Source organism: Hyla sarda, chromosome 10 (genome assembly GCF_029499605.1).
Source record: "Hyla sarda isolate aHylSar1 chromosome 10, aHylSar1.hap1, whole genome shotgun sequence".
Classification (NCBI taxonomy): Eukaryota; Metazoa; Chordata; class Amphibia; order Anura; family Hylidae; genus Hyla; species Hyla sarda.
Genome location: NC_079198.1, coordinates 52,921,260 through 53,065,438, shown reverse-complemented (window position 1 = coordinate 53,065,438; position 144,179 = coordinate 52,921,260). Strand labels below are relative to the sequence as shown.

The 144,179-nt window shown below is 43.6% G+C and overlaps 1 protein-coding gene across 4 annotated transcripts; it reads right to left on the bottom strand.

Moving 5' to 3' along the window:
• Positions 1-32,956: 32,956 nt before the first annotated feature.
• Positions 32,957-134,070, bottom strand: LOC130293360 (germ cell-specific gene 1-like protein). Of its 4 annotated transcripts, XM_056541948.1 has the most exons (7): positions 133,915-134,070; positions 78,809-78,860; positions 76,251-76,941; positions 72,127-72,174; positions 59,748-59,900; positions 42,160-42,271; positions 32,958-33,785 (listed from the first exon to the last, which is right to left on the bottom strand). In XM_056541948.1, exons 3-7 carry the CDS (start codon positions 76,573-76,575, stop codon positions 33,455-33,457), a joined length of 969 nt encoding a protein of 322 aa, XP_056397923.1. In that variant the 5' UTR covers positions 76,576-76,941; positions 78,809-78,860; positions 133,915-134,070; the 3' UTR covers positions 32,958-33,454. The 4 variants fall into 4 exon arrangements, with proteins under 4 accessions (XP_056397927.1, XP_056397923.1, XP_056397925.1 ...); XM_056541950.1 differs by lacking the exon at positions 78,809-78,860 and having other exon boundaries at positions 133,915-134,064; XM_056541949.1 differs by lacking the exon at positions 133,915-134,070 and having other exon boundaries at positions 78,809-78,971.
• Positions 134,071-144,179: the final 10,109 nt, after the last annotated feature.

Sequence of the window (144,179 nt, the reverse complement as noted above, 5' to 3'; positions counted from 1 at the left end):
TACTTGGCATTTTCAAAGGGGCAAGAGTCCAGTTTACATCAAACATTTCACACCAGATTTTTGATAGTGTAGAAATCACAGAAAAAAAAATAAATCACAGAAAAAAAAATCTAATATGGCTGCAACCCAAAAAAAATTTGGGTGCGAAAAAAACCAAGAGTGCCGCAGAAATGAATTTTCACATATTTTCAAAGGAGCAAAAGAGACCTTTGAAAATGTGAGGAAAAAAAAAAGGTGTGAATAATATCGCTGGAACAGAAATTACAGTAGTTTCTCCCCCTTTGTCTTCAGTATTTCCTGCTACCTATGGTCAAGACCTACAAATCTACAGCAAAATCGGGATGTGCTGTCATGGGTTTTGCCATGGAGTTTGCCCTGAATTTGACTATGGATTTTATCCTTTTTGTTGCAAACGCTAGGTATACAGCAAACTTGTGCAACATACTGTATAGGTAATTTTTCTCCAAAGGATGTGAATATGATTTGTGCCCTATTTACTTGGAATGAATGTCTGTCATGGAAGTGCATGCACTATTTCTCCCGCTACTATCTCCCGTCCCAAAATAACGTGAGTTATGAATGACGGGTGAGAACGGGTTAAAACGTGTATTAGAACAATCCCATAGACTATAATGGGATTTACTAACGTAAGTTAGGGCTTTTCTAATGACTATTTTACCCCGCGAAAGCCCGCGATTTTATAACGGGTGTTATATAACGGGTCCTTTTCATAGTGTGAAAGGAGCCTTAGAGCTATCTTGTGAATCTATACCCCTTATTGATGGATCTCATCATCTTTTTTGGTGTATGACCATTGTCTGGAACTGGTTGCTACTGATTAATTATCTCCATTTACTTTTATAGCAAAGGAAGGTCTTTTAGGAATGTTATTAATGTATCCATTTAATATGTAACAGCATGGACTTTTCCTTCTCAAGAGCATATCCTCATATTTATAGCTGTTAAACCTAATTTGATGCTTTTCTTCCAAGGCCTTTAGAGCTACAAATAGTACAATTAATACAATAATAATAATACAAGTAATATAATACTGCCATCTACTGATATTTATTACTTTTAACAGTTCAAAGGGGTTTTAACTAATATGGGCAGCTGCCTATTTAAAGGGATACTCCGGCGCTAAGACATCTTATCCACTATCCAAAGGATAGGGGATAAGATACCTGATCGCGGGGGTCCCGCCACTGGGGAACCCTGTGATCTTTCACGCAGCACCCCGAGTGAACTCTCCGCCCTCAGTGGTCTTCAACCTGCGGACCTCAAGATGTTTCAAAACTACAACTCCCAGCAAGCCCGGGCAGCCATCGGCTGTCCGGGCTTGCTGGGAGTTGTAGTTTTGAAACATCTGGAGGTCCGCAGGTTGAAGACCACTGCGACCTTCGTCATCATCCAGACCCCCCCCCCTTTAGTTTTGTACTCACCTCCGCTCGGCGGGACGTTAGGGTGCGCTGGTACGGGCCATCTGTGCTGCAGGGACTGTCCGATGGGGAGGGCTAGTCGTTCCGGGCTGTCCATTTTCACAGGGGGGGGCCTCTTCTCCGCGCTTCGGGCCCGGCCCCGGAATAGTCACGTTGCCTTGACGACGACGCACAGGGACGTTCATGAGCAACGTCCCTGTGCGTCGTCGTCAAGGCAACGTCTCTATTCCGGGCCCGAAGCGTGGAGAAGAGGCCCCCCCCCCCGGTGAAGATGGACAGCCCGGAACGACTATCCCTCCCCACCGGACGGTCTCTGCAGATCAGATGGCCCGGACCAGCTCACCCTAACGTCCCGCCGAGCGTAGGTGAGTACAAAACTAAAGGGGGGGGGGGGGGTCTGGATGATGTCGAAGGCCGCAGTTGTCTTCAACCTGCGGACCTCCAGATGTTTCAAAACTACAACTCCCAGCAAGCCCGGACAGCCGATGGCTGCCCGGGCTTGCTGGGAGTTGTAGTTTTGAAACATCTGGAGGTCCGCAGGTTGAAGACCACTGTTAAATCAGACATTGACAAGCGGTGATGATGAAGGGGGGGGGCTGATGACTAGCGGTGATGATGAAGGGGGGGTGGACTGATGACATGTGGTGATGATGAAGGGGGGGTGGGCTGATGACATGTGGTGATGATGAAGGGGGGGTGGGCTGATGACATGTGGTGATGATGAAGGGGGGGTGGGCTGATGACATGTGGTGATGATGAAGGCGGGGTGGGCTGATGATATGTGGTGATGATGAAGGGGGGGTGGGATGATGACAGGCGGTGATGATGAAGGGGGATGATGACAGGGTGATGATGATGAGGGTGTTAATGATGGGGGTCTGGATGATTACTTGGGGGGGGGGTGATGTATTTCCCGCCCAAGGCTTATAGTCGAGTCAATAACTTTTCCTGGGTTTTTGGGGTGAAATTAGGGGCCTCAGCTTATATTCGGGTCGGCTTATACTCGAGTATATACGATATTAGTTTTCCTGCTTGTTAGGATTTCCAAATGTGAAACTCTTACCTGTGAGACATTTATTTCATATGCATTTGCATTGCATTGTAGCTGTAAATAGAGAAAACTGTGCATGTAGGATACCTCTCAAATATTATACAGGTTGGAAAAATTCTCTATAGAGGATAGCCGCATCCTAGTGCACGTTTTCTGTAAACACGTTTTGACCTTTTTTTTTCTACCCTTCTGGTGACTTCTAATCGGCTCTTAGAATAAAAAAAATCTCCATCCTGGTGAAGTGTAGTCACAGACAATGGATATGTAAATTGAGGCGGCGAAGCCCTGCCTCCTGCATGCGATTCACTGAATTTAGCAGAGGATATTCTGGGCGACATATCTCAGGACCTACTGGACATATTTAAGTAAATGACCCCTTATTGGACTCCTGCTCACCCACACTATAACTCAGGGTATTGTTTTTTTTTTAACCCTGAGTTTTTCATTTTCACAAGGGTAAATGGAGAAAAAGCTGCCCATAACGTGTAACCCAATTTCTCCTGAGTATTGAAATACCCCATATGTGGATGAAGTGCTGTGCTGGCACACAACAGGGCTCAGGAGTGAGAGAGAACTGTGCACATTTACGCTGCAATGGCTGTTAGTTGCAGAGGTTCTGACATATAAAAACGAAAAAGAAAACCCAGCAAGTGACCCCAGTTTTTAAACTATGCCCATCAAGGAATGTAACAAAGGGTGCAATAGGCATTTAGACCGCACAAGTTTTTGGAACAGTGGTCCATGAAAATTAATAAATAAAACATTTTAAACTGAAATGCTGGTGTAAGCATTAATTTTTAACGTAAATTTGTTTTCCCTTAGTCCTAACAGCAGCACAAGTGGGGTGTTCTGCCCCTGTGAAGCTGGCAGGACGGTGGCATTTTTAATTCCGCCCAAGCAATTTAAATTAATTAGCCCCCCCATAAAAGGCCTCCTCCCCTAGGCCATCTCGCTTAATAACAAGTAACAAAAAAGTTTAGGGCGGGAAATTTGTGTGCTGCTGTTAGGACTAAGGGAAAACAAATTTACGTTAAAAATTAACGCTTCCCTTACGTCCTAACCAGCAGCACAAGTGGGGACTTAGCGAGTAACAACACAAATAGGGAGGGACTACGGCAGAGTGGCACTTAGGATTGACTGCCCAAAGACCAACTCTTCCGATCGTTTGGCATTAACCCTGTAATGACACAAAAAAGTATTGTGGGTGCTCCAAGAAGCAGCAGCACAAATCTGTTCCAGAGGAACAGACCTTTTCTCAGCAAAGGAAGTAGAGACTGCCCTAGTGGAATGGGCAGTGACAAAGGCAGGAGGAGTTAGCTCCTGGACTATGAAGGTCTCTCGGATTGCCTCCTTAATCCACCTACTTAGGGTAGGTTTAGAGGCTTTCAAGCCCTTGTTCTTTCCAGAAAAAGAAACAAGGAGGTGTTCCGACTTCCTGAATTCTCCAGTTCTTGAGATATAGACTCTGAGAGCTCTAGAGATGTCCAGAGTGTGGTCAACCGCTTCTTCAGGAGAGGATGGATTAGGGAGTAGAACTGGAAGGGAAATAACCTGGTTGGTATTGGAGAAAGTCGGAACCTTAGGAAGGAAGGTAGGTAAAAACCTCAACAGGACTCTGTCCTGTAGAAAAACAGTATAAGGCTCGAAAGCCGAAAGGGCCTGAAGCTCACCCACTCTCTTGGCTGAGGTTATGGCCAATAAAAAAGTGACTTTAAGGGACAAATACCTAAAGTCTACTTCTTCCAGAGGTTCAAAGGGGGGAACGCATAACCCCCTGAGAACAGTGGTTAAATCCCAACTGGGAATAGGTCTGAGAACTGTAGGTTTAAGTCTTTCAGCCCCTTTGAGGAATCTTCTAACCAGGGATTCTTGTGATAGAGACCTGCCTAGGAAGGCAGAGAGTGCTGCGACCTGAACCTTAAAGGTGGATGGGCTAAGACCCTTGTCAAGGCCATCCTGGAGAAAACGCAGTATTGCAGAAAGAGGAGGATCTGAGGTAACTACCTCTTTCGTTGCACACCATTGAAGGAAAATCTTCTTTATCCTGGAGTAAACCTTGTTTGTAGACTCTGCTCTAGAGTGTGCAATAGTTCTCAAGACCTCCGCAGGAAGCCAACTCCTTAGTAGGGTCCTGTCAATCTCCAGGCTGTCAGATTGAGTCTCCTCAGATCTAGGCAGGAGCCTGTGTTGTGAGACACAAGGTTCTGCACGTGGGGAAGCCTCGAATAACACCCCTGACTCATCCTCATGAGTTGGGTGAACCAAGACCTCTTCGGCCAGAATGGGATGATGGCAATCACTGAGGTCTGGTCTTGCCTGACTTTCATCAATACCCTGGGTATCATGGAAAGTGGAGGGAATATGTAGGCCAGCCTGAACCTCCATGGGATGGACAGAGCGTCTATCGCCACCGGATTGTCCTCCTTGTAAAGAGAACAAAACTTGCTCACTTTGGCATTCAGCCAGGTTGCCATGAGGTCTATTTCTGGTGTACCCCACTTCAGGGTTATCCTCCTGAAGATCTTCTCGTTGAGAGACCATTCTCCCTGGACTGCAAGCCCGCGACTTAGACGATCTGCCACTACGTTGAGATCCCCATTGATGTGGACTGCAACAAGGTGGGATAGGTTGAGCTCTGCCCACGATAGAATAAGTCCGGTCTCCTTGAGGAGCACTTGGGACTTTGTGCCACCCTGTCTGTTGATATAAGCCACTACAGTGGTGTTGTCTGACCGGACTCTTATTGCTTTCCCTAAGATATGGGGAGCAAAGTGGAGGAGCGCAAGACGAACTGCTCTCAGTTCTCTCATGTTGGATGAGAGTAACCTTTCCTGAGGGGTCCAGGTACCTTGAACCGGATGGTCGACCAGATGGGCTCCCCACCCTAGAAGGGAGGCGTCCGTGGTCAGAGTGATCCACAGAGGTTGAATCAAGGACTTCCCATCTGTCAGGTTCGTCCACCACCTGAGAGAGGCACGGACTTCGGAAGACAGGGTGCATTTTTTGTCCAACCCACTGGGGTTGCGATTCCAGGCAGTCAAGACCTGATCTTGGAGAGGTCGGAGGTGCCACAGGGCCCAGGGGACTGCTTCTGCAGACGCTGACATGTGGCCCAACATCTTCATTAGAGTTCTGATGGGCACTCTGCGAGGTACCGACAAAAACTCTGCGGCTCTTATGATGCGCTCTCTCCTTTCTGGGGTGAGAGACAGCGTCATCCGAGAGGAGTCTAGGACAAACCCCAGGAACCTTCTTGAGGTAGATGGAATGATCTCGGATTTTTCCCAATTTATGAGCCACCCTAGGTGTTGAAGAAAATCCAGGGTCAGTTGAAGATGAGCTTGAAGAATGTCTAGAGTCGCTGCTTTTAAAAGCCAGTGGTCTAGATAAGGAACAATCTCTAGGCCTTTTAGTCTTAGAGCAGAGACAACTGGAGCCACCACCTTTGTGAAGGTGTGGGGAGCAGAGGTAATGCCGAACGGTAGAACAGCAAATTGGAAATGCCTTACCATACCTTTTATGGTGACGGCGATTCTTAAGAACTTCCTGTGGGCAGGAAATATAGGGACATGAAGGTATGCATCCTTCAAGTCTATAGTGACCATGAGATCTTGTGGGTTCAGGATACTGACCACCGAACGAATGGTTTCCATTCTGAACCGCCTTTTCCTTATAAATCGGTTTAGGTAGCGCAGGTCTATTATCATGCGCCAGTCGCCATTTGGTTTGGGAACCAAAAATATCGGGGAGTAGACGCCAGATCCTCTTTGATCTGGGGGAACTTCTTCCAAAGCTTGCTTTTCCAAGTATTGGAGAACTGAGGTTTCTATGACAGCCTGTTTTGGCTGAGGAAGTAACTTTGTTAAGACAAACTTCCTTGGGGGAGGGGAGGTAAATTCTATCCTGTACCCCGACTGAATAACCTTCAGAACCCAGGGATCCTGGATTTCTTGCATCCAGGTTGTAAGGAATAAACTTAAATGTCCTCCTACTGGAGGAGGATGGGCAGATAGATTCTCTGCAACAAACACTTGAGGGGAAGGGAGAGGGAAAACGTTGGTGGATGTCAGTGGAGAGTCATAGCTCGGCCTTCCGGTCTTTACCGCGGCCGCGACCTCCACCACGTTTTTGAAAGGACTGACGTCTCTGGGATCTAGGAGGGCCCTGGGACTTCCCCCCTCTTGCTCTACCTTTACCCCGAAAGGCCTGAACAGGAAGGCACCTGCCTTTTTTTGTCAGCATAACCTTCCATTATGCGATCCAGTTCAGAACCAAATAGCCAAGTAGGCTCGAAAGGCATCCCACACAAGTTAAACTTAGAGGTGTTGTCCGCTACCCAAGGGCGTAACCACAAGGGACGTCTGCTAGCAGAAGCGAGTGCCATGGACTTGGCAGCTAGCTTAAGGTGTTGCTGGGAGGCCTCGCAAAGGAAGTCTATACCAAGGAGGAGTGTCTTGAAGCTGTCCAAGATGTCTTCCCTGGGGACATTGTTGTCAATCTCGGTTTGTATGCGCTCCACGCGCTCCTTCACGAAGTCAGACACTTCTCCCGAGGCAATAGCCACAGAGGCAGACGCTGATGCTGCTGAATATGTGCGTCTGAGAAGGGAATCCACCTTCCTATCAAGCGGGTCCTGGAGGTTGCTTCCATCATCCGCGGGAACCAAGACTCTCTTGGACAGTTTATTTACTGCCATATCAACCTTAGGAGGTGGCATCCAGGAATCAGATTCCGCGTCCGAGAGAGGGTACATCAACTTGAAGGTACGAGTGACAAGCGCAGGTTTATCTGGGTGCTTCCACTCAGCCTTCATCATCTTTTTACGTGCATCATTCACCTTGAAAACCCAAGGTTCTCTAGAGGTGGATGCAGAGGCTTCCCCTTGGTCAACATCCTGGTCCCTTGACCGGATGGATCTAAGTAATCTCTGCGTCTTTTCCGCAGGGAAAAGAGGCGGAAACATCTTCACCTCAACAGGCTGTTCAGACTGTACAGATGACCTCTGGTCCAATACATCGACCGACATAACGGATTCTTCCGCCACAGAAGGAGGAGTGGATTCAGTTCTAGCTCTTTTGGGAACAAGAGCACTCTTAATTTCAGATATGGAATTTCCCATAAACTCCTTCATCCAGATGAACATGTCCTGGACAGGTTCAGCTGGATTAGAGGGTGGACGGCAACGGGGACACCTGTTATATTCGTAAGCGTCCGGAAGCGGAGTGCCGCAATTGGCGCAAGTTAGATGGAAGGAGTAGACATGACTCTGGAAAGAAAAGAAAATAAGTTAGGGATAATAAATAAAATTATTATCGCCCTAACGCCAAATAGAGAGGGAGAGATACCTATAATGCAGATAGGAGCTCTAACCACTAATGCTAGGCTTGTAAATAGGACTAGCTATGATGGCAGCAGAGACTGAATGAAGGTCTCAGCTGTCTTTATATGGGAAGGGGCCCGGAAGCCCCGCCCCCTTCAGAGAAAGACCAGCCTGCAATAGGCTGAAACACCCGGAAGGGAATTTTAATAAAAATTATCCACTGAGCCCTTCCCTAACTAGGAAAGGGCTCACGCCTGAATTTTCACCTAAATATAAAACTTAAAAGGCAGCGCAAAGCGCTGAAGAAAGTGAGGCCGGGACCGGAAGTCGTCAGATGACGTACTTCCGGTCCAGGGCTCGCACCGTGTAATGGAGGCGCGGAGGAAAAACAGCGCGCGCCGGGACACGTGGGACGCCAGGCGGGTAAGAAAAAACCCACGGCGGCATCCCTAATGCTATGAGGGATCACCGGATCCCTCTAGCAACATAAAATAGTCAAAACAAATTGTTTTAAGATAAACCAGGCCGGAGGCCCAGATAATATAAAGAGAAAAAAACAGGGGGCAGTTGGAAAAGGTACTGCGCCCCAAAAATATCTCCCCAAATACAGGGGAGACATCCAGGCAGGCTCCAAAGGAGCCTGCACCGCCCTGCTGTCCTTACACAGGACAGAAAAAAAGCGAGATGGCCTAGGGGAGGAGGCCTTTTATGAAGGGGCTAATTAATTTAAATTGCTTGGGCGGAATTAAAAATTCCACCGTCCTGCCAGCTTCACAGGGGCAGAACACCCCACTTGTGCTGCTGGTTAGGACGTAAGGGAACCTCTAATTTTCCATTTTCACAAGGGGGAAAGGAAAAAAAGAAAACTAAAATTTGTAATGCAATTTGGCCTGACTATGGAAATACGATGTGGTGCAGGAGTCATAGAGCTCCATTCGCATTTGAGACATAAGTTTCTTACTGTCATATGAGTAGCTGACAGTTAGGAGGATTTCATAGGAGAATAAAAATACAAACACAAAAATGTGGCACCATTAGAGAGTTTGTACCCTCTGAGGAAGAGGAATGTGTCTAGAGGCGACGTGAACATTTCTACCCCATAGATGTTTCATAAATTTATTTTCCAGGAATGGATGTAGTGCAGTGTGTGAATTTTCCTGACATATCAGTAGCTGACAGTTTCCACAATCAAATGAGGTTAAATTTTTTTAAATCAACTGGTTCAAGAAAGTTAAACAGATTTGTAAATTACTTCTATAAAAAAAACTTAATCCTTCCAGTACTTATCAGCTTCTGCTCCACAGGCAGGGCCGGTTTTAGGCTTAGCGTGGCCCTGGGCAAAATCAAAAGTGGGGCACCAAATGTCATAATAGCGCACTAACCAGATTTGCACATTTTTGGTCACTTCACATACCATTAAAAAATATCTAAAAAGCTATTGAAAAGTCCCATCAAAACAAAAATGGTACCGATAAAAACTACAAATCACAGCTCAAAAAATTACCACCATACATCCCCATATACAGAAAATTAAACGTTATAGGGATTAGAATAGTACAATTTTATATTTTTGTATAGTTCCCCCACATTAGGTTGTCAGCATAGTTCCCCCACATTAGGCTGGCAGGATAGTTCCCACACATTAGGTTGGCAGTATAGTTCCCCCACATTAGGTTGTAGTTCCCCACATTAGATTGGCAGTATAGTTCTCCCACAATAGGTTGTAGTTCCCCCACAATAGGTTGGCAGTATAGTTCCCCCACATTAGGTTGTAGTTCCCCTACATTAGGTAGGCAGCATAGTTCCTCCACATTAGGTTGTAGTTCCCCCACATTAGGTTGGCAGTATAGTTCCCCAGCATTAGGTTGTGGTTCCCCCACATTAGGTTGGCAATATAGTTCCCTCTGTCCATTTTAGGAACTGTGCAGAGCAGGATAGGTTTGCTATGGGGATTTTCTCCTGCTCTGGACAGTTCCTGACATGGACAGAGGTGTCAGCAAAGAGCACTGTGGACAGACAGAAAATAAATCCAAAAAGAAAAGAATTTCCTCTGTAGTATACAGCAACTGATAAGTACTGGAAGGATTAAGATTTTTAAATAGAAGTACCCCTTTAACAAGTTTAATGTGCCAGCCGCATGAGGAGATCCCATGGTGGCAGAATGACACAACCTGGAGTTGGCGGCAGCATATCTAGGCCACAGAGCAGCACAATAACAGAGCCTGGAGGTGGTAGCAACATGAGGAGACCATATGGCGGCACAATGAGAGAGCCTAGAGGTGGCAGCATCAGCATGAGCAGACCATATGGTGGCACAATGACAGAGCATTGACGTGGCAGCATCAGCATGAGGAGACCATATGGCGGCACAATGAGAGAGCCTGGAGGTGGCAGCATCGGCATGAGAAGACCATATGGTTGCACAATGAAAGAGCCAGGAGGTGGCAGCAGCAGCATGAGGGCCATGCCAACTGAGGGTTGAGTCATAGGAACCCACCGACTGTTGACTGGGGGCGTCGGATGTCACTTGGGATGAAGTGGATGACCAATCATTCACGGCTGGGTTTCTTGTTGGAGTCACGAACGTTGCTGACAACGGGAGCTCAGACCTCTCTCTGCGACTCCTGCTGCCGCGCGCCCCTACTCTGCTGCGACCTCTGCCTGTACCTGATGAATTTAGGCCTCTGCCATTCCTCTGTGGATGGCCTGGCACTTCTCTGCCTGACATATTTGGAGAACTGTGGAGTATCAATCTAGTGCGTAAGTGTTTTAGTGCTTTTACACTAACTGCCCCCTATGAGCTTTAACCAGAAAAAACGTAGAACTGCTGAGTACGTATACCGTATATTTCACTTATTTGCGGATAATACGCCCCAAAAAGTTTGCACTAGAAAAAAGCATAACTATCTAGTGTGTAACTGTTTTAGTGCTTTTACACTAACTGCCCCCTAAATGCTTTAACCAGAAAAAACGTAGAACTGCTGAGTGCATATATTTCACTTATTTGCGGATAGTACACCCCAGTACAATTACACCAGAAATAAGCGTAACTATCTAGTGCGTTAGTGTTTTAGTGCTTTTACACCAACTGCCCCCTATGAGCTTTAACCAGAAAAAACGTAGAACTGCTGAGTGCGTATATATTTCATTTATTTGCGGATAATACGCCCCAGTACTTTTGCACTAGAAATAAGTGTACTCTCTCTCTCTGACTGTCCCTGCCTGTCAGCCTGCCTGCAGTGATGCAGGCTTGATGCAGGCTTGAGGTGAATGGATTTGTCGCTGTAAAGAATGGATCTGTATAGTAATACACAGTGTCTGCTCTCTGAGCAAAAAGTCCCAGAAATGCCTATCTTCAGCAATGGTTGCTAATAGACTGAATGCCACCATGTGATTTAGGGTGATCCCTCCTACCCACCTTCCCAGAATTCCTTGCCCCATGTCCCCACATGTGTATTGTATTATATATAAATATATATATATATATATATATATATATATATATATATATATATTCATTTATTTGTGTTGGGTTTGGGTGGAATAGTGGGGACCTTTTTAGTAAACAACCGAAATAACTAGCTACTTACCTAGTCAGTTAACAACCTACCTAGCTAGCTACTTAGCTGGATACCTACCTATGTCACTGTAAAACTCACGTTTCTGTAGACAGGAATGCTTATAGTAGTGTATCCGCTGGACCTGTGTGACAGATGACACAGACTGCACCAGGAAGTGGAGTCTAAGGTGCCGCTGGTTATCACCAGAGCCCCCCGCAAAGTGGGATGGACTTGCTTCGGCAGGAGGCACCCAGGTCGCTACCCCTGGCACGGCTCGACCACACAGGCGGCTGAGGAGTTTTGAGGCACAGATAGGATACGGCAACTTATGGTCAGGATAGCAGATGGTTAGGGCAGGCAGCACAGGTGCATAGTCAGGGACAGAGCAGGAGGTCAAAAGGCAGGCAGCAAAGGAGCAAGGTCAGGTCACAGAGCTAAGGGTAAGAAACACGGCAAGATAACTAATAGGTATGCTTTCTCCTAGGCACTGGGGCAACAAAGATCCGGCAGTAAAGTGTGGGAGGTGGAGGAACTTATAACTGAGCCACAGGTGTTCACTTGATTATTGGGCATTCTGGCCACTTAACCTCTTAAGGACCCATGACGTATGCATACGTCATCACACCCTGGGTCTTAAGGACCCATGACGTATGCATGCGTCATGGTCTTTTCCTGGTCTCCGCCGCTCACCCTGCGGAGATCGGAAGCGGATCCCTGCTGAAATCCTTCAGCAGGGATCCAGGGCAAACGCCGAGGGGGGCCATGTAGGGAAATTGCCCTTGCGATCTGCGGCGATACTGGGCTGATCGGGTCTCTGGGACCCGACCGCCCGGTAATTTTGCATGATCCCGGCTTGCATAATCCCGGGGGGAGTGCTGGGGCCCGGCCCCGGTACTTACTTCGTCCCTGAAGACCCGGATCCCGGCGAGGAAGATGGCGGCGGCGGTGACAGGTGAGTGGATCTTCAGCCGCGGTCGGGCCCTTTACAGCAATGCACGTTGCCGTAAAGCGACATGCATTGCTGTATTGGGACCCTGTATACTACAACTCCCAGCATGCCCAGACAGCCCTTGGCATCTGGGCATGCTGGGAGTTGCAGTTTTGCAACATCTGGAGGTCCGCAGTTTTGGGACCACTGTGCCCTTCCAGATGTTGCAAAACTACACATCCTCAGCATGCCCTTACTGTCCAGGCATGCTGGGAGTTGTAGTTCTGTAACATCTGGCCCTTCAGATGTTGCAGAACTACAACTCCCAGCATGCCTGGACAGTTTTGGCATACTGGGAGTTGTAGTTTTGCAACATCTGGAAGGGCACAGATTGGGAACCACTGTATTAGTGGTCTGCAAACTGTAGTCCTCCAGATGTTGCAAACTACAACTCCAAGCATGCTTGGAGTTGTAGTTCGGCAACATCTGGCTCTAAAGATGTTGCCGAACTACTTCTTCCAGCATGCCTGAGAATGTTTGGGAGTTGTGGTTTTGCAACAACAGGAGGCACACTGGTTGGGAAACATTGTCTGTTTCCTAACTCAGTGTTTCCCAACCCGTGTGCCTCCAGCTGTTGCAAAACTATAACTATCAGCATGCACTGATAGACTGTGCATGCTGGGAGTTGTAGTTTTGCAACAGCTGGAGGTCCCCCCCCCCCCCCTGTGAATGTACAGGGTACATTCACATGGGCAGGGGCTTACAGTGAGTATCAGGCTGCAAGTTTGCGATGCAGCAAATTTTGCGTGGCAGCTCAAACTTGCAGCGGGAAAATCGCTGTAACCCCCCCTGCCCGTGTGACTGTACCCTAAAAACACTACACTAACACAAAATAAAAAGTAAAAAACACTACATATACACATACCCCTACACAGCCCCCCTCCCCTCCCCAATAAAAATGAAAAACGTCTGGTACGCCACTGTTTTCAAAATGGAGCCTCCAGCTGTTGCAAAATAACTCCCAGTATTGCTGGACAGCCGTCAACTGTCCAAGCATGCTGGGAGTTTTGCAACAGCTGGAGGCACCCTGTTTGGGAATCACTGGCGTAGAATACCCCTATGTCCACCCCTATGCAAATCCCTAATTCAGGCCTCAAATGCGCATGGCGCTCTCACTTTGGAGCCCTGTCGTATTTCAAGGCAACAGTTTAGGGCCACATATGGGGTATCGCCGTACTCAGGAGAAATTGCCTTACAAATTTTGGGGGGCTTTTTCTCCTGTCACCCCTTATGAAAAGGTGAAGTTGGGGTCTACACCAGCATGTTAGTGTAAAAAAATAAATTTTTTACACTAACATGCTGGTGTTGCCCTATACTTTTCATTTTGACAAGAGGTAAAAGGGAAAAAAGCCCCCTAAAATTTGTAATGCAATTTCTCCCGACTATGGAGATACCCCATATGTGGGCGCAAAGTGCTCTGGGGGCGCACAACAAGTCCAGAAGGGAGAGTGCACCATGTACATTTGAGGTGATTTGCACAGGGGTGGCTGATTGTTACAGCGGTTTTGACAAACGCAAAAAAAACAAAACCCCACATGTGACCCCATTTCGGAAACTACACCCCTCACGGAATGTAATGAGGGGTGCAGTGAGAATTTACACCCCACTGGTGTCTGACAGATCTTTGGAACAGTGGGCTGCACAAATTAAAAATTTTGTACAGCCCACTGTTCCAAAGATCTGACAGAAACCAGTGGGGGGTAAATGCTCACTGTAACCCTTTTTACATTCCTCAAGGGGTCTAGTTTCCAAAATGGTATGCCATGTGGGGGTTATTTTGCTGTTCTGGCACCATAGGGGCTTCCTAAATGCGACATGCCCCCCGAGCAAAATTTGCTCTCAAAAAGCCAAATATGACTCCTTCTCTTCTGAGCATTGTAGTTCGCCCGTAGTGTGCTTCAGGTCAACTTATGGGGTACCTCCATACTCAGAAGAGATGGGGTTAAAAATTTTGGGGGGTATTTTCTGCTATTAACCCTTGCAAAAATGTGAAATTTGGGGGGAGAAACACACATTTTAGTGAATTTTTTTTTTTTTACGTATGCAAAAGTCGTGAAACCCCTGTGGGGTATTAAGGCTCACTTTATTTCTTGTTACGTTCCTCAAGGGGTCTAGTTTCCAAAATGGTATGGCATGTGGGTATTTTTTCCTGTTCTGGCACCATAGGGGCTTCCTAAATGCAACATGCCCCCCAAAAACCATTTCAGAAAAACGTACGCTCCAAAATCCCCTTGTCGCTCCTTCGCTTCTGAGCCCTCTACTGCGCCCGCCGAACACTTTACATAGACATATGAGGTATGTGCTTACTCGAGAGCAATTGGGCTACAAATATAAGTATACATTTTCTCCTTTTATCCCTTGTAAAAATTCAAAAATTTGGTCTACAAGAACATGCGAGTGTAAAAAATGAAGATTGTGAATTTTCTCCTTCACTTTGCTGCTATTCCTGTGAAACACCTAAAGGGTTAAAATGCTGACTGAATGTAATTTTGAATACTTTGGGGGGTGCAGTTTTTATAATGGGGTCATTTGTGGGGTATTTCTAAGATGAAGACCCTTCAAATCCACTTCAAACCTGAACTGGTCCCTGAAAAATTGTGATTTTGGAAATTTTGTGAAAAATTGGAAAATTGCTGCTGAACTTTGAAGCCCTCTGGTGTCTTCCAAAAGTAAAAACTCTTCAATTTTATGATGCAAACATAAAGTAGACATATTGTATATGTGAATAAAAAAAATAATATTTGGAATATCCATTTTCATTACAAGCAGAGAGCTTCAAAGTTAGAAAAATGCTAAATTTTCTAATTTTTCAACAAATTTTGGGATTTTTCACCAAGAAAGGATGCAAGTTACCAAACAATTTTACCACTAAGTTAAAGTAGAATATGTCAGGAAAAACAATCTCGGAATCAGAATGAAATAACAATAACTGAAAGCAATCCAGAGTTATTAATGTTTAAAGTGACAGTGGTCAGATATGCAAAAAATGGCCGGGTCCTAAGGTGTAAAATGGCTGGGTCCTTAAGGGGTTAAATCTCCGAGCTCCGGCGCGTGCGTGCCCTATGGAATGGGGATACACACTACGGAGCAGAGAGGCAGAGGAGGAGGCTTAAAAAGCACCAGGTGAGTGACGGGCTGGGATTTGCATGCGGGCATGTCCTGCGATGCAAATCCCAGCCCCGCCGGCATCGGGAGGTGACGGGGCTATGCGCTCATGGCCAGCGTGTGGGGCCGGAGAGTTAAAAACATAACTGTACCCCCCCTTTGGTCTCCCCCTCCTTTTGCGGTTCAGAAAACTCTTGAGAAGGTCACGGTCCAGAATATTATCCTCTGGCTCCAAAGAGCTCTCCTCAGGACCGTACCCCTCCCAGTCCACCAGAATTTTTTTTTTTTTTTTTTACCACTCACTGTTTTTGTGGCAAGAATCTGTTTAACCTTAAAGATATTAGAAGAGTCGGAGATTGGCATGGGGACAAGATTTTTTTGAGAAAACTGGTTTAAGACAAGAGGCTTGAGAAGAGAGACGTGGAAAGAATTGGGAATACATAAGGTAGCAGGCGGACAGAGTTTGTAGGTTACAGGATTAATTTTTTGCAGAACCTGAAAGGGACCAAGGTAGTGAGGACCAAGCTTGTAGCAGGGGATCTTGAAGCAAAAGCCACACCATGTCACCAGGAGAGTAGGACGGAGGAGGTCTTCTACTTTTATCATCCTGTGTCTTCATGCCTGAAGAAGCATGACATAAGGACTGACTGTCAGGTTTGTTGCCAGATGGTGGAGAAGTCACAGACCAGCTCATCAACAGCAGGCACACCGAAGGAAATTGGAAGAGGAAGAGGAGAACGGAGATGGAGTCCATAGACAACAAAGAAGGGTGATGACCTCGTGGACTCGGAATCCTTATGATTATATGAGAATTCAGCCCAGAGAAAAAGGTCGACCCAATCGTCTTGGCGAGCTGAAACAAAATGACGAAGATAAGTCTCAAGAATTTGATTAACCTTCTCCACCTGACTCTTGGACTGAGGGTGGTAGGCCGAGGAGAAGTCCAGATTGATGTCCAGATGGGTATAAAGGGCTCGCCAGAACTTAGAGACAAACTGCACTCCATGATTTGAAACGACATGCTGAGGAAGACTATGTAGATGAAAGATATGCAGCAAGTAGTACTTCGCCAGCTGTGGGGCAGATGGAAGACCAGGTAGGGGAATAAAATTAGCCATCTTGGAAAACCGATCTACAATGACCCACATGACAGTATTATTATGAGAAGGTGGCAGATCAGTGATAAAATCCATAATGATATGGGACCAGGGAGTCTCCGGAATGGGTAAAGGTTGTAAGAATCATGCAGGTCTCTGCCGAGGAGTTTTGTCACAGGCACAAGTATCACAGGAACGGACAAAATCAGAAACATCACGTTCAAGTCGGGGCCACCAGTAATGCTGAGAGATTAGAAGTAGAGTTCCAGAATGACCTGCAGTCAAGGAAGAATGACCCCATTTCAGTACCTTGCGTCTCAATCTGGCAGGCACAAAGGATTTTCCAGTAGGAGCTTGCAGAATTTCAGCAGGAGCGGCAGAAATAAATCGATTAGGAGGAATAATATGCCTGGGGTGAAGTCCAAACCAATGACCTCAGAGTACCTGGAAAGAGCATCTGCCCTGATGTTCTTGTCTGCTGGATGGAAGTGAATTAAGAAGTTGAACCTATAAAACAACAGAGACCACCTTGCCTGGTGAGGGTTCAATCGCTGAGCAGACTGAAGGTAAAGGAGATTCTTATGGTCGGAGTAGATGCTGACTGGATGAGAAGATCCTTCAAAGCAAGCTTGATAGCGAGAAGTTCACGATCTCCAATGGAGTAATTCCTCTCAGCAGGAGGGTAGGTCTTGGAGAAGAACCCACAAGTTACAATCTTGCCCTTGGCGTTTCTCTGAGTAAGAACGGCATCGGCTCCAACAGATGAGGCATCAACCTCCAAAGCAAAGGGCCTCTCCGGATCAGGTCTGATAAGTACAGGAGCAGAGGAAAACGCAGACTTTAAACGGAAGAAGGCCAATTCGGCTTCCAGAGGCCAAGATTTAGGATTAGAAGTCTTTTTAGTTGGGGGGGGGGGGGGGGGGGGACCTGGCTTTGCAGCCGACTGAGATGGACGTGAAGCTCTGTAGACCCAGAGCTAAGCGAAAACATGAGTGACTGACGGCGCCTATACTTGGATATACTGACACCTCCGAGCATCGGAACCCTCTGGGAGACGATGGCGTCTAAAAGACGGAATAGAACTGCGGGGAGACCCAAGAAATTAACAGACTTTAATTAAAACTCTAGAAGCAGTGTGGCTCAAGATGGCACCGCTCGGCCGCAACACAGCTTCTCCCCGCCTTCACCCTCTGGCAGCGGTCAGCGCTCACCAAGGCTTGACGGCTTCCCTGCTGTGAGAAAGTGCAGCTATTTGCTCCCAGTATTGGAGTATCAGGGAGACCGGGACTCAGAGGCACCCCAGCTGGAAGAAGGAGCCGTGAACCCGGTATTGCAACAGGTGCGTACATCTGACTGGGCCTCACCCACGCCCTCGTTATCAGGCAGCCCGGCCAAACAGCATCCCAGGCTCTCCCCGTCCCCACAGGCCTCAAGGTCTACTGCAGAGCACAGTGAGAGGGATAGCCCTGGGGATCCCTTTCTGCAATTACCTGCTACAGAGGCTCCAGTTACTGAGAGCTCGCTTAAACACAAGCTTCAGGCCCTGCACTCGTCCATCCACCTCAGTCTTCTCATTACACTACAACCATTTCAAACCTCCGTCACTGAACTCAAATCGAGGGTTGACCACACAAAATGGTGGAACTGACGAGCTCACATAACTCCCTTATCGATGTACATTATGAGCTGGAAGAAGAGGTACATACTTTATGTGCTAAATTAGTGGACATTGAAGATCGCTCACGCAGGAATAATATAAAACTCTAGAGTGTCCCTGAAGACGTCCCTTCCAGGGAATTGATCCCGTATATTCAAGATCTTATAAAAGCAGTGTCAGGATCCGGACTGGTATGCAGCGAGGACACTGATGGTGGATCCTCTGTGTCAGTGGGGTGATGGCGTGGGCCGTACCAGGGGAACGGAGTCTAAGGGGTTACTGGTTATCACCAGAGCCCGCCGCAAAGCGGGATGGACTTGCAGCGGCAGGTAACCCACAGGTCGTTCCACCCGATAGCGACTCAACCCCAGCTGACAGCTGAGACAGGCGCGGTACACAGGGACAAGGCAAGAGCAAGGTCGGACGTAGCAGAAGGTCAGGGCAGGCAGCAAGAGTCGTAGTCAGGGGCAACAGCAGAAGGTCTGGGTACACAGGCTTGGGAACACACTAAACGCTTTCACAGGGCACAAGGCAACAAGATCCGGCAAGGACAGGAAGGGGAAGTGGGTTTTTATACACATAGAGCAGGTGTAGGTACTGATTGTGCCAGGCACCAATTAATGGTGCACTGGCCCTTTAAATTTCAGAGAGCCGGCGCGCGCACTAGAGAGCGGGGCCGCGCACGCCGGGACAGAACAGCAAGAGGATGGGGCAGGTGAGGAGATTGGGATGCGACCCGCGGGCGGGCGCGTCCCGCCACGCGGATCGCATCCCCGCCGGTGATACCAGTGCAGTGCTCCCGGTCAGCGGGTCTGACTGGGGCGCTGCACAGAGAAGAATGCCGCGAGCGCTCCGGGGAGGAGCAGGGACCCGGAGCGCTCGGCGTAACAAGCAGTTGTGCCTGACTGTACCCCACAGGACTTGCTCATTGATCAGGCCCATAGGGTCCCTAAACCCAAACACCTATCAGACAGCGTACCAAGGGATGTGTTAGCTCGCATTCATTTTTAACACATTAAGGACGCTTTGATACTTCGGGCAAGGAACAAAGAATCGCTCCCAGACAAATTCTTTGGAATTTCCATTTACGCTGACTTATCTTTAGCTATGCTGCAACTCAGACGCAGCCTACTTCCCTTTAAGCAAGCCTTGAGAGACCATACTATACCCTACAAATGGGGCTACCCAACCCGCCTCCTAATACAGTTTCATGACGGGACTCATCAATCAGATCGCTGGAGGAGGGTATGAAGCTACTTCTTACTTGGGACATTCCTGTCAAGGAACAAATGGTTCGCCCTCCTGCACTTGCTTCTAGAGTCTGGCAGGCTGGCAAACTGCCTGTTCCCAACACCGTGGGCACCGTTGACATTCTATGCTGTCATAGCTCGAGCTGGTTCCAACCATTGCTGCAGTCTGCCGGTATTACCCTCTTGGTTGGCAAACAAGGAACTACACCACTCTCCCCCCCAGGAGATGTCAGGAGACATTCATTTTCTCTGTTCTTTTATGCTCCCACTAGAGCTCTTTCTCTGTTCTTTTATGTTTGTTTGTTCTGTTTGTGTTCTCTTTCAGGCCAATCACAGTATATGATTGAATGGGGATGAGTTGTCGACAGCATTGGGTTCTCCTCGTGGACTTCAGCTTCAAAAGTCTATGCATTGCAGCACATACTCGGACTTTTAATGGCTATAAAGGTTATATCTATTAATTCTAATGGCCTTAACACACCTCAAAAGAGGGCAAATCTTTGGTCTGAGGCGGGCAAGGCGGGGTGTGACATCCTCACTGTTCAAGAAACACACTTGATCCAGTCTGACGCGTTTCAGGTGCGCAACCCGTCCTTTCCGCTCATCTACCAATCTCACCATACTACTAAATCTAGGGGAGTTCTCCTGGCAATCAACAAATCTATAGCCTTTCAATAATTCTTTATTACTATTGATAGGAATGGTAGATACATAGTGCTTGTATGCTCGTGTAACAATGTAGATTATACCATTGTGTCGGTATAGGCCATAAACAAAGGGCCAATACGCTTCTTTCATAAAATATTTCATATTGCTAACAAATGTAAAAGAGGTCATGTCCTGATATGTGGTGATTTTAATGTGGTCCTACACCCTCTGGACTCTATGTCAACTAGTCGCTCTCCACCAGTGTCTCTCTAACCTGCTTCATAACGAGGAATTATACGATGCATGGCGCATTATGCATGCCTCTGAACGTAATTATACATGCTATTCCCTGACTCACAATACGTATTTCCATATTGATTTATTTGTTGTCAGCCGCTCTCTTTTAAATGTATTGAAGTCTACTCGAATTATGGACGCTACTTGGTCTGATCACTCCCCGATTCTGCTAGAACTACGTGAGTAGACTCCTCGCCGCCGACATATCTGTGGCGTAGTAACTTGTTCTTGATGCATCATTCCCATTATGGGTACAAAATAGAGAGAGACTTGGTATCTTACTTTCTTACTAACACTACATCTGATGTCACACTGACAACTATTTGTAATGCCCATAAGGCGTTCATTAGATGCTCATTTATAAAACTAGTGCATGTATACAAAAAAAAAGCAAACTGAACTACTTGATAGCCTGCTGCAGGAACAACACCAGTTATGTAGGCAGAATAGCGCACTCCCGTCTCCAGACCTAGCAGAAAAATAAGAGAGGTCCTCCTGGGTCAATACGCTAAATCCTTTTTAAAAACCATATCCAAGTATTATGCCTCAGACAATAGGGCAGGCAAGTTGCTGGCTGCCAAACTAAAGGATAAACATATCAAATCACGTATCTTAGAGGGAGGGGCCCCGGATGAGAAGCTTTATCATCATCAGGATATAGCTAATAGCTTTAAGAAGTATTATGAAACCCTGTATAATCTACCCACACTCTCGGAAGAACACTTATCTATTTTGAATGCTCCAGTTACGATAGGAGTGGTATCGAAACTAATATCCTCCCTACTGACGGGTAATGCACCTGGCCCTGACGGCCTTTCTACAGCCTATTATAAATGGTTTTCCAATACCCTTGCCCCACACTTAAATGCCTTTATGACAGAAGTGTTTAGCTCCGCTCCGGTTCACTCCCTTCTGAAAATCAGGTGGCTTTGATCATAACTCTACCTAAACCAGGGAAACCACTGTCTATACCTAGTAATTTTAGACCAATATCGCTACTTAATGTAGATTTAAAACTCTATGCCAAACTACTAGCCCAGAGGCTCGCCCCTATCCTACCTCTACTAATTAATGTGGATCAGGTAGGTTTTGTTCAAAAGAGACATGCGTTTGAAAACACGAGTTATGGTCCTCTTGCACGTGGTAGAATGGAGCGAGCTTCCTGCCTTGTTCTTGTCCCTCTACGCCGAGAAGGCATTTGATTGGATAAATTGGACGTTTGCCTTTTGGGTCCTGAGACATGTAGGTATTCACGGGCATATCTTGGGGGAGGTTCAGGCTCTGTACACCTCTCCTAATGCAAAAGTATACACAAATGGGGCTTTATCAGACGCATTCAGGGGGAATGGCACCCTCTTTAGCTGTGCACCCCTCGCCCTTTCTCACAGGTGGTGTTTTAAATTGTATATGGATCCAGCATGTCACCCAGTCAGAGGCTATATGCCCAGCAGAGGTGAGTTGGTATCTGAGTGTTAGGCTCAGAATTTGTGCTAGGGTCCCATTCAAAATGAGGCCACCTCCCCGTGGTGGATGGGGGACACGTTTTGATCAAAAAGTGCGCTAAGAGCCTAAATTTTTTGACCAATGTGTGCTGCTGCAATCCTCTTTTTTTGTATACTCTGTATCTGCCACAGCAGTGTGCACCCGTCTATTAGGTTGTTGTGCTGGCTATTTTTCTTTTTGCTTGTATTTACTACATAGGGGGAATGGCACCCTCTTTAGCTGTGCACCCCTCCCCCTTTCTCACAGGTGGTGTTTTAAACTGCATATGGATCCAGCATGTCACCTAGTCAGAGGCTATATGCCCAGCAGAGGTGAGTTGGTATCTGAGTGTTAGGCTCAGAATTTGTGCTAGGGTCCCATCCAAAATGAGGCCACCTCCCCGTGGTGGATGGGGGACACGTTTTGATCAAAAAGTGCGCTAAGAGCCTCAATTTTTTGACCAATGTGTGCTGCTGCAATCCTCTTTTTTTGAATATCCAGCTTCATACTGATATCTCTCCGCTTACCAAAGCTGGCTTAACTTGCTGGTGCTCATTCCACGGCCATACCTCACATGCTCATACCTCCAGATAAGCCACTTTAGATACTGACTCTGGGGATTCCGGGTCTTCATATACAAAACTGGATAGCGAGGGGTGTTCTGCGTGTCTCACAATTATATGATAGGGACCAGTTATTTCAATTCTCCACCTTGTGTTCAAGATATGGTCTTCCAAAGGCGGAATTTTATAAATATTTGCACCACTTCTTTGGCTCCTTCGTTGGTTCAGTATGAATGTAAGGGGATTAAAGACAATATACCAGTTACTAGACGTTAACCCCTTGCCATATAGCAAAGCTCCTTTCACTAGATGGTCTAAAGAATTTGCTAATCAGATCTCTGAGGCGGACTGGGAACAGGCCTCAAAGTGGATATACAAGTCTCTACGAAGTGTCTCTCAAATAGTAGCAGCCATTAAAACGAAGTTATGTTGGTACTATCAGCCCACAAGGCTACATAAAATGTTCATGTCATCATCTTCTCTATGTTGGAGGGATTGCTCTCAAGGTGGCTCACTTTCGCATTTACTTTGGTTCTGCCCTAAGTTATCAGGTTATTGGTTGGGCATTGAAGGCATATTACGTTCCGTCTACCCCTCTATGCCAGCCTTGTCCCCTAAATTGGCCCTCTTACTGATAGGTGTTCAAGATTACCCTGTTGATTATAGAGCACTGCTATGCAAAATTTTGGTCGTTTCTAAGTTGGTAGTAACTCGCCACTGGAAGTCTGTGACACCCCCCCCCCCCCAGTCAGAGAAGTAGCCACTTTAGCTATCATGGCATACCAATATAAACGAATCATAGCGCTAAATGAAGGTACTTACAAAGTCACTCAACTGTGGAGTAGATGGACTCATAACATGGAACTCATTTTACCACATTTTACCACACTTTACCTCACTCCACTTCTTGTTCCCACCATATTAACCACATTTACGGTATGTTTGGGTCATTTTGTCTACACCTAACGGAACCCTATAATCCTGTTCACAAGCTCACATGTTCAATATATGTATGCTTATTCATGTGTGCTGCATGTTGACCTCCATTGTACAGTAGACTCTGTTGAGGCCTGATTTGTGGTTATCTATTTTGTTTTTATGGTTTAGAGTCCCGGCTGTTCGGGATCTCTTGTACTTGTTTTATGCAAAAAATTCTCTCAATAAAAAGATTGAAACGAGAAGTCTTTTTAGTGAAAGCCACAATTGGAGCAACCAAGGAAGAAAAATGTGGGATAAATTGATGATAATAGTTAGCGAATCCCAGAAAGCGTTGAATGGCACTTAGGCCAGAAGGATGAGGCCAATCCAATACTGCAGACAATTTATCTGGATCCATTGGCAGGCCTTGATCAGAAACAATGTAGCCAAGAAATGGAAGACTAGATTTCTCAAATAGGCATTTCTCAAGTTTGGCGTGGAGATGATTCTTCCGTAGACGCTGAAGAACATGAGTTTGATGCTCCTCTAAGTTGGTAGAGAAGATCAGAATGTCATCTATATGACAACACAGGTGTAGAGAAGATCACGGAAGATATCATTGACAAACTCTTGAAAAACGGCTGGAGCTTTGCAGAGACCAGATGGCATTACATCTGCAGAGACCATGGCGATGGTCAAAAAATTCAGAGATGAGAGATAGTGGGTAACGATTCTTGATTTTGTTAAGTCCCCTGTAATCAATACATGGACAGAGTGAGCCATCCTTCTTCGCCACAAAGAAGAAACCTGCTTCGGCAGAGGACTTACGGATAAATCCCTTTTGGAGATTCTCCTGGATATGCTCAGCCATGGCTTTGGTCTCAGGAACCGATAAGGGGTAAATCCTTTCATGAGGAGTAGTGGTAGCAGGCAAAAGATCTATAGGGAAGGCAAGGACGATGTGGAGGCAGAGACTCAGCCTGCTTCTTGGAGGAAGACGAGAGCTGACTTTAAGCCGAACTGGTTGGAGACAACAATTTTGACAGAATTGTCCCCAACGAATAATTTCTCCAGTTCTCCAATCCAGATGTAGAGAATGCCGTCGAAGCCAGGGAAGGCCAAGAAGAAGCTCAGAAGTACAGTGTGGTAGAACATAGAAATACATTTTTCTTTATGCAACACTCCAACTTGCATGATGAGAGATTCGATACGGAAGTGCACCATACACTCCAGATTTTGACCATTAACTGAGGAGATGAACAAAGGCTTGGCCGAGTAACAGGAAGATGATATTTGTGGACCAAAGAGTCAGGCATCACTAAAGTCACCTGCGGATCCAGAGTCCAAATATGCAGTAGTGCTGAAGGAAGACTTGGCAGAAGCAAAAACTTGCACAGTAATGGTTAAGCGAGGTAGTATTCACACCTAGGGATGCCTCTCCCACGTGCCCTAAGTGCGAGCGTTTCCCGGATGCTGTGGACGAACAGTACAGTCATAGTTACATAGTACGGTTGAAAAAAGACATATGTCCATCAAGTTCAACCAGGGAATTGAAGGGTAGGGGTGTGGCACGATATTGGGGAAAGGATGGGATTTTATATTTCTTCATAAGCATTAATGTTATTTTGTTCCAGGAATGTATCTAACCCTGTTTTAAAGCTGTTAATTTTTCCTGCTATGACCAGTTCCTGAGGTAGACTGTTCCATAAGTTCACAGTTCTTATGGTAAAGAAGGCGTGTCGCCCCTTGAGACTAAACCTTTTCTTCTCCAGACAGAGGGAGTGCCCCCTCGTCCTTTGGGGGGGTTTAACCTGGAACAGTTTTTCTCCATATTTTTTGTATGGGCAATTAATATACATTTATCATATCCCCCCTTAAACATCTCTTCTTAAGACTAAACAATTGTAACTCCTTGCGTCTCTGCACCCTTTCCAGCTCCACAGTGTCCCTTTTATGGACTGGTGCCCAAAACTGAACAGCATATTCCAGGTGAGGCCGTACCAATGATTCATGAGGGGGAGTATTATGTCCCTGTCCCTCGAGTCCATGCCTCTTTTTATACATGACAATATCCTGCCGGCCTTGGAAGCAGCAGCCTGACATTGCATGCTATTCTGTAGTCTGTGATCTACAAGTACACCCAGATCCTTCTCTACCAGTGACTCTGCCTGTTTAATCCCCCTTAAGACATACGACGCATGCATGTTATTAGTACCCAGATGCATAACTTTACATTTATCCACATTGAACCTCATTTGCCAAGTGGATGCCCAGACACTTAGTCTATCCAAGTCATCTTGTAACCTATACACATCCTCTATAGACTGTACCGTGCTACAAAGCTTGGTGTCATCTGCAAAGATAGAAACAGAGCTGTTAATGCCATCCTCTATATCATTGATAAATAAATTAAACAACAGCGGGCCCAGTACTGAACCTTGGGGTACATCACTAATAACCGGGGACCAATCAGAGTACGAATCATTGACCACCACTCTCTGGGTACGATCCATGAACCAGTGTTCAATCCAGTTACAAACTAAAGTTTCCAAACCCAAAGACCTTAATTTACCTGTCAGACGTCTATGAGGGACAGTATCAAACGCTTTAGCAAAATCCAGAAACACTATATCCACAGCCATTCCTCTGTCAAGGCTTCTACTCACATCTTCATAAAAGCAAATTAGATTGGTTTGACAACTTCTATCCTTAGTAAACCCATGCTGGCTATCACTTATAATACAATTATCCCCTATGTATTCCTGTATGTAATCCCTTATAAGTCCTTCAAACAATTTACCCAGAATGCACGTTAAACTCACCGGTCTATAGTTTCCTGGGGAAGACCTAGAGCCCTTTTTGAAGATTGGCACCACATTTGCCTTGCGCCAGTCCCTTGGCACAATACCAGACACCAGTGAATCTCTAAATATCATGAACAGGGGTAAAGATATTACTGAACTTAGTTCTCTAAGAACTCTTGGGTGCAATCCATCTGGCCCTGGAGATTTGCTTACATTTATATTACTTAACTTACCTTGTACCATTTCTACATGAAAGGGTATCTCTCATCAAATAAACTTTTGATATATTTTAGATTAATGAATGTTGAATAACTTTCTAATAGCATGTTAATGAAAAATATGCTTCTTTCTATTGTATTTTTCCCGATCAGTCCTGTCAGCAAGCATTTCTGACTCATGCTGGAGTCCTAAACACCCAGAGCTGCCAGCCTGCTTTGTTCACAGCCAAACAGGCTGTGAACAAAGCAGGCTGGCAGCTCTGAGTGTTCTCCTTTGTGAACAAAGCAGACTGGCAACTCGTAGTGTTTAGGACTCCAGCATGAGTCTGAAATGCTTGCTGCCAGGACTGGTGGGGAGACCCCTAGTGGTAATTTCTTCAAAGTGGAAAATTAAAAAGAAAGAAGCATATTTTTTAATAGCATGCAATTGTAAAGTTATTCTGCATACATTAATCTATAATATATCAAAAGTTTTTTTTGATGAGAGGTACCCTTTAAGCCAGTTCAGTACATTACATGATGTATTACCAGCACTGACCTGTCCAATGTCAGCTCCTTCTTCCTTAGTAGATACAGAACTAAAGAACCCATTCAGTAGCTCTGCTTTCTCTTTATCGCCTGTGACAACCTCCCCATTACCATTATTAAGGGGTCCTACATGCTCTGTCCTTGTTTTTTTTGCATTTATATATCTAAAAAAATATTTAGGGTTAGTTTGGCTTTCTTTGGCCACCTGTCTCTCATTTTGAATTTTTGCTGTTTTTATTACATTTTTACAGATTTTATTAAGCTCCTTGTACTGTTTAAATGTTATAGCTGACCCATCAGATTTGTATTTTTTGAAAGCTATTTTTTTGTTTATTGCTCTTTTAACATAATTTGTCAGCCATGTAGGATTTAGTTTTAATCGTTTATATTTGTTCCCCTTTGGTATATATTTAGCTATATAGTTATTTAGAGTTGATTTAAAGATGTCCCATTTACCTTCTGTATCAGTATTTGAGAACACCTCCCACCAGTCTACGTCCTGTAGTGCAGCTCTCAGCCCAGGGAAGTTTGCCTTTTTAAAGTTATATGTTTTTGCCTTCCCCGCCTGTCTTTATTTTCTACATTTTAAGTCAAAAGTAACTATATTGTGGTCGCTATTACCAAGGTTTTCCCGCACAGTTACATTACCAACCAGCTCTGCGTTGTTGGAAATGATCAGATCCAACAAGGCATCACTTCTTGTTGGGTCCTCTACAAACTGGCCCATAAAATTGTCCTGCAATAAATTAAGGAATTGTCGCCCCTTTGTAGTTTTAGCCAACCCCGGACCCCAATCTATATCTGGAAAGGTTAAATCTCCCATTATTACCACTGTACCTGCCCGTGCGGCCCTCTCTATTTGTTTATGCAGCCGACCTTCGATCTCTTCAGTGATATTAGGGGGTCTGTAGATTACACCAAATATTATTTTTTCAGTATTTCCCTCCTTTTGTAATTCTACTCACAGTGATTCCACATCCTCAGAATCATCACACACTATGGCATCGTTCACACTGACTTTCATACCACTTCTTACATACAGACGGACTCCACAACCTTTTCTATTCATTCTATCTTTGCGAAACAATGTACACCCCTGCAGATTTACAGCCCAGTCATGCGAGGAGTCCAGCCATGTCTCAGTGACCCCAACTATATCAATATGTTCCTCCAGTATCAAGGCCTCAAGCTCCCCAATTTTATTTGCTAGGCTTCTGGCATTTGTGAACATACACTTTACATTTCCATCCTTTATGTTATTGGGGTTAATGGGATTCAAGGGTGTAAGTTTTATTTTCCTATGAAGCCTATTCCTATTAACTATTCTAACCCCTCCCTCCGCTCCACCCCCAGGTACATTTATAATTCCCCACTCTCTATCTACACTATCTTCCCCCTCTATGTTGTAGGTTCCCTCCCCCCCCAGTCCCTAGTTTAAACACTCCTCCACCCTTCTAGCCATCTTCTCCCCAAGCACAGCTGCACCCTTCCCATTGAGGTGCAGCCCATCCCTACGGTAGAGCAAGTAACCGACAGCGAAGTCAGCCCAGTTCTCCATGAACCCAAACCCCAGTCCTTGAGGAAGTGCTCCGGGCTAGCACAATACAGACAAAAATTCTCACTGCGATGTCGTGATCTCTCCTATTGCGTCAAGCGAGAACAATCCCCTTGCATAACCTCTTCAGCAAGAGGCTCAGGAGAGTGCAGAGGAGGATGTTGGAACACAGGTGCCAGGCGAGGATATCGCCGTGTTCGGACAGGTTCTCTCTCCAAACGAAATTCCTCTTGTCTTTCAGCATACGCACATCAATATGTGTTGCCAGGTGGATAAGTTCAGACACGGAAGATGGAGAATCACGTGCAGTGAAGACATCTTTTATCCTGCTAGACAGTCCTTTTTTGAAGGTTGCACACAAAGCCTCATCATTCCATGCCAGTTCTTAGGATAAAGTGCGGAATTGAACTGCATACTCACCAACGAAGGAGCTTCCCTGGCTGAGATTAAGTAGAGCCATCTCGGCCAAAGAAGCGAAATTCAGCCAAAAACGCTGTCAAGTTGAAGGAAACTGAGGTTCCAAAGGGGAGTAGCCCAGGCTAAGGCTTTTCCAGATAGCAAACTGACCACAAAGGCCCCCTTAGCTCGTTCTGTAGGAATTTGGTCCGACATGAGCTCTAGGTGCATGGAGCACTGCGTAACAAACTTGGAATCACCATCATACTTGGTGGATAGAAGCAAACGTAACTTGGACCCAGAAGATGCTACAGGAATGGGTGGAGACACTGGAGCAAGTTGCAGTTGCTGCATGGCCAGAATTGCTGCATCATGGCAGACAATTAAGTAAGTTGCTGTGCTTGTCGGGCCAACTGCTGAGACTGACGCACCACAACGGAGGGAAGATCCGAGATGTCTGGCAGAGGTGCCTCGGGATCCATGTCTGGATCTTACTTTAACACTTACGTTTCTGTAGACAGGAAGGCTTGTAGTAGTGGATCTTCTAGACCTGTGTGGCAGATGACACGGACCGCACCAGGAAGTGAAGTCTAAGGTGCCGCTGGTCGTCACCAAAGCCTGCCACAAAGCGGGATGGACTTGCTGCGGCAGGCGGCACTCAGGTCGCTACCCCTGGCATGGCTCGACCACACAGGGTGAGGAGTTTAAGGCATAGATAGGATACGGCAACTCGTGGTTAGGATAGCAGAAGGTCAGGGCAGGTGCTCAGGTGCGTAGTCAGGGACAGAGCAGGAGATCAAAAGGCAGGCAGCAAAGGAGCAAGGTCAGGTCACAGAGCTAAGGGTCAGAAACACGGCAAAACAACTAGCAGGTATGCTTTCTCTTAGGCACTGGGGCAACAAAGATCCGGCAGGGAAGTGTGGGAGGTGGAGGAACTTATAACTGAGCCACAGGTTTTGACTTAATTATTGGGTGTACTGGCCCTTTAAATCTCCAAGCTCCAGCATGTGCGCACCCTAGGGGACAGGGACACGCTCTCCAGAGCAGAGAGGCAGAGGAGGAGGCAGGAGAAGATCTAGGTGAGTGACAGGCTAGGATGCGCATGCGGGTGCGTCCCGCAATGCGAATCCCAGCTCCGCCGGTATTGGGAGGTGACGGGGCCATGCGCTCACGACAGCGTGTGTGGCCGGAGCGCTAAACATAACACTCACACTGTGTCTTATAATGGGAGCCAAGCGGTACCCTGTAGCGGAGTAGCGGCGTGATGGGGACGTTAGAGCCCCCTTCTCCTAATTTTGGGTTAGGTAACATAAGGGGTTTTAAGAGGTAGATGGCGCTTTAATTGGGGAATCGTACAGTAGGTGACATGAGGGGCACAGGGGGTCAAAAGTTTAAGGGGAGGAGCCTTCAACATTAATCGGTGGCGGAGGGGAGAGGAGTAGAGCTCACTCCGGCGGGAGAACAAGCAAAGTGAGGTCCCGCCCCCCCCCCCCCCCCCCCCCCCAATTTGTTCCGGGATTGTCATTGACATGGCAGGGTTTTTGGCAGGTAAAAAGGGGTCCTTGGTAGGGTTTTTGGCAGGTAAAAAGGGGTCCTTGGTGGGATTAATTGCTTGGCATTGCAGAGTTTAGATTAGAGGAATGGTGTTTACAGCTGTTTGGACACAGCTGAATGGGCCTCCTGGTGGTGTTTCGGGGGCCCCAGGAGTTATTGGGAGCAGGCACTAATGCTTGTGGGTGCCCCTGGGTCAGGTGAATGCAGCCAGGGGTAAATTGTTAGTGCCTAGGTTGGTGAAGAAAATGTTTTGAATAAATTATGGTTTATGATAATACTGTTATGTATATTTTAGTATTTGTTAACAAACGGGCCCTTACCGGCCCATTTTGACCACAGTTTGTGTCAGGTTTTTTATGGGGATAATGTTGGGTGGTGGAATGGGTGACAGGCTTTTGAGGTATTTTAGTGGGGAAGGGGGCGGGTCTAATGTCCCTCCAGTCATGTAAGTGAATGAGATGAGTTGCACTGAGACCCACAAATTGCTGCAACCCAGCTGTCTGGTCGTGGGCACTTGTAGACCATCAATATCCTTAGCACTGGGCCCATGATGCTCTTAATCCGGCACTGGTCACAAAGTCAAAAAACACTCCTGGTCATGAAGGCATTAAACATATAGACTGGTACTGTGTATGGTGGCACTATTTGGCTGGTACTATTAATAGAGACAGTCTCTGTGGCAATGTTAGTGGCTACATAATGTAGGGTACCAATGCAGGGTCTTGTTCACTGTTCTTAGGACAGAGTAGGTTGTTCATGAGGTGGCTACTCACCATGGGGGACATTTATCAAAGCATTTAGTAGTTTTTTTTGCTTAAAACTGTCGCAAAAAAGCCGCAAGTGCGACTACGCTCTTTTTTCTGCGACTTTTTGCATGTTCGGTGTCCTAAGCAAAAAATAAAAATCTTGCTTACCAAAGCAAAAAGTGATTTTTGACTTGCAGTGGTCAGAGATTTATCAAGTGCAAAAGTCGCAAAAAAGTCGCATCGCATGAAAAAACCTACTAAATTTACTCCAGCTCAGACATGGAGCAGAAAAAGCCACTACCAAAGCTAAAAAAAGAAAAAGTGCTTAAAGAAGATATCCCATGCAGCAAAGAAAAAAAAAAATACCTAGCCATTCCATAGTATATTCACCTACCACCTCTCTGACATGTTTGTGATTTTTTTTCCGCCCCCCATTCACCGGCTATTCAGCTCATAAATTCCAGTTACTTCCTGGTTATGGTGGCTATGCCTGTGATCTCAAAGACTACATTTCCCTGCATGCACTGCTCACATTTCCTGCTCTCAGCTGCCTGAGCAGAGAGCTTGTTACCACCCCTAACTTATGTTAGTCACTCCTACAGCTCTGCTAGCTCACTCCCACATAACACTGAGCTCCAATCATAGCCCTATACAGCAGGGTGGTCCCATAACACTGAGCTCCAATCATAGCCCTATACAGCAGGGTGGTCACATAACACTGAGCTCCAATCATAGACCTATACAGCAGGGTGGCCACGAGGAAACAAAATGTAATCTCAGTGCTCAGAGAGAGGGACCCTGGAGTTGAAGCTGCAGTTTTACACTGTAAAATCACTCCTTCCCCCTCCTGCTTTACAGTGCACAATCACCTCCCCCCCTTCTCTGCCCTGCACTCCTCTCTCCCCAGTGCTCAGTGTGACAGGTCTACGATGGCAGATCCCTCCCCTCCCCCCTCTCCTCCGTTCTCAGTGTAAAAACATTAGCAAGGAGAGGGGAGAGAATCAGCCTGTTTGCTGACTCTGCTATGATCTGAATCAGCCAGCATATAGGCAGTGCTGCTCAGCCAATCACTGCAGAACAGAGGGAGGACAGTGTGAATATTCATCAGATGGGAGGGGCTAAGGCCGAGCACAGGGAACTCTCTGCAGCACAGGGGTTTTCTGGGTAATTGTCACGTCACGGCCCCTGGATGCTGCTGATAACAGCCTGAATAGGGGGTCGAAAGTCATGAAAACCTGGAACAGCTGAATTTCCTGTCAGACAGAAGAATGCAGAAAAAGCTTGTTTCTAAGCAGCATTGGTAATGGAAGTGATTTACAAACCTATATAACTTTACCTTCTGCACTAAAAGCTGAACAATTTTTTACTGTGAGACATGTCCTTTAAGTGAAAGAAATTTATCAACAGGCTGAAAGCAGTTGATAAATAAGTCGCACATAAGCAAAAAAAAATATAAATAGTAAGAAAAAAATAACTAAAAAAAGAATACATAAGCAAACATTGATAAATGTCCCCCCATATGAATGGGAACTTCAGAACCGTCATAGTGAGAGATGATCAACAGGGTTGGCTGCTCATCCATACTTACCTATCCAATAAAGCCGGGGAGCTGGCTATGGCAGGCATGAGGGGCACACTTGTCAGAACCAACATGTTTTTTGCCACATTAATTTCTTTATGACATTGTGTGATTGTGTTGTCCATTTATTAACACATTTTACAGCTCCACCTCCCAACACCCCATAAACATAAGAACACATATACAATAGTGCCACCTTGCATTGATAATATATTGCAATGCTGGTAATGAACTTGAACTGATTTTTTTATGATAAGATGCAACTCTGAAGTAGATAGAGATATCACTTTTGACAATAGAGAAAGAAAATCAGGATTGGCAACTACATGACCAAAAGAAAGATCAATAGGAACCACTGTTGGCCAGTGTGCTCCAAATACATATAGACACACAAAACTATTTTGAAATGCAAAGGTACGTTTTTATTTATATTTTACAACATGACCATTCCTATGCTATATCTGGTATTGATGAGATCTCTATTGTTTTTCTCCCAGCTTGCAATAAAATATATCCATCCTGAAAGATTACTGGTATGGAGACATTTCTAGTACATGCCTCATTTTAGTGCATTTTGTGTTGAACAACATTATTACTATTTTTCAGTATCACAATACAACTATGTAATTAACTGAGGCAGAAAAGCATAATAGGTTATATTTGACTATGCCTGTGTTTGATGTACTTTATCTAGCATTTTCAGCATTGTTCTCCATCATTCTCCACGTCTATGCTTCTTTCCTCCTCCTTCACTGCACCTGGTAGATCAGTAATGCTGCCAATATCCACAAAGATTGGGCTGCCAAGTCCTTTGTGCCAGTTCAATGGGTCTTCAAGTGAGCCACTAACAGAGAAAATGTATTTCTCCCACAGGAAACGCACCATTTCAGAGTCCAGGAAAGGGTTGCATTCTCGTACATTCTTTTCAAATATCCTTCTCCGGTACTTAAATTCCAAAATCGTTTTAGTGTAAGTGTTGAGTGTGAGAACAGAGGCTGACATGCATAATGTAAAGGAAAGCCATGCCAAGCTGGAAAAAAAGGAAATTGTACTTAAACTAAAAACTAACACTTGTAAAACAAATTAAAGCAACACAATGTAACCAAGGTGACTTTCCCACTCAAGCCAATAGTGAAAGTTATTTACTGTATGCCCAGTTGGATTTACTAACCAACTGCATTTAGTCATTCTACTTTTGTTAGAACCATAACTTTAAAGGGGCAATCAGCCCCTAGACATCTTATCCCCTATCCAAAGTGATCACTGTGGTGTCAGCACAGAGAACGCAGGGGGTCCCAGAGGCCGGACCCCCCACGAACAGACATCTTATTCCCTATCTGTGGCCCCAGACATGATTTTTTTAATACCTGCTGAAGACTTAGGGTACCCCGAATCTAGGGTGTTTTAATTTTATTAATTCCCCCCATTCCTGACATATACCGTATTTTTCGTCATATAAGACTCACTTTTTCTTCCCCAAAACTGGGGGGGGAAAAGTTGGTGCGTCTTATGCAGCGAATACACACCTATTGGCCCTGCGGCCATCAACGGCCAGGACCCGCGGCTAATACAGGACATCACCGATCGCTGTGAGGCCCTGTATTAACCCTTCAGACACGGCGATCAAAGCTGACCGCTGCGTCTGAAGGGAAAGTGACACTAATCCGGCTGCTCAGTTGGGCTGATCGGGACCGCTGCGTTGAAATCGCGGCTTCCCGAACAGCTTACAGGACTTTACCTGCCTCGGTGTCTGCTCCGGGATCCCCTGCTTGGCCGGCGCTCTCCTTCGACGTCATCACGTCGTCGCGCACGCCATCCCGTCATCCAATAGGAGCGCCGTGCGTAGCGACGTGGTGACGGCAACGGAGAGTGTGGATCCCGGGGAAGAAGGATCCGGAGAGTCGGGGACGCGGCTACAGCGATGGAGCGACATCCAGGGCAGCGGTGACGGGTCCAGAGCGGCGGGGACGCGTGAGTATTACCTCCTATCCAGTGGTATTCAACCTGCCGACCTCCAGATATTGCAAAACTACAACTCCCAGCATGCTTGGACAGCCAACGGCTGTCCGGACATGTTGGGAGTTATAGTTTTGCAACATCTGGAGGTCCGCAGGTTGAATACCACTATTGGGTTCAGAATCTTTATTTTTTTAGATTTTGCACCTATAAATTAGGTGCGTCTTATACGCCGGTGCGCCTTATAGGGCGAAAAATACAGTAAGCCTTTTTGTACCCCCTTTAAAAGTCAGTGAATCCATCAGATCTCAGTGAATTCATTACAATTCTATGTGCTGATGCTGCAATGAGGGGTTGTGATTTGCATAAGAGGCATGCTGGAGCCAAATGGATGACCTCAGACAGCAGAATTGTATGAGATCTCTCAGACAATCCTGCAAGTATAGGGGATGATAGGGGAAGTAGGACCCACAGAATCCTATGCTCTTCAGATTCCTTATATCGTTTCAGCTCCCCAAAGGTGAGCAAGTGCAGCACCAGATCCAAGGCTCACAGTCCCATGTTTAAAAAAAAAGCCTTGTAGTGTAGAGGCTGCAGATTCTTGCAGGTGTGTAGAGCAATAGCTCTGCACTGAAATGTACACAATGTGACTAGAGATGAGCGAACTTACAGTAAATTCGATTCGTCACAAACTTCTCGGCTCGGCAGTTGATGACTTTTCCTGCATAAATTAGTTCAGCTTTCAGGTGCTCCGGTGGGCTGGAAAAGGTGGATACAGTCTTAGGAGACTCTTTCCTAGGAATGTATCCACCTTTTCCAGCCCACCGGAGCACCTGAAGACTGAACTAATTTACGCAGGATAAGTCATCAACTGCCGAGCCGAGAAGTTTGTGACGAATAGAGTTTACTGTTAGTTCGCTCATCTCTAAATGTGACCTTTCAGGAGCTGAGAATGATTTGTAGTATTAAGGTCCAGGCAGTACAGAGCTCATGTTGTGTATATTCCAGTGCACAGCTATAGCTCCTGCTCTACTCGCCTGAAAGTGCTAATAGAAAGCAAGGATGCAGGCTACCAGTATTTCTGCTCTAGCACCTCTGAATCAGCAAGATGGTCGCTCCGTGCACTGCAGCAAGGGTGTTACGCCGAGCGCTCCGGGTCCCCGCTCCTCCCCGGAGCGCTCGCTACACTCTCCTCACCGCAGCGCTCCGGTCGGTTCCACGGACCCGGGGCGCTGCGATACCGCCTCCGGCCGGGATGCGATTCGCGATGCGGGTAGCGCCCGCTCGCGATGCGCACCCCGGCTCCCGTACCTGACTCGCTCTCCGTCAGTTCTGTCCCGGCGCGCGCGGCCCCGCTTCCTAGGGCGCGCGCGCGCCGGGTCTTTGCGATTTAAAGGGCCACTGCGCCGCTGATTGGCGCAGTGGTTCCAATTAGTGTTTACACCTGTGCACTTCCCTATATCACCTCACTTCCCCTTCACTCCCTCGCCGGATCTTGTTGCCATCGTGCCAGTGAAAGCGTTTCCTTGTGTGTTCCTAGCCTGTGTTCCAGACCTCCTGCCGTTGCCCCTGACTACGATCCTTGCTGCCTGCCCCGACCTTCTGCTACGTCCGACCTTGCTTCTGTCTACTCCCTTGTACCGCGCCTATCTACAGCAGCCAGAGAGGTTGAGCCGTTGCTAGGGGATACGACCTGGTCACTACCGCCGCAGCAAGACCATCCCGCTTTGCGGCGGGCTCTGGTGAAAACCAGTAGTGACTTAGAACCGATCCACTAGCACGGTCCACGCCAATCCCTCTCTGGCACAGAGGATCCACTACCTGCCAGCCGGCATCGTGACAGTAGATCCGGCCATGGATCCCGCTGAAGTTCCTCTGCCAGTTGTCGCTGACCTCACCACGGTGGTCGCCCAGCAGTCACAACAGATAGCGCAACAAGGCCAACAGCTGTCTCAACTGACTGTTATGCTTCAACAGTTACTACCACAGCTCCAGCAATCATCTCCTCCGCCAGCTCCTGCACCTCCTCCGCAGCGAGTGGCCGCTTCTGGACTACGACTATCCTTGCCGGATAAATTTGATGGGGACTCTAAGTTTTGCCGTGGCTTCCTTTCCCAATGTTCATTACACTTGGAGATGATGTCGGACCAGTTCCCCACTGAAAGGTCTAAGGTGGCTTTCGTAGTCAGCCTGCTGTCTGGAAAAGCCCTGGCTTGGGCCACACCGCTCTGGGACCGCAATGACCCCGTCACTGCCTCTGTACACTCCTTCTTCTCGGAAATTCGAAGTGTCTTTGAGGAACCTGCCCGAGCCTCTTCTGCTGAGACTGCCCTGTTGAACCTGGTCCAGGGTAATTCTTCCGTTGGCGAGTATGCCGTACAATTCCGTACTCTTGCTTCAGAATTATCCTGGAATAATGAGGCACTCTGCGCGACCTTTAAAAAAGGCCTATCCAGCAACATTAAAGATGTTCTGGCCGCACGAGAAATCCCTGCTAATCTACATGAACTCATTCACCTAGCCACTCGCATTGACATGCGTTTTTCCGAAAGGCGTCAGGAGCTCCGCCAGGATATGGACTCTGTTCGCACGAGGCGTTTCTTCTCCCCGGCTCCTCTCTCCTCTGGTCCCCTGCAATCTGTTCCTGTGCCTCCCGCCGTGGAGGCTATGCAGGTCGACCGGTCTCGCCTGACACCTCAAGAGAGGACACGACGCCGCATGGAGAATCTCTGCCTGTACTGTGCTAGTACCGAACACTTCCTGAAGGATTGTCCTATCCGTCCTCCCCGCCTGGAAAGACGTACGCTGACTCCGCACAAAGGTGAGACAGTCCTTGATGTCTACTCTGCTTCTCCACGTCTTACTGTGCCTGTGCGGATGTCTGCCTCTGCCTTCTCCTTCTCTGCTGTGGCCTTCTTGGACTCTGGATCTGCAGGAAATTTTATTTTGGCCTCTCTCGTCAACAGGTTCAACATCCCGGTGACCAGTCTCGCCAGACCCCTCTACATCAATTGTGTAAACAATGAAAGATTGGACTGTACTATACGTTTCCGCACGGAGCCCCTTCTAATGTGCATCGGATCTCATCACGAGAGGATTGAACTTTTGGTCCTCCCTAATTGCACTTCTGAAATTCTCCTTGGACTTCCCTGGCTTCAACTCCATTCCCCAACCCTGGATTGGTCCACTGGGGAGATCAAGAGTTGGGGGCCCTCTTGTTCCAAGGACTGCCTAAAACCGGTTCCCAGTAACCCTTGCCGTGACTCTGTGGTTCCTCCTGTAACCGGTCTCCCTAAGGCCTATATGGACTTTGCGGACGTTTTTTGCAAAAAACAAGCTGAGACTCTACCTCCTCACAGACCTTATGATTGTCCTATTGACCTCCTCCCGGGCACTACTCCACCCCGGGGCAGAATCTATCCTCTGTCCGTCCCAGAGACTCTTGCCATGTCTGAATACGTCCAGGAAAATTTAAAAAAGGGCTTTATCCGTAAATCCTCCTCTCCTGCCGGAGCCGGATTTTTCTTTGTGTCCAAAAAAGATGGCTCTCTACGTCCTTGCATTGACTACCGCGGTCTTAATAAAATCACGGTTAAGAACCGCTACCCCCTACCCCTCATCTCTGAACTCTTTGATCGTCTCCAAGGTGCCCATATTTTTACCAAACTGGACTTAAGAGGTGCTTATAATCTCATCCGTATCAGAGAGGGGGATGAATGGAAAACGGCATTTAACACCAGAGATGGACACTTTGAGTATCTGGTCATGCCCTTTGGCCTGTGCAACGCCCCTGCCGTCTTCCAAGACTTTGTTAATGAAATTTTTCGTGATCTCCTATACTCCTGTGTTGTTGTATATCTGGACGATATCCTGATTTTTTCTGCCAATCTAGAAGAACACCGCCAGCATGTCCGTATGGTTCTTCAGAGACTTCGTGACAATCAACTCTATGCCAAAATAGAGAAATGTCTGTTTGAATGCCAATCTCTTCCTTTTCTAGGATACTTGGTCTCTGGCCAGGGACTACAAATGGACCCAGATAAACTCTCTGCCGTCTTAGATTGGCCACGCCCCTCCGGACTCCGTGCCATCCAACGTTTTTTGGGGTTCGCCAATTATTACAGGCAATTTATTCCACATTTTTCTACCATTGTGGCTCCTATTGTGGCTTTAACCAAAAAAAATGCCAATCCCAAGTCTTGGCCTCCTCAAGCGGAAGACGCCTTTAAACGACTCAAGTCTGCCTTTTCTTCGGCTCCCGTGCTCTCCAGACCTGACCCATCTAAACCCTTCCTATTGGAGGTTGATGCCTCCTCAGTGGGAGCTGGAGCTGTCCTTCTACAAAAAAACCCTTCCGGGCATGCTGTTACTTGTGGTTTTTTTTCTAGGACCTTCTCTCCGGCGGAGAGGAACTACTCCATCGGGGATCGAGAGCTTCTAGCCATTAAATTAGCACTTGAGGAATGGAGGCATCTGCTGGAGGGATCAAGATTTCCAGTTATTATCTACACCGATCACAAGAACCTCTCCTACCTCCAGTCTGCCCAACGGCTGAATCCTCGTCAGGCAAGGTGGTCTCTGTTCTTTGCCCGATTTAATTTTGAAATTCACTTTCGGCCTGCTGATAAGAACATTAGGGCCGATGCTCTCTCTCGTTCCTCAGATGCTTCTGAAATTGAACCCTCTCCTCAACACATCATTCCTCCTGACTGCCTGATTTCCACTTCTCCAGCCTCCATCAGGCAAACTCCTCCAGGAAAGACCTTTGTTTCTCCACGCCAACGCCTCGGAATCCTCAAATAAGGGCACTCCTCCCATCTCGCAGGTCATGCGGGCATCAAGAAATCTGTGCAACTCATCTCTCGCTTCTATTGGTGGCCGACTCTAGAGACTGATGTGGTGGACTTTGTGCGAGCCTGCACTATCTGTGCCCGGGATAAGACTCCTCGCCAGAAGCCCGCTGGTTTTCTTCATCCTCTGCCTGTCCCCGAACAACCTTGGTCTCTGATTGGTATGGATTTTATTACTGACTTACCCCCATCCCATGGCAACACTGTTATTTGGGTGGTCGTTGATCGATTCTCCAAAATGGCACATTTCATCCCTCTTCCTGGTCTTCCTTCAGCGCCTCAGTTGGCTAAACAATTTTTTGTACACATTTTTCGTCTTCACGGGTTGCCTACGCAGATCGTCTCGGATAGAGGCGTCCAATTTGTGTCTAAATTCTGGAGGGCTCTCTGTAAACAACTAAAGATTAAATTAAATTTTTCTTCTGCATACCATCCTCAATCCAATGGACAAGTAGAAAGAATTAACCAGGTCTTGGGTGACTATTTACGACATTTTGTTTCCTCCCGCCAGGATGACTGGGCAGATCTTCTACCTTGGGCCGAATTCTCATATAATTTCAGAATCTCTGAATCTTCCTCCAAATCCCCGTTTTTCGTGGTGTACGGCCGTCACCCTCTTCCCCCCCTCCCTACCCCCTTGCCCTCTGGTCTGCCCGCTGTGGATGAAATTTCTCGTGATCTTTCCATCATATGGAGAGAGACCCAAAATTCTCTCTTACAGGCTTCTTCACGCATGAAGAGATTCGCGGATAAGAAAAGAAGAGCTCCTCCCATTTTTTCCCCTGGAGACAAGGTATGGCTCTCCGCTAAATATGTCCGCTTCCGTGTCCCTAGCTATAAGTTGGGACCACGCTATCTTGGTCCTTTCAAGATTTTGCGCCAGATTAATCCTGTCTCTTACAAACTTCTTCTTCCTCCTTCTCTTCGTATTCCTAATGCCTTTCACGTTTCTCTTCTTAAACCACTTATCATTAACCGTTTCTCTCCCAAATCTGTTCCCCCCACTCCTGTCTCCGGCTCCTCGGACATCTTCTCCGTCAAAGAAATTTTAGCATCTAAAAAGGTCAGAGGGAAAACCTTCTTTTTAGTGGATTGGGAGGGTTGTGGTCCAGAAGAGAGGTCCTGGGAACCTGAGGACAATATCCTGGACAAAAGTCTGATCCTCAGGTTCTCAGGCTCCAAGAAGAGGGGGAGACCCAAGGGGGGGGGTACTGTTACGCCGAGCGCTCCGGGTCCCCGCTCCTCCCCGGAGCGCTCGCTACACTCTCCTCACCGCAGCGCTCCGGTCGGTTCCACGGACCCGGGGCGCTGCGATACCGCCTCCGGCCGGGATGCGATTCGCGATGCGGGTAGCGCCCGCTCGCGATGCGCACCCCGGCTCCCGTACCTGACTCGCTCTCCGTCAGTTCTGTCCCGGCGCGCGCGGCCCCGCTTCCTAGGGCGCGCGCGCGCCGGGTCTTTGCGATTTAAAGGGCCACTGCGCCGCTGATTGGCGCAGTGGTTCCAATTAGTGTTTACACCTGTGCACTTCCCTATATCACCTCACTTCCCCTTCACTCCCTCGCCGGATCTTGTTGCCATCGTGCCAGTGAAAGCGTTTCCTTGTGTGTTCCTAGCCTGTGTTCCAGACCTCCTGCCGTTGCCCCTGACTACGATCCTTGCTGCCTGCCCCGACCTTCTGCTACGTCCGACCTTGCTTCTGTCTACTCCCTTGTACCGCGCCTATCTACAGCAGCCAGAGAGGTTGAGCCGTTGCTAGGGGATACGACCTGGTCACTACCGCCGCAGCAAGACCATCCCGCTTTGCGGCGGGCTCTGGTGAAAACCAGTAGTGACTTAGAACCGATCCACTAGCACGGTCCACGCCAATCCCTCTCTGGCACAGAGGATCCACTACCTGCCAGCCGGCATCGTGACAAAGGGCATCAGGGTAAGGGTAGATTCACACTAAGTGCTTTATTTTTTTACTTAATTTGTGATGTTTTTCCTCTTTAGGTTGAACAATATAAACCAGAAACATGTGTGGATGTGTGTGGATGTTTTTTCTGTCATCTTTACATCACTTTCTTTATAAGAAATATTTTAATCACATGATGAGAGTAACACGACTTGCAATGAGGAAAACGCTAATTGAAAAAACACCACATACATCTTTATATACAAATATTCACTAATAAGCGAAAAAGCCACATAAACTGCATCGTCAAGGGCAAAAAAAGGTGTGCAGATTCTTCTCCCTTTTTATTTAGGACAAAGAAGTGCTGTAGAATCTGAAAGCAATGAGTGAATCCAAATTAAAGGGAAAGTATAAACACTGATACATATTTTTATTTTTGTATCCACTTTTGGCTTGGTTAAATAAACAGTATCAATGACTGTTCCAAAAACTGTAAGTGGGGTTTTAGCTGTAAGAATTGTCTTTTTTGTCCTTGGGTAGTTTTTTGTTCTTGTTGTTTTTATCTTACAATATGTGTGCCCTTATGCAGATGTGAGAGAGGGGGTAGGATATCTTAATTTTCTTTTAATTAGGTATTGTTTGAAATGTGCAATGTACTGTGATCTTATACATTATTATCCATGCTTAAAGTGTAAACTCACCCAAAAGACCAACCATAATACCATGTCTGTGGTCTCCAGTCTTTTGGTCCAAGATTTACAGTCACCTGAAAAACGGTCATGTACATCATATGGGCTACCATGCCAAGAAGTCCTAGTGAATAAAAAAACTGCTTGCTCAGTACATGAATGACACAGAGAAAACACAGTGTAGTGTAGCTAATAATATTGGAGGAGGGAGTGAGACTATGTTACATCCCACATAATACTCCTCAGCTTTAATCTAAAGGACCCAGATAGCTGCTTTACGCAACCAAATTAACTATAAACCTACAAAAATACTTCTTGCCGCAGAGCAGCATGTAAATGAAATGACAATCTTTATTAAAAACAAAGATGAAAAGCACATATTTATAAACCATAAAAAAGAGGCAGCAGCAACTGATATATGGAGGTCCCTGGGTACTCAAATAGGTGTTGCCAGATTACAAATGTGTAAAGCCTCTTACTTGAGGTGTATATATATATATATATATATATATATATATATATATATATACACACACACAAGTATTGCTGCAGGTATAACTTGTGCAAATAGTATAATTATATTGAAGTAAAAATATCAAATATATGAACTTGTCATATACACAAGAACAATAAACACATTAAAGAGTCCAAACAAGAGCACTCAGAAATGCCCCCCTTCTACCTGTGTACTCTTGGTCGGACTCTTTCATGTGGGTATTGTTCTTGTGTATATGACCTGTTGATATATGTATGTTTTTTTTATTTCTATTAGTAAACGTTATACCTACTGCAATACTTGCACATACTGTGTATATATATATATATATATATATATATATATATATATATATACAGGGCCGGATTAACGTAGGAGCTGATGGAGCTGCAGCTCCAGGCCCCTACAGTAAAATAGGCCCAGCCAGCCGCCAAAAAGGCCGCCGAGGAGCGGCCCCCCTCCCTGCCACTACACTACGCTACATGCTGCAGCAACAGGCAGGGACCTCGGGCGCGGCCCGGGCCCACCGCTTCCAGCACTATTACCTGCAAACGGCGCGTGCCCCCTTGCCACAATCATATGATGGCCGGCACCACCATCAAGTTAATTAATCAGTAATGTGCACGGGTCTGCCGCCACTAAGCAGCCCGCAGGGTCCGCCGTCACATTCTGGACATCCCTGTGTCCCGAAAGATCTTTTCGGGACACAAAGATGCCTCGTTACCTCTCTGCGGCGGCCCCCCGCATTAACTTTAAAAACGCAGGGGCCGCTGGGAGATAGGGCACGCAGGGACATCACTGACGTCCCGTGCGTGCGCCCATAGCAACAGCAGAGCGGAGCAGCGAGGAAGAGGACGCGCACGCATGGTAAGGTAAGCTAAGTTGCCAATAGCAACTCCCCCCGGCGAGAGTCAACCCCGCCGATAACAATGCCCCCCCCCTACCCTACCCTCCCCTCCCCTCCCCGGTCATGCCCGCTCCGCTGTCTGACATTACCTTGTTCCTCTGCTGCAAGGTCCCGGTCGCAAATCTTCATTTCGTCTGCGACCCGCGCGGGACGCCGACGGTGACGTCACTCACAGCCGCCGCCAGGGAGAAGGAGCAAGGCACGGGCCGGGAGGGTAAGTGTATATGTATGTATGTGTGTGTATTGGGGGGGGGGGGGTGTATGGGACCCTCCAGCTGTTGCAATACTACAACTGCCAGCATGCCCGGAGAGCCTTTGGCTGTCTGGGCATGCTGGGAGTTGTAGTTATGCAACAACTGGAGGCACCTGGGTTGGCAAACACTGCCCTAGGGCCTAACCCAGTGTTTCCCAACCAGGGAGCCTCTAGCTGTTGCAAAACTACAACTCCCAGCATGCCCAGACAGCCAAAGGCTCTCTGGGCATGCTGGCAGTTGTAGTATTGCAACAGCTGGAGGCTCCCTGGTTGGGAAACACTGGGTTAGGCCCTAGGGCATGGTTTGCCAACCCAGGTGCCTCCAGCTGTTGCAAAACTACAACTCCCAGCATGCCCAGACAGCCAAAGGCTCTCTGGGCATGCTGGGAGTTTTAGTTTTGCAACTGCTGGAGGCACCCTGGTTGGGAAACACCGGTCTATGTGTATGTATATGTGTGCGTCTGTCTGTGTGTGTGTGTGTGTGTGTGTGTCAATCTGTGTGGGGGGACCTATGCTAATGTTGGGGGGGGGGGGGGGGCCTGTGCTAATGTGGGGGGGCTATGGCTGTCTGCCTATCTAATGTGGGGAACTATACTGCACCTAATGTGGGGGGAACTATACTGCACCTAGTGTGGGGGGAACTATACTGCACCTAGTGTGGGGAACTATACTGCACCTAATGTGGGGGAACTATACTGCACCTAATGTGGGGGAACTATACTGCACCTAATGTGGGGGAACTATACTGCACCTAATGTGGGCGAACTATACTGCACCTAATGTGGGCGAACTGTACTGCACCTAATGTGGGGAGCTATACTGCACCTAATGTGGAGAGCTATACTGCACCTAATGTGGAGAGCTATACTGCACCTAATGTGGAGAGCTATACTGCACCTAATGTGGAGAGCTATACTGCACCCAATGTGGAGAGCTATACTGCATCTGATTAAGGGGGACAGGGGACTGGTGAAGGGGGACATGGGACTGATTAAGGGGGTAGGGGACTGATTAAATATTTAAAAAAATATTTGTTACAAAGATTTTTTCCTCTTTGTGTATGTTTATGGTGACATATATGTGTACATGGTGAGTTTGTGGTTTTATTGTACTGGGGGTAAATTCCACAGTTGGCCGGCTGTTGGTGGGTTGGTGGTGAGAAAAGATATGGGGGGGGGGGGGCGGTTGACACCTTGCATCGGGGCCCACAAGACTTTAGCTACGCCCCTGATGAGGAGACTGAGGATGGGGTGGGGGGAATGCGATGATGATGAGGAGGAGGGGATGCTGTGGGGTGCAATGATGAGGAGGAGGGTGGAATGATGAGGAGACTGAGGATGGGGTGTGTGTGTGTGGGGGGGGGTGCAATGATGATCATGAGGAGGAGGGTGGAATGATGAGGAGACTGAGGATGGAATGTGGGGGGGGGGATGGAATTATAATGAGGAGGAGGAGGGGAAGCTGGGGGGCGTGCAATGATGAGAAGACTGAGGATGGGGTGTGTGGGGGGTGCAATGATGAGGACGAGGAGGGTGGAATGATGAGGAGACTGAGGATGGGGTGTGGGGGGGTGCAATGATGAGGAGGAGGGTGGAATGATGAGGAGACTGAGGATGGGGTGTGGGGGGGGGGTGCGATGATGAGGGTGGAATGATGAGGAGACTGAGGATGGGGGGGTTCAATTATGATGATGAGGAGTCTGAGGATGAGGTGCGGGGGGGTTGCAATGATGAGACTGAGGATGGGGGGTGGGGTTTGCAATGATGAGACTGAGGATTGGGGGGGAATAATATGGAGTGCGGGAGTGAAGAGCCAAGGATGGGTGGGGTGTATGGAGTCATGAGAATAGCGAGGATGTGGCGGAGGGGAGGGGGCATTGGGATGATAAGCTAACCAAGCATGGGGTGGGGGTGTTGATAAGACAGAAGATGGGAGGAAGGGTATGCAGTGTATGGCAGTATTATATTCGGGGGGTAAAGTGTGTGGCAGTATTTTATTCAGAGGGTACAGTGTGTGGCAGTATTATATTCAGAGGGTACAGTGTGTGGCAGTATTATATGCAGGGGGTACAGTGTGTGGCAGCATTATATTCAGAGGGTACAATGTGTGGCAGTATTATGTTCAGACGTACAGTGTGTGGCAGTATTTTATTCAGGGGTACAGTGTGTGTCAGTATTCTATTCAGGAGGTACAGTGTATGGCAGTATTATATTAAGGGGGTACAGTGTGTGGCAATAATATATTTAGAGGGTACAGTGTGTGGCAGTATTATATTCAGGGGTACAGTGTGTGGCATTAATATATTTAGAGAGTACAGTGTGTGGCAGTATTCTATTCAGGAGGTACAGTGTATGGCAGTATTATATTAAGGGGGTACAGTATGTGGCAATAATATATTTAGAGGGTACAGTGCGTGGCAGTATTATATTCAGGGGGTACAGTGTGTGGCAATAATATATTTAGAGGGTACAGTGGTAGGCAGTATTATATTCAGGGGGTACAGTGTGTTGCAATAATATATTTAGAGGGTACAGTGCGTGGCAGTATTATATTCAGGTGATACAGTATTTGGCAGAATTATAATGTGTTATTATGAATATTGTAATTATATAGAGGATGAGGATCTGCTGACAATGTGAGGAGCCTATGATGTCCGGGCATCAGACTCTGCAGAGAAGATGGAGCTGGAAGAAGTCCTGGCGTCTGAACCAGATAAAGAAGGAAAGGAAAGACAACAGAGAAGACATCACTCAGGTCACTGATATAATTGTGTGTTCTCCTGACTGTCCCATCAGCTCTGGAGTCACTTGTAAGTTCCGTAGTGATGATGGGTGACAATTTACCCCATTCTGTGGCTCTGCAGCTGTTTCAAAACGGCAACTTCCTTAATTCCTGAGTCTCTTCCGACATGATGGGAGTAGCAGCTTAGCAACAGCTGGAGAGCCACTTGAACCGAGGGGATTGGTGGGGGTCCCAGCAGTGTGACCCCCACCATAAAAATGGGCATCTTATTTAAAAATGCCCGGGCCTATTTTTGGTCCCAGTCCAGCCCTGCCTGTCAGTCACTTAAATCACTGTGTATTCTCCTGACTGTGTCCCATCAGTGCTGTAGTCACTGATATCTTTGTGCGGCCGAGTAATAAAATTGCTTTGCGTTTTCATTTTATATATTATGTAAATATTTTCATAAAAAGGCCCAGAAAAATTCTCAGCACCAGGCCCATGATGCTCTTAATCCGGCCCTGTATATTATATATATATATATATATATATATATATATATATGAAGTGAGAGGCTTTATACACATCTGTAATCTGCCATTACCATTTATTTGAGTATCCAGGTTGTCCATATATCAGTTGCTGCTGCCTCTTTTCATCTTTGTATTTAATAAAGATTGTCATTTTATTACATTCTGCTAGTCTGTAATGAATACTTTTGTAGGTTTAGTACATAGAGGTATGGCTACTTAGATGTCAATTTACTAGAAATGTTTGGTAAATATGTGGTAAATTTATGTTTTTATTAAATTAAAGGATGAATCCAGCATGAAATGTTTTTTTTTTTTTTTTTTTAAATCCTGCCCCACTGCTTTCCTGCTGCCTCAGCCTCCATTGTGATTCTCTTCCTGGTTGCCAGGGGTCAATGTGTCAGACTGCAGCTCATCTAATCGTTGGCTGCAGCGGTGTCCCACTTTGGCCAGTGATTGGCTGAGTGGCAGTGTGACGTATGGAGCCCCAACCCCAGTCTTCTTCCTAGGGCCGGGGCCTAAAATGTCACACTGCCACTCAAGCAATTACTGTCTGAGGTGGGACACCGCTGCAGTCTGATGTGTTGATCCATGGCACGCAGGAATAGGATTGCAGCGGGAGCTAGAGCAGTGATCCCGGAGGCAACAGTGGAGTGGCAGGAGGTATGTTTTTTTTTTTCTTTTTTTTTTTTTTTTATGTCAGCAGCCTAGGCAGGATTTTGAAGAAAACTTCAATGTAGGAATACCTCTTTAATATGGCTTCCATTTCTAACAGAGCTATTTCAGCTATGCCAGATCTATTTGATACTAGTGTTGCTCGCGAATATTCGTTTTTTTTATTTTTGGACATGCGAAAATAAAACGTGATTATTACGAATATGCGAATTTAGCGAATATATGATGAATATTCGTCCATATATTCGCGAAATATCGTGAATTCAAATATGGCCTATGCTGCTCAACACTATTTGATACTAGTGATTCCACATGGACAGGTGAAGTCTGTCAAGTTTCTGTCACTTCAGACTGCACTGTCTGTCTGCACTGTACATTTAAAGGAGTATCTGCAGGATAGGGGATAAGTGTCTAATCGCGGGGGGTCCGACCGCTGGGGCCCCTGTGATCTCCCATACAGGGACCCCTCCATGTATCTCTATGGGAGAGGCGGAGATGCAGCATTTGTGCATCTCCGCCTCTACCATAGAGATGAATGGAAAGGGCGTGTCTGTCGAGCTCTTAGTGAGGTCAAGGACACAAGCGTTAGCAGATAGTGGATAAGTTGTCTTCGGTTGCATTACTCCTTTAAGATTAATACAGGGCCCAAGAAAAACCCCTGAATACAAGAGTAATCTCTTATATGAGCCCAATGTGGTATTTTATTGTTGGTATTTTGCATGCAGGGGGTTTTCTAGGCCTTACATTAATAACTATTACTAATACATAGTAGTAAGTGCTCATTAACAAAACTGTGCTCTGATTCAAACCCAGTTTCTTTTCTATGCCCTCTGTTGCAGTGATAAAGTGAGTTAACTATCTGGTTAACTATCAATTGCTCACAGTTAGAAGCACCACTATAGCACGGAGGTATGTTTGGTTAGGCTGACTATACTTCCAAAAGGGGACAGTCACTTTTTTATATTATTTTGGGTCTGTCTCGTCTTTTGATGATTTTGTCCCACTTTGCCCGAAGCAGTCGCTGGTCACTATTCTTGTTCACAGTCCGTGCTGCCTGATCTTGAGGGGCACCCTGCTGCATGGCCATTTTAAGTATATGAGTAGTGGCAGCTGCGAAACCCCTGAATATAAGAGTAAAATTATGAACCTAATGGCATGTCATTTTTTTGTCATTATTTAGCATTAAGGGTTTTTTCTAGGCCTTACTACTATGTATTAGTTATATTAAATAGTGTAAGTGCTCATGAACAAAATTGTGCACAACCCTGTTTTTATTTTGTTGCTATGCCCTTTGTTCCAGCGATAAAGTTAGTTTACTATCCAGTTAACTATCAATTTCTCACAGTTGGTTCTATTAAAGACGTATTATGACTTTACTTTTTGTTTCTTTCTTACAGTTATGAACACAGCCCTTACTATTATGTACAGAAATTTGGTATAGGTATACAAAAAATGTTTTCTAGAATTTGTTTTGCATGATGTTTTGCCATGAGCACAATAGGATGTAACATACATGCCTCTTTTGTCTGACTTTCTGTTTTAACTTTTATATGTGAAACAAACATAATGGAGGCAAACACCACAAAGAATATAATGTATTACGGAATGGTTTTTCTAAAGATTTTTATTCCTTACTAAGTCTATTGGACAATAGCATATGCTCAAGAAGAAATGCTGTTACCCGCACTCACCGCTAGGCTTCAGTGGGATGACTCGGCTGTATCGGCTCTCATGGATGTCTTCGGTGTTAGACATGTTGTAGGGCGCTCAGAGGCGTCTGCCAGCTGGTTTAGTTTCTTCCGCCCTTGTATCAATCATCGCACAGTGCAGCTAGTAGATAAAGAAAAATCTGATCATGTGATTAGTAGTGCTACGGATCGGGGTAAGGGACAAACAGAAAGAAAAAGCAAAGCAGAAAACAAATACTGCTGGTGAAGACCAAAACCTCACTATTAACTGAAAGCAGGATTCTACTGGAAGATAACAGACCTAAATACATATTCGGGGGACATTATTCTAATGTTCGGCCATTAGAGGAGTGATGACAATTCTATTCTGTCATTGAGACCTATGGGTCTGAGCACCTCTGTGCGTATGATCCAATAGGTCTCAGCACATAACAATAAAGTATTCTTGTCACAACCTGCTCCTGCTTGTCTAATTACTTCCAAATTTGAGCCATCTTGTGTTGCCACCGTGCACTTCTCTCATGTGCTTGATTAGCCGGGGTACTCCTGAGCCTGTTTGAACGGAATGCAGATGTTCTCGTATTCTGATGCGAAGTTGACAGATGGTCTTTCCTATGTAGTACCTTTCACACTCGCATAAAATAAAGTATACTACATACTTGGTTCGGCACATGATTCGTTTTCAGAAAAATGACGTGTTGAGATTCGTTCAGGATTTCCAGTGGTAGGAAGCCTATTCGCTACCATCCGTGGACGTCGAGAGCCTGTACTCCCACATCCCCCATGATGCGGGTGTACAGGCTGTACAGACGATGATTGAATCCACTGATAAAAGGTCTGTGTTTGTCTATTTCATATGGAATGCCCTTAAATTAATTGTTACGCCGAGCGCTCCGGGTCCATGCTCTGCCCCGGAGCGCTCGCGGCATTCTCCTCTCTGCAGCGCCCCGGTCAGACCCGCTGACCGGGAGCGCTGCACTGACATTAGCGTTGGGGATGCGATTCGCATAGCGGGACGCACCCGCTCGCGAATCGCATCCCAAGCCACTTACCCGTCCCGGTCCCCGGCTGTCATGTTCTGGCGCGCGGGGCTCCGCTCTCTAGGGCGCGCGCGCGCCAGCTCTCTAAGATTTAAAGGGCCAGTGCACCAGTGATTGGTGCCTGACCCAATCAGTCTAAATTAGCTTCCACCTGCTCCCTGTCCATATAACCTCACTTCCCCTTCCCTTCCTTGCCGGATCTTGTTGCCTTGTGCCAGAGAAAGCGTTTAGTGTTGTCCATAGCCTGTGTTCCAGATCTCCTGCTATCGTCATTGACCACGAACCTTGCCTCCTGCCCCGACCTTCTGCTACGTCTGACCTTGCCTCTGCCTAGTCCTTCTGTCCCACGCCTTCTCAGCAGTCAGCGAGGTTGAGCCGTTGCCGGTGGATACGACCTGGTTGCTACCGCCGCAGCAAGACCATCCCGCTTTGCGGCGGGCTCTGGTGAAAACCAGTAGCAACCCTAGAACCGGTCCACCGACACGGTCCACGCCAATCCCTCGCTGACACAGAGGATCCACATCCAGCTAGCCGAATCCTAACAGTAGAGCCGGTCATGGATCCCGCTGAGGTGCCGCTGCCAAGTCTCGCTGACCTATCCGCGGTGGTCGCCCAGCAATCGCAGCAAATTGCCCAACAAGGACAGCAGCTGTCGCAGTTGACCGCCATGTTACAGCAACTTCTGCCTCTGCTACAGCAGCAACCATCTCCTCCGCCAGCTCCTGCACCTCCTCCGCAGCAAGTGGCCGCTCCTAGCCTCTGCTTGTCCCTGCCGGACAAATTTGATGGGGACTCTAGACTCTGCCGTGGCTTCCTGTCTCAATGTTCCCTACATATGGAGATGTTGTCGGACCAATTTCCTACAGAACGGTCTAAGGTGGCGTTCGTAGTGAGTCTTCTGTCTGGAAAGGCCTTGTCTTGGGCCACACCGCTCTGGGACCGCAATGATCCTGCCACAGCCACAGTCCAGTCCTTCTTCGCTGAAGTCCGTAGTGTCTTCGAGGAACCAGCCCGAGCTTCTTCTGCCGAGACTGCCCTGCTGAACCTGGTCCAGGGTAATTCTTCAGTAGGCGAGTACGCCATCCAATTTTGTACTCTCGCCTCCGAATTATCTTGGTATAACAAGGCTCTCTGCGCGACCTTTAAAAAAGGCCTATCCAGTAACATCAAGGATGTGCTGGCCGCACAAGAGATTCCTGCCAACCTGCAAGAACTTATCCATTTGGCCACCCGCATTGACATGCGTTTTTCTGAAAGACACCAGGAGCTCCGCCAGGAAAAAGACCTTGATCTCTGGGCACCTCTCTCACAGTATCCTTTGCAATCTACCCCTGTGCCTCCCGCCGAGGAGGCTATGCAAGTGGATCGGTCTCGCCTGACCCATGAAGAGAGGACTAGCCGTAGGGATAAAAATTTATGTCTGTACTGCGCTAGTACCGAACATTTCTTGGTGGATTGCCCAATTCGTCCTCCACGTCTGGGAAACGCACGCACCCAGCTCACGTGGGTGTGGCGTCTCTTGGTACGAAGTCTGCTTCTCCACGTCTCACTGTGCCCGTGCGGATTTCTCCTTCTGCCAACTCCTCCTTCTCAGCCGTGGCCTTCTTGGACTCTGGTTCTTCTGGAAATTTTATTCTGGCCTCTTTGGTGAATAAGTTCTGCATCTCGGTGACCCGTCTCGTCAAGCCGCTCTACATTTCTTTGGTCAACGGAGTGAAGTTGGACTGCACTGTGCGTTACCGCACAGAGCCCTTGCCTATGAGCATTGGACTTTATCATGAGAAAATTGAATTTTTCGTCCTGCCCAACTGCACCTCTGAAGTCCTCCTTGGTCTTCCATGGCTCCAGCATCATTCTCCCACCCTTGACTGGACCACCGGGGAGATCAAGAATTGGGGTCCTGCTTGCCGCAGGAAATGCCTCACGTCTGCTCCCAGTCCCGTCTGTCGGGCCCCAGTGTCTCCTCCTGTGCCTGGTCTCCCCAAGGCCTATCAGGACTGTGCCTTGCCTCCTCATAGCCCCTGTCCTGGTGACACTCTGCCCTGTGACATGCTTCACCCTCTGCCCCCCCTCCCCATTTCCATTCCTTCTGAACTACCTGCCGCTGCTGTAGCTACCCAGGACATTTCGTTCCGGAAGGAAACTCAAGAGGCACCCCCTATGTTCTCCTTTCATTTGAAGGGACAAGGAGACAAAAAGAGGGGGAGACCTAAGGGGGGGGGGGGTACTGTTACGCCAAGCGCTCCGGGTCCCTGCTCCTCCCCGGAGCGTTCGCGGTGTTCTCCTCTCTGCAGCGCCCCGGTCAGACCCGCTGACCGGGAGCGCTGCACTGACATTCGCGATGGGGATGCGATTCGCATAGCGGGACGCACCTGCTCGCGAATCGCATCCCAAGCCACTTACCCGTCCCGGTCCCCGGCTGTCATGTTCTGGCGCGCGCGGCTCCGCTCTCTAGGGCGTGCGCGCGCCAGCTCTCTAAGATTTAAAGGGCCAGTGCACCAGTGATTGGTGCCTGGCCCAATCAGTCTAAATTAGCTTCCACCTGCTCCCTGTCCATATAACCTCACTTCCCCTTCCCTTCCTTGCCGGATCTTGTTGCCTTGTGCCAGAGAAAGCGTTTAGTGTTGTCCATAGCCTGTGTTCCAGATCTCCTGCTATCGTCATTGACTACGAACCTTGCCGCCTGCCCCGACCTTCTGCTACGTCTGACCTTGCCTCTGCCTAGTCCTTCTGTCCCACGCCTTCTCAGCAGTCAGCGAGGTTGAGCCGTTGCCGGTGGATACGACCTGGTTGCTACCGCCGCAGCAAGACCATCCCGCTTTGCGGCGGGCTCTGGTGAAAACCCGTAGCAACCCTAGAACCGGTCCACCGACTCGGTCCACGCCAATCCCTCGCTGACACAGAGGATCCACATCCAGCTAGCCGAATCCTAACATTCATATTGACACATAATACCTTTTGCTTTGAATCAGTGTGGTATAAACAGCTAACGGGGACTCCCATGGGAAGTCCCACTTCTTGCACATATGCAAACTTGTTTCTATCAGCATTTGAATCTGAATACATTTACCGTGAAGCAAACGCCTATGTTAAGTACATCAAGGCATATATGACATATGTATATGATATTCTGATAATATGGGATCGGGAAGAAGAAAGATTTAAGGAGTTTGTTGAATATCTCAATGTAGAGAATCGTATGAACATACGCAAAAAAGAGGCTATCCACAACAGTTGGTGGATGAAGCCTTATACAAAGTAAGAAAAAGAGATAGGGAGGAGCTGTTGGTTGAGAAGAAAAGTAAGAACAGTGACAAGGGATTTGTGTTCGCATTCAAGAATAGCGCAATGAATGCAAGGATTAAATCGACAAAATGGCAGAATTGGCATTTGTTGGAAAAGGAACCCAATCGGAAAGAGATCACCTCAAGGGACCCATTGTCACCTAAAAGAAAAACCGGACAATTGGAGATTTGCTGGATTAAAAAAAGTGGTCCTCAAGAAGAAAAGTGAAGATAGGCAAGCAAATCCTATGGGCTATTGGTCAACACATACCCAAGGGAAGTTTTCCCGACAGCTCCAATCTCCCACCTGCGCACGGACCAGCCAATAGCGTGTTTGGCAAAATCTTCAAGACAGCAAGGAATTAGGATGTCCAGCGCTTTTGGTGCTATTTCTTAGGCTTTATTAAGTTATAACAGCATATACAAGACAGAGACAGGAACGCCGACGCGTTTCGGATCCGTATGATCCTTAGTCATGGCAATAAATGTGACAAACTTTCTCACATAAATACACATACTGGTAAGTCACATGATTGATGACATCCCAATTAAGAATGGGCAACATTAAAAACCTGGAAATACCACTGGAAGATGCAGCAGAACGAAAAACCGGGATATAAAATCCACCTACCAAGGATACAAAGAGGGGAATGCATAATTCTATCCCCATATTGGTTTGCATAGAATGTCTATAGAATTTATAGTCATATTATTATTGGATCCTGCCCCGTTGTCCCATATGTTCTCCGTTTGCACATATATGTCTATGCACACAGAGAGCAAAATGAAACAAAATAGAACATATTAATATACAAATGAGATCATGCCTCTGATTAATTCCCTTAGGTTCTCTAGTGTCCAGTTGGAAGATCCAGTACGACTCTCTGTTGAATAATCTTCTTTTCAAATCTCCACCTCTAATATTTTTATATACCCTTTCTATGGCATTAATGCACAAAGATGAAGTATCTCCCCTATGTTTTATCCTAAAATGTCTGGATAAAGCTGACACATTAACTTGTTCATTATTAACATCCGAGATGTGCCTACGAATACGTGTTTTAACCTCTTCAGGACATAGGGCGTATGGATACGCCCTGCATTCCGAGTCCTTAAGGACCGAGGGCGTATCCATACGCCCGTGGGAATTCCGGTCCCCACCGCGAGCCGATTGGGGACCGGAGCCGGATGCCTGCTGAAATCGTTAAGCAGGCATCCCGGCATATCGCCCAGGGGGGTCATTATGCCGCCCCATGTCGGCGATGGCCGCAGATCGCTGGACAATTCAGTCCAGCGATCTGCGGCGATTCCGGATCAATTGGGTCTCCAGTGACCCGGAATTACTGGCTGATTGGGGCCGTCTCTGACAGGGGTGAGGTGGCATTGGTGCCACCTCACGATCGCCCTGATCCGTCGGCCGGTTTATCGACCGACCAATCGGGGCGCCTGCTACGGGTGTCACTCCCGCAATCCGCTCCGCCCCTCTTCCGGAGGACGTGAGCGGGTGCGGGACGTGGACCCCGGGAGCTGGGGACCCCGATCCCCGGCGTCAGTGTTGGGATCGGGGCCCCAGGAGCGGTGGCGGCGGCGAGGGACTGTCCTGTGTCCCGGAGCAGCAGCAGCAGGAGGTGAGTGACAGCCTCCTGCTGTTGCTTAGCAACAGCTCCCAGCATGCAAAAAGGGCATGCTGGGAGCTGTAGTTATGCAACAGCAGGAGGCAGACAACCACAACTCCCAGCATTCCCTTATGGGCATGCTGGGACTTATGGTTTTGCAACAGCTGGAGGCACATTTTTTCTATGGAAAATTGTACCTTCAGCTGTTGTATAACTACAACTCCCAGCTTGCACAAACAGCTAAAGTGCATGCTGGGAGTTGTAGTGGTGCATCTGCTGGTTGCATAACTACAACTCCCAGCATGTCCGTTGGCTGTCGTTGACTGCTGAGAGTTGTAGTTTTGCAACAGCTGAAGGCACAATGGTTGTGAAACTCAGTTTTTTTTTACCTAACTCAGTGTTTCACGACCGGTGTGCCTCCAGCTGTTGAAAACGACAACTCTCAGCAGTCACCGTACACCATGCACCGTACATGCTGGGAGTTATAGTTTTGCAACAGCTGGAGGAACACTGGTTGTGAAACACTGAGTTAGGTCACAAACTCAGTGATACATAACCAGTGTGCCTACAGCTGTTGCAAAACTAAAACTCTCAGCATGTACAGTCTGCCAGCGCATGCTGGGAGTTGTAGATTTGCAACAGCTGGATGTTCCTCCCCCCCCCCCCCCCCAATGTGAACGTACAGGGTACACTCACATGGGCGAAGGTTTACAGTAAGTATCCGGCTGCAAGTTTGAGCTGCAGCTAATTTTCTGCTGCAGCTCAAACTGCCAGCGAGAAACTACTGTGAACCCTCGCCCGTGCGATTGTACCCTAAAAACACTACACTACACTAACACAAAATAAAATAAAATGTAAAAAACACTACATATACACATACTCCTACACAGCCCCCCTCCCATCCCCAATAAAAATGAAAAACGTCTGGTACGCCACTGTTTCCAAAACGGAGCCTCCAGCTGTTGCAAAACAACAACTCCCAGTATTGTCAGACTGTCCAGGCATGCTGGGAGTTTTGCAAAAGCTGGGAATTCCCCTATGTCCACCCCTATGCAAGTCCCTAATTTAGGCCTCAAATGCGCATAGCGCTCTCACTTTGGAGCCCTGTCGTATTTCAAGGCAACAGTTTAGGGTCACATATGGGGTATTGCCATACTCGGGAGAAATTGTGTTACACATTTTGGGGGGTATTTTCTGCTTTTACCCTTTTTAAAAATGTAAAATTTTTAGGAAAACAAGCATTTTAGGTACAATTTTTTTTTTTTTTTACATATGCAAAAGTCGTGAAACACCTGTGGGGTATAAAGGTTCACTTAACCCCTTGTTACGTTCCCCGAGGGGTCTAGTTTCCAAAATGGTATGCCATGGGGTTTTTTTTTTTGCGGTCCTGGCACCATAGGGGCTTCCTAAATGCGGCATGCCCCCAGAGCAAAATTTGCTCCCAAAAAGCCAAATGTGACTACTCCTCCTGTAGTGCGCCAGCAGAGCACTTTTCACCCCCATATGGGGTGTTTTCAGAATCGGGAGAAATTGGGCTTCAAATTTTGAGGGGTATTTTCTGCTATTACCCTTTTTAAAAATGTAAAATTTTTGGCAAAACAAGCATTTTAGGTAGAAATTATTATTTTTATTTTACATTTGCAAAAGTCATGAAACACCTGTGGGGTATTAAGGCTCACTTTATCCCATGTTACATTCCCCGAGGGGTCTAGTTTCCTAAATGGTATGCCATGTGTTTTTTTTTTTGCTGTTCTTGCACCATAGGGGCTTCCTAAATGCAACATGCCCCCCAAAAACCATTTCAGAAAAACGTACTCTCCAAAATCCCCTTTTCGCTCCTTCACTTCTGAGTCCTCTACTGCGCCCGCCGAACACTTTACATAGAGATATGAGATATGTGCTTACTCGAGAGAAATTGGGCTACAAATACAAGTAAAATTTTTCTCCTTTTACCACTTGCAAAAATTCAAAAATTGGGTCTACAAGAACATGTGAGTGTAAAAAATGAAGATTTTGAATTTTCTCCTTCACTTTGCTGCTATTCCTGTGAAACACCTAAAGGGTTAAAACACTGACTGAATGTCATTTTGAATACTTTGGGGGGTGTAGTTTTTATAATGGGGTCACTTATGGGGTATTTCTAATATGAAGACCCTTCAAATCCACTTCAAAACTGAACTGGTCCCTGAAAAATATCGAGTTTGAAAATTTTGTGAAAAATTGGAAAATTGCTGCTGAACTTTGAACCCCTCTGGTGTCTTCCAAAAGTAAAAACTTGTCATTTTTATAAAGCAAACATAAAGAAGACATATTGTATATGTGAATCAAAATTTTTTTTCCGTAATATCCATTTTCTTTTCAAGCAGAAAGCTTCAAAGTTAGAAAAATGCTAAATTTTCTAATTTTTCATCAAATTTACGGATTTTTCACCAAGAAAGGATGCAAGTTACCACAAAAATTTACCACTATGTTAAAGTAGAATATGTCATGAAAAAACTATCTCAGAATCAGAATGATAACTAAAAGCATTCCAGAGTTATTAATGTTTAAAGTGACAGTAGTCAGATGTGCAAAAAACGCTCTGGTCCTTAAGGCCAAAATGGGCTTGGTCCTGAAGGGGTTAAGGGAGTTGGATGTGCAGCCTACGTACTGAACACAACATTCAGTGCATGTGGCCAAGTAGACCACATAGGATGTATTACAATTTATATATGTCCTATTGTGGTATACCTTGCCTGTTCTATATGATTGAAAAAAGTTAGATTTATTAATGTACCTACAGGTTGCACACTGTCCATGGCCACATTTCCATGTGCCTGGGTAATTCAACCAAGTTTTGTTGGTACTCTTTTCATTCTCTAAAAACAAACTGGGGGATAGAACTGATCCCAAAGAGGGACCCCGTCTGGAGACCACTCTGACATGAGTTTTATCAATGTTCATCAAGGCAGGATCATTTTCTAATACTGGGAGGAATTTATTAATGATGTTTTTTTTTTATAGCTGTAAATTGTTTGCTATAACCTGTGACAAATACTGGTAGATTTTTATTATTATTTTTGATTGGTCAACACAAGGCTACCCAGGAGGTAATAAAAAATGTGGAAGTTGTCCACAGTGCAAACACAACAGCTGCCTAAGTAAAGGTAGATTGGGAGGCTACTATTTTTCAGCCAGAGAACTAATCACGTGCTGAACCAAGTATGTAGCATACTTTTTTTTTATGCGAGTGTCAAAGGTACTACATAGGAAAGACCATCCGTCAACTCACATCAGAATACGATTACATCTGCATTCCGTTCAAACAGGCTCAGGAGCACCACGGCTAATCGAGCACATGAGAGAAGTGTACGGTGGCAACACAAGATGACTCAAATTTGGAAGTAATTAGACAAGCAGGAGCAGGTTGTGACAAGAATACTTTATTGTTATGTGCTGAGACCTATTGGATCATGCGCACAGAGGTGCTCGGACCCATAGGTCTCAATGACGGAATAGAAATGCAATCACTCCTCTAATGGGCGAACATTGGAATAATGTCCCCCGCATATGTATTTAGGTCTGTTATGTTCCAGTAGAATCCTGCTTTCAGTTAATAGTGAGGTTTTGGTCTTCACCAGCAGTATTTGTTTTCTGCTTTACTTTTTCTTTCTGTTTGTCCCTTACCCTGATCCGTAGCACCACTAATCACATGACTGGATTTTCTCTTTATTTACTAGCAGCACTGCGCAATAATTGATACGAGGCCCGAAGAAGCGCAACCAGTACAAAACCAGCCGGCAGTAGCCTTTGAGTGCCCTGCAGCTAGTCTAACACCGAGCTAGTCGTAACAACGAGATGTCCGTGAGAGACAATACAGCCAAGTCGTGCCTAGCGGTGAGTGTGGGTAACCACTTTTCTTCTTGAGCATACCTTATTGTGACTTTCAGTTCTTTGGTTCCCAGCACCTCCGGACTCGCAGGATGAGGACCCAGCTCTCCCGCGGTGACATATGTATGAGCTGTTGCCCTGCAGCTATTGTTAGGATATCCACAATTGTGCCACTTTGTCTTTTGTAGTGCTATTGGACAATAGGGTAACATACTCTAGTTAGTAATTTCCCTAATGTCCCTCTAAAGTCACAGGTCACAGGCTTGACACAGTATTATCAGTGATCTGCATACATAAAATGTTTCCTTGGGGACTTAAAATTTTACCTTTATTCATCAGTTTCTAGGGATAAATATGCTTCGTGACAAAAAATTTTGACATTTTCTGGTATTGTTTAGCTTTCTGTTCAGCAAGTTACTGTTTGACATAACTGATCTCTACTATATAACCTGTAGTAGGCAAAATAATCATAACCATGATGTTATTTTACTTGATGTAAATAAAGAAACATATCACCTACCTGACAACACTGTGATGATAGCAGCAAATGCATTGATTTTCAAACCATCTATGAAGTTACTGGAAGTGAATAATTCCAAGCACATAAGCAGAAAACCGAGACTGAGCAATATAATGTATAAAAACTCTGATATAACTGACAACCATAGGACACCTATAGGAAAGATGAATTTCATGACTTGTTAGTAAAAATAGTAGAAGCACCACTATAGCACTGAGTTATTTTTAGTTAGGCAGACCATGCATCCAAATCGGATAGTCTCTTTTTTTTATATTATTTTGGGGCTTTCCTGTCTTTTTATGATTTTATCTCTTTTGCCCACAGCAGCCAGTGGCCACAGAGCCTGTTGCCTAATCTTGAGTGGCACCTCGTGGCATTTTATGTCAATGAGCAGTGGCAGCTGGAACTTAGGACAAGTCACGAGTGACACACCTGACGTCAGGTGCATGTCAGGACGATCAAGCGGGCCTGAACCCTGGCGTGGTCCCTAGATGCTGGAGGGGGGACCGGAACGGGGCAGTTACTAAACTATTGCTCGCTTTAGCCTTCATTGCTCCACTGCTACTCCTGTCCTAGGACCTATACTATGGCTTGGAGGAGCAGTGGAGCACCGAAGAAGTGGGGCTGTATGCAGACCTATGACAGTGGGGGCACAGAGCAAGGAAGCCTTTAGCAAACTATACTATATAGGGGCATGTAGTCTAGAGAGGGGGCCTGTGGCAGCCGCCTACAACTATATGGGGGCAAAGAGCCCCCTAGGGGCCCATGAACTATATAATATATGTATGGTATGATATTTATTTATATACAATATATAGGGGCAACGAGCCGTGGCCTATAATTATATAATACACATTGTACAGATTTATATACAATATATGGGCCACAGAGTCGGGGGCCTATACATGGATATACGCTCATTTGCCCGTTAATCGCCCAGTGTAAAAGGGCCTTTACTCCCAATCAGGGTTTCATTTGTATTAGGTCCAATTATCGGGAATGAGCATTCCTAGGAACACTCATTTGTCTGAAAATTGACCTGTGTAAGGGTGCGTTCACACGCTATTACTAGCAGCAGGTTTAACGCAGCAGGAAACCTGCTGTGAGTTACGCTGCCATTGATTTTAATGGGTCCACAGACCCACAGAATAGTGTCAGATTTGCGGACTGTCCGCGGGCCCATTTAAATCAATGGTAGCGTAACTTGCAGTGGGTTTCCCCCAGTGGGAAACTCGCTGCTAACTACTAGCATGTGAACGCACCCTAAAAGGGTCTTAATATAAAGGCAGCTTGAGTAAACACAGTTCCTGGCAGCAAGGCACATCACTGGAACTAGTAAGAAGAGGACCGCAGTGGGAACCTCCTGTATGGAAAGCCAGCAGAAGTGGGGGTTTGGCCAGGTAAAATGTATAATGTATCTTGTTTACTATAACTAATGCATTGAATATTATATAGAGTAAAAAGCCGTTCCTGCTGTCTGAAAAAAAGGGTTACAGTTTTGGAGACGACAAGCTTTCTTCAGCATAAGAGTAGTGTATCTGTATAAGAGTAGTGTATCTGTAAAATAATCACTTAAAGAGAGAAGTTGACGGTTTCAAGAAAGGCATAGATTATTTATTTTACCAAAATAACATAAACACTTAAGTAAATTTATAGAAATGTTGATCCAGTCTGATTGGCACTTAGCATCTTAAAGGGGTACCTTGGTGGAAAACAACTTTTTTTCTTATCAGCTGCTGTATGCTACAGAGGAAGTTAAGTTGTTCTTTTCTGTCTGACCATAATGTCAGCAGAGAGCATTGAGGTCAGACAAAAAAGAACTGGCATACAGCAGCTGATACTTATTGGAAGGATTTAAAAAAATTGAATAGAAGTAATTAACAAATATGTTGAACTTTCTGGCACAAGTTGACTTGAAAAAAAGCTTTGTTCATGTTCCATATTGGTTTTTTTTTTATTTAAAAAAAAAATTTTGGGTGCCTTTTTCTGGATCAATGAGAGGGAGCAAAGTAGTAATATTTACTATTACTCCTACCTTTTATCCACATTTTTTCTCTGCCTTAGGCTGAAATTGATGGACGGGTTTTAACTGTATTAAGTAACTAAAGTGATTAGGTAAAATGAAGTTGGAGTTTTTTTGCATACATTTTTGAAAACATAATTGTCTTTTTGTCTCAAAGATGGAACACGAGTCCCATGCATCTTTAATATACATCTTAATTATATTGGTAGACTTCATGCAGCTATAGATATACAAAATTGCTTTGGAACTTGAAAAAGACTTGCTGGAATAAACTGAGGAATTATCATGTAAAATTTTCAGGAAATATGTACCTCCTTGTCAAATGCCATGTGACCATTTAATACATTTGGCACACATTACCACCACTCAAAATAAAAGTGGACAAAAATAGTTCACTAACTGATAAATTCAAATTTTTCTCCATAGACTCAGGAGGTGTAAATCTTTCTATGGGTACAATCACACAGGCGAGTTACCTGCAGGTTACCAGCAGCACTTCAATGGGTTCTGCTGCTCAAACTCCCGGAGGAAAACTCGCTGTAAACCCCCATCCATGTGAATGTACCCTAAAAACACTACACTACACTTACACAAAATAAAGAGTAAGATGCTACATAGACACACACCCTTACACAGTTACTCCCCCACCCCCAATAAAAAATGAAAAACGTCTTGTACGGCACTCTTTCTAAAATGGAACCTCCAGCTGTTGCAAAACAAAAACTCCCAGCATTGCAGGACAGCAATTGACTGTACAGGCATGCTGGGAGTTTTGCAACAGCTGGAGTCACCCTGTTTGTGAAACACTGCCTTAGGGTATTTTTGATGGAGGAGGAATGCGCCATGCATGCATCTGAGTCTGCCCCCTATGCAAATCCCTAATTTAGGCCTCAAATGCACATGGCGCTCTCTACTCCGGATCCCTGCCGTATTTCAAGGCAACAGTTTAGGGCCACATATGGGGTATTTCCGTACTCGGGAGAAATTGTGTTACAAATTTTGGGAGGCTTTTTCTACTTTTACAATTAAGGAAAAGGAAACGTTTGGGGCTACACCGGCACATTAGTGTAAAAAAAAAATGTTTTTGGTGTTGCCCCATACTTTTCATTTTCACAAGAGGTGAAAGGAGAAAAAATACCCCCAAAATTTTTAACACAATTTCTCCTGAGTACTGAAATATCCCATATGTAAAGTGCACTCCATATGTGGATAAACAGTGCTTTTCAGGCAAACTACAATGCTCTGAGAAGAAGGAGCAAAATTTGGTTTTTGGAGAGAGAATGTGTCTGGAATTGAAGCCCCCATGGTGCCAGAACAGTGGACCCCCCACATGTGACCCCATTTTAAAAACTACACCCCTCACTGAATGTAACAAGGGGTACATATGTGTCTGACAGATTTTTTTGAACAGTGGTCCGTGAAATAAAAAAAAAATATTTTTCATTTGCACAGCCCGCTGTTCCAAAGATCTGTCAAACACCAATGCGATAGAAATGCTCACTTCACCCCTTATTGCATTCTGCGATGGGTCTAGGTTCTTAAATGGGGTCACATGTGGGGGAGTCCACTGTTCTGGCACCATGGGGCTTTGTAAACGCACATGGCCCCGAATTCCACTCCAACCAAATTCTCTCTCCAAAAGCCCAATGTCGCTCCTTCCCTTCTGAGCCCTCTAGTACGCCCGCAGAGCACTTTACATCCACATATGAGGTATCTCTTTACTCGAGAGAAATGGGGTTACAAATTTTGGGGGGCAATTTCTCCTATTACCCCTTATGAAAAGGAAAAATGTGGGGTAACACCAGCATTTTAATGAAAAAAAATCAAATTTTTCATTATTCCGTCCAAATTTAGTGAAAGTTCATCAATCACCTGTGTTAAGGCTCAATGTATCTCATTTTACATTCAATAAGGGGTGTAGTTTGCTAAATATTGTGCCATGTGGGTATTTTTTGCTGTTCTGGCATCATGGGGGCTTCCTAAAATACACATGCCCCCCCAAAAACATTTTAGCAAAATTTGCTCTCCAAAAGTCCATTGTCACTCCTTCCCTTCTGAGCCCTCTAGAGCGCTCACAGAGCACTTAACATCCACATATGAGGTATCTCCTTACTAGAGAGAAATGGGGTTACAAATCGATCCCGCGGAAGAGAAGCAAATTCGATCCGGTATCCGTTGGACACCACGTCCCTGACCCAGGAGTCCTGAATGTGCGCAGCCCAGACATCTCGAAAAATAAAAGACGACCTCCCACCCGAGAAAAAATTGCGGGTGGGGGCGTCCCTTCATACAGAAGTGGGTTTGTAGGTGCCAGACTTGGCCGCAAAAAGTCCGGAACGATTTTCCGACTTCCAAGAGGTGCGCGCCCGGAAGGAGGGAACCTTTTTGTCCCGCGAGGGTGCCTACCTTGACCCTTTAGTGGGACCAGAAGTCCGAAAGGACCGAAAAGAAGAAGACTTCCTACGGGAAGTAGCGCAAGCCCTATTCTGAGGTAATAAGGAACTCTTGGCAAATGTTGCCAAGATCTCTACCTTTTTGTCTGCCGGATCCTTGAAGGCAGCCGCATCCGCCAGCATCAGCATCGTAGCTTTAGAGAGGCGGGAGACTGGTGGGTCCACCGATGGAGGGAAAGTCCACTTTGAGATGAGGTCCTTGGCGAAAGGATACCGCACCTGAACCTTCTTTGCTTCCTGAAACCTCTTGTCAGGATGCCTCCAGGTGGATTCCAGCAGGGCGTTAAATTCAGCATGAGAGCTGAACATCTTGGGTGCCGGACGGGCACAATGAAAGGATACTTCTGGAGCTACGTCCAAAGATCCTGGGTCCTCTAGATGGAAGGTGTCTCTTATGGCCAAAACCAACGAGTTCACCGTGTCAGCCATATCCGATCGCTCCTCTGAATCAGATGCCGAATCGGAAACTTCATCCGCAAGTTCTCCAGTAGAATGGGAGCGTGTTGAGGTGGCCCTGGATGAGGAAGAGGCTGACCTGGTACGTGGGTCTGGGGAGCCAGAGCAGCGACCATGAGAGCGTCCTCTGGAAGAGGGGCACCTGCAGCCTGCTGGAGCAGGGGAGCGATTCCTGAGAGAGGAGCGCCCATGCCTGCCAGAAGACTCAGGGGATGACCCTGAAGAAACACCCCTATGACGCTTGCGAGAGCGGTCAGCATAGTTGGAAGGGGAAAGGGTCCCTCTGGATTGCTGGTGAAGGGAGGACCTCTCCACGGCTGTCACCATGGAACGGGAGACCTGAGCCAAGTCAGATATAGACTGGGAGAGGGAGGAAACCCAGACTGGAGGGACGGTCGAACCCACAGGGTCTGGAGGGACATCTTGAACAGAAATGACAGGGCGTCTGGGGGAGCAGTGGTGCAGGCAGAGCAAGTGGGTTCAGCAGAACCTGACATTTTTGTGTTACAGTCTTTACAGGTGTAATAAGTAACCAGGGTCCCAGGTATCTGTTTGGAGGGAGGAACAGGTCTGGGCTCGGACATAGTAAAAAAGAAAACGGTCTCACCCAAGTCTGTGTCCCCAACCGGGCAGCTGCTGTGAGGAGAACTCCTGTGAGCAAGCTGAATACGCTGGACCCAAGGAGCAGGGGGCTGAGCTATAATAAGGGCACCAATGATTGACCCTGAAACCCCTCTCCCTGCGCGCGCACAGCGCTGATAGGAGACAGTTTTTGCGCCTGGAGAACTGTAAGGCGGGTGGGCAGAGCTATGCCACACGAACTGTGAAGAGCCCCAGTAATGGCGCCCACATATGCGAATCGCATATGCGAATGATGGGTGCGGGGAAGGGGCGGAGAGTTTTCGCGCCGGGAGAACTGGCGCCCGCTCCCGGCCCCGAGCGCATATGTGAAAGTCGGGAGCGGGCAGAGGTAAAACGCCGGCAGTCTCTCAGCTGACGGCGGTCAGAGCGGTACGTGCGGCCGCCAAAGGGAAAGTAAAAGCGCTGCTGCCGCTGAAGTCGGCAGCCGCGCGTATAGGGATCCCGGCCCGGAGTGCAGGGAGAATCCCCATACCGTAAAACACCACTGCACATCCCCCACATGAATAAAGAGTGTGAAATAATTCCTGTGAAACACCTAAGGGGTAACAAACTTTCTGAACTTCATTTTGAATACTTTGAGGCATGCAGTTTTCATGATGGGGTCCATTATGGGGTATTTCGAACATAAAGACCCTCAAATTCACTTCAAATCTGAACTGGTCACTGAAAAATTCAGATTTTGAAATTTTTGTGAAAAATTGGAAATTGCTGTTATACTTTGAAGCCCTCTGATGTCTTCAAAAAGTAAAAACATGTCAACTTTATGATTTCAACATAAAGTAGACATATTGTATATGTAAATCAATATATAATTTATTTGGAATGTCTATTTTCCTTACAAGCAGAGAGCTTGTATAAAAATACAAAATTTTTACATTTTTCATGCAATTTTGGAATTTTTCACCAAGAAATTATGCAAGTATCGATGGAAATTTACCACTACCATAAAGTAGAATATGTCACGAAAAATCAATCTCGGAATCAAATTCATAACTACAAGCATTCCAGAGTCATTAATGCTTAAAGTGACAGTGGTCAGAATTGCAAAAAATGCTCTGGTCCTTAAGGTCAAAATGGGCTCGGTCCCCAAGGGGTTCATAGTCCCCATAGGGGACTATTTATAGCAATCATTTGATTGCTAATATTGTTCAGTGCTATGCATAGGGCATAGCACTGATCAGTATTATCGGTGATCTTCTGCTCTGGTCTACTCGATTTCAGACCAGAGTAAAAGACCCGAGGAAGGCGGCGGAGGCCGGTGAGGAGATGATCGGATCTCACTGGCAGCTTTAGGTAAAAAACACAAAACAGGAAATTTACTGTGTCCTTGAGGGGTTACCAGTATGTGAACTAAGGCTATATTAACACAGCAGAATTGTTGCATGGAATTCTGCATGAAAATTATGTAGTAAATTCAGCAGGAATTAATTGCCCATTCACTTGAAATGAAATTCCTGCAGCAGAAATTCTGCTGTGTGCAGCGGAATCCCATTAAAGGGTATTGGCTATAAATTCATGAACAATTCCATGCAGAAATTCTGGAATGTGAACATAGCCTAACAGTATGTGCCATTTTTCCATAGACTTACATTATGCACATTATTAGATTAAAAATACTCCCTTATTTCATTCCTTTTTTACATCCATATTTTGCTATTGGTTCCACACTGTGTGAACATAGCCTAAGGGGTAACCTCTAACATTATTGTTTTTTTTTCGTGTGTGTTTTAACCTTTTTTGTTGTTTTAAGGCTCAGGGGCAGTTTGTAAAAATCTCAGCATGTTGAGGGCATGACGTTTTTGTCCAAGAATTTTTGGCGTTTTCCTCCCTTAGAGGAACGTAAAATAAAAAAAACATCATGTGTATATATTTGCCTTTTTCTGCCTTTTTATCCCAATTTTTAAAAACAATCCTTTAGTCGCATGATGAAAGGATAACAAGACTTGGATACAGTGGATAAAACAACAAAAAATAAATAAAATAAAAAAAGCCAATATTACTGCACAATATTTTTTGGAAAAAACACCACAAAAACTGCATCTTGGAAGAGGAGCTATGCTCAAACATTGTAAAATGAATCGCAAAATGCATAGTAATATAGGATTCTAATAATGTGCACAATATTGTCTATGGAAAAGTGGCTGTGAGTGCACACACTGTTAAAAAACATCTATAATGCCAACATTGGAATTATGAAAGCTTTTTTTTTAACAGTATGTGCACTCTTTTCCCTTGGCTTTCATTGTGTACACAGATAGGAATAAAATATGTCTGTATTTTTTATCTATCTTACAGACGAACAGTATTCATTTTATTATGTGTACATAGTCTTGAAAATGAGGAAGCAGTTTTTGTGATGATTTTTTGTGGCCAAAATACGTCTTAATAGCAGAAATTTTGACCCTCATTTGCTAAGACTGGAGTGTAGTTTTCTTTGTGGGTTTTTGTTTCTGACAGGTATTTTTCCATGGTATCTACTATTGTATCTTGTATTTGGCGATTTTTCCCTATGTTTCGCTCCTTTTCACATGCTCTGATCTGTCAGGTTTTCCAGAATTCAAATCCACCACATTTCATGTGGAAACATAAGTAAATTTGTAGGTTTCTTTTGAAAATTTGGGGATTTTAGGAGACACACCCCTTTTCCTCAATGGCCACACCCCTTTGTAGGGTTTTCTAAATAAAATTGCGAGATTACCAAAATACTGTGGCTAGGTTTTTGTGAACTCGTGTTTCCTGTTTGACTTTTCTTTTTTTGACTACAATTCCATTTTCCTCCCTCCCACACATCAGCCACCCCACCCATTGAAACATAAATGAGCTGCATCCATTCAAAAGACCTGTGGTTTTCAATCAGGGTGCCTGCAGCTGTTGTATTAGTTGCAGATTGATCTCTCTCCCACCAAGTGATCGCTCCACCCATTGAAGCAGACAGGCTCCCTGTCATCAGCTGACTAGTGAGTCAGGTCTCGGCTGCATTGCAACCTGGGGAAAAATTCTGAGACAACAATCATTTTGAATGCTGTTAAAAATAAATATTGGGGTGAAAATCACAGAAGAATTGTGAGAAAACCGTCAAACACAGGTACAAACACTATATTATGAACTGCACTAACTTTACAGCCCCTGTAGCATAGTCAAATAAAAAAAATTCCTGGAATATTCCTTTAACACCTTAAGGAATCAGCCCATTTTCACCTTAAGGACTCTTTTAAGGTGACTCTTTTAAGGTGAAGGCCAATTTTCGTTTTTGCACTTTTGTTTTTTCCTCCTCTCCTTCTAAAAATCTGCTACTTTTTAGGGCATCCGTTTCTATGCAATGCACTTTTCGGTAAAAATGACACCTTATCCTTATTCTGTAGGTCCATATGGTTAAAAGGTTACCCAATTTATGTAGGTCTTATTTTATTTTACTATTTAAAACATTTATAACTACATGCATCAAAATTAGTATGTTAGCATTAGTATATTAACATCTTCAGACCCCTATAACTTTTTATTTTTCTGCATACAGGGCTATTTGAGGGCTCATTGTCTGCGCAGTGGTCTGTAGTTTTTATCGGTACCATTCTTGTTATAATGGGACTTTTTGTTAGCTTTTTATTTTTTTTTATTTTTTTGGTATATGTAGGTAGTGTCTGTCTTGCTTACGTTCAGACACGGCCATTTGATTTAGGTTGTGTCTTAACAGTTTGATGTTTCCTGGCTAGGAAATAGTTAAAGCTTTTATCCTTTCACCCAATGGCTGTGCGGGTGTGTCTAGATATCTCCAGCTCAGTCTAGGTTCTGAGCTGGTGATTGACATGCTGCTATGAAGTTGTTAGTGAAACATTCTTTGTCTGTTTGTGCTTTAATGCTAGCATTTCTGCCTTAGCCTGCACTTTGTATTTATCTTTGAGATGTTCTGGGATTTTTATCTGTGTTTGATTAGTCGATTTTTAGGATTAGTATGCTGTTCACACTGTGTGTTTTCTTGTATCCATTTTCTGAGTCTTTTGTAATTAGACATCCCTGTTACCCTTCATGGGGACTCTGGGGAATTGAGTTTTGGTATCAAGAAATTCCTATGTCTACTGTAGGTTTTCTGGGGGATTGAGTTTATTCCTGTTTGTTCCTGGAGTCTATTCTGACTCATTCCCTTCTGGTCTAGTGTTATCTGTGCTCTGTATGTTATATTCCTGTTTGTTCATGGAGTATATGTTAACTCATCCGTTTCCCAGTCTTGTGTTCTGGACCTAATCTGTTTGTTAGTTATCTGTGTCCAGTCTGAACAGTGTTCTATATTTATATCCTGTTTGGTTGATCTGATCTTTAGAGTTTGTTAGTACATGCACTGATCATAGAGTTCACGATCACTGAATTAGTGTTTCCTCTGTGCTTTACCATTGGTCTATAGTGTTCTTTGTGCTTACTTACTGATCAGTGTCCTCTGAACTTTATCTGTTTATGTCAGTTATCTGAGTCCAGTATTTATAATGTTCTATGCTCCTGTAATGTTTCTGGCTCATGACAGATTGTGTATTATTATGTGTTTTTACGCTACTGCACTTTAGCGCAGGGAGGGACCGGAACCCAGTTGTCAATCAATCGGTTAGGATGGATGGGCAAGTAGGCAGGGAGAGTGTTTGTAGGGTCAGTTTTGGGGCTCACTCTCCCTGTCTCCCCCAGTCGGTCGTGACAATAAAGTGATTTTTTTTTTACGTGTACGCCATCGACCGTGTAGTTTAGCTAACCTTATATTTTAATAGTTCCGACATTTACGCACGCGACGGTACCATATATGATTATTTTTTATTACATTATTTTATCTAAAAAATGGGAAATGGGGGGTGTTTAAAACTTTTATTAGGTGAGGGGCTTAGTCACATTTATTAACTTTTTTTTTACACTTTTTACTTTTTTTTTTTTTTGTCCCCATAGGGGGCTATACCATGCAATCTTTTGATTGCATATACTGTTCAATGCTATGCCATAGCATAGCATTGGTTATTGTTATCATTGCTCTGCTGCTCCAGCCTGCATGGCTGGCTGGGAGCAGCAGAGGCCCGATCGGACAGTAAGGAGGCAGGTAAGGGCCCTCCTGCCATCCTCTCAGCTGATCGGGATATCGCGATGTCATCATGATGGTCCCAATCAGCTCCACCGAGCTGCTGGCATGCTTTCACTTTCATTTTAGACACCGCAACCAACTTTGATCGAAGTGTCTAAAGGTTTAATGCCGAGCATCAGCCCGATCGATGATGCCCGGCAATAACCCTGGGTCCTGGCTGCTGATAGCTGTCCGGACCCACCAACTTTAACGCACGCTTAGCCTGTGAGTGTGTTTTAAATGCCCTAACGGGACCAGGTAGTACAGGTCCTTAAGGACTCGGGCGCCAGGTCGTACCTCTTCGCCTTGCGCTCGCAACAGGTTATAGTAGATTTCTAACAATCAACTAAACACATACTCACGTTGATATCAAATTTAGATATTCCAGTGGAGATTACATTTAATCTACTTGCATAATAATGGCGAAGTACAATATAAAGTAAGGGAAAAAAAACAATACTTTTCAAAATTGTTATTTAATGTTCTTTAGTTGGAAGCCCCTTAACTCACACAAGGTCCATAAAAAATCATCTAATCCATGCCATATCACAGAAACATTTGGCGCACGATAAACAGAAAATACTCCCAACTCTTGAACTTTGTAGGCAACTCAGCAACTTCTCCTCTGAACAGGTTTTGATAAATCTCCCCCAATTTTGAATTGTAAAATACTTCTACGTAATCACTATTAGGTTTCCATACAGGTTTTTTTCAGGAGTTTTTGGGCCAAAGCCAGAAGTGTATTCAAAAGGAATGGGAAATTTAAAATAAGAACTTATACTTTTCCTTCCTGCTGGATCCCCTTCTGACATTGGCTCAAAAACTGCAGTGGTTGTTTCCCCCCCCCCCCCCCCCCCCCCAAAAAAAAAATCATCAGAAAAAAAATTCTGTGTGGAAAGCTAACCTTAGGGTTGTAAAGACAAAAGACGTAAGTATGGTCTATGATTTTCACATGATTGTGTAAAACAGCTATTGCACATATTGGCCCTCATTTACTATTGTAAGTACATGTTTTGTCGGGTTGTGCACCAGATTCTGTCGCATTGCGCCAGAAATTCTGTCTGCGCCAGATTTTGCACCAGAATTGAAAAACTCCTGACTAACTCTCCATTTTGCTAAGAAAACCCGAAAAGGGGCGTGTTCCTGACATTTTCACAAAAACTCAACATATTTACTAAGGTTTCCACATAAAATGTGGTGGATTTGAGCAGAGGAAAACCAGACAGATCAGAGCATGTGTAAAAAAAGCAAAGTGTAGGGAAAGTGGAAAATGTAGGGAAACCTTAGTAAATACCGTGGGAAATAAATTGTAGGGAATTAAAACCCACAAAGAAACCTCCACTCCACTCTTAGTAAATATGGGCCATTATCTTAAAGGAGAACTATGGCAAAAATTTACATATAGGATAGGGGATAAGTAGCTGATCGGGGGGGGGGGGGGGCGGAAGGGGTCTGACTGCTGACCTCCCCCCCCCCCCCCTGGGCGATATCTGGGACGGGATCTGGCGGTCAGTGAGGAGGAGCATGTATTGCAGGCGGCACATGCTCCATTTATATCTATGGGATCACCAGCAAGAGCTGAGTACAGCACTCACGCATCATTGGCGCTCCCATAGAAATGAATGAAGCTTGTGCCTGTGGATAGGGGATAAGTTAACTTTTGCTGGAGTACTCCTTTAATGTTATGGTACAAAAAAACATATCAGATATCTGTACCTTTTTCAGAATCCGGAGACAATTCAATAAAGCTTCGGCATGCTTCTTCTGAAACAAAATGCAACATGAAAACAATGGCTACGTTTCCAAATGCATCTAGTATATAAACAAAACATTTGTTGATTTACTGTAGATATTGATCTAGCAGTTTAGTAATGTGGGCCTATTTTATGACAAAGGCTATATATTTTTGTACTCTGCCCACTCAGGGTATATGAAGTGCACTTTCAAGCTGAGCAAGCTGAGCACCCAGTGAATACCAGCTGCTATTAGCAGCCGTGAACCGCCAGTTTACGCTGATGTCCGCAATTAACCTCTTTGATCAATGCCGATCAAAGCACCTAAAGCTAAAAATGTAGCTGCCAGCGCTTTGAGTGCACTTTACAGGTATGATCTGGTAAAAGCGGGAAAATAATCAGGAAATGCGTTTTCAATTTACTAACAAAATTGTGTTTTATTTGTATAAATTGTTAGTTCGACCCTAAGTGCCCTTTATGTTTCTCCTTTATTGACTGATTCCATGGACTCAAGGGGGATTTATCAAAGCAATTACACAGGTTTTTTGTGTGGTGCTTTGGCGCAAAAAGGTCGCAGGGCATGTTAGTAACATAGTAACATAGTTAATAAGGTTGAAAAGACCAGAGTCCATCAAATTCAACCTATATCCCTCATGAGTCCCTACTGAGTTGACCCAGAGGAAGTCAAAAAACCCTCATACTTGAGGTAAAAATTCCTTCCCGACTCCAAATATGGCAGTCAGAATAAATCCCTGTTGTGCCACTTTTGTGCACCAAAGCACCGCACTGCTGATTTGAGAGAACTCACTATTCACAATGAAATCTCCCTAGGCGGATGCAGTGGTCATGAATCTATCATTGTGACTTTTCAGTGGGAAAAGTCACAATCCCCCTTTCTGGTGCAAGTCACCACCAAGCAGTCAGATCTGATTTTGTATGTTTTCCCCGAGCCACAGGCAAATGGTTCAAAACATACCCTGACAGTGTCAGGGCATGTTGGGAGTTGTAATTTGTAACTATTTGCCTGTGGTGCAGCAGAAACAAAAAAACATCTGATGCTCACCTAGTCCCGCTCCCTGTAGGTAGGTCTGCTGCAGATCAAGTTCTTCTCCATGCAGTCCCGGGATTCTCTCCTCCCAGCTGGTTTGAGGACCTTTCTTGCTCAGCCAATCAATGGAGGTAGCAGTGTCATGTGTCAGGCCAGTGATTGACTGAGCCTGTAAAATCCTATAAGCTGCTTGTCTGTGAGGAAGGAAGACACAAACCACATGCAGGAGAGAAGTGACATGGGCGAGGGAGATGGGATAGGTAAGAGACATGTGACATGGGAAAGAAGATATAACAGGGAGGAGAGATGTGAAATGGGGTGGAGAGATGTGATATAGGGAAATATGTGACATTGGGGAGGATGTGACATGGAGGGGGAGATGAGATGTTACATGGGAAAGAAGATGTCACAGGGAGGAAAGATGTGACATGGGGATATGACATAGGGGGTAGATGTGACATGGGGGAGTGGACATGAAATGGGGGAGATGTTAAATGGGGGTTGTATATAATATAAAGGAGATATGAAATGGGGGATAACGTGAAATGGGGGAATGGACATGAAATTGGGGAGATGTTAAATGGGGGTGTATATAATATAAAGGAGATATGAAATGGGGGATAAACGTGAAAAGGGGTGGACATGAAATGGGGGGGGGGGATAGATGGGAAATGGGGGAGACGTTAAATGGGGGTGTGGACCGGAAATGGGGGGAATGTGAAATGGACGATGGACATAATATGGGGAGATAGATGTAAAATGGGGGAGACTGGACATGAAATTGAGGAGTTTCACCATTTGTTTATTGTATCGCAGTCGCATATCGAAATCACAATATTTAAATCATTGCAATCGCACATTTTCCCCAAATCATGCAGCCCTACCTGACAATGAGAACATGCTGGAAGCTGTAGTTTTGTAACAGCTGGAGAGTCATAGGTTGGGGCCTGCTGCCCTAACGTGTGTCTCTCTGTGTGGTAAACAACTGCAACTCCCAGCATGTCCTGACTTGAATAAAAAAGTTTTTCTTAAAAAAAAAATTACCCTCCTTTCCCATTTCCCAAAATATTTTTTTTAAACAATGAAATAAATAAACGTTTGGTATCATCACATGCGGAAATGGCAGAACTATTAAAATAAACGTTAACAAAAATATCAAAATCCAAAATTGCTGATTTTTGGTCACATCACATCCCCCCCCCCCCCCCCCCCGCCTTCATAAAGCCCCATGCATAGAAAAATAAGAAAGTTATAGGGGGTCAGCAATACAATAGAGCAACACAGCACATAACACAGATACTTTTGAAATTGACTGTGCTGAGGTAATTTCCCCTAGCTGTGTATTGCTCAGACAAATTTATCATATGCTCTGTGCCATTTCATAAATTTTACACACGTCAGCACTTTCATAGATAAAAAATATTAACTGTAAAACATGTCTACCGCAGACAATAATGATAAATCCCCCCCCCTCTGACTTTACCGTTCTCACCTGGAGTTCGGTTAGAGATGAGGACCTACAGTAGTAAGGATACTCACCGGAATGGCCTATACAGTGTACTCAGCAGGTAAGCATATATCTACTCCTCTAACTTAATATATCTACTCATCTAGCCTCAATTTTTTGGTTTAGTGCTGCTGCATCCTTCTTTTTGTATTTTTGTATTTGTCCCAGGGCCATGCACCTGTGCATTTGGTTGTTGTGTTGGCTCTGTTTTTGTTATTCCTCTAACCTGTCATGTTATTTACAAAGGATAACTACACTCTGTTTTCTCTGTTCCTTCTTTTATATACATTTTCTGCACTTTACGGTACACAGCTGACATATTCTCTTTATTCTGTGAGTCAGTACAATTAAAATGATACCCATGTTTACATGCTTTTCTATTAATCTACTGTTTTTGAAAAAAGTCAAACTTGTTTTTTTTAAATAATTATGTTTAAAACTTCCCTATTCTGACCACCTATAATGTTCTTATTTTTCTATATATACGGGGCTGTATGATTGCTCATTTTTTGCACCATGATCTGTAGTTTTGATCAATACTTTTGTGTATATGTGACTTTTTGATTCCTTTTTTATTTTATTTTTTTAATTGTGATATGACCAAAAATTTTGCTATTTTGGCCTTTGGTATTTTTTTTATGTTTACTCTATGCACTGTATGAGACCATTAACATTATATTTCATAAGTCGGACATTTCCACATGCAGCGATACCATATATGTTTATTTATTAAATTTTCTTACATTTATTTGTAAAATGGAAAAAAGAAGTGATTACATTTTTGGAGGGAAGGGCTTATTCGCATGAATGTATGCCATCCCTCACCTCAAGAATGAAAAATGTTGACAGGGTTTTCTGGCCAAAACTCACCTACATTGTTTATAACCTGTGCCTTGGCTGTGCTTATAAGCTGATAAGTGGAGGACTGGACATCAGCAACCCATCAATTAACTTCTCATGGCTTATCCTGTGGATAGGCCCTTAATAATTTAAATATATCTTCTAACCGAGTTTTGGTGTTCAAAGATTTTATAAGAAATGGGCATGAGGCTTAAAGGGGTACTCCGCTCTAAACATCTTATCCCTGGGGTCCCACTGGCAGCGGCCGCATTTGTCACGCCATGCCCCTCTCCGTTCATGTCTATGGGAGGGGATGTGATGGCTAATACTGGCATCGCCAGTCATCGGGCACGGAGCAGAGTTCTCTCTGTGCACCGAATGACAGGGATACAGTAGGGAAAATCGCGGGGTCTACAGTAGCGGGACCCCCATGATCTAACATCTTATCCTCTGTCCTTTGTATAGGGGATAAGATATTTTCTAAGGAGTACCCCTTTAACAGATCCTAAAAAGCTATTGCTGTGCTTGACCCGTATATAGTAATGTGTATGGGCTGTAGTAGAGCAACACTGTCCGCTTGGTGCTCCCTTCTATGTAGATTTAACCCATGCTGTACCCAATGCTCTTCATCTATAGAATCTATAGTTAGCATTTATTGCACAAGTTGATCTATTCAGTATAAAAATCATGGTCACTGTTTGTTCCTACTTACCCCCTTGGTGTTTTTCACAGGAGAACCAAAAGCCAGTGTGAAAGTACTTAAACGCATATTTGTCATCCCCCGTCTCCCAGTTATAGTGAACTACATTCTGGTCCAATGTTCCATTGATGTCAGTCAAGTCGCTGTTTGTGGTGGTGCTGTTTAAACTTAGCATTTGGCAGTTTTTACTTTTTACTGCTGACAGGCAGGGAGGTTTGACCACTTTGTGGGTTCCTTCACACCAGTAACTTGTAAAGAAAGCTGCCACAGAGAAACTCAAAGCCAATAGGTTCAATACCACAGAGAGGAGTGACCTGTTTTTCCTGCTTAGTTCCATACTGGATAGAGATGCTATATATCCATGAGTGTTTTAAGTCTAATTTTCCATTGGCTTCACTTCAGTTTTTTCATAGTTTGCTACAGGCCATCTCACTGGTCTTCATCACTGCAAGGAATGTATCCCTTTGTTGTGAGCCATAGCAAACCAGTAAACTTATGCAAAATGTTGTTTTTATGTATTCCTTTAACAGTTCTTCAGTTTAACTTTTCATATAAAAAGCTTTACAAGAATGTAAAATATATTTACAAAAAATGCTTTAATTTTCATTCAATATAGAAGTTACATGCAGAGATGCGGAAGATAAGTATTTTTCCTGAAACATTATTGAGGATTTTATCTTTGTTTGATCATTCTTAGTGCTTTCTGAAATAGATACAAATATATGAAAGTAGAGATAAACTCCAGCTTCTCAAAGTACAATATGCACCAACCTAAATAACAGTACACAGCAGCGTTTCTTTGTCATATTAATAGTAACAGGCAATTCAAATCCTTTTTACATGTACTTTAGCTAACATTGCATTGGTAGGAGTCTGTTAAGAAGGCCTTTTCAATAACTGTCATACAGCCAAACATTCAAGTTTTTTCTTTTGGGAGCGGAGCAGCAAGCCATAGCCAGACAGCTCTAGTACAGACATATCCCACCCAGAACAATAGAGTTGGGTAGTAAAAATCCAGCATGGCTGACCTTTCTCTCCACCGACATCACCTGAGTTAGGGGGGACATCATATACCTTAGACAGTTGGCAAAACCTACCGAAAGTGGCAAGTTTGGTGGCCTTTAGTCTAAGGTGTATGGGCACCTTTACTTGTAAAACCCACCTATGCCTGACCACAGTGGCCATAGTACTCAATAAATTATATCAGCTTCCACTAATTTCATTAGAGTATGTCCAGTAGAGGCCCGGATATTTACCAATAAAGGAATAACAATAACAAGTAAAACTAAATAATTCTTATTATTCATTCATAGCCAATGCAATTATCTGCTAATTATATGGTACCCATGGCAGTAGAATGTATAAAGATAACTAAAGGGGTTTTCGAAATGAAGACATTTATGGCATTTCCACAAGGTTCTACCACTGGCCTGTGTCCTCAGGTGGTTTAATGAGTATCTGTCACCAAACTAAACTTCTAATATATTGTTCCTTATGTAATTATAAGACACTTTGCTATCTACTTGCTATTAAAATTTGCAACCTTTATATGTTTTTATGTGATTGAAAAACTGGCCACTAGGTGGCTCTATTCTGTTCCCTGCTGCGAGTCGAACAGTTAGTTTGGCCTCCTCCTGGCCTGGAAGGAGACCAAACTCAGGAAGTGTGTGTGGGGCATGGCAAGGCACAGCTCTCGCAGGCTTCAGTGACGTCACGCATGATGAGGAACGCCCAATTTCTCCTGCGAGGGAAGTTAGGGGTGTTAGGAATAGTTAGGGAATATAATCTGAATTAGTTTAGAAAATATGATTTGATGACAGGTATTCTTTAAGGGTTCCTTGCTCTCCACATAGGTTTGGGTCTTAGATGTGGGGTATACATCTGTTACGCATTTATAGAATATCTTTTGGGAATAACCCTTTAAGACATGGTGGGCTACCAAGTTTACACTGTGGAATTTTTCATCAACAGCGTAGAAATTAGGGACTATTCAGTAATAATTTTTCTTTACCATTACATCCTACCCAATATTACCCCAAAGAAGACATCACTTATTGATGTATTATATAAAATAGCATCAGTGAAGATTTATCAAATTTACAATTTAAATAAAAATCTAACAATAAAAAAATCACGTAAAGCTAATTATAATACATGTTTATGTATTTACAGCTTAATGTCTTTTAAATTAATACTCTGACAAGATTTGCATGCAAGATGCTTAAAAAAATGCATAATTGTAAATGCATAATTTTAAAGGAACCCCCACCCATGCATATATGTGTTTGGTTCAATTTACAGATGTAGCATATATGATCTTTGTAAAACCACAAATGTAACCCTGTTACATTGGATATACTGTAGGTCTTTGATTATTGTTTAGACCTTGCAAAGTTAAAAGAGTAAGAGAAATTTGTGTTCTGTATAGCTGATACATGTAACATTACGGCAGGAATAGAGGATCTAGTTAGCTAAGCTTAACCATATAAAATGAAAAGCTTTGCTGAGACATTTCAAATTGTGGAGACAAAATACAAAACACAGGTAAAGCTCATTGAAAATATACTTACATGCAGTATTCTTGAGAGCAGAATCCACAAATAATAACTCTGAAGCGTATTACTTGATGTTTGCAACAGATGATAGGAAAGGAAGACATGAGAGTTAAAAATCATTTGACTAAGGATGAGCTGGGAGGATGATGTCTTCTCTACTACAACACCAGACAGGCTTTTTATTATGATGTGAGAATGAGTAAAGCTGATTAAAATGCCTTGATTATCTGCTTGGATGACCTAACATCAGTTTTATGGGAGATTAACAGGATTTTAAAAACATTAGCAGCTATCTGGGTACGGTCTTAACGCACACAAACAGCTGACTTCATTACAGATCTGGCTACAACAAACTGCTTGCATTCTATCCAGAATTCTATCAAAAAAAACATTTTTACATAATAGACACATGTCTACCAATATATCTATCTACTGTCTGTATGTCAAGAATTCTATCATCAAGACATTTTTACATAATAGACACAGGTCTACCAATATATCTATCTACTGTCTGTATGTCAAGAATTCTACCATTAAGACATTTTTACATAATAGACACAGGTCTACCAATATATCTATCTACTGTCTGTATGTCAAGAATTCTATCATTAAGACATTTTTACATAATAGACACAGGTCTACCAATATATCTATCTACTGTCTGTATGTCAAGAATTCTATCATTAAGACATTTTTACATAATAAACACAGGTCTACCAATATATCTATCTATTGTCTGTATGTCAAGAATTCTATCATCAAGACATTTTTACATAATAGACACAGGTCTACCAATATATCTATCTACTGTCTGTATGTCAAGAATTCTATCATTAAGACATTTTTACATAATAGACACAGGTCTACCAATATATCTATCTACTGTCTGTATGTCAAGAATTCTATCATCAAGACATTTTTACATAATAGACACAGGTCTACCAATATATCTATCTACTGTCTGTATGTCAAGAATTCTATCATTAAGACATTTTTACATAATAGACACAGGTCTACCAATATATCTATCTACTGTCTGTATGTCAAGAATTCTACCATTAAGACATTTTTACATAATAGACACAGGTCTACCAATATATCTATCTACTGTCCGTATGTCTAGTTTTCCATTTTAACAAACACCTGTTGTTTTAAAGGATTTTTAAAAAGCTGCATGGTTTTGTCAGAGTAACCCATCAAAGAAGTGACAAGGCGATTTTTGTGCTTTCAGTACTACCATTGAGCTTCTGAGAGTCCCCTCCATAGTTCACAGCTATTTTCCATTCTTTCCATTTCAGGGGGCTGGACCAGAGTTTGGCTGTTTGCCAGTAGTGCCCACACAGGCCTTACTGTAACTTACTTTACTGGCCAATCACAGCATAGCACAGTGCATACTACTCTCTGCTATGCCATAATGCTGGTGAAAAAGCACTGAACAGACTTCCCTGTGCTATTCGAATAATAAATTGCAGGCTTTGTTATAAGTTACGAAGTATTAATGAAAGCAGCAGAGAACGTACTAATAAAACAAAAGAATGAGGCAGTAAAGCAGGGAAGTTATTATGCAGGAATTTAACTACCCTACTATAAACTGGGAAGCTGAAACCTGCAGCTTCTGGACCTTACACTAACAGATAGGCCAGACAGAGTATCCAAAGTAAAGGTAGGGGGTCACCTTGATAAAAGTAAACACAAGCTAATAAGTCTTCATTTATACTGTAATGAAATGTCTACTGGAGGGCTACAAGCACACTTCAGGAAGGCCAATTTTTCCCAACTAAAATAGGACCTAAATGACACAGAGTTACACTTTGCACTCAATAATAAATATAGGAAAGCTGATACATTTTTAAGAGTATCCTGAATAGAGCCTCTGAACTTGTGAGAATAAATGTGTTAGAAAAAGTGATAAAAATCAATGGGGTTAATCAAAATAGTTAGAGATGTGATAAATGATAAGAGGAAAGCGTTCAGACTACTGAAATAAGTAGATAGTGGGGAGGAAGTCGCAAATTATAAGGAGTTCCTCGCTAGACAGAACTTTGCTGCACCTATGATTTACATAGTTCATAAGTAGAGATGAGCGAATCGAAGCTGACAAACCCAAATTCGTTACGAATTTCATGAAATATTTGATTCGCAACTAATGCGAATATCGCCACGATTCTGTCTTGCGAATCGCATCATTAAACTCCATTTACTGCGGTCCAGGCTCCACAGGGCATCTAAAATAGCGGATCCACATGTCAGTACATGGGGCAAGGAACATTGGGAAGGCAAGGCGGGAAGGGAAGTAGGCGGGATGACCCTGAATCACATGCAGGATGCAGCCTATCAGCAGCCAGTCACCCCTGTGATGTCACAGCCCTATATATTCGGCATCCATTTTGCAGCTTGTCATATCATTCATTACATTGCAAAGAGATAGGACAGACATCGCTGTGTTTGTTACACAGAAAAGCGGTATAATACCTAGCAGTCCATTCGTAATAATATTTGACAGAGTGAAATTTTGTGCTTAGTACACAGCTTTTTTGTGCTGCAGCACTGTTGTGTTCTGCTGGTGTTGAACAAAAAAACTTTTTTTTAAGCATGCTGTACTGCACTTTTCTGCCCTCATAATTGTGTACCACATAAACATCTAAGTAGTGTACTATTTTGTATCTGTTAATCTGTCAAGGGCCTACATACTGTGAAAGGACAGCCAAAAGTAATCACCAGCTGGTGTTTTACTAAAATACATTTTTTTAAGCATACTGTACCGCATTATTCTGCCCTCATAAGGGCATACCATATACCTACATCTAAGTAGTGTACTATTTTGTACCTGTTAAACTGTCAAGGGCCTACATACTGTGAAAGTCCAGGCAAAAGTAATCACCAGCTGGTGTTTTACTAAAATACTTTTTTTTAAGCATACTGTACCGCATTTTTTCGGCCCTCATAAGTGCATACCACATACGTACATCTAAGTGGTGTACTATTTTGTGCCTGTCAATCTGTCAAGGGCCTACATACTGTGAAAGGACAGACAAAAGTAATCACTGGCTGGTGCTTTACTCCAATGCGTTTATTAAGCGTACTGTAGCGCATTTTTCTGCCCTCATAAGTGTATACCACATACCTGCCTCTAAGTAGCAGGATCCAGAGTTTTTTTTCCCCTTCTATCCTGATTATCTACTATCGAGTGAGGCTGCCACCTCCTTGACATCTCTGGACGGCTGCACCGTTACTTCCAAACCGAGACAATCCAGGTTGCTGCATGCCTAATGCAACCAGGCAAGGTGAGTGGTTATTGCATATACCGCTCACTCTAAATATTTAAATCTGATCAAACCTACTGCCCTATGAGAGCTCTGTCTTTTTTTTATTCTTACACAGTACAAACCTGTTAATCTGTCAAGGGCCCAGATACTGTGAAAGGCCAGGCAAAACTACTCACCGGCTTGTGTTGTTACTTAGATACTTTTTTAAGTGTACCGTAGCGCTTTTTGTTACCCTCATAAGAGCATACCACATACGTACATCTAAATAGTGTACTATTTTGTACCTGTTAATCTGTCAAGGGCCTACATACTGTGAAAGGACAGCCAAAAGTAATTACCGGCTGGTCTTTTACTTCAATACATTAATGAAGCGTACTGTAGCACATTTTTCTGCCCTCATAAGTGCATACCACATACCTTCCTCTTAGTAATGTACTATTTTAAACCTGTTAATCTGTCAAGGGCCTAGATACTGTGAAAGTCCAGGCAAAACTACTCACTTACTTGTGTTTTTACTCATATACTTTTTTTAAGTGTACTGTAGCACATTTTTCTGCCCTCATAAGTGCATACCACATACCTACATCTAAGTAGTGTACTATTTTAAACCTGTTAATCTGTCAAGGACCTAGATACTGTGAAAGTCTGGTTGTGAAGCAGTTCCTGAAGTGTTCCCCCATTTGCAAGACATCCTAACGTTGGGAAGGAAACTTTGCATGCACTCGAACACCGCAAAGCACACCCTCCTTGAGCTGCAGCGTCAGAACGGTATCCCGGTGTCTGATTTGTGACTTTGCCACACGTTGGAATTCCACCCTCCATATGTTGGACTGACTATATGAACAGAGAAAAGCCACCACCGATTTCTTGATGATTCAAGCTGATAGGGGTACTCCCCTGTGTAGCTTCAATGTCAACCAGTGGCAGCTCATACGTGACACCTGCTGATTGCTCAGGCCCTTTAAGGAAGCCACATTATTGATAAATCACCAGGATTACGGGATGAACAACGTAATTCCATTGCTTCATTTCTTACAACACGTGTTGGAAACGATGGTTGGTCAGGGCACTGGAGACGTGGCGCCTACATCTCACAGCCTCATTAGCCTTGTGGGGGCTGAACTGGAGGAGGAGGGGGAGGGGCATAGTAGAGCACAGTTTAGGTTTCACCAAATGGGCAGTTTTTCTAGTAATCTGACAGGAGAGGAGGATCTGGAGCAGCCAGAGGAGCTTGAGGGTTATGAGGAAGGTGCCATAGAGGACCCAAATACACCGTGGCAGTATGCAGTGGAGATGGAGGCAGGGAGTCCCTCCGGGTCACTTGCACAAATGGCACAATGCATGCTCACTTGCTTGTGTAGTGACAGCCGAATTGTCACCATTCGGCAGCGTGCTGACTTGTGAATCTCCACATTATTGGACCCTCACTACTGCCACAAAATAGGGGCCTTTTTTACACCCACTGAGAGAGAGGACAAAGTGACCTACTAAAGAGGCATCCTATGTAGTCAGTTGTCCGTTTCGGCTCCATCGTCCATCCTCTCGCAGGTCCCCTGCGCACACCTTCCACTGCCATGGCTGCTGGGGAGGGGGGGGGGGGTGACAGAGCAGTACCAGCTCCACCAGCATCAGCCTGAGACTACAGTCGCTGATGAGTAGCTTTCTTCACCTGCATATTGAAGCAACTCATCTGCAGCAGGTACACCTGGAGCAGGACCTGAACCAGCAGGTGGTGGCATACCTTCATGAATCATGCATGGATCAGCCAGGATGATAGATTGACCATGGTGCCACACCAACACTTCCCAAATATGGATAGTGCAAAACAGATTTAAGGCCCTGCTCCCCAGTTACAAACATTCCTCTGGAACAGACCTTTTTTAACCCACCTTCGTCACCGGGTACTGGTATTGCCACCCACCGCACCACTCTGTCACCGGGTCACTTTCAGGACTCCTGATGCTTATGCTGCCACCTCCAGGCTGTCTCATTCAGCCACTATATGGTTTCCTCATGCTTCAGCCACCTTGAGGTTGTGCCATTCATCCAATATATGGTTTACTGATGCTTCAGCCAGCTCGTCTGTGTCATTCAGCAACTACATGGTTTAGTGATGCTGCTGGGCCTAGGACATTACTTATATATGTTTATGGTAGCACTATTTACCATACATTTTCAATGGAAATTTCAAAATTCATCTTTTAATCTTAGAGATTGTGAGGCCCTATTGTCTCTTCATGCTGCCACAAACTTCAGGCTGTGCCATTGAGACACTATATGGTCTCCCCATGCTGTCACAATCTCTAGGCAGTCATTCAGCCACTATATGGTCTCCTCATACTGATGCCACCTCCAGGCTGTCTCATTCAGCCTCTATATGGTCTCTTCAGCCAACTCAAGGCTGTGCCATTCAGCCACTATATGGTCTCCTCATACTGATGCCACCTCCAGACTCTGTCATTGTGTTGCCATGTGACTCCTTGTTAGATTTGGTCCTTTGTACTCACACGCCGGGGCCCGGGACACTAAAACTTGGGAGTTAAAATTTCAATTTCAAAATCCTCAATTTCAATTTCAAAATCTTACATTTCTATTTAAATATGGTTTACTGATGCTGCTGGGCCTGGGCCTAAAAATGTTTTATGGTAGCACTAGCTACCCTAAATCTTCAATTTAAATTTCAAAAGTCATTGTGCCGCTCGGCGGCAGTGATTCTAAAAGTGATGCCTGTAATCTGCATGTCATTCTGAATAATGGTATTATTTCACTACCAAAGCACACTCCATATGCGTGTTAGAAAAAAGCAAAGTGTTTTCCTATTGACGCTCTCTGTAGTCCAGAAATAGCCGTTTTCAATATAGATTTGCCGCAAATCAGCCGAATCGAATTTTTCAAAAGTTCACTCATCTCTATTCATAAGGTTGAAAAAGGTTCAATCTTATATCCCTACTTTGTTGATCCAGAGGAAGGCAAAAATCTCTGGTGAGGCTGATGCCAATTGCCCCATGACAGAGGAAAAATTCCTTCCCGACTCCTATATGACAATCAAAATAAATCCTTGGATCAACGTACTATCCGCATTAAAAGAAAACTTTGGTGAAACATTTTAACTGGTTAACGACCATGGACCTGTATACTTGTCCAATGGCCGTTAACTGGGTATGACGCAGGCTCCCGACTCGAGCCTGCGTCATACCGGCCAGCCCTCAGCTGATTCTTGTAGCTGAGGGCCGGCGTTAATAGCCGACATGCGATGATTGCCGTGGGCGGCTATTAACCCTTTATATCTCGTCTGAAGAACCCTGTAAACGCTCCATGGTGGTCCTGTGGGGTGGATCGCCCCCCCCCCTCAGCGCGATCGCAGGGAGGGGGGGGGGTTGATCCACTGTGGAGGTAGCCGGAGGGCTTACCTCTCCTTCTGTGCAGGTCCTGGCTCTCGCATTGATAAAGCCTGGCAGGACCAGGCTTTATCAATCGAGTGCAGTTCACACAGATCATTGTGAGTCTATGGAAACATATTGATCTGTATGAGGAATCTAATGATTCCTCCTAAAAGGGGACTAATAAAATGTAAAAAAAAAAAAAAAGTTTAATAAAAGTAAAAAAAAAAAAAACACTTCCTTAATAAAAATTTAAAACACCCTCCTTTTCCAAAATTCCATACAAAAAATATAAAAACTTTTTATAAAAATATGTGATATTGCCACGTGCGTAAATGTCCTATAAAAATATATCGTAAATAAACCAAATGGTCAATGGCGTACGCACAAAAAAAATCCCAAATAGGGTATTTTTGGGCACTTTTTAGACCATAAAAAAATGAATAAAAAGCGATCAAAAAGTCAGATCAAAACAAAAATTGTACTGATTATCACGGCGCAAAATATGAGCCCTCATATGGCTCAGTATACAGAAAAATAAAAAAGTTATAGGGGTCAGAAGAGGACAATTTTAAATGTATAAATTTTCGTGCATGTAGTTATGATTTTTTCCAAAAGTATGACAAAATCTAACCTATATAAGTAGGGTATAATTTTAATCATATTGAGCTACAGAATAAAGATAAGGTGTCATTTTTACCAAAAAATTGTACTGCGTAGAAACGGAAGCCCCCCAAATTTACAAAATTGTGTTTTTTCTTAAATTTTGTTGCACATTGATTTTCTTTCCCGTTTCGCCATAGATTTTTGGGTTAAACGACTGATGTTATTACAAAGTAGAATTGGTGGTGCAAAAAATAAGCCATCATATGGATTTTTAGGTGCAAAATTTGAAAGGGTTATGATTTTTAAAATGCAAAGAGGAAAAAATGAAAGTGCAAAAACAGAAGAACGCTTGGTCCTTAACCCCTTAACGACCACTGACGTAAATGTACGTCCTGGTTTGGTGGTACTTTGCGCACCAGGACGTACATTTACGTCCTGTGTATGACCATACACGGCAGGTTCCGGATGCTAGCAGCAGCCGGGGATCCACCCGTAATGGCCTACATCCGCGATCACTCTGGTGTCCGCCATTAACCCCTCAGATGCCGTGATCTATACAGATCACAGCATCTGCGGCAGTGCTGTGCTTTAAATGGATGATCGGATCGCCCGCAGCGCTGCTGCGGCTGGAGGTCCCCTTACCTGGCTCCGGCCATCTCCTGGGGTCTTCTACTCTGGTCTGAGATCGAGCAGACCAGAGCAGAAGATCACGGATAATACTGATCAGTGCTATGTCCTATGCATAGCACTGAATAGTATTAGCAATCAAATGACTGCTATAGATAGTCCCCTATGGGGACATAAAAAGTGTAAAAAAAAAAAAAAAAGTTGAAAATTGTAAAAATAAAAATTTTTTTAAAATCCTCTCCCCCAATAAAAATTAAAATTGTCAGTTTTTCCCATTTTACCCCCAAAAAGCGTAAAAATAATTTTTTATACACATATTTGGTATCACTGCGTGCGTAAATGTCCAATCTATCAAAAGATAGTGTTATTGATCCCGTACTGCAAACGGCGTAAATGTAAAAAAAAAAAAGTCAAAAAATGCTGCTTTTTTGTCACATTTTATTCTCAAAAAAAATTATGAAAAATTATCTAAATGTTTTATATATGCAAATGTGGTATCAATAAAATGTACAGATGACGGCACAAAAAATTTGCCCTCATACCACCCTATATACGGAAAAATGAAAACGTTATAGGTGGTCAAATTAGGGAAATTTTAGATGACTGATTTTGTACAAAAAGTTTTAGATTTTTTTAAAGCGGTAGTACAAAAATATAAAAGTATCTATCCATGGGTATCATTTTAATTGTATAGACCCACAAAATACAGAACACGTGTCATTTCTACCGTAAAGTGTACAGTGTGAAAGCGAAACCCTCCAAAATGTGCATGGTCCTTAAAGGGTAGCTCCCACCATCCTTTTTTGTTTTTTTCTGTCCCTGCCTATTGCCCATCTATCCCTAACCCCCTCCCTGCCTTAATTTTTTTTTTTACTATATTAAAAATGGCTTTTTGTCTGCCTGGTAGTGTGCTCACTACCAGGCAGACTTCCCCAGCAGGCGCGACATCACTGATGCCTGCTGAGGCCGACACTTCCGCCCTTAGTTCATGTTCATCTACACAGGGTGCCTCCAGCTGTTTCACCACTACAACTCCCAGCTTGCCCTGACATCTATTGGCTGTCAGGGCATGCTGGGAGTTGTAATGGGGAAACAACTGGAGGCACACTGTGGTGAAAACAATATATCTTTGCTACGGTCGCAACCCGCTCTATCTCCCGCCCCCCCGAAAAAAGACAATTACCGAAGTGCCGCAACCCGCTCTATCCCAGCACACTCCTCCAAAAAAACTATTACCGAAGTGCTGCAACCCGGGCGAGGCCAGGGAGCTGGGGAGCCGCATCCTCTGTGCTCTCAGTGCTCAGGGAGCGAGCGCAGGCTGATTGGCTGACTGAATTAGGACCGATTGCCCTGCCGACATCAGTCCTAATTCAGTCTCGTGACGTCATGGCAGGCTGCAGCCAGCCACTAGGAGGGAGACCCCTAGTGGCCGGTTTTCAAATATAAAATAAACTATATTAATAAAAAAAAATAATAATGAAAGCTTCATGTCTCTGATGTGGGGTCTTCCCCGGATACTCACAGAGCCGACCTGAAATAATCTGGACTTTACAATATCTTTACAGCCGGATCTATGTTATCATATTGTAACCTGGACTTTTTAATATGTAATGACTCTCTTTATTATTCTATGTACTTTTATTTTCTTATTCTCAAATATCTGTTTTAAAGAAAAATTCTTTAATAAAAAAACTGTTATAAAAAAAAGAGAGATGTTGTAGTACAAAAGTACTACAATATAAAGAAAAATTTGCTGACAGTGCCCATTTAAGGTGAAAATGGGCTTGGTCCTTAAGGGGTTGAAAAACAAACTTTAACTCACCTTCCTATGTTCCCCGTTGTGCTGATATCGTCATCCCGGTCTTCCAGTGGTGGTCTTCTTCCTGGTTCTTGGGCTCAGTTACTCATACTGCACTCAGCGTATATTTGGCCACAGCGATGTCCAACCTCAGTCGTTCAAAGGCTGAGCGCACTGTCATGTAAGGAGCCCAGGCAGCAGGGAGAAGGCTTGGCCCAGGCTCCTTACATGACAGTGCGCTCAGCTCACTGGGTGAGGGGGGACATCAATGCGGCCGGTGATACGCTCAGCGCAGTATGAGTAACCAAGCCCAGGAACCAGGAAAAAGACCACCCCCGGAGGTTCAGGATTCTGATATTGGCTTAACGGTGGTACATAGGAAGGTGAGATAAAATTCTGTCACACGGATCATGTGACAGAAAACTCCCATCAGAATCACTCAGAGTGAAAAAAAAACTACAAAATGGGCGTGATTTTCGGCAAAAGGAGCGTTTTCCCTACATTTCATTCAAAATCACTCGTCTTTTCTGAAAACCACTCTGAAAATCATGTGAATTTTCTGAGAAGAAAACCCTACACTTTAAAGCATGTATAAAGTTTCCAAAAGTGGAGTAAATTAGTAAATACCATGGAAAAAAAGGTCAGAACAACAAAAAACACAACAAAACCGATACTCTACTCTTAGTAAATCAGGGCCATTGTGTCGGAGATGGTCTCTCTCCCCAAAGAATATTAAAAGGTCTATGTAGACTGCAACATCTACTAGGTAAATTTATTTTATTCTGCAAAAGATGCAAATTATATATAAAAACACGCTCAGGTGGGTTACGCTCTGTGCTTCGGCCGCAAGCTCCAGCTGTGAGCTCAGTGTCCCAGTGTCCCCATCTGCCGGCAGGGCTGGGATTCGAATCGCGGGACGTGCCCGCATGCGAATCTCAGCCCGTCACTCACCTTGCTCCGTTGCCTCGGTGTTTCGCACGCGCCGAGCACTGAGATTTAACCCTTTAAGGACCCAGCCAATTTTCAGTGTAGGACCTGGCCATTTTTTGCACATCTGACCACTGTCACTTTAATCATTAATAACTTTGGGATGCTTTTACTTTTCATTCTGATTCCAAGAATGTTTTTTCGTGACATATTCTACTTTATGTTAGTGGTAAAATTTTGTCGATACTTGCATCATTTCTTGGTGAAAAATTCCCAAATTAGATTTTTTTACTTTGAAGCTCTCTGCTTATAAGGAAAATGAATATTCCAAAAAATAAAATAAAAATATATTATATATATATATATTGAAAAATATGTCTACTCTATAGGCGGGTGCGGCCTATAGACTGGTTTGAGAGGCATTGGGGCCGCTCTGCCAGTGGGTCGCTCCCCCCCCATGGGCACCTGTGTTGCGGCGGTGGTGGTCGCCGCCCAGTGCTACGCCATTTTATGCTAGGGACGTTAGGGACCCACTCTGAATAGGTGGCCTTGACGTGGCAAGTGGGCTTGTACTTTTTGATCAAAAATGTATACTAACAACCTGTTAGTTTTTGATATTGTGCTGAGAAGCAATCAGATCATTATACAAGATTGTAGATGTGCACTATGTCTGTATTCTACTCGAATTCATATTGTGATTTCTATCTTCCCCCTATTTTTTTTTTTTTTTTTTTTTTTTTTTTTTTTGAACATGTGCTGCACTCTTCCCCACCCCTCAGCCCAAACCTATATAGGTGGTAATTAGCCACACTAGGGCCATTTCACTCCTAGCTGCCTCCCAGTCTGACTGGGAGAGCAAGGTAAGTGAGCCATTACACCTTGTTCACACTGGTGTGGTGCGGGGCGGCGTCTGTTGCTGCCGTGGCGCTGTGTCTGCGGGTGGGTGCGGCCTATAGACTGGTTTGAGAGGCATTGGGGCCGCTCTGCAAATGGCCCCCCCCCCCCCCTGTGGGCACCTGTGTTGCGGCGGTGGTGGTCGCTGCCCAGTGCTACGCCATTTTATGCTAGGGACGTTAGGGACCCACTCTGAATAGGTGGCCTTGACGTGGCGAGTGGGCTTGTACTTTTTGATCAAAAATGTATACTAACAACCTGTTAGTTTTTGATATTGTGCTGAGAAGCAATCAGATCCTTATACAAGATTGTAGATGTGCACTATGTCTGTATTCTACTCGAATTCATATGTCTTCTTTATGTTGGCATCATAAAGTTGACCTGTTTTTACTTTTTGAAGAGGGCTTCAAAGTATAGCAGCAATTTTCCAATTTTTCAAAAGCAACATTTTTCAGGGACCAGTTCAGTTTTGAAGTGGATTTGAAGGGCCTTCTTATTAGAAATACCCCATAAGTGACTACATTATAAAAACTGCACCCCTCAAAGTATTCAAAAGGTTTGTTAACCCTTTAGGTGTTTCATAGGAATAGCAGCAAATTGAAATAGAAAATTCAAAATCTTCATTTTTTACACTGGCATGTTCTTGTAGACCCAGTTTTTGAATTTGTACAAGGCGTAAAAGGAGAGAAATCTTCCTAAAATGTGTAAACCAATTTCTCTCGAGTAAGGAAATACCCCCTATGTGTATGTCAAGTGCTCTGTGGGTGCACTAGAGGGCTCAGAAGGAAAGGAGCGGCAGTGGGATTTTGGAGAGTGAGTTTTTCTGAAATGGTTTTTGGGGGGCATGTCACATTTAAGAAGCCCTATGGTGCCAGAACAGCAAAAAGAAACACCACATGGCATACTATTTTGGAAACTACACCCCTCAAGGAACGTAACAAGGGGTACAGTGAACCTTAACACCCTACATGTGTTTGACAACTTTTCATAACATTGGATGTGTAAATTCTTATTATTTTTGTCACTAAAATGCTAGTTTTCCCACAAATTTAAAATTTTTACAAAGGGTAATAGGAGAACATGCCCCCCAAAATTTTTAACCCCAACAGGAAATACCCCATGTGTGGATGTCAAATGCTCTGCTGGTGCACTACAATGCTCAGAACAAAAGGAGTCACATTTGGCATTTAGAAAGCAAATTTGCTGAAATGGATTTCGGGGGGGGGGGGGGGGGGGCGGGGGTTGGGCATGTCGCATTTAGGAAGCCCCTATGGTGCCAGAACAGCAAAAAAAAAAAACAAATGGCATACTATTTTGGAAACTACACCCCTCAAGGAACGTAAAAAGGGGTACAGTGAGCCTTAACACCTCACAGGTGTTTGTCGACTTTTTGTTAAAGTTGGATGTGTAAATGAAAAAATAATTTTTTTTCACTAAAATGCTGGTTTTTCCTCAAATTTTACATTTTTACAACATAATTGTTTGGAATGGAAGTTAGGGGCCATGTGTGTTTACAAAGCCCAATGTGGTGCCAGAACAGTGGACCCCCCCCCCCCACATTTGACCCCATTTTGGAAACTACACCCCTCACAGAATTGAAAATGGGGTGCAGTGAGTATTTACACTTTTTCATTTTCATGTGCCACTGTTCCAAAAATCTATCAAACACCAGTGGGGTGTAAATGCTCACTGTACCCCTTAATACTAGTGATGAGCGGCATAGGCCATATTTGAATTTGCGATATTTCGCGAATAAATGGACGAATATTCGTCATATATTCACGAAATTAGCATATTTGTTATATTCGCCTTTTTTTTTTCTTACGCATATGCAAAAATATATGCGCATATTTGCAAATATTGAGCCCTCCCTTCTTTAATGGTATAGGGAACTATGACAAGTACATTAACTTTTGCCCATTGAAACCAATAGGCCCATTGTGGTCTTTGGGGATCTTATGGCATGTAAAACAGTAAGATAAACAGGACCATCTTGGTAGCACAGTGGAATGGGAGACCACCACTGGTTTGAGTCCTGGGGTGGGAAAGAGTGTTACAGTTTGGTGTTTAAACTTTACTTTCCAGGAAAAGCTGCTGAGTTGTCCATAGCAACCAATCAGATTGCTTCTTTCATTTGGCCTTATGAAAGATAAATGAAGCAATCTGATTGGTTGCTATGGGCAACTCAGCAGCTTTTCCAGGAAAGTTAAACACTCTGTCCCACCCCAGGACTCGAACCAGTGGTGGTCTCCCATTCCACTGTGCTGCCAAGACAGTCCTGCTTATCTTACTGTTTTACTTGCCACGAGATCTCCATAGACCACAATGGGCCTATTGGTTTGAACTGGCATTAAGGGCTCAATATTCGCATATATAATTTTTTTTCATTTTCCCATCCAACTTTAATGAAAATTCATCAAACACCTTTGGGGTGTTAAAGCTATACCCCTTGTTACGTTCCATGAGGGGTGTAGTTTCCAAAATGGGGTCACATGTGGGTATTTATTTTTTTGCGTTTATGTCAGAACCGCTGTAAAATCAGCCACCCCTGTGCAAATCACCAGTTTGGGTAGGTACATAGTACGCTTTCACTCCTGAGCTTTGTTTTGCGTCCGCAGAGCATTTTACTACCACATATGGGGTATTTCCTTACTCAGGAGAAATTGCCTTACAAATTTTGGGGGTCTTTTTTTCTTTTTACCGCTTGTGAAAATAAAAAGTATGGGGCAACACCAGCATGTTAGTATAAACTTTTTCATTTTTTTACACTAACAGGCTGGTGTAGCCCCTAACTTTTCCTTTTCATAAGGGGTAAAAGGAGAAAAATTCCCCAAAATTTGTAGTGCAATTTCTCGCGATTACGGAAATAAAAAGAGAGCATCATGGGCATTTGAGGACTAAATTAGGGATTACATAGGGGTGGACATAGGGATATTCTACGCCAGTGATTCCCAAACAGGGTGCCTCCAGCTGTTGCTAAACTCCCAGCATGCCTGGACAGTCAGTGGCTGTCCGGAAATGCTGGGAGTTGTTGTTTTGCAACAGCTGGAGGCTCCGTTTTGGAAACACTGCCGTACAATACTTTTTCATTTTAATTGGGGGGGACAGTGTAAGGGGGTGTATATGTAGTGTTTTACCCTTTATTATGTGTTAGTGTAGTGTAGTGTTTTTAGGGTACATTTGCACTGGCGAGTTTACAGTGAGTTTCCCGCTAGGAGTTTGCGCTGCGGCTGGGGGGGGGGGGGGGGAAACAAACCTCCAGCTGTTTCACAAATACAACTACCAGCACGTACTGACAGACCGTGCATGCTGGGAGTTGTACTTTTGCAACAGCTGGAGGCACGCTGGTTGGAAAACCTTCAGTTAGATTCTGTTACCTATCTCTGTATTTTCCAAACAGTGTGCCTCCAACTGTTGCAAAACTACAACTCCCAGCATGTACTGATCGCCGAAGGACATGTTGGGATATGTAGTTATGCAACAGCTGGAGGTACGCAACTACAACTCCCAACATGCCGAGACAGCTGTTTGTTGTTTTGGCATGCTGGGATTTGCAGTTGTGCAACATCTGGAGGGCTACAGTTTAGAGACCACTGCACAGTGATCTCCAAACTGTGGTCCTCTAGATGTTGCAAAACCACAAATCCCAGCATGCCCAGACAGCAAACTGCTGTGTGGGTAGGCTACGAGTTGTAGTTTTGCAAGATCTAGAGGGCCACAGTTTAGAGACCACTGCATAGTGATCTCCAAACTGTAGCCCTCCAGCTGTTGCAAAACTGCAAATCCCAGCATGCCCAAACAGCAAAAAGCTGTCTGGGCATGCTGGGAGTTGTAGTTTTGCAACATCTGGAGGGCTACAGTTTAGAGACCACTGTATAGTGCCCTCAAACTGTAGCCCTCCAGATGTTGCTAGGCCACTCTCCGGCTTCAATAGGATCCAGGGAGCCGCATCGCCGTCCTCTTCTGCCGCCGATCACCGCCGCCGATCGCCGCCCTCTACCCCCGCCGATGGTGAGTGGTCCTTCTGCGCCGGTCCTCGTCGGTTTCCCTGTTCTGTCCAGCCTACCAATAGTTAACCCCCCGCTCCCGATCTGCTATTGGTTATTACTTCTAGTCCACCAATAGCAGGGATAGGAGGGTTGGCACCCCTGCCACCTCACTCCTATCCCATCAGGGGGATCGTGGGTGTCTTGGACAACCCTGATCCCCCTTATTTTCCGGGTCACCGGAGACCCGTATGACCCGGAATTGCCGCAAATCGCCGGTGTGAATTCTGATGACCCCCCCTGGGCATTTGCACGGGGTGCCTGCTGATTGATATCAGCAGCCACCCCGGTCCGGTCCCCGCCCGGCAGGAAACAAAATTCCCACGCGTGTACCCGTACGTCATGGGTTCTTAAGTACCAGGGCGTGATGGCATACCATTACGGCATGGGTCCTTAAAAGGTTAAAGGGCCAGTGCGTCCATAATTAGTGTTTGCACCTGACACCACATTATAAGTCCTTTCACCTCCCCCACTTCCCTGCCGGATCTTCAGTGCCCCTAGCCTGAGATTAAGCAACCCTTATAGTCTATTAGCCTTACCCATGTTTCCAGACCTCCCGCTACGTTATTAGACGTTATTAGACTCGACACCTTTGCTGCCTGCCTTGACCTTCTGCTACATTTGCCTTATCCTTGGGCACCTGGCCTTGCCCAGCTACCTGTGTGATCGAGCTGTGTCGTGTCGGGGGTAGCAACCTGGGTGTCGCCTGCCGCAGCAAGCTCATCCTGCCATGTGGCGGGCTCTTGTGATTTTTATAACAAATAATATACATGGTCAGGATTAGATATTGAGTAACGTTTTTCTTTTTTTTTGTGGGATCTGACAGGTACACTTTAAGACAAAATTAAGCTACATTACTATAATCTTTAACCCCTGCATTTAGAGTATATGTCGGGAAAGCTCTCAATTTATAAGCTATAAATGTTTATAGGGGTCCTCTATCTATCAGACAGAGACTAAAAGTCAGTTTTGTTAGTCTTCCACAAAATGTTTACTCAGCCCTAATACAATCCAGATATTTCCTGATCAACTTTTGGGGATCATCTCTATTCAGGAATTGGTCTCTCTGTGTCTTAATTTCTACACAAGTATCCGATATTATCTATATATATAAAACTCAACGTGTGTGTGTGTATGTGTGTATGTTCCACAAAAACTTCCAAACGGCTAAAGATATTAACATGAAACTTGGCACACATGTTACTTATATGTCAACAACAAACATAGGCTAGGTGATTTAACCCTTACTTACCCCCATTTGCCAGGGGCGGGGTTTATGTTTAAAGGTTATTAGTGGTGTACCCCAAGGTTCAGTACTGGGCCCGCTGCTGTTTAATTTATTTATCAATGATATAGAGGATGGTATTAACAGCTCTGTTTCTATCTTTGCAGATGACACCAAGCTTTGTAGCACGGTACAGTCAATAGAGGATGTGCATAAGTTACAAGATGACTTGGATAGACTAAGTGTCTGGGCATCCACTTGGCTAATGAGGTTCAATGTGGATAAATGTAAAGTTATGCATCTGGGTACTAATAACCTGCATGCATCGTATGTCTAAGGGGGGATTAAACTGGCAGAGTCACTGGTAGAGAAAGATCTGGGTGTACTTGTGGATCACAGACTACAGAATAGCATGCAATGTCAGGCTGCTGCTTCCAAAGCCGGCAGGATATTGTCATGTATCAAAAGAGGCATGGACTCAAGGGACAGGGACATAATACTCCCCCTTTATAAAGCATTGGTACGGCCTCACCTGGAATATGCTGTTCAGTTTTGCTCGCCTGTTCATAAAAGGGACACTGCGGAGTTGGAAAGGGTGCAGAGACGCGGGACTAAACTAATATGGGGCATGGAACATCTTAGCTATGAGGAGCGATTAAAGGAGTTACAATTGCTTAGTCTTGAGAAGAGACGTTTAAGGGGGGATATGATAATATAAATGGCCCATACAAAAAATATGGAGAAAAACTGTTCCAGGTTAAACCCCCCCAAAGGACGAGGGGGCACTCCCTCCATCTGGAGAAGAAAAGGTTTAGTCTAAAGGGGTGACACGCCTTCTTTACCGTGAGGACTGTGAATTTATGGAACGGTCTACCTCAGGAACTGGTCACAGCAGGAACAATTAACAGCTTTAAAACAGGGTTAGATACATTCCTGGAACAAAATAACATTAATGCTTATGCAGAATTATAAAACTACATCACTTTCCCTTATCCACTTACACCCTTCCCTTCAATCCCCTGGTTGGACTTGATGGACGTATGTCTTTTTTCAACCATACTAACTATGTAACTAACTATGTAACTATGTAAGTCCTATACAAGTCTATGGGAAATATATGTTACTGCATTACTTCCAAATGGCTGGAGATATTTCGATAATACTTGGTCACATGTTACTTATATGTCCACTTAAAATATAGGATAGTTAATTTAACCCTTAACTACCCTCATTTGTGAGAGTCAGGGAGAGGGTCAATGGGAAATGTATGTTCTCACATAACTTCTGTACGGCTGGGGATATTTCAATACCTGGTACACATATTACAGGTCGGAATATGAGGACGGGATGGGAGGTCGAGATAGGAGGTCAAGATAGGAGGTCAAGCAAGATAGGAGGTCAAGATAGGAGGACGGGATGGTCGGGATAGGAGGTTGAGTTAGGAGGTCGGGATATGAGGACCAGATATGAGGTGGAGATAGGACGACGGGATAAGAGGACGAGATAGGAGGTCGGGATAGGAGGTCGGGATAGGAGGTCGGGATAGGAGGTCGGGATAGGAGGTCGGGATAGGAGGTCGGGATAGGAGGTCGGGATAGGAGGTCGGGATAGGAGGTCAGGAAAGGAGGACGGGATAGGAGGTTGAGATAGGAGGTTGAGATAGGAAGTCGGGATAGGAGGTCGGGATAGGAGGTCGGGATAGGAGGACGGGATAGGAGGTCGGGATAGGAGGTCGGGATAGGAGGTCGGGATAGGAGGACAAGATGTGAGGATGGGATATGAGGTTGGGATAGGAGGTCGGGATAGGAGGTCGGGATATGAGGACAGGATATGGGGTTGGGATATGACAACAATATATGAGGACGGGATATGAAGTCAAAAGCTTCCTCCTTTGTTTATTTTCCTCCCCAACAAGGATTAGGAAGGAAAAACAGGGTAACGCCGGGTATTCAGCTAGTTTATATATATAGTTTACTTTATTTTTAAATATCAGTTGGTGATTCATCCACTATAAGAGGTTTATTGTACCCAGGGATGTAGCTCCCATAAGGCGATTGAGGCAGTCGCCTCAGGTGCACTGCTGCAATGGGGCGCATTGACCAGAGATGTCTGGCACACATTACACTGGGCAGTGATTCTCAATCAGGGTGTCCTGGCAGGGGTGCCAGGACACTCCAGTGGTTAAAGATGACACAGAAATGTTGTTGAATTTTCCATCCAGGCCTGTGCACCTGTGACCCACTCACAGTGTGGCATGTACACCCTTGTGTCACTCCTGTACACCTATATACCTCTGTACTCCTCTATACCTATAAAAGGAAGGCTGGAGGCATTTTATGTGGGTGAGGCTGGAGGCATTGTGTGTACGGGGGAGGCTGGAGGCATTGTATGCGGGGAAGGCTTGAGGCATTTGGGTAAGACAGGAGGCAGTGTGCGTTTGTGTGAGGTGGGACTGGAGGCATTGTGTGGGGGGCTGGAGGCATTTGAGTGAGGCTGGAAACATTGTGTGTTGTAGGGAGGCTGGTGGCATTTGTTTGGGAGAGACTGGATGCATTTGTGGAAAAACAGAGAGAATAATGCTGGAAAAGTGCAGAGCCTAATATGTTTGTGTTTCAGTTTCTGTACTAAATCGTTTTGGCTGGAAGTGATAATCATGATGTACTGGGCCGCATGGGGAAGAAAAGAACAAGAGTACCACTTCAATCAGAGAAGACATAATTTGTGAGTCTCTGCATATAGCAGTACTGTAATCTACATAGCCAACAAATAAAAAAATTATTCAGTAGAGGTGCCCCGTAAAAATATAATTTCCGAGGGGTATCCTGAGCCAAAATGCGGGAGAGGGGGCGCAATCTTCTGTTCTCGCCTCGGGCGCAAAAGGAGCTAGCTACAGCTCTGATTGTACCCTTTGTTCACATACCTAAAAACTAGCAATGTTCTAGTGTATGACCAGGAAATAGAGGTGATTAATATGACATTTATTGACACTTAGTCAGCATGTGTAACATATACCTCCCATGGAAGGCTTCTTTTTCTACCTCAGATCTGTATAGGTTAGAAAAGGCATAGAAAAATGCATGGGTAAATGTGTGTGTGCATAGATTTTTTTTGACACTTTCTCATTAAAAGAATCACATTTCTCATTATAAGAATCACATTTATGAAGATGTGAGTAGAAGCTTTGACAGAGGAATGGCAGTGGATATAGTGTTTTTGCAAGTGCATTTAATACTGTCCCTCATAGACGTCCAATAGGTTTATAAGTTAAGGTCTTTTGGTCACTGATGCCTGCTGGGGGCCTCTTCCTGCCCGTACCTTGCAGCAGGGCCGTCGGCGAGTGCGGGGAGCCGATGCACAGCCCTGGATGTTCCTGCGCCTGTGCAAAATTACAACTGATGCCCTGCCGGAATCAGTTGGAATTTTGCAGTGACGTCACTCTACACTGCATTTGGCAACTAGGAGGGCGACAACTAGTGGCCGAATTTCAAATTGCTTTTAAAATGTTTTAAAAGCATTTTTTTTTAAATAAAAGTATATTAGAGATGTTGTAGTACTTGAGTACTACAACATATCAAAAAAAAAAATCATGACAGTGCCCATTTAAATCAACTAGTGCCAAAAGATTTGTAAATTACTTCTATTAAAAAATCTTAATCCTTCCAGTACTTATTAGCTGCTGATTACTACAGATGAAATTATTTTCTTTTTGGAACACAGTGCTCTCTGCTGACATTACGAACATAGTGCTCTCTGCTGACATCACAAGCACAGTGCTCTCTGCTGACATCTTTGTCTCTGCTGACATCTTTTAGGAACTGTCCAGAGCAGCATATGTTTGCTATGGGGATTTTCTCCTACTCTGGACAGTTCTTAAAATGGACAGAGATGTCAGCAGAAAGCACTGTGGTCATGATGTCAGCAGAGAGCTCTGTGTTCCAAAAAGAAAATAATTTCCCCTGTAGTATTCAGCAGCTAATAAGTATTGGAAGGATTGAGATTTTTTTAATAGAAGTAATTTACAAATCGAATTCGGGTAGAAAAGCAGACATGGTGCACATCTACAATCTTGTATAATGATCTGATTGCTTCTCAGCATAATATCAAAAACTAACAGGTTGTTAGTATACATTTTTGATCAAAAAGTACAAGCCCACTCGCCACGTCAAGGCCACCTATCCAGAGTGGGTCCCTAACGTCCCTAGCATAAAATGGCGCAGCACCGGGCGGCGACCACCACCGCCGCGACGCCAATGCCCACAGGGGGGGAACGACCCACCGGCAGAGCGGCCCCAATGCCACTCAAACCAGTCTATGGGCCGCACCCACCCGCAGACACGGAGCCACGGAGCCACGGCAGCAACGGACACCGCACAGCACCACACCAGTGTGAACAGGGATGTAATAGCTCACTTATTATTTTTTTTTGAACATGTGCTGCACTCTTCCCCACCCCCTCAGCCCAAACCTTTATAGGTGGTAATTAGCCACACTAGGGCCATTTCACTCCTAGCTGCCTCCCAGTCTGACTGGGAGAGCAAGGTAAGTGAGCCATTACACCTTGTTCACACTGGTGTGGTGCGGGGCGGCGTCTGTTGCTGCCGTGGCGCTGTGTCTGCGGGTGGGTGCGGCCTATAGACTGGTTTGAGAGGCATTGGCGCCGCTCTGCCAGTGGGTCGCTCCCCCACCCCGTGGGCACCTGTGTCGCGGCGGTGGTGGTCGCCGCCTGGTGCTACGCCATTTTATGCTAGGGACGTTAGGGACCCACTCTGAATAGGTGGCCTTGACGTGGCGAGTGGGCTTGTACTTTTTGATCAAAAATGTATACTAACAACCTGTTAGTTTTTGATATTGTGCTGAGAAGCAATCAGATCATTATACAAGATTGTAGATGTGCGCTATGTCTGTATTCTACTCGAATTCATAATTTACAAATCTGTTTAACTTTCTAGCACCAGCTGATTTAAAAAAAAAAATATATTTCCACAGTACTCACCCCTTTTAAAGATCGTACCCAGAGAGTGGTGGTCAATGATTTGTACTCTGATTGGTCCCCGTTATTAGTGGTATACCCCAAGGTTCAGTACTGGGCCTGCTCTTGTTTAACCCCTTAAGGACCCAGCCATTTTACACCTTAGGACCCGGCCATCTTTTGCACATCTGACCACTGTCACTTTAAACATTAATAACTCTGGAATGCTTTTAGTTATCATTCTGATTCCGAGATTGTTTTTTCGCGACATATTTTACTTTAACATAGTGGTAAAATTTTGTGGTAACTTGCATCCTTTCTTAGTGAAAAATCCCAAAATTTGATGAAAAATTTGAAAATTTTGCATTTTTCTAACTTTGAAGCTCTCTGCTTGTAAGGAAAATGGATATTCCAAATAATTTTTTTTATTCACATATATAATATGTCCACTTTATGTTTGCATCATAAAATCAACGTGTTTTTACTTTGGAAGACACCAGAGGGCTTCAAAGTTCAGCAGCAATTTTCACATTTTTCACAAAATTTCTAAAATCACAATTTTTTAGGGACCAGTTCAGGTTTGAAGTGGATTTGAAGGGTCTTCATCTTAGAAATACCCCACAAATGACCCCATTATAAAAACTGCACCCCCCAAAGTATTAAAAATGACATTCAGTCAGCGTTTTAACCCTTTAGGTGTTTCACAGGAATAGCAGCAAAGTGAAGGAGAAAATTCACAATCTTCATTTTTTACACTCGCATGTTCTTGTAGACCCAATTTTTGAATTTTTACAAGGGTTAAAAGGAGAAAATGTATAATATATTTGTAGCCCAATTTCTCTCGAGTAAGCACATACCTCATATGTCTATGTAAAGTGTTTGGCGGGCGCAGTAGAGGGCTCAGAAGCGAAGGAGCGACAAGGGGATTTTGGAGAGTATGTTTTTCTGAAATGGTTTCTGGGGGGCATGTTGCATTTAGGAAGCCCCTATGGTGCCAGAACAGCAAAAAAAAAAAAAAACACATGGCTTACCATTTTGGAAGCTAGACCCCTTGAGGAACATAACAAGGAATAAAGTGAGCCTTAATACCCCACAGGTGTTTCACGACTTTTGCATATGTAAAAAAATAAAAATAAAAATTCCCTAAAATGTGTGTTTCCCCCTTAAATTTCACATTTTTGCAAGGGTTAAGAGCAGAAAATACCCCAAAAATTTTTAACCCCATCTCTTCTGAGTACCTCTCTGGAGGTACCCCATAAAATGACCTGAAGTGCACTACGGGCAAACTACAATGCTCAGAAGAGAAGGAGTCATATTTGGCTTTTTGAGAGCAAATTTTGCTCGGGGGGGCATGTCACATTTAGGAAGCCCCTATGGTGCCAGGACAGCAAAATAACCCCCACATGGCATACCATTTTGGAAACTAGACCCCTTTAGGAACATAACAAGGGGTACAGTGAGCATTTACCCCCCACTGGTGTCTGTCAGATCTCTAGAACAGTGGGCTGTACAAAATTTTTAATTTGCACAGCCCACTGTTCCAAAGATCTGTCAGACACCAGTGGGGGGTAAATTCTCCCTGCACCCCTCATTACATTCCGTGAGGAGTGTAGTTTCCGAAATGGGGTCACATGTGTTTTTATTTTTATTTTATTTTGCATCTGTCAAAATTGCTGTAACAATCAGCCACCCCTGTGCAAATCACCTCAAATGTACATGGGGCACTCTCCCTTCTGGGCCTTGTTGTGCGCCCCCAGAGCACTTTGCGCCCACATATGGGGTATCTCCGTAGTCGAAGAAATTGCATTGCAAATTTTGGGGGCTTTTTTCCCATTTACCTCTTGTCAAAATGAAAAGTATAGGGCAACAAAGGCATGTTAGTGTAAAAAAATTTTTTTTTACACTAACATGCTGGTGTAGACCCCAACTTCACCTTTTCATAAGGGGTGAAAGGAGAAAAAGCCCCCCAAAATTTGTTAGGCGATACCCCATATGTGGCCCTAAACTGTTGCCTTGAAATACGAAAGGGCTCCAAAGTGAGAGCGCCATGTGCATTTGAGGCCTGAATTAGGGATTTGCATAGAGGTGGACATAGGGGTATTCTACGCCAGTGTTTCCCAAACAGGGTGCCTCCAGCTGTTGCAAAACTCCCAGCATGCTTGGACAGGCAACGGCTGTCCGGCAATACTGGGAGTTGTTGTTTTGCAACAGCTGGAGGCTCCATTTTGGAAACAGTGGCGTACCAGATGTTTTTCATTTTTATTGGGGAGGGGGGCTGTGTAGGGGTATGTGTATATGTAGTGTTTTTTACTTTTTATTTTATTTTGTGTTAGTTTAGTGTAGTGTTTTTAGGGTACAGTCACACAGGTGGGGGATTACAGCGAGTTTCCTGCTGCGAGTTTGAGCTGCTGCGCTAAATTTGCTGCATCGCAAACTTGCAGCCTAATACTCACTGTAAGCCCCCTGCCCATGTGAATGCATCCTGTAAATTCACAGGGGGGGGGGGGGGGGGGGAAGACCTCCAGCTGATGCACAACCACAACTCCCAGCATGCACAGTCTATCAGTGCATGCTGGTAGTTATAGTTTTGCAACAGCTGGAGGCACACGGGTTGGGAAACACTGAGTTAGGAAACAGACAATGTTTGCCAACCAGTGTGTCTCCAGTTGTTGCAAAACCACAACTCCCAAACATTCTCAGGCATGCTGGAAGTAGTAGTTCGGCAACATCTTTAGAGCCAGATGTTGCCGAACTACAACTCCCAGCATGCTTGGAGTTGTAGTTTTGCAACATCTGGAGGGCTACATTTTGCAGACCACTAATACAGTGGTTCCCAATCTGTGCCCTTCCAGATGTTGCAAAACTACAACTCCCAGTATGCCAAAACTGTCCAGGCATGCTGGGAATTGTAGTTCTGCAACATCTGAAGGGCCAGATGTTACAGAACTACAACTCCCAGCATGCCTGGTCAGTAAGGGCATGCTGAGGATGTGTAGTTTTGCAACATCTGGAAGGGCACAGTGGTCTCCAAACTGTGGACCTCCAGATGTTGCAAAACTGCAACTCCCAGCATGCCCAGACGCCAAGGGCTGTCTGGGCATGCTGGGAGTTGTAGTGTAAAGGGACCAGATGGAGCAGTCCAGACAGCTTTACGGCGGTCTGGACTGCGGCAAAGGTCCCACAACGCCGCCGAAGATCCACTCACCTGTCGCCTCCGCTGCTGTCTCTGCCGCCGGGATCCGGGTCTTCAGGGACGAGGTAAGTACCGGGGTCGGGCCCCAGCACTCCCCTGTCCCCCGCCGCATCCTCCGGTCTTCCTCCCGTCCTCTCCAGACTTCCAGGGGCCGGGACGGGCGGGAGGAAGTAACCGCCCCCCCCCCCCCTTCGATTGATCGGTTAGCTAACCGAGGAATCGCAGGGGATAGGAGGAGGTGGCCGGCTTGCCACCTCGCTCCTATACTTCAGCATGGTCCTGGCTGTCTGTGACAACCGGGATCATGCAAAATTACCGGGCGGTCGGGTCCCAGAGACCCGATCAGCCCAGTATCGCAGCAGATCGCAGGGGCGATTTCCCTCGCAATTTGCGGTGATCGCCGACATGGGGGGCCCCCCTTGGCGTTTGCTCTTGATGCCTGCTGAAGGATTTCAGCAGGCATCCGCTTCCGATCTCTGCCCCGCGAGCGGTAGGGACCGGAATACGCCAGGAAGTCACAGGACGTCCTGTGTCCTTAAGGGGTTAAGGGGGTATTCCAGGCAAAACCTTTTTTTTATATATATCAACTGGCTCCGGAAAGTTAAACAGATTTGTAAATTTCTTCTAGTAAAAATCTTAATCCTTCCAATAGTTATTAGCTTCTGAAGTTTTCTGTCTAACTGCTCAATGATGATGTCACGTCCCAGGAGCTGTGCATGATGGGAGAATATCCCCATAGGAACTGCACAGCTCTCGGGACGTGAGTCATCAGAGAGCAGTTAGACAGAAAACAACAATTCAACTTCAGAAGCTAATAACTATTGGAAGGATTAATATTTTTAAATCTGTTTAACTTTCCGTAGCCAGTTGATATATAAAAAAAAGTTTTGGCCTGGAATACCCCTTTAATTTATTTATCAATGATATAGAGGATGGCATTAACAGCTCTGTTTCTATCTTTGCAGACTATAGAGGATGTGTATAGGTTACAAGATGACTTGGATAGATTAAGTGTCTGGGCATCCACTTGGCAAATGAGGTTCAATGTGGATAAATGTAAAGTTATGCATCTGGGTACTAATAACCTGCATGCATCGTATGTCTTAGGGGGGATTAAACTGGCAGAGTCACTGGTAGTGAAGGATCTGGGTGTACTTGTAGATCACAGACAACAGAATAGCATGCAATGTCAGGCTGCTGCTTCCAAAGCCGGCAGGATATTGTCATGTATCAAAAGAGGCATGGACTCGAGGGACAGGGACATAATACTCCCCCTTTATAAAGCATTGGTACGGCCTCACCTGGAATATGCTGTTCAGTTTTTGTCACCAGTTCATAAAAGGAACGTTGTGGAGCTGGAAAGGGTGCAGAGACGCGCGACTAAATTTATATGGGGCATGGAACACCTCAGCTATGAGAAGGGGCCCTCCACGATTTCCTGTTTGGAGCCTTGGCTTTCCTTCACAGTGGCGTATCATGACCCCCACCAGAAGCGGGGGCCGCCATGCCCCCTCTATATAGCTTTATGGGACAGCCGAAGATTGTCGATCTTCCATAGAGCTATCTGGAGGGGGCGTGGCGGCCCCCTTTCGGGCAGGAGTCATGGCGCGGTACTGTGAAGGAGAGCCAGGGCTCCAAACAGGAGATCGCAGGGGGCCCCAGCGCTCGCACCCCCACGATCTAAAACATATCCCCCATCCTTTGGATAGGGGATACGTTTTCTTACATGACACTTCTCCTTTACGCTTCCTCTTCAATCAAACTAAATAAAGAAATAAATTTGTATTGTAGTTATACAATTGTGAGCAATACATAATACACTTTCTGCCTCTTTTAGCAAAGCTGGTGTTTTTCTAAGAAAAACATTATTATTTTTATACATGTAAAGACAGCCGTGTCAGAGTTATGGTTATCTCACTTCAGTGACTCATCATGATATCTTTCACCACTCACATATGGTGTTTGTTTTCAAACAGAAAGAATGTTCAAGATTACGTATGACACATCAAAGCATAATATTAGTAGGAGTTGAAAATTAAATGATGCCAAAAATGTCATTTTCTAAAGTTTTATTTTGTAAAGTTAAAGGGGTATTCCAGGAATCAAAAAATAGGCCTTTTTTTCTTTCAAAAACTGCGCCCTGTTTGTCTTCACTTTGGGTGGGATTTTACAACACTGCTCCATTCACTTCAATGGAACTGAGCTGCAGAACCACACCCAACCTGGAGTCAAACACAGAGAGGTCTTTGAAAGAAAAACGACCTGTTTTTTATTTTTATTACTCCTTTAAAGGAAAAGTCCACTTTTAAAAGGGAATTCCAGTATCTTTTTTTTATTTGACTATGCAACAGTGGCTGTAAAGTTAGTGTCATTCATAACATAGTGTCTGTACCTGTGTGTGACGGTGGTCTCGCAATTCTTCTGTGATTTTTGCCTTATATTGCCTTATATATTTATTTTTAACAGCATACAAAATCACTCAGATCTTGGGTTTTCCCAGGTTGCGATGCATCAATATGTGATATCACTAGTCAGGTTATGACAGGGAGCCTGTCTGCTTTAATGAATGGAGCGACAGCTGAATGGGAGAGAGATCCTTTTGCAACAGCTGTAGGCACCCTGGTTAGAAAACACTGGTCTTTTGAATGAAATGCAACTCATTTGTGTTTCAGTGGATGGGGTGGCTAATGTGTTGGAGGGAGGAAAGTGACCTCAAACTTACAAGCATTGAACTATGGGATGTGTAGTTTGAGAACCAGATCGAACAGGAAATACCCAGTTCACAAAAAGATATCCACAGCATTATGGTAATGTTACAACATAGCCATTTAGCCCCAAGACAAGTGCAGATCCTTCCTAAGCATGTCCATTACTGTCTGGCAGGTAAGTACTAAAATCACCGTATGGTGGATAACCCCATTAAGGCCGGTTTCACACTAAAGTAATATGTATAGATGTTTACAAGTCCTGGCCTGAAAGTAAGTCTGATGGCCCAAACTGACATCTGTTAGTTTAGGTCATTACACCTGTGGCCAGGCTAGGACAAAGGTATAGTGTTTGTGTCCAACAACACAGGCTTCTGTATTGACAAGAGGCAACAACCCTGAAACAGCTACACACGGGGTACTTTCCCTTTTGGTGCAGTTTCCTGGCTTGATTTGTCTAACCCCCAGTCATGTTCTAAGGCTTCCTTAAGGAGCCAAGCATTGACTTGATGAGAGGATACTTCCAAAAGGTAGCACCAAATAACTTTTTTGGATATCCTTCTTCCCAGAATTCCCAGTGCAGCATAAATGGCATACATGTCTAAAAAAAACAAGGTACATAAGGGAATGGATTAAAACACCAAGACAAGTGGTCATGCCCAGATGGCTTCCATCCCAGGGTTTAGCAGGAATTAATTCTGTGCTACACAGGCCCTTATTTCTTATATTTGAAGATTCTACAATGACGGATTGTTCCACAGGACTGGCGTTTAGCAAAAGTGGTACCAATATTCTCAAAGGGGTCCTAGAAAATATTGGCCGGTGAGTTTAAAGGGGTACTCCAGTGGAAAACAAGTGTTTTTAAATGAACTGGTGCCAGAAACTTATACAGATTTATAGATTACTTCTATTTAAAAATCTTAATCCTTCCAGTACTTATCAGCTGCTGTATACTACAGAGGAAGTTGTGTAGTTCTTTCCAGTCTAACCACAGTGCTCACTGCTGACACCTCTGTCCGTGTCAGGAACTGTTTGAAGCAGGAGAGGTTTGCTATGGGGATTTGCTTGTACTCTGAACAGTTCCTGACACAAACAGAGGTGTCAGCAGAGAGCACTGTGCCTCTTGGACACGTGCCTCTTGGGGACGCAGGACGTATTCATACGCCCTGCATCACCTATCCTTAAGGGCGTACCTGTATGCCCATGGGAATTCCGGTCCCTGCCACTCGCTGGACCGAGATGCCTGCTGAAATCATTCAGCAGGAATCTCGTGACATCGCAGAGGGGGGTCCTGAGACACCCCCATATTGGCGATCGCCGCAAATTGCTGGTCAATTCAGACAAGCGATTTGCAGTGATTCCAGGTCATACAGGTCTCTGGTGACCACGAAAATAAGGGGGATCGGGGCTGTCCAACACAGCCCCGGTCCCCCTGAAGGGATAGGAGTGAGGTGGCAGGGGTGCCACCCCTCCTATCCCTGTGATTGATTGGTCAGAAGCGGCCGACCAATCGCAGAAAGGGGGGGGGTTAAAGTTCAGTTCCCCCTCTCTGTCCACCCATGGGTGGAACGGTGGAGCTCACCCCATCCAGGTCCAGGCGGTGATGATGTCATGGCGATGGCGGCGATCTGGGTAAGTGGCCTGGAGGGCTGGAGGACCTCAGTTTAGAGTCTCTAAGCTGTGGCCCTTTGATCTTGCAAAACTACAAATCCCAGCATGTCCAGACAAAAAATGGCTGTGTGGGCATACTGGGATTTGCAGTTTTGCAACATCTGGAGGGCCACAGTTTGGAGATCACTGTGCAGTGGTCTCTAAATTGTGGCCTTTTTCTCCTATTACCCCAAGTGAAAATGAAAAATTTGGAGTAACACCATAATTTTAGTGTTAAAAATCTATTTTTTTTCATTTTCACTTCCAACTTCAATGCAAACCTGTCAAACACCTGTAAGGTGTTGGGCTCACTATACTCCTTGTTATGTTCCTTGAGGGGTGTAGTTTCCTAAATAGTGTGCCTTTTTTTTTTTTTTTTGCTGTTCTGGCACCATGGGGGCTTCCTAAATGCAACATGCCCCCCAAAAACCATTTCAGCAAAATTCGGCCTCCAAAATCCCACAGTTGCTCTTTTTTTCTTGAGCCATGTTGGGAGCCCACAGAGCACTCTACGTCAACATATGAGGTATTTCCTTACTCGAGAGAAATTGGGCTACAAATTTTGCAGGGCTTTTTCTCCTTTATAACCCAAAATTGGGCTACATGAACATGTTTGCTGTTGTTCCTGTGAGACACCTAAAGGGTTAACAAACTTTCTGAATGTCATTTTGAATACTTTGAGGGGGGTAGTTCTATAATGGGGCCATTTGTGGGGTATTTCTCACAGAAAAGCCCCTCAAATCCACTTCAAACTTAACTGGTCACTGAAAAATTCAGATTTTGAATTTTTTTGTGAAAATTTTGAAAATTGCTGCTATACTTTGAAGCCTTCTAATGTCTTCAAAAAGTAAAAACATGTCAACTTTATGATGCCAACATAAAAGTAGACATATATTTGTGAATCAATATATAATTTATTTGGCGTGTCCATTTTCCTTACAAGCAGAGAGTTTCAAAGTTCGAAAAATGCAAAATTTTCAAAATTTTCATGAAATTTTGGGATTTTTCACCAAGAAAGGATGCATGTAACAACGAACATTTACCGCTATGTTAAAGAACATGTCACGAAAAAACTATCTCAGAATCAGAATTAAAGGTAAACGCATCCCAGAGTTATTAATGCATAAAGTGACAGTGGTCAGAATTGCAAAAATGGGCTGAGTCCCTCAGGGGTTAAACATCTGTCGTGGGTAAGATTTTTGAGAGTTTTCTGAGAGATGCTTAATGAAAATAACCTTCTGATACATAACCAATTTTTTGGGTTTATAAAATTAGGATACTGGAACTAGAGGAGTATATATGTAAATAGTTAGCAACTGGCTCAGTGATAGGAAGCAGAGGGTGAGTATTAATGGAACTTACTCTGGTTTGGTGACAGTTACTAGTGGGCTACCACAGGGGTCAGTACTGGGTCCACATCTCTTCAATATGTTTAGAAATTAGCTTGTTGAGGAATTACAAAGTAGATTTTCTATATTTGCAGATGACACTAAACTGGGTAGGATGACCACCACAGAGGATGATAACATAATATTACAGAGGGATCTGGGGAAGCTGAAGGCTTGGGCACAGACATGGAAAATAAACTTTAATATGGATAAATGTAAGGTTATGCACTTGGGCCGTAAAAACAAAATGTACAATTATGTGCTAAATAATAAGACATAAACTTCTACCAAAAAGGACTTGAGGGTGGACAGAAAACTCAACTTTAGTAACCAGTGCCAGGCAGCTGCTGCTAACAACGTCAAAGTCACAAAGGAATGTATCAAGAAAGGGATCGAGGCTTGTGACAGGGACATAGTTTTGCCTCTGTATAAATGATTAGTCAGACCACATATGGATTGTATATTAAAAAAAAAACATTGCTGAACTGGAGAGGGCGCAGAGGAGGGTAACAATAATTAATGGTATGTGAGGATTACAGGACCAAGACAGGTTATCCAGCTTGGCGTTATTTAGTTTGGAAAAAATACGTCTGAGGGGTGATATCATCCCAATGTACAAATATATGAATGGACAGTACATAAATCTTTTTAGTGATGTTTTTATACCTAGGCTGGTAATCATGACAAGGGGGAATCCTCTATGGCTAGAAGAAAGAAGGTTTCACCATCATCACAGACAGAGATTCTTTACTGTAAGAGCAGTGAGACTATGGAACTCTCTGCCCCATGTTGTGATGTCTGACTCAATAAACAAGTTCAAGGGGGGCCTGGATGTCTTTCTGGAAAAATATAACATTACAGGTTATGGATACTAGACCTATGTGGATAGAACGTTGATCCAGGGATTTATTCTGATTGCCATATCAGGGTCTGGACAGAATTTATCCTTTGTCATGGGGGCAACTGGCATTAGCCCCATGAGGAGTTTTTGTCTTCCTCTGAATCAAATCAGTACGGTCTTAGGTTGAACTCAATGTACTTTTTTTTTTCTTTCAACCTTACAAACTGTTACTATGTCACAATCACAATAGAAGGGTTCTTCACTGAAAGAGAAGTGATACTGAAACTCTCTGCCACATGATGTTGTGATGGATGACGCAATAAACAAGTTCGAGGAGGTCTGGATGTTTTTCTCAAAAAATAAGTTATGGATACTTAATTTATGGGGATAGAACATTGATCCAGGAATGTATTCTTAAATTTTCCTTTGTATGGGCCAATTGGTATCTGCCTCATTAGATCAACACAGTAGGGTTCTAGTTTAACAAAGTTGGGTTATAGGTTGAACTTAATGGACTCTTGTCTCTATGTATATGAACTATATCCTTGTGGTCCCATTAATCAGACCTCTTTGTAAACCAGCCAGCACCCTGTACAAAAAGGCTGTCTACACATGTGAAACTTTCCCCTTTTGGGGGAGTTCTCTGGCTTGGCTGTAAAGGTGCTTCATCTACTGCCCTTCAAAGAGTTTCTCAGAGGCTGCTTTTGGGTAGTGTACTTGATGAGAGATTGTTGACTTCTAGATATTTCTCTGTGGCGCTCTCTGAGTTGACAGACTTTGAGTGGGGCACATCATTGAGCTGAAAAAAGCAGGATGGGTGCCCACAATTTAGGCTATTTAGACCAAGCTATTATTTGGTGTAGGGAGCAGTGGGTCTGTGAGGGCACACACACAACAAACAGGCCCTGGACAGCCCACACAGACCCCCAAGCAAGAGCAGCTCATATTGTTTTCTTTCCACCATCGAGACACAGGCTGCCTTTTCATTAAAGACCTCTGACCATTTCCAGCAGAAATAAATTTGGTGTCATAGCACCCATTATGTGTGCCTTACTTTTGACAGCAAGCCACCGTCACCTTCATTTGCAGTGAAAATAAAACCTGGACTAGTATGGAGTGAAACTGTATCGTCTTTAGTTACAAATAAAGGTTTAAAGGGGTACTACGGTGGAATTTTTTTTTTTTAAATCAACTGGTGCCAAAAAAGTTAAACAGATTTGTCAATGACTTCTATTAAAAAATCTTTACCCTTCCAGTACTTTTTAGCAGCTGTATGCTACAGAGGAAATTATTTTCTTTTTGAATTTCTTGTTTGTCTTGTCCACAGTGCTATCTGCTGACACCTCTGTCTGTGTCAGGAACTGTCCAAAGCAGCATTGGTTTGCAATGGGGATTTTCTTCTGCTCTGGACAGTTCCTGATATGGGCATCAGGTGTCAGCAGAGAGCACTTTGGACAAGACAAAAAAGAAAGTCAAAAAGAAAAGAATTTTCGTAGCATATAGCTGCTGAAAAGTACTGGAAGGGTAAAGATTTTTTAATAGAAGTAATTGACAAATCTTTTTAACTTTCTGGCACAAGTTGATTTAAAAAAAAAAAATGTTTTCCACCAGAGTACGCCTTTAAGATTTGACGACAGTTGGATTTAACCTCTTGGGGATGAAGGGCGTACAGGTATGCACTTGCTTCCTGGTACTTAAGCATACCTGTATGCCCGTGGGAATTTCGGTCCCTGCCGCGAGGCGGGTGGGGACCGGACCGGGATGCCTGCTGAAATCATTCACCAGGCATCCCGTGCAAATGCCTGGGGGGGGTCCTGATCGGGCTTGCGGCGATTCCGGGCTGATCGGGTCTCTGATAACACGATAGCACGGAAAATAGGGATGATAGCCTCTGACAGTTCCGACCATCCTTAACCCCTTAAGGACTCAGCCCATTTTGGCCTGAAGGACTCAGACAATTTAATTTTTACGTTTTCATTTTTTCCTCCTCGCCTTCTAAAAATTATAACTCTTTTATATTTTCATCCACAGACTATTATGAGGGCTTGTTTTTTGCGCGACCAGTTGTCCTTTGTAATGACATCACTCATTATATCATAAAATGTATGGCGCAACCAAAAAACACTATTTTTGTGGGGAAATTAAAACGAAAAACGCAATTTTGCTAATTTTGGAAGGTTTTGTTTTCACGCCGTACAATTTATGGTAAAAATGACATGTGTTCTTTATTCTGAGGGTCAATACGATTAAAATGATACCCATTATTATATACTTTTATATTATTGTTGCGCTTAAAAAAAATCACAAACTTTTTAACCAAATTAGTACGTTTATAATCCCTTTATTTTGATGACCTCTAACTTTTTTATTTTTCCGTATAAGTGGCGGTATGGGGGCTCATTTTTTGCGCCATGATCTGTACTTTTTTTTGATACCACATTTGCATATAAAAAACTTTAATACATTTTTTATAATTTTTTTTTTTAATAAAATGTATTAAAAAAGTAGGAATTTGGGACTTTTTTTTATTTTTTTTCGTTCACGCCGTTCACCGTACGGGATCATTAACATTTTATTTTAATAGTTCGGACATTTACGCACGCGGCGATACCAAATATGTCTATAAAAAATGTTTTTTACGCTTTTTGGGGGTAAAATAGGAAAAAACGGACGTTTTACTTTTTTATTGGGGAAGGGGATTTTTCACTTTTTTTTATTTTTACTTTTACATTTTTTTACTTTTTTTTTTTTACACTTGAATAGTCCCCATAGGGGACTATTCATAGCAATACCATGATTGCTAATACTGATCTGTTCTATGTATAGGACATAGAACAGATCAGTATTATCGGTCATCTCCTGCTCTGGTCTGCTCGATCACAGACCAGAGCAGGAGACGCCGGGAGCCGCATGGAGAGGGGACCTCCGTGTGGCGTTATGAATGATCGGATCCCCGCAGCAGCGCTGCGGGCGATCCGATCGTTCATTTAAATGGCGAACTGCCGCAGATGCCGGGATCTGTATTGATCCCGGCACCTGAGGGGTTAATGGCGGACGCCCGCGAGATCGCGGGCGCCGGCCATTGCCGGCGGGTCCCTGGCTGCGATCAGCAGCCGGGATCAGCCGCGCATGACACGGGCATCGCTCCGATGCCCGCGGTTATGCTTAGGACGTAAATGTACGTCCTGGTGCGTTAAGTACCACCTCACCAGGACGTACATTTACGTCCTGCGTCCTTAAGGGGTTAAGGACCGTCCTGCCCATACAGCCAAAGGCATGCCCATACAGCCAAAAGCTATCTGGGCATGCCTTTGGCTGCCCAGACAGCCGAAGCCATGCCCAGATAGCCTTTGGCTGTCTGGGCATGCCTTTGGCTGTCTGTGCAGTGGTCTCCAAACTGTGTCCTTCAGTATGTTGCAAAACTAAAACTCTCAGCATGTCTAGACAGTCCAGGCATGCTGGGAGTTGTAGTTCTGTAACATCTGGCCCTTCAGATGTTGCAGAACTACAACTTCCAGAATGCCTGGACAGTCTCAGCATGCTGGGAGTTGTAGTTTTGCAACATCTGGAAGGGCACAGTTTGGAGACCACTATACAGTGGTGTCCAAACTGTAGCGCTCCAGATGTCAATTCAAAGCATGCCGAGACTGTCCAGGCATTCTGGGAGTTGTAGTTCAGCAACATCTGGCCCTTCCGATGTCGCCAAACTACAGCTCCCAGCATGCCTGGGCAGTCTGGGCATGCTTGGAGTTGAAGTGTTGCAACATCTGGAGGGCTACAGTTCTGAGACCACTACACAGTGGTCTCCAAACTGTTTGACTCCAGTTGTTGCATAAATACAATTCCCAACGTGTCCTTCGGCTGTCTAGACATGCTGGGAGCTGTACTATTGCGACAACTGGAGGCACACTGGTTGGGAAACGTTGTCTTTTTCCTATCTCAGTGTTTCCCAACCCGTGTGTCTCCTGCTGTTGCAAAACTATAACTCCAAGCATGCACTGACCACTACAGTTTGGAGACCACTACACAGTGGTCTCCAAACTGTTCTCCTCTGGTTGTTGCATAAATACAACTCCCAACATGTCCTTTGGCTGTCTGGGCATGCTGGGAGTTGTAGTTTTGTAACAGCTGAAGGCACACGGGTTGGGAAACACTGAGTTAGGAAACAGACAGTGGTGCGGAAACACTGCGGTAGTCTGTTACCTAACTCAGTGTTTCCCAATCCCAACCAGTTTGCCTCCAGCTGTTGCATAACTACAACTCCCAGCTTGCATGGTCTATCAGTGCATGCTTGTAGTTGTAGTTTTGACCCCCCCCATGTGAATATACAGGGTACATTCACACGGGCGGGGGTTTACAACAAGTTTCCCACTTCAAGTTTGAGATGCAGCAAATTTTCGCTGCAGCGGGAAACACACTGTAAACCCCCACCCGTGTGAATGTACCCTAAAAACACTACACTACACTAATGCAAAATAAAGAGTAAAACACTACATATATACTACACCCTTACACTGTGCCCCCATCAATAAAAATTTAAAACGTCTTGTACTTCAGTTTTTCCAAAACGGAGCCTCCAGCTGTAGCAAAATAACAAATCCCAGTATTGCCAGACAGCCATTGACTGTCCAGGCATGTTGGGAGTTTTGCAACAGCTGGAGGCACCCTGTTTGCGGAAAACTGACGTACAGTATTTTTGGTGGAGGAAGCAAGTGTAACGCTTGCATCCGGGTACACCCGTATGAAAATCCCTAATTTAAGCCTCAAATGCGCATGGCGCTCTATCACTTCGGAGCCCTGTCGTATTTCAAGGAAACATTTTAGGGCCACATATGGGGTTTCTCCGTTCTTGGTAAAAATTGCGCTACTAATTTTTTTGGGCTTTTTCTCCTTTTACCCCTTATGAAAAGGTAAAGTTGGGGTCTACACCAGCATATTAGTGTAAATATTTTTTATTTTTTACACTAACATGCTGGTGTTGCCCATACAGAAATACCCCATATGTGGACGTAAAATGCTCTGCGGGCGCACAACAAGGCTCAGGAGTGAGAGCGCACTATGTACATTAGAGGCCTAAACTGGTGATTTGCACAGGGGTGGCTGCTGGTTATAGCGGTTCTGACATAAACGCAAAAAAATAAATACCCACATGTGACCCCATTTCAGAAACTACCCCCCCCCTCACGGAACATAACAAGGGGTACATTGAGAATTTACACCCCACAGATGACTGACAAATTTTTGGAACTGTGGTTTGTGAAAATGAAAAATGCAATTTTTCATTTGGACAGCCCACTGTTACAAAGATTTGTCAAACACCAGTGGGGTGCAAATGTTCACTGCACCACTTGTTACATTCCTTGAGGGGTGTAGTTTTCTAAATAGTATGCCATGTGGGGTGTTTTTCACTGTTCTGGCACCATGGGGGATTCCTAAATGAGACATGCCCCCCAAAAACCATTTCAGCAAAATTCGCTTTCCAAAAGCCCAATGTCGCTCCTTCCCTTCTGAGCCCTCTAGTGCACTTTATAGCCACATATGAGGTATTTCCTTACTGAAGAGAAATGGGGTTTCAAAATTTGGGGGACATTTTCACCTATTACCCCTTGTGAAAATGAAAAATTTGGGGTAACATTTGCATTTTAGTAAAAAAGATGTTTTTCTTTTTCATGTCCAACTTCAACGCAAAGTCGTCAAACACCTGGGGAGTGTTAAGGCTCACAATACCCCTTGTTATGTTTCTTGAGGGGTTTAGTTTCCCAAATAGTGTGCCATGTGGGGTGTTTTTTACTATTCTGGTACCATGGGGGCTTCCTAAATGAGACATGCCCCCCAAAAACCATTTCAGCAAAATTCGCTTTCCAAAAGCCCAATGTCGCTCCTTCCCTTCTGAGCCCTCTAGTGCACCCACAAAACACTTTACATCCACATATGAGGTATTTCCTTACTCGAGAGAAATTGGGTTACAAATTTTGGGGGGCTTTTTCTCCTTTTACCCCTTGTAAAAATAAAAAAATATGGGTCTACAAGAACATGTTAGTGTAAAAAATGCAGATTTTGATTTTTCTCCTCCACTTTGCTGCTATTCTTGTGAAACACCTTAAGGGTTAACAAAATTTCTGAATGTCATTTTGAATACTTTGAGGGGTGCAGTCTCTATAATGGGGTCATTTATGGGGTATATTTCTCACAGAAAGGCCCCTCAAATCCACTTCAAACTTAACTGGTCCCTAAAAAATTCAGATTTTGAAATTTTCGAGAAAATTTTGGAAATTGCTGCTATTCTGCTATAAAAAGTAAAAACATGTCAACTTTATGATGTCAAAATAAAGTAGACATACTGTATTTGTGAGTCAATATATAATTTATTTGGAATATTCATTTTCCTTAAAAAAAAAAGAGAGTTTCAAAGTTAGAAAGATGCAAAATTTTAAAAATTTTCATGAAATTTGGTGGATTTTTCACCAAAAAAGGATGCAAATAACGACGGAAATTTACCACTATGTTAAAGTAGAAAATGTCATGAAAAAACAATCCCGGAATCAGAATGAAAGGTAAAAGCATTCCAGAGTTATCAATGCTTAATAAAAATGAAAATGAGCTGCGTCCTCAAGGGGTTAAAGGGGTACTCTGGTGGAAAACTTTTTTTTTTTAAATCAACTGGTCCCAGAAACAGATTTGTAATTCACTTTTATTAAAAATCTTAATCCTTCCAGTAATTATTAGCTGCTTAATACTAGGGGTGTGAATCGCCAAGAATTTGGCGATTCGATTCGAATCGCGATACCAGTGTGGCGATTCGATATATCGCGATATATCGCGATACCGTCTAGGTGACGATACATCGCGATATATCGCCCACCTGGGAGCATTCATAGATCCCAATAGACGCCGCTGTCAGCTTTGACAGCGGCGATCTAGTACTCCGGTGCTGCAAAATAAAAGAAAACACACTTTATCTTACCTGCCAACGAGCCCGCGGAGCTCCGGTACACTCCGGTACAGGTGTTGGGTCCCCGGGCTGTATTCTTCTTACTTCCTGTTAGTCCGGCACGTCACATGGAGCTTCAGCCTATCACCAGCGGAGGCGGGAGATCGCTGCGGCTGGTGATAGGCTGAAGCTCCATGTGACGTGCCGGACTAACAGGAAGTAAGAAGAATACAGCCCGGGGACCCAACACCTGTACCGGAGTGTACCGGAGCTCCGCGGGCTCGTTGGCAGGTAAGAGAAAGTGCGTTTTATTAAAAATTCCACATCCCTAAAAGAATCGATTCAAAAATATTTTGAATCGATTCTGTATCGGCAAATGAAAAATCGCGATTATCGCGAGAATCGATTTTTTCTTACATCCCTACTTAATACTACAGAGGAAATTATTTTCTTTTTGGAACACAGAGCTCTCTGCTGACATCACAAGCACAGTGCTCTCTGCTGACATCTCTATCCATTTTAGGAACTGTCCAGAGCAGCATATGTTTGCTATGGGGATTTTCTCCTGCTCTGGACAGTTCTTAAAATGGACAGAGATGTTAGCAGAGAGCACTGTGGTCATGATCTCAGCAAAGAGCTCTGTGTTCCAAAAAGAAAATAATTTCCTCTGTAGTATTCAGAAGCTAATAAGTACTGGAAGAATTAAGATTTTTTAATAGAAGTAATTTACAAATCTGTTTAACTTTCTGGCACCTGTTGATTTTAAAAAAAAGTTTTCCATCGGAGTACCCCTTTAACCCCTTAACGACGAGCGCCGTAAATGTACGTCCCGGTGACGTGATACTTAACGCACCAGGATGTACATTTACATCCTAAGCATAACCGTGGGCATCGGATGCCTGCGATCAACAGCCGGGACCTGCCGGTAATCGCGGATGTCCGCCATTAACCCCTCAGATGCCGTGATCAATACAATCACGGCATCTGCAGCATCATGGTCACTTAATTGAATGATCGGATCATCCTGCGCGGCAGCCGGAGGTCCCCTCACCTGCCTCTGCTTTCTTCCAGGAGTCTTCTGCTCTGATCTGCCTTCCCGCAGACCAGAGCAGAAGATGAACGATAACCCTGATTAGTGCTATGTCCTATACATAGCACTGAACAGGATTAGAAATCGAATGATTGCTATGAATAGTCCCCTATGGGGACTATTCAAGAGTAAAAATAAAAGTAAAGTAAGAAAAATTTGAAAAAACCCCTCCCCTAATAAAAACGTAAATTGCCCCATTTTCCCTATTTCACCCCCAAAAAGTGTTTAAAAAATATTTTATATACATATTTGGTATTGCCACGTGTGTAAATATCTGAACTATTAAAATAAAATGTTAATGATACCGTATGGTGAACGGCGTGAACGTAAAAAAAAAATAAAAAAAGTCCAAAATAGCTGCTTTTTATAACAATTTAATCCAAATTTTTTTTATAAAAAATGTATTAAAAGTTTTATATAAGCAAATATGGTATCAATAAAAAGTACAGATCATGGTGCAAAAAATGAGCCCTCATACTGCCGCTTATACGGAAATATGAAAAAGTTATAGGTCTTCAAAATAAGGGGATCTTAAATGTACTAATTTGGTTAAAAAGTTTGTGATTTTTTTTAAGCCCAACATTAATAGAAAAGTATGTTATCAGAGGTATCATTTAAATTGTATTGACCCAAAGAATAAAGAACACATGTCACTTTTACCATAAATTGTACGTCGTGAAAACAAAATCTTCCAAAATTTGCAAAATTGCGGTTTTCTTCTTAATTTCCCCACAAAAATAGTATGTTTTTGGTTGCACCATACATTTTATGGTAAAGTAAGTGATGACATTACAACGGACAACTGGTCGTGCAAAAAACAAGCCCTCATACTAGTCTGTGGATGAAAATATAAAAGAGTTAGGATTTTTTGAAGGCGAGGAGGAAAAAATGAAAATGTAAAAATAAAATTTTCTGCGTCCTTAAGACCCAAATGGGCTGCGTCCTTAAGGGGTTAAGGACCAGGCCCATTTTGGCCTTAAGGACCGGACCAATTTTATTTTTGCATTTTTGTTTTTTCCTCCTCGCCTTCTAAAAATCATAACTCTCTTATATTTCCATCCACAGACCCATATGAGGGCTTGTTTTTTGTGTCACCAATTGTACTTTGTAATTACATCACTTATTTTACCATAAAATGTACGGCGCAACCAAACAAATATTATTTATGTGGTAAAATTTAAAAGAAAACCGCAATTTAGCAGATTTTGGAAGGTTTTGTTTTCACATTGTACACTTTCCGGTAAAAATGACATGTTTTCTTTATTCTGTGGGTCAATACAATTAAAATGATACCCATGATTATATTATTTTCTATAATTGTACCGCTTAAAAAAAATCTCAATGTTTGAAATTGCCCTATTTTGACTACCTATAACTTCTAATTATTCCGTATATGGGGCGATATGAGGGCTAATTTTTTGCGCCATGATCTGTAGTTTTTATCAGTATCATTTTTGCTTAGGTTTTACTTTTTATTAATTTTTCATAAATTTTTTGGGGAATAAAATGTGGCAATTTTGGACTTTTTTTATATTTTATTACGTTTACGCCGTTCACCATACGGGATGATTAACAATATATTTTAATAGTTCAGACTTTTATGCACACGGCAATACCACTTTTTTGAGGGTAAAATGGGAAAAACGGACGTTTAACTTTTTTATTGGGGGAGGGGATTTTTCTAATTTTTTTAACTTTTTTATTTTACATTTATTTACTTTTTTTTTACACTTTTTATGTCCCCATAGGGAACTATTCATTGCAATCAGTTGATTGCTAATACTGTGCAGTGCTATGTATGGGACACAGCACTGCTCAGTATTATCGGTGATCTTCTGCTCTGGTCAGCTCAATCTCAGACCAGTGCAGAAGACCCCAGGAGACGGCCGGAGCCAGATGAGGGGACCTCCGGCCGCCACGCTGGATGATCGGATCCCCGCGGCAGCGCCGCGGGCGATCCGATCATCCGTTCAAAGTACCGCAATGCTGCAGATGCCGTTAATGGCGGACATCCGCGCGATCGCTGATAGCAGCCAGGACCTGCTGGGCATGACGCGAGCACCGCTCCGGTGCTCGCGATCATGTTGGTGCGTAAATGTACGTCATGGTGCGTTAAGTACCACGTCACCATGACGTACATTTACGCCCTTTGTCGTTAAGGGGTTAAGCATGGAGGCCTCATGGTGATCGCTTCAATCTTGCATTTGCTAATGAGCAACACACTGTCCCAACTGCAGGTGTGATAATCTGGGAAGCTCAGCCATATGTGCAGGACATCCTATGGCCACATGCCTCTCATGGCAGGGCTCCCAGCAGGCATTTTACAGCAGAACAATGCTCGTCCACACAAAGCAAGGGTTTCCCAGGGATGTCTCTGCCAGATTGGAACACTTCCTTAGCCTGCCCAGATTTATTGCCAACTGAGCATTTCTGAAGAGCCAGCTTTGGCAAACTATGAGTGTGCAGGATCTGCAGGTAAAACTACAGCCCTGTAGCAAATTGTAGTCAATGGAGAATATTCAGAGCAAGGTCTTGTTACCAGTGAGGTACCTCAGGGATCTCTACTGGGACAAATTTTGTTTAATATCTTTATCAGTGATATTGCAGAAGGTCTCGATGGTAAGGTATGTCTTTTTGTTGATGACACAAAGATATGTAACAAGGTTGATGTTCTCTGAGGAATACACCAAATGGAAAAGGATTTGGGTAAACTAGAGGAATGTGAAAAAATCTCTAAATAAATATAAAGGTGTGGGGGAAGTGCTATTTAAGACATAACTTTTAATATATGCTTACTATTACACACCAATATGTGCAAAGTGATTATACCCACATAAAAATAAAATCATGCGACACAGGATCTGTTAGGATCACCACCCATCTGGTGGATTTATCATGAATCTAATGTGTAGATACACATATTTAGTCATGAATCTCTAATAAGAAATATAATTCTCTACGCGTTTCTACTCCAATCAAGAGTGTCCTCAGGAGAATATCAGAATAATAGAGATAATAAGAGTATCACATTTAAATAAACATGGTATTACTGAGTGACCCACGATACAGGGTATCACTCAGAGGGTGTGATCTTTCCCAGCTGAAACAGGAGAATGCCGGCACGACCTAAAAAGAAAACCAACAGTACAGTCAGCCCAATATACGGACTTGCACTAAATGTAGTTTTTGTAGGGCTGAAAGACTCACAGTCCTTGCCGTGGTTCCGGACACCTATAAATAAAATAATATATTCCTATCAATAAACAAGGTTCCGCTGTACCTGTAATGTAAATCTAGCATATCGCCGCTAGTGCGCTGTACTCACTGTCAGCTGGTCTAGGTGCCGATCACAGGATCCCGGAGGTGCGCAACCCGCAGTGGCGGGGAGCCGGAGTGATTCTAACCGGCTGCGATGCGCTCACCTTCCAGGTCCCTCGGCGTCTGGCGTCATATCCTGGCGCCTCCGTGTGACGTCGGCAGTGCCCGCCCCGCTCTGACGCCCACAGGAGGCGGGCAAAATGCCGAATACACTACTATAATTCAGGGCCGGATTCAGGTATGTATGGGAGTGACTTATTGCTAGTTATAGAGTATACTAACTCCTGTATGACTGGTTATATATTACTGAATGAACCAATGGGAGTAATAACAATAATTGGCATTGAAACACTAAAATTGCAAAGAATGCCTAAACAGGGGTATATAAAAACCGATCGCGAGCATGCCGCAGTGTGAACGTGCCATTAAGAAATGAAATAGGCACAAGGTCCCGCAAGATAAGGGTACACATGCCGAATGATCATGACCGGATATACCCCAGATTAAAGACCACATTATACATTAATAAGGTGCCTAAATTGGTCATATCATGATCTAAATAAATTATACTTATCCCAAAGATTAAACTAGGATAGCCCCAAATAAGAACAGCCCATATCAAGAACTCCTCTATTGTACTTCTTATTATATGTATTTACATGTACACGAAATCAGCAGACGGATGTAGGGGGCAAAGCCCCCAGAGAAAAAAAAAATATATATAAAATTGTTGGTCCCCATTCAGACCAGAGGAATGAGGAATGGTCAGAATTCTGGCAACTAAAGTTTAATGTGGATAAGTGCAAAATAATGCACCTGGGGCATAAAAACCCAAGGGCAGAGTATAGAGTATATGATACAGTCCTGACCTCAGTATCTGAGGAAAGGGATTTAGGGGTCATTATTTCAGAAGACTTAAAGGTAGGAAGACAATGTAATAGAACAGCAGGAAATGCTAGCAGAATACTTGGATGTATAGGGAGAGGTATAAGCAGTAGAAAGAGAGAAGTGCTCATGCCGCTGTACAGAACACTGGTGAGACCTCACTTGGAGTATTGTGCGAAGTACTGGAGGCCGTATCTCCAGAAGGATATAGATACTCTAAAGAGAGTTCAGAGAAGAGCTGCTAAACTAGTACATGGATTGAAGGACAAAACTTATCAGGAAAGGTTAACACCTTAAGGACCCATGACGTACCGGTACGTCATGAGTCTGCTCCCGTTCTATAACGCGGGCCTGGCCTCTAACAACGTCCAGGACCTGTGTCTAATAGCACGCGGCACTGATCGCGGTGCTGCGTGCTATTAACCCTTTAGATGCAGTGTTCAAAATTGAACGCTGCGTCTAAAGTGAAAGCAAACCATTGCCGGTTAGCTCAGGGGGCTGTTTGGGATGTCTGACATCCGGCAATTGCGGCATCCCGAACAGCTGTGACACAGCAGGAGGGTCCCTTACCTTGCCTCCTGGTGTCCGATCGCCAAATGACTGCTCAGTGCCTGAGATCCAGGCATAAGCAGTCAAGCGGCAGAATCATCCATCAATGGTTTCCTATGAGAAATCATTGATCAATGTAAAAGATCAGTGTGTGCAGTGTTATAGCCCCCTATGGATCTATAACATTGCAAAAAAAAAAAAAGTGATCAATACGTCCTATCAATACATAAATGGTACCACTAAAAACTTCAGATCACAGCGCAAAAAATAAGCCCTCATACCGCTCCATACGTGGAAAAATTTAAAGGTTATAGGGGTCAGAAGATAACAATTTTAAACGTATACATTTTCCTGCATGTAGTTATGATTTTTTCCAGAAGGACGACAAAATCAAACCTATATAAGTAGGGTATCATTTTAATCGTATGGACCTACAGAATAAAGAGAAGGTGTCATTTTTACTGAAAAATTTACTGTGTAGAAATGGAAGCCCTCAAAAATTACAAAATGGCGTTTTTTTTTTCAATTTTGTCTCACAATGATTTTTTTTCCGCTTTGCCGTCGACTTTTGAGTAAAATGACTAATGTCATTACAAAGTAGAATTGGTGGCACAAAAAATAGGCCATCATATCGATTTTTAGGTGCAAAATTTAAAGAGTTATGATTTTTTTTAAGGTAAGGAGGAAAAAACGAATGCAAAAATGGAAAAACCCCGGATCCTTAAGAGGTTAAAGGACCTTAACATGTATAACTTGGAAGAAAGAAGAGACAGAGGGGATGTGATAGAAACTTTTAAATACATAAAGGGAATCAATACAGTAAAAAAGAAAAATATATTTGAAAGAAGAAAAACTACCACAAGAGGACATAGGTTTAAACTAGAGGGCCAAAGATCTAAAAGTAATATGAGGAAGTATTACTTTACTGAGAGAGTAGTGGATGCATGGAATAGCCTTCATGCAGAAGTGGTAGCTGCAAATACAATAAAGGAGTTTAACCTGTTAACAACCAAGGACGTGTATACAAATCTTTGTGCTGTTAACTCGAGCATCCGACTCTGATTCCTGTAGCTGGGGGCTGCCGTTAAAAGCCGACATGCAGAGATCGCTGCAGACGGCTATTAATACTTTAGATTGCTGCTGTCAAAGCTGACAGCAGCGTATAAAGGGACCTTTGAACACTTCCTGGTGGTCCACTTCTGAGGTAGCGTTTGATTGATGAACCAGGCTTCATCAATCAAACACAGAGCACACAGATCAATGTAGTTCTATGGAACTACATTGATCTGTATGAGGAAGCCAATGATTATTCCTAAAAGTCCCCTAAGGGGACTAAAAAAGTGTAAAAAATAAGTTTAATAAAAGTTCATAAAAACACCTATAAACCCCTTCCATGTTAAAAGTTTAAATCACCCCCCTTTTCCCAAATTCCATATAAAAAATATATAAACATATATGTATTATCGCCGTGTGTGTAAATGTCCAAACTATAAAAATGTAATGTTACTCAAACCACACGGTCAATGGCGTACACATAAAAAAATTCCAAAGTCCAAAATTGCGTATTTTTGGTAACTTTGTATATCCTAAAAAGTCCCATCAAAACAAAAATGGTACTGATAAAAACTTCAGATCATGGCACAAAAAATTAGCTCTCATACATCCCTGTATATGGAAAAATAAAAAAGTTATAGGGGTCAGAAGAGGGCAATTTTAAACATATTAATTTTGGTGCATGAACTTATAATTTTTAAAGTAGTAAAATAAAACCTATATAAATTAGGTATCCTTGGAATCATATGGACTTACAGAATAAACTCAACTCAATAGGGACTTATTAGGGTTATAGGTTGAACTTGATGGACTCTGGTCTTTTTTCAACCTTATGAACTATGTTACTATGTAAAGATATACATATCTTACCAAAAAGAGCACTGCGTAGAATCGGAAGCCCCAAAAATTACAAAATGGCGTTTTTTTTCAAATTTTGCCCCATTAATATTTTTTTTTCTGGTTTCGCTGTAAATTTCATGGGGAAATGATTGATGTCATTACAAAGTATAATTGGTGGCGCAAAAAACAAGCCCTTATATGGGTCTGTAGGTTCAAAATTTAAAGCGTTCCGATTTTTAGAAGGTGAGGTGGAAAATACGAAAGTGCAAAAATGAAAAATCCTGTGGTCCTTAAATTGCCACTTTCATATATATTTTTTTGCTAAATACAATAGAGCACTATAAAATATGATTATCTTTAAATACATTCAATTATTTTTTTCATTGATTTAACTTTAAAATCGCATGCATTAAAGTGGCCACTAGGGGTCCTGACAAAAGAGGCCCACGTTGATCTCTGGCCACCGCTATATGAAAACCGACATTGACAACAGTTCTGGCCCATCAGAATACAGGAAGTGAGGGCAATCTTTAGAAGTCTCTGTGCCCCCTCCCGGCCTGTCACTCAGCACCAGGAGAAACAGAGGCATGTATTCCCATGCTGCAGCTGCTCGTCCATCCATCACAGGTACTGCCTGGGCTATAGCTCTATCCCAGTCAGAGTACACGACTGGCTGGGATTTGTATTCACCAACACACATTATCTTATGCAATATGTAAGAGGAGCAGAGGATTATATATATTATTTTCTGCTCCTCTTACATATTGCATAAGATGCATAAGACTACAAATCCCAGCCAATCGTGCAATATGTAAGAGGATCAGAGGATGAGGAGATCCAGAGAAGAAAGGGTTACAGAGCAGCCTGCAGTGATTGGCTGACTGCCAGGCTCCTCCCAGACTCAGTGACACACAGTGAGGGCGGAAGTTTAGTCATGTAGAGTGAGGGCAGAAGAGGGACCCGCCTACTGCCTGAGGGAAGATGAGAATCCAGACTGCAACTGATGTAAGCCGTTTTTATTAGAAATATAGGGGATAAACACATAAAACTTACATGTACATGATCATTGTGAGGTACTGAGTAACACATAACAACTTTTTGTTTTTTGGGGAGATGATAGGTACGCTTTAACTCCTTGGGGACGGAGGGTTTTTCCGTTTTTGCACTTTCGTTTTTTCCTCCTTACCTTTTAAAAATCATAACCCTTATTTTTTGTGCCACCAATTCTACTTTGTAATGATATCAGTCATTTTACCCAAAAATCTATGGCGAAATGGAAGAAAAAATACAAAATTGAAGAAAAAACGCAATTTTATAACTTTTGGGGACTTCCATTTCTACGCAGTACAATTTTCTATTAAAATGACACCTTATCTTTATTCTGTAGGTCCATACAATTAAAATGATTTTGTCGTACTTCGGGAAAAAATCATTACTACCTGCAGGAAAATTTATATGTTTAAAATTGTCATCTTCTGACCCTTATGATTTTTTTATTTTTCCACTTATGGGGCGATATGAGGGCAAATTTTTTGCGTCGTGATCTGAAGACTTTAGTGGTATCATTTTGGTATTGATCGGACTTTTTGATCGCTTTTTATTAATTTTTTCATGATATAAAAAGTGACCAAAAGTACGCTATTTTGGAATTTTTTTGCGCGTACACCATTGACCGTGCGGTTTAACTAATGATATATTTTTATAATTTGGACATTTCCACATGTCACATATGTTTATTTTTATTTACACATTTTTTTTATGGGAAAAGGAGGGTGATTCAAACTTTTATTAGGGAAGGGGTTAAATGATCTTTATTAACTTTTTTTTCACTTTTTTTTGCAGTGTTATAGCTCCCATAGGAGGCTATAATACTGCACACACTGATCTTTTACATTGACCAATGGTTTCTCATAGGAAACCATTGATCAATGATTCTGCCGCTTGACTGCTCATGCCTGGATCTCAGGCACTGAGCAGTCATTCGGCGATCGGAGGAAGGTAGGGACCCTCCTTATCTCCTACAGCTGTTCAGGATGCCGTGATTTTGCCGCGGCGATCCCGAACAGATCCCTGAGATAACCGGCATTAGTTTACTTTGACTTTAGACGCGGCGTTCAACTTTGAACACCGCGTCTAAAGGGTTAATAGCACGCAGCACAGTGATCAGTGCCGTGCGCTATTAGCCACGGGTTCCGGCCGTTGTTAGAGGCCGGGCTGGACCTGCTATGACGCATTCTAGAAAGGGAGGGGGCGGAGGGTGTACAGGTACGCCCTCCTTCCCCAACAGGTTAAGCATGCATGGGATAGGCATAAGGCTATCCTTCATATAGCATAGGGACAGGAACGATTGATAGTATTCAGATTATTGAGCAGATTAGATGGGCCAAGTAAGAGAAAAGTATACAAAAAATGGATTACTCGGTGCTCAGCAATACCACTAAAAAAGACTGTACGATGGAAGTATGGTGCAAATGGAAAAGAATGTTGAACTTCCAGACCAATATAATAATATAAAATTTAATACCAAGAAAAAGTATAAAAATATTAAGCAAGAAAAAAATATGTTAATGATGAATTATAATAAATTGCAGCCGCAGGGCCCTACGGCTGCACACTATTACAATAAAATAGGCAAGAATTGTTGTATAAATTTTATCACCAATATGAACCTCGAAGAGTATTAGCATATAAAATGGTTTCACCCCGATCGATCATAGAAACAATGAGGGACATTTATCAATGTTTGCTTATGTATTCTTTTTTTTTGTAATTTTTTCCTTATTTTTTTTTTTGCTTATGTGCGACGTATTTATCAACTGGTTTCAGCCTGTTGATAATTTTCTTTCACGTAAGCAACTTTTCCTTTTTTACTTTGGTAGTAGCTTTTTCTGCTCCATGTTTGAGCTGGAATAAATTTAGTAAATTTTTAACCCTGTTGCGACTTTTTTTTGCGCAGTTGCGACTGTCGCAGTTAATAAATACCTGACTACACGTAGTCCATTTTAAAATTATTACTACGTAGTCAATTTTTGGAAAACTTGCTTTTCTCGCTTTCCAGTCAAAATGTCGCACGAAAAATCCCGTAGTCGCAGTTGCGACAATTTTGCGACAATTATAGTAAAGAAAACCTGACTAAACCCGTTGATAAATGTCCATAAATATGTATAGAATTATATGCAACGCAGTGAAACTATAGATGTGGCAATATAATTATATAGATTTTTAGCAACTGTAACATTCTAAACCTGTAAAGAAAAAAGTGTGAAGTGTTGCCCTTTGAGGGTATCAGCGTCCGTCCTGAAAGAAAATTCAATGGACAATACGTATACTGTCCCGGAGATGAATCTGAAAGTTCTGTGCGGGGAATAATGAGCACTGATTGCGAAATAGAAAGTCTGGACGCCCGGCTGGAAAAACTTGCTGTGCCGATAAAATTCATGTTAGGGAAAGGACACAGGCACTTGCGTGCCACTCACCCACTCCGCGATGGACCAGGTACCGATGATCGTCCTGCTCTAGCTAAGAACGGCTGGAGCACCGGCAAGTGCAACCGCCGCCGTGAGCTCCCGGCGTCTGACGTAGCGGGTGGAAGGTCACATGTCTGGCAGTCAGCTGATTAGATGGATTAGTCCGGTAAAACGTTATAATAGGAAATGGATTATGGAAAATTGAAATGTCCACTATAGAAACAAGTCCCTATTGATAGGGTATCCTTTAACGAAAGGATAAGTCCAATGATCCGGCAGTGAAGATATATCCAATAGTCTGGTAACAAGTGGACAATGATGTTGGGGATTAAGGATATTCCCTGATGTGGTTTCAAGCTTAACCAAAGTCTCTCCAAGGTTTTAAAATCAAGACCGCTAGGTCTAAATATGCACAAAAAAAAAAAGAAAAAGAAAAAAAAAGCCGGGCTTCCAGACTTGCTATTTCGCAACAGGTGCTCATTATTCCCTGCACAGAACTTTAAGATTCATCTCCGGGACAGTATACGTATTGTCCATTGATTTTTCTTTCAGGACGGACGCTGATATCCTCAAAAGGCAACACTTCCCACTTTTTTCTTTACAGCTTTAGAATGTTACAGTTGTTAAAATCTATATAATTATATTGCCACATCTATTGTTTCACTACGTTGCATATAATTCCATACATATTGTTTCTATGATCGATCGTGGTGAAACCATTTTATATACTAATACTCTCCGAGGTTCATATTGGCGATAGAATTTATATAACAATTCTTGCCTATTTCATTGTTATAGGGGGAGATTTATTAAAACCTGTGCAGAGGAAAAATTTCCCAGTTGCCCATAGCAACCAATCAACTCGCTTCTTTCATTTTGCAGAGGCCTTGTTAAAAATGAAAGAAACGATCTGATTGGTTGCTATGGGCAACTGGGCAGCTTTTCCTCTGCACATGCACAGGTTTTGATAAATCTCCCCCATAGTGTGCAGCCGTAGGGCCCTGCGGCTGCAATTTATTATAAATCATCATTAATATATTTTTTTCTTGTTTAATATTTTTATATTTTTTCTTGGTATTGCATTTTATATTATTATATTGGTCTGTCTGGAAGTTCAACATTCTTTTCCATTTGCACCATACATCCATCGTGCAGTCTTTTTGAGTGGTATTGCTGAGGACTGAGCATTCTATTTTATTCGTAGATTTGTAAATTACTTCTATTTAAAAATCTCAACCCTTCCAGTACTTATCAGCTGCTGTATGATTCACAGGAAGTTCTTTTCTTTAAAAAAAAAAATTCTGTCTGACCACAGTGCTCTCTACATTTCAGCAGAGTGTAATTTCTTTAGTGTTGTTACATGAAAAAATATAGAGATGAGCGAACTTACAGTAAATTCGATTTGTCACGAACTTCTCGGCTCGGCAGTTGATGACTTATCCTGCGTAAATTAGTTCAGCCTTCAGGTGCTCCGGTGGGCTGGAAAAGGTGGATACATTACTAGGAAAGAGTCTCCTAGGACTGTATCCACCTTTTCCAGCCCACCGGAGCACCTGAAAGCTGAACTAATTTATGCAGGAAAAGTCATCAACTGCCGAGCCGAGAAGTTCGTGACGAATCAAAGCTACTGTAAGTTCGCTCATCTCTAAAAAAATATGATACAATATTTACAAAAATGTGATGGGGGTGTACTAACTTTTGTGAGATACTGTATATAGTAACATAGATAGGTTTGCTATGGATTTGCCCCTACTCTGGACAGTTCCTGACATGGACAGAGGTGTCAGCAGAGATCACGGTGGTCAGACAGAAAATAAATGTAAAAAGAAAACAACTATCGGTGGAGCATACAGCAGCTGATAAGTAATGGAAGGGTTAGGATTTTTAAATAGAAGTAATTTAAATGTTCTGGCACCAGTTGATTAAAAATTTTTATTATTATTATTTTTTACCGTAGTACCCCTTAAATTTGATTTTAACAACCTCTTTTGTCAGGTTGAGCTCGATGGACTCTTGTCTTTTTTCAACCTTACAAACTATGTTACTATATACAGTATCTCACAAAAGTTAGTACACCCCATCACATTTTTGTAAATATTGTATTATATTTTTTCATGTAACAACACTAAAGAAATTACACTCTGCTGCAATGTAAAGTAGTGAGTGCATAGCCTGTATAATAGTATTCATTTTGTTATTCCCTTAACATAACGCAACAGACTGCCATTAATGTCTAAACCTTGGAAACAAAATTTGGAATTGTCCACATTGGGCCCAAAGAGTCAATATTTTGTATGGCCACCATTATTTTCCAGCGCTGCCTTAAGTTTCTTGGGCATGGAGATCCTCAGAGCTTTGCTGCTTGTCACTGAAGTCCTCTTCCACTCCTCCATGATGAAGCTGGTGAATATTAGAGACTTTGCTGGCTTCTTTAGCAAGAGGTGTGTTTACAGTCATTATTTTGTTGGAATACTGCCCTGCAGCCCAGTCTCCGAAAGGAGGGGATCCTCATTTACTGCCTTATGACACAGTACACAGGCATTCATGGTTCCCTCAATGAACTGTAGCACCCAGTGCCAGCAGCACTCATGCATCCCCAGACTATGGCACCTCCACCAACATGTTTGACTCTAAGCAAGACTCACTTGTCTATGTACTCACCATCTGGTTGCCACCACACAAGCTTGACACCATCTGAACCAAAGAAGTTTATCTTGGTTTCATTAGACCACAGGACATGGTTCCTGTAATCCATGTCCTTAGTCTGATTGTTTTCAGCAAAATGTTTGTGAGTTTGACAGCCATGCAAACCAATCTGATGCAGTGTGCGACCTCTTTATATGATGCTAAGCACGTATACTCAGCTTCTTTGGTAAACCATGAGTAGAACTTGTTCTGTAAAACAGCTGTATGGTCTTGCCCACTGTGCAGTCTGTGCACTCTACAGCTCAGTTTCAGGGTCTTGGCGATCCCCAAATAACCCAGGCTATCTTTATGTACAGCAACAATTCTTCTTTTTGACCAGTATTAGAGAGTGTGAGAATGATACCACCAAATTTAAGACACCGGTTCCCTATTATATCTGAGATCTTGAAACACTTACGAGTCACATGACACCGGGGAGGAAAAATGGCCAATTGGGCCCAATATGGACATTTTTACAAAGGGGTGTACTCGCTTTTGTTGCAAATATTTAGACATTATTAGGTGTGTGTTTAGATTATTATGAGGGGGCACAACATTAAATACTGTTATACAGGCTGTGCACCCACTACTTTACTTTGTAGCAGAGTGTCACATGAAGGGTCAGCTCTATCAAACTGTGTTCCAAGTAAAAAGCAGGCCATAGATTGTTGTAAACAGCTTTCTGATTTCAGCTCAGGTCAACTATTTTATAGGTCAACATAAGCTCTGCTTTATTTTTAGATTATTCCTGGAATGCTATCCATATACTAGAAAAATGCAAGATAAATCCTTGTGTCCAGAGTAAATCTAGGAAGACTTTTTAACCATGTTGTAACTAGTAGATTGATTTAAGTTTTCTGTATTTTTTTTAGTCTCTCGCTATTTTTGTTTACTTAAATATTTTACCAAAAGTGTAGAATAAGGCAGATATGGAGCCATTTTACTTTACTGTATTGTTTTGGCTCCTTAACATTCCTTTTTTACCAAATAGATGAATGTCTGCAATATTTCTATGGACACATATAGATACAGAAAATGGATTATTCATTTATTTAGCTAGCCTGCCTTCAAGCGCAACTGTCATGATTTTTTAGCCCCCCAGACTACTACAATGTTGTTACAGATGTCCATAACGTGAGTGTAAACATACCTTTATCGCTTCTCTTCCTTCTTTTATAAATGATAAAATACACTTATCCAGCGGTCAGGCACAGTCGGATAGGCGTGGCTTGGGGTTCGCAAAGCCCCGCTGCTGCCACGCCTATACTCTCCTTTCAGCACTGGGATCGCTGTGTAGTAAGAAACAGCGCATCCACAACCCATGCGCTCCTCCTGACGTGCATGCGCCGCTGCCCTGCATTGACTATGTGCTCATTGCACAGGTGCAGTACCAGAGGAAGGGAGGGGCGCATGTGCTGCGTCTAACTACACAGCGCTAACAATTGGCCCAAGGATGATGTAGGGGTTAAACAATACCAAATATCCAAACCCCACACCTAGGAGTGACTCCAGATGGGTGTGCAATACCCCATATGAAACACCCTCCCTTTAAAACTTAACTTTTATTTTAAATATATATAACTAAGATTTGTGAAAACTTGGTAGTATAAAACACCAGCAAACTGTTGCCACCTTAGTATTTATCCATATGCTCTCAACCTGATGGCATGTAAATTCCCTGTGCCTGCAGAACTACATGGACTATTTGGTGGTTGAGTTGCTGTCTTTAAGACACAGTAGCATAGTCTCCCCTACATGTTTCGTGACAGCAGTCACGTCATCAGGGGTGTCTGAGGCATATGACTCAGACACCCCTGATGACGTGACTGCTGTAACGAAACATGTAGGGGAGACTATGCTACTGTGTTTTAAAGACAGCAACTCAGCCACCAAATAGTCCCTGTAGTACTGCAGGCACAGGGAATTTACATGCCCTCAGGTTGAGAGCATATAGATAAATACTAAGGTGGCAACAGTTTGCTAGTGTTTTAAACTAGTTTTCACAAGTCTTAGTTATATATATTTAAAATAAAAGTTAAGTTTTAAAGGGAGGGTGTTTCATATGGGGTATTGCACACCCATCTGGAGTCACTCCTAGGTGTGGGGTTTGGATATTTGGTATTACTACACAGCGGTCCCGGCGCTCAAAGGAGAGGATAGGTGTGGCGCCGGTGGGGCTTTGCGAACCCAAGCCACGCCTATCCGACTGTACCTGACCGCTGGATAAATGTATTTTATAAGTTATAAAGGAAGGAAGAAAAGCGATGAAGGTATGATTACACTCACATTATGGACATCTGTAACAACATTGTAGTAGTCTGGGGGCTAAAAAATCATGACAGTTGCGCTTTCAGCACCCATCACCACCCAATACAGATTTGCAGCATAATATCATAGATATGAAAGCTATTTATTACATCTGCAGTTACACTACCATAAACATATCAAGATTATTGTATTTACTGGATGGGAAGGACAAATGAATGCAGCTATATGAAAGTTTGTGGATTAAAGCTAAAACTGACATATAGTGTACATGAACGAAAGGAAATAATCCAGCAAAGCAACAGGCTATTAGAAAGCATTCAGTTATCAGCCAGCAGCTCAAACATCTTACTTTTATACAGGTAACCTTGCTAGCTAAATGCACAAGGCCTTTACGGCTATTATCCACCTAGGGGCAGTATAACTTTACAAACCTATGCTGAAGTGCACTATACCAACCCTAAATATCACGTGCCTTCATATTTCTGCCTGTTACACTTATGTAAAAAAAATGCATACTTACATAATAACCTTGTGTCACCCACAGGACCTCTGAATTCAGCACAATATTCACCGTACATGTTGCTTTAACGTCCATGCCAGGATTCTAAGATCTCCCTATATAAAAAGAAGATAATCTGGCCATTTTTTATCCAGTTAGTGGTGGTGCACTGCAGAACAGTATGATGAATGCATGGCTCAATGTATGATGTGATTGTCCTTGTATGGGGAAATGCTACCACCATGTGGCCGTTTCAGGAAGAACAAGACAGACGCTTTTTTTTTTTTTGTACATTAATGATAAAAAGCATAATCATATTAGAAATGTTTAAAAGGCAAAGTTTTGTATGTATTATATAAATAAGCATTAAACGACAATTTTTCACTGTGAAAATGTATACATTTCAGTTGTAATAAAAAGAATCTAATCATATTGTTCAAACTAGAGGCAAGCAAATAAATTCCTTAGGTTTGAAGTTTGGAACACATTTGAGACATTTAAATATCTTTCATACATTGATAAATACTGTGTATTTTGCTTTGATTTGTTGCAAAATTTTGAGCAGCATGGAAACTGTGCGAAAATTTGTGACTTTTTAGAAATTTATGGACTCACATATCCGTAAAATTGCAGAAATGTTATGTCCAATTTTTAATGCAAAAAAACTTTTAAAAACTGAACAATTTATAAAAAAAACAAGTAGAAATATGCCTGACTGTGCAAACCTAAACTTATTGTTACTCTGAGGTTGTATATAATTCATTTTAAAGGGAAACTGATGGCTGATTTACATGCACTAAATCCAATATGATGGGTTATAGTGCGGGTTAACCAGATTAACCCCTTAAGGACCAATACAAGCAAACCTGTACGCCCCTGAAAGACTAGGCCTGTTTTTTCAAATCGGGGATTTATGTCTTTATTAGAGAATAACTCTGGTAACGTTTTGCCAATCACGGTAATTCTGACATTGTGTTTTTTTGTCAAAGTTGTCCTTCATGTACATAGTAAAAGTAAGCTGATATCATTTGTAGTTTTTATTTTACAATGCAAAAAATCATGACATTTTAAAAAAAATTAAGATTTTTTGCTATTTTAAATTTGAAAAGTACTTCTTTTTTATGTGCTATGCAAGGTTGGCAGAAATTTGAAGGTACATAGGAACACCCCTCCCCCCAATGACCCCATTTTAAAAACTAGACCCCTCAAGGTATTCGCTAGGGGGTACAGTGATTATTTTAACACCATCGTTTTTTGACAGGAATTATTACAAAGTCAGTGTTTCAAATTCGAAATTTGTATTTTTTTCACAAATGCATAATTTGTGGGGCATATTTTTTGCGCATCACTTCTGATATTGCAAGAAATGCACCCTATATTTTATTAAGCTGCTCGGCCCGTGTTTGGAAATACCCCCGCTTAGGCCATATTTGGTTCCTTGGCCGCATGGTAGGACCCAGAAGGAGAGGAGCACCATTTGGCTTTCAGGGCATCATTTTAGGCCGAATGGATTATAGGCCGCACTTCATGTTTGCAAAGGGTTTTAGCTGCCAGAACCATACAACCAAACTACACCCCTCAGGGAACATTACAAGGGGTACAGTGAGCCTTAACACCTCACAGGTGTTTGACGACTTTTTGTTAAAGTTGGATGTGTAAAGGAAAAAAATGTTTATCACTAAAATGCTGGCTTTTCCCCAATTTTTTTTTTTTACAAAGGGTAATAGGAGAAAATTACCGCCAAAATTTGTAACCCCATTTCTTCTGAGTATGGAACTACCTCATATGTGGATGTAAAGTGCTCTGCGGGCGAACAACAATGCTCAGAAGAGAAGGAGTGCTATTGAACTTTTGGAGAGAGAATTCAATTGGAATAGAAGTCGGGGGCCATGTGCATTTCCAAAGCCCCCCGTGGTGCCAGAACAGTGGACCCCCCCACATGTGACCCCATTTTGGAAACTACACCTCTCACAGAATGTAATAAGGGGTGCAGTGAGCATTTATACCCCACTGGAGTTTGACAGATCTTTGGAACAGTGGGATGTACAAATGAAAATTTAATTTTTCATTTTCATGCACCACTGTTCCAAAAACCTGTCAGACACATGTGGGGTGTAAAGGCTCACTGTAACCCTTATTAAATTCTGTGAGGGGTGTAATTTCCAAAATATAGTCACATGTGGGGGGAGGTTCACTGTTCTGGCACTATGGGGGCTTTGTAAACACACATGGCCTTCAATTTCGGACACATTCTCTCTCCAAAATCCCAATGTCGCTCCTTCTCTTCTGAGCATTGTAGTTTGCCCGCAGAGCACTTGACGTCCACATATGGGGTATGTTCTTACTCAGAAGAAATGGGGTTACAAATTTTGGGGGGCTTATTTCCTAATCTCCCTTGTGAAAAGGAAAAAATTAGGGTAACACCAGCATTTTAGTGAGAAAAAAAAATGTTTTATTAATTTTCCCATCTCACTTTAACGAAAATTCGTCAAACACCTGTGGGGTGTTAAGGCTCACTATATCCCTTATTACATTAAATTAGGCGTGTAGTTTCCAAAATGGGGTCACATGTGGGTATTTATTGTTTTGCGTTTATGTCAGAACCACTGTAAAATCAGCCACACCTGTGCAAATCACCAATTTAGGCCTCAAATGTACATAGTGCGCTCTCACTCCTGAGCCTTGTTGTGCATCCGCAGAGCATTTTATTACAAATTTTGGGGGTCTATTTTTCTGTTTACCACTTTTGAAAATGAAAAGTATGGGGCAACACCAGCATGTTAGTGTAAAAAATTAAAACTTTACCTTTTCATAAGGGGTAAAAGGAAAAAAAGACCCCCAAAATTTGTAATGCAGTTTTTCCCAAGTACGGAAATACCCCATATGTGGCCCTAAACTATATCCTTGAAATACGGCAGGGCTCCAAAGCGAGAGAGCGCCATGTACATTTGAGGCCTATTTTGGGGATTTGCATCCACCACCAAAATACCCTACGGCAGTGTTCCCAAACAGGGTGTCTCCAGCTGTTGCAAAACTACCAGCATGCCTTTACAGTCAGTGGCTGTCCGGCAATGCTGGGAGTTGTTGTTTTTCAACAGCTGGAGGCTGTGTAGGGGTATATGTATATGTAGTGTTTTACTTTTTATATTGTGTAGGTGTAGTGTTTTTAGGGTACATATACACGGTTGAGTTTACAGTGAGTTTCTCGCTGGGAGTTTGAGCTGCAGCTGAAAATTTACCGCATCTCAAACTTGCAGCACAAAACTCACTGTAAACCTGCCCATGTGATTGTGCCCTGAGCATTGACATGGGGGGGGGGGGGGCAAAGCTCCAGCTGTTGCAAAACTACTACTCCCAGCATGCACTGACAGACCATACATGCTGGGTGTTGTAGTTATGCAACAGCTGGAGGCACATTGGTTGGGCATCTCTGAGAGTTTGTTACTTAACTCAGTGTTTGGCAACTAGTGTGCCTCCAGCTGTTGCAAAACTAGAACTCCCAGCATGTAAAGTCTTGCAGTGCATGCTGGTAGTTGTATTTTTGACACAGCTGGAGGCACATTGGTTGTGAAACACTGAGTTAGGACACAAACTCTGTTTCACAACCAATGTGTCTTCAGTTGTTGCAAAACTGCAACACTCAGCATGCATTGACAGTCGAAGGGCATGCTGAGAGTTGTAGTTTTGCAACAGCTGGAGGCACACAGCTACAACGGGAGAAATTTCACTACAAATTTTGGGGGGCTTGTTCTCCTTTTACCCCTTATGAAAAGGAAAAGTTGGGGTCTACACCAGCCTGTTAGTGTAAAAAAATATTTTTTTTTACACTAACATGCTGGTGTTGCCCTTTACTTTTTATTTTCACAAGAGGTAAAAGGAAAAAAAGACCCCCAAAATTTGTAACGCAATTTCTCCTGAGTACAGAAATACCCCATATGTGGGCGTGAAATGCTCTGCAGAAGCACAACAAGGCTCAGGAGTGAGAGCGCACTATGTACATTTGAGGCCTAAATTGGTGATTTGCACAGGGGTGGCTGATTTTACAGCGGTTCTGACATAAACCCAAAAAAATAAATACCCACATGTGACCCCATTTTGGAAACTACACCCCTCACGGAATGTAACAAGGGGTACAGTGAGCATTTACGCCCCACAGGTGTCTGACAGATTTTTGGAACAGTGGTACGTGAAAATGAAAAATTTAATTTTTTTGTTTGCACAGCCCGCTGTTCCAAAGATCTGTCAAACGCCAGTAGGGTGTAAATGCTCACTGTACCCCTTATTACATTCCGTGAGGGGTGTCGTTTCCAAAATGGGGTCACATGTGGGGGAGTCCACTGTTCTGGCACCACGGGGGGCTTTGTAAATTCACATGGCCCCCGACTTCCATTCCAAACAAATTATCTCTCTAAAAGCTCAATGGCGCTCCTCCTCTTCTGAGCATTGTAGTTCGCTCGCAGTGCACTTCACGTCCAAACATGGGGTATTTCCATACTCAGAAGAAATGGGGTTACAAATTTTGGGGCAATTTCTCCTATTACCCTTTATAAAAAAAGTAAAATTTGGGGAAAAACCAGCATTTTAGTGTAAAATTTTTTCATTTACACATCCGACTTTAACAAAAAGTTGTCAAACACCTGTGGGGTGTTAATGCTCACCGTACCCCTTGTTATGTTCCTTGAGGGGTGTCGTTTCCATAATAGTGTGCGATGTGCGGTTTTTTGCTGTCCTGGCACCATAGGGGCTTCCTAAATGGGACATGTCCCCCAAAAACCATTTCAGAAAAGCTCACTCTCCTAAATCCCATTGTTGCTCCTTCGCTTCTGAGCCCTCTACTGCGCCCGCCGAACACTTGATATACATATATGAGGTATTTTCTTACTCGAGAGAAATTGGGTTACAAATTTTGAGAGGATTTTTTTCCTTTTACCCCTTGTAAAAATTCAAAAACTGGGTCTACAAGAACATGCCAGTGTAAAAATTGAAGATTTTGAATTTTCTCCTTCACTTTGCTGCTATTCCTGTGAAACACCTAAAGGGTTAACACACTTACTGAATGTCATTTTGAATACTTTGAGGGGTGCAGTTTTTTATAATGGGGTCATTTATGGGGTATTTATAACCAGAAGACCCTTCAAATCCACTTAAAACCTGAACTGGTCCCTGAAAAATTCCGATTTTGAAAATTTTGCGAAAAATTGGAAAATTGCTGCTGAACTTTGAAGCCCTCTGATGTTTTCCAAAAGTAAAAACTTATCAATTTTATGATGCAAACATAAAGTAGACATATTGTATATGTGAATCAATATATAATTTATTTAGAAGATCCATATTCCTTTATAAGCAGAGAGATTCAAAGTTAGAAAAATGCTAAATTTTCAAATTTTTCATGAAATTTTTGAATTTTTCACCAAGAAAGGATGCAAGTATCGACGAAAATTTACCACTAACATAAAGTAGAATATGTCTCGAAAAAACAATCTCGGAATCAAATTTATAAGTAAAAGCATCCCAGAGTTATTAATGCTTAAAGTGACAGTGGTCAGATTAGCAAAAAATGCTCCCGTCCTTAGGGTCATAATGGGCTTCGTCCCCAAGGGGTTAATACAAGGAGATAAAAAGGCAACAAGAGGTGCGCCCCTAGTGAGGAACGTCTAGGTAGGGAAAAGCTGGGGGAAGAGAAAAATGGGTCCTTACCCTTGGGTGTTGCGCTTAGAGCACAACACCTACAATAGCGTCTGGAATGAATGGAGAGCCGGACAGCTGCCACGAGGAACTTCCCGGAGTGACATCAGTCTCACCGGTAGCAAAGCATAGGTAGAGAGATAGAGAAAGGTGCTCCCCGCAATAACGGCCCTTGTCCATGGATGGATGTATATGCATTTATTGAAACATAAAGAGCAATGTGTTTTGACCCCAGGCAGGGGTCTTCATCAGGCATAATATGCAATAAAAAAGTGCTAGCTTTTATAAGATAACAGATTGAAAAGGGATGACCACTTCCGGAATACCGGAGGAGCCGTGTGCAAAAACCATGCAAACTTAAAATAAAAATTCTAGCAGCAATTTGTAATCAAACCGATAAATATAGAGTTAAAAATTCATTATAAAAAATCCATTATTACAAAATTAGCATAATGTATTCAAAAAAATCAATGGCATTCATTCATTCATAAAGATGGAAAAAAGTGCTGGGTGCTATAATGAAAACAACCAGTAGATGGCAGTGTTTAACAGCAAGAATAGGATGTTTTGAAAATTCAGCTTTTAATCATAGGGATTGTGAAGCCCTATTGTCTCCTCATGTTGCTGCCAGATTAAGGCTCTGTCATTCTGCCACTGTATGGTTTACACATGCTGCTGGGCCAGAAACATTGCCAAAAATTTTATGGTAGCACTAGCTTCCATTAATCTTCAATTTAAATCTTAAAATGTGTCTTGGAGAGCAGGACAGCTGCCACGAGGAACTTCCCAGAGTGACATCAGTCTCACCGGTAGCGAAGCATAGGTAGAGAGAGAGAGAGAAAGATAGATAGAGAGATAGAGAATAATGAAAACAACCAGTAGATGGCAGTGTTTAACAGCAAGAATAGGATGTTTTGCCTGTTCATAAGTACTGTGGAGCTGATGTGCGGGAAAGCGAGCAGATTGCGATCGCTTGAGAGACTCTATAACCAGCACATACACTGGGGTTACCATTTGAGGTTACCATTGTCAGAACATGTGTGATTTTAAATCAGTGGATGTAAATAGTTATTTAGATTTTAATAGCAATCATTATAAGAAATGGATTCAGAACATCCTGTTTAGCCAGTACCGACGGATCAGAAAGAATTGTACCAAAGATAGTGATTTTTATGAACAATCCCGGGTACTGAAGAATCGTTTTAAAGCTAAAAAAATATCCACCACAGATCATCAATGATGCATTCGAAAAAGCTAAATTATTGAATCAAAGAAAACTCCTATTACCAAAAAAGACAATAAGTGAAGGTGAGCAAACCAACAAGTTTGCTGGAAATTTTATTTCTACTTTTAACAATAATGCTACAGCCATTAGAAATATTTTAAAATTACATTGTCATGTACTACACCAAAACAATTACATGAAGAATTCGTTACCAAAGGGACCAAAACTCACCTTTCGGAGAGCACCGAATTTAAAGAGTCTCCTAGCCCCCAGCCAATTGCGGCAGCACCGTCAAGCTATGAGAGAGAATGATTTATAACCAGGAAGCTACAATTGCAATAAAAGAAATTGTCTCTGTTGTAAAGAAATCACACATGGTCTGACAATGGTAACTCAAAAAAAAAATGGTGATACCTTTAACATCAAAACTAGACTAACATGTCAGTCTGACCACATCATTTATGTTATACAATGCATTTGTACATTACAATATGTAGGACGTACCACTCAGTCCCTTCATAACAGATTAAATAAACAGCGTCACAATATTCGTAATAAATTTCTACTACATGGAGTGTCCAGACATTGTGCACAATTTCATCCTGATATACTCCATCCCATAACATTACACCTTTAGAAGCAGTCCCGCAACATGTCTCAAATCGTTTTGAGCAGCTAAAAAGAAAGGAAATATACTGGATTTACCGAATGGGAACTTTAGTCCCGGACGGATTAAATTAACTTTCCGAAGTCATATTGTAATACTCTCTATAAGCTTTCTGATAATAGCAACCTAAACATCCCTGTAGTGTGTTCATATTTCACACCATACCGTCACTCCAATATTTGATTATATTAACACAATACTAATTCACCAATATATATATTCTCCAGAGCTACATTTCTTACCTGATCGGTACGACAAGCCCCAGTGTATGTGCTGGTTCTAGAGTCTATCAAGCGATCGCAATCTACTCGCTTTCCCGCACATCAGCTCCTCAGTACTTATGAACAGGCAAAACATCCTATTCTTGCTGTTAAACACTGCCATCTACTGGTTATTTTCATTATAGAACCTAGCGCTTTTTTCCATCTTTATGAATGAATGAATGCCATTGATTTTTTGTATACATTATGCTAGTTTTGTAACAATGGATTTTTTATAATGATTTTTTAACTCTATATTTATAGGTTTGATTACAAATTGCTGTTAGAATTTTTATTTTAAGTTTGCATGGTTTTTGGACACGGCTCCTCCGGTATTCCGGAAGTGGTCATCCCAATTCAATCTTTTATCTTATAAAAGCTAGCACTTTTTTATTGTATATTATGCCTGATGAAGACCCCTGTCCGGGGTCGAAACGCGTTGCTCCTTATGTTTCAATAAATGCATATACATCCATCCATAGACCAGCGCCGTTATTGAGGGGAACACCTTTCTCTATCTCTCTATCTATTCTGGCACTATATGGTTTACTAATGCTGCTGGGCCTGGGACATTACCTAAACATTTTTATGGTAGCTCTAGCTACCATAATTCTTCAATTTAAACTTGAAAATTCATCTTTTAATCTTAGGGGTTGTGAAGCCCTATTGTCTCCTCATGCTGCCACGGGCTCCAGGCTGTGTCATGCTGCCACTATATGGTTTTCTCATGCTGCTGGGCCTGGGACATTACCTACATTTTTTTATGGTAGCACTAGCTACCATAAATCTTCAATTTAGATTTGAAAATTCATCTTTTAATCTTATGGATTGTGAGGCCCTATGGTCTCCTCTTGCTGCCGCCAATTCCAGGCTGTGTCATTCTGCCAGATTATGGTCTCCTCATGCTGCTGCCACCTCTATGCTCTTTCATTGTGCCGCCATGTTACTCCTTGTTAGATTGGGTTTTGTGGTCATACAGTAATACAGTATTAGTTCAAAGTAAATGCCAATGTAATTGAAAAAAATCAATGTATTCTTTTCAAGACTTAGGCCCTATGGTCGTCGACATCATATTACCTGTGGAAATATCACAAGAATACGATTAAACAGCTTGGAGCGATAACAATGAACCATAACTGATTAAATGAAACATTTGCACTTTCACAGTCAGGGGGCGCTGAGAGGCAGGGGCTATAACAGGTGGTATCTCGCCTGGCGGAGGATGGCCAGCTTGATGCTCACCAGAATGGGTAATCAAAAAATTTAATTAATTACAATTTTAATTAAATAAAAATTACATAAAAAATCTGCTACATCCAGATGCTCTGCTGCAGTGATTCTAATCGATGCATGTAATCTGCATGTCATACTGGATAACAGTATTATTTCACTAACACAGTACACTCCCTATCCATGTTAGGACAAGGCAAAGTGTTGTACTCCCCTATTGAGCCTCTTAATAGCCCGGAAATAGCCATTTAGAGTGATTCGTCGTGAATAAATTCGGACTGAACCACATTTTTTCCTGAAAATTGGGCGAATTGGCCGAAACAAATTTTTCAGAAATTAGCTCATCTCTATTCATTGTTCTTGTGATCATTTTGACACCATGGCGTGGATTCCCAGATCGAGGGAGATTATCATTGGTCTTGTACGTCTTCCATTTTCTAAAAATTGCTCCCACAGTTGATTTGTTCACACCAAGCTACTTGCCTATTGCAGTTTCAGTCTTCCCAGCCTAGTGCAGGTCTACAATTTTGTTTCTGGTGTCCTTTGACAGCTCTTTAGTCTTGCCCATTGTGGAGTTTGGAGTGTGACTGTTTGAGGTTGTGGACAGGTGTCTTTTATACTGATAACACGTTCAAACAGGTGCCATTAATACAGGTAACGAGTGGAGGACAGAGGAGACTCTTAAAGAAGAAGTTACAGGTCTGTGTGATCCAGAAATCTTGCTCGTTTGTAGGAGACCAAATACTTATTTTACCGAGGAATTTACCAATTAATTCATTAGAAATCCTACAATGTGATTTCCTGTATTCTTTCTCCCCATTCTGTCTCTCATAGTTTAGGTATACCTATGATGAAAATTGCAGGCTTCTCTCATCTTTTTAAGTGGGAGAACTTGCACAATTTGTGGCTGACTAAATACTTTTTTCCCCCACTGTAGAAGCCTCTACCATTCTATTTCCACATCCAGACTCTGTCTTTGTGCTGCTCTGTGGCAGTGATTCTAATAGCGATGCCTCTAATATGCATGTGAAGTAGAATGACTTCTTTAGGTATACAGTGCTTATCTATTCCCGGCCAAATTGAATATGTGATTCATGCATCGTAGGAGAAATGACCAAATCTCTTCTGTTTATTAAAGCATTTTACAAAGGTTTATAAGGCCTCAAGATTAACATAAATCCCCACCCATATTATCAATCATTATTCAATGACGTGTATG

Excerpts from the sequence above, each read along its gene's own strand:
- LOC130293360 (XM_056541948.1), bottom strand. The coding sequence starts at position 76,575 with ATGGAACTAAGCAGGAAAAACAGGTCACTCCTCTCTGTGGTATTGAAC. Across the intron at positions 42,272-59,747 it reads TATCATCACAGTGTTGTCAG|GACTTCTTGGCATGGTAGCC; the intron begins GTAGGTGATATG and ends TTTATTCACTAG. Across the intron at positions 33,786-42,159 it reads TATTATGGTTGGTCTTTTGG|CTTGGCATGGCTTTCCTTTA; the intron begins GTGAGTTTACAC and ends CTTTTTTTCCAG.